Raw genomic sequence first — 123933 nt, 5'->3', positions numbered from 1 at the left:
ATACATTCTAATTGCGTGTACAGATAGTTATTCAACAACTAAAGCAACACATTCGTAGTTGTCTTTCAAACATACAACAAGCTCACCAAAAGTTAGTTTTTGCCGTTTTCGGCCACCTTGCCTGTCCTTCCAATTTCGAAATCACTCTGAAACTCTTCATCAATTTGCTGCACGACAGCAGCTTTGTCGTGCGCCATCACCATGTCTAATCATGAAAGTAAAAAAAGAAGTGTTAAATCAGCATATAATGCCGACATAGCCTACTCACATCAATGCGAGTACACCACTAAAATATTTTCATACATTACTCAATACTCTTCACAATTACATCATACATTAATCAAAAGAGCAAAATGGCATAGTTATGACATAATCATTTAGTCGTAGTAGAAACATTTATCCGTACTCACCAAGAACAACCTTTTTCAGATTCTTCTTTAAACAATCAAACGAGTGCTTAGACTTCACGATGTTTTTTTTTTTCCTTTCTTTGTTCTCGACATGACTTGAACTGTGTTGTGTTCGATAATAATAGTTGGAATAAGTCCACTGATACAATCGCTTGCATTTTTGCCAACAACTTAACTTAAATTTGCCACCTGCAAAATGTAAATCGAATGTAATGACAAGGGTTTCATCCATCATATTAAAAAGCTTCAGCACTTGTTACAGAAATTTTCGACTGTTACAAATGACAGCCAACGTTTAAAGTTTTATTTGGGATTCCAGTCGTGTGTTGCGTATGTAGGTCGCAGTGTAGGCTACTGTAGGCTATGTTGTCGCAATGGGCGCAAAATAAAACATGTTATTATTATTATTATTCAGTTGACGGCAATGAAAGCTACATTTGCAAATACTCTACAACCATCACAGACCTATCCACACGACATAAAAATACAAACACATTCAAGCAGTCAGGCAAACACTGCCGGAGCAGCAAAATCAAAGATTGAGCAAAACCCTACACATGTTGTGGGACATCACAAGCTCTGCTACTTTGCTGATATCTTCTTAGCACTCATCTAGGAGCACTGGCACTAAATTTGTCACGAGAATATTTCATATGAAAGTTTTCCATTGGTCATTGAGTTTTATAACTTTCTCTAAATTGAGTTTTATAACTTTCTTTAAATTGTGTAAACGTAGCCTAGTGACAAAAACGACTTTACACAATTATTTCAGGTTCAATGAATAAAAGACATTCACTTACCAGGTTTTCATAAACATTGTCGTAAGTCATTCCTATAGTTTCATTTTAATCATTTCTAAAACTTCTTTCGGCTCATTTTTAATTGATCATTTCTAAAACTAATATCTCAATTGAATTCGATTTTTTATATTTTCGATGCAAGAAGCGAAAATTCCTCTTAGCGCTGTTCACATAAGCATTGTGCTTTCGCCTCTCCGGCTCTACACGTAATTGTGTATTGCGCACAACCGCCATGCTTGAACAGTCGAAGTGAATCGAGTGACGTCATAATCCCTTTAGCAAAGGATTAAGTCATGGCCTTTGTCTTCCTTCATCAAAACAAACCAAGTTCTTCTGCTAAATTGCATCTCCTCACGTTGATATAACACATCGCCGCATTCTAAAGCTTTGTTGCCTATTTCACTTCAACACGTCATATTGCCCAGTCAAAGTTTAAGTAGTGACGTCATAATGAAGTTTTCAGAACAATTATTGTGCCTGCAGTGTTTTTCTATGCACCGCGGGAGGAGAAAAACGATTTGCCGGATCGTTGAAAGTAAAAGTAGCAATCGTTTTGTGAAATCTCGCTTCAAGAAATTGAGGAGAGATTTCGACGCAACATGACTGCTCCTGAAGCTGGGAATTGCCCACCAGTAGCGGTGTCAGGGGAGTTCAGGGAGTACTTTTGAACTCGGGCCCTGGATAATGTTAAGAGCCCGTAACTTCTTCAAGGTGTCCGGAAAAACAAACAAACTACCGCGTATATTTAGATGTAGTGCGTTATTTTTAAAACTGTTTAGAGGCACAAAGATCTCATTGGTACCGGGCCCAAATTATCTTCTCACTGGCCTGGTCTGTAGCAAATGATGGTGTACATTTGCATAAATTGAAAGAAAACTTTAGAATAGTTGTTCAACTGGCACAACGTTGGCAACATTTCTAACCGATGCTTGCTCACAGAAACATATTTTTAAACAAAACCGCATAAAAAAGGTTTGTAGGCTATTGATATTTTTAAAAATGGAAATAAGTAATAAAAGCATTGGCTACACTTCTGACCAACGCTGGTCTTAAATATTCATAGTATACTTGTACGGTATCAGAAAATAATGACAGCATTGATAGCCTATTACTAAAATTGTAGCAAAATGATGGCATACATTTGCATAATTTGAAAGAAAACACCGAAATTGTTATGAATTGGCACAACGTTGGCAATGCTTCTGACCGATGTTAGCCAATCACACAACTGTCACAACTGTGTTTTGAAGCAATATCACATGAAAAGAGGTTTGTGTTAGTATTTTTCAAGTTTAAAACAAATAAGCTTAAACCTGAAATAAAATCTTTGAGATCTTTTTGAACGCTTAATAAGAAGTATTGAAATTGTTGGCGTATTGTTGGCAATGTTGGACGAAATTGCCGACCTTGTGCCCTCACATCCAGCATATAGCCAACGTTGCAATTGTTTATTTTGTGGAAACGTGTAGGCTAATGGAAACTTTAAACTGTTTCGGTATCAAGCACGTTATCGCGTTCGCATTTTGTTGCTCCTACCTTTTTCTAGACCTCTGCTCAGTTTGGCATAAACAAACTGAAATGAAAGTACTTTGTTGGCAAAGCATTGGCTATACTTCTGGCCAACGCTGGTCTTAAATATTCATAATATACTTGTACGGTATCAGAAAATAATGACAGCATTGATAGCCTATTATTAAAATTTTAAATTGTAGCAAAATGATGGCATACATTTGCATAATTTGAAAGAAAACACCAAAATTGTTTTGAATTGGCACAACGTTGGCAATGCTTCTGACCGGTGTTAACCAATCACACAACTGTGTTTTGAAGCAATACCACATGAAAAGAGGTTTGTGTTAGTATTTTTCAAGTTTAAAACAAATAAGCTTAAACCTGAAATAAAATCTTTGAGATCTTTTTGAACGCTTAATAAGAAGTATTGAAATTGTTGGCGTATTGTTGGCAATGTTGGACGAAATTGCCGACCTTGTGCCCTCACATCCAGCATATAGCCAACGTTGCAATTGTTTATTTTGTGGAAACGTGTAGGCTAATGGAAACTCTAAACTGTTTCGGTATCAAGCACGTTATCGCGTTCGCATTTTGTTGCTCCTACCTTTTTCTAGACCTCTGCTCAGTTTGGCATAAACAAACTGAAATAAAAGTACTTTGTTGGCAAAGCATTGGCTACACTTCTGGCCAACGCTGGTCTTAAATATTCATAATATACTTGTACGGTATCAGAAAATAATGACAGCATTGATAGCCTATTATTAAAATTTTAAATTGTAGCAAAATGATGGCATACATTTGCTTAATTTGAAAGAAAACACCAAAATTGTTTTGAATTGGCACAACGTTGGCAATGCTTCTGACCGGTGTTAACCAATCACACAACTGTGTTTTGAAGCAATACCACATGAAAAGAGGTTTGTGTTACTATTTTTCAAGTTTAAAACAAATAAGCTTAAACCTGAAATAAAATCTTTGAGATCTTTTTGAACGCTTAATAAGAAGTATTGAAATTGTTGGCGTATTGTTGGCAATGTTGGACGAAATTGCCGACCTTGTGCCCTCACATCCAGCATATAGCCAACGTTGCAATTGTTTATTTTGTGGAAACGTGTAGGCTAATGGAAACTTTAAACTGTTTCGGTATCAAGCACGTTATCGCGTTCGCATTTTGTTGCTCCTACCTTTTTCTAGACCTCTGCTCAGTTTGGCATAAACAAACTTAAATGAAAGTACTTTGTTGGCAAAGCATTGGCTACTCTTCTGACCAACGCTGGTCTTAAATGTTCATAATATACTTGTACGGTATCAGAAAATAATAACAGCATTGATAGCATATTATTAAAATTGTAGCAAAATGATGGCATACATTTGCATAATTTGAAAGAAAACACCGAAATTGTTATGAATTGGCACAACGTTGGCAATGCTTCTGACCGATGTTAGCCAATCACACAACTGTGTTTTGAAGCAATACCACATGAAACAATGTTTGTGTTAGTATTTTTCAAGTTTGAAACAAATAAACCTGAAATAAAATCTTTGAGATCTTTTTGAATGCTTAATAAGAAGTATTGAAATTGTTGGCGTATTGTTGGCAATGTTGGACGAAATTGCCGACCTTGTGCCCTCACATCCAGCATATAGCCAACGTTGCAATTGTTTATTTTGTGGAAACGTGTAGGCTAATGGAAACTTTAAACTGTTTCGGTATCAAGCACGTTATCGCGTTCGCGTTTTGTTACTCCTACCTTTTTCTAGACCTCTGCTCAGTTTGGCATAAACAAACTGAAATGAAAGTACTTTGTTGGCAAAGCATTGGCTACTCTTCTGACCAATGCTGGTCTTAAATATTCATAATATACTTGTACGGTATCAGAAAATAATAACAGCATTGATAGCCTATCATTAAAATTTTAAATTGTAGCAAAATGATGGCATACATTTGCATAATTTGAAAGAAAACACCAAAATTGTTATGAATTGGCACAACGTTGGCAATGCTTCTGACCGATGTTAGCCAATCACACAACTGTCACAACTGTGTTTTGAAGCAATACCACATGAAAAGAGGTTTGTGTTAGTATTTTTCAAGTTTAAAACAAATAAACCTGAAATAAAATCTTTGAGACCTTTTTGAACGCCTAATAAGATGTATTGAAATTGTTGGCGTATTGTTGGCAATGTTGGCAAAATGTTGGACGAAATTGCCGACCTTGTGCCAACATACCCAGCATATAGCCGATGCTGGCCCAGCAATCAATGTTTGCTGGGAAGGATTCATTGAAATGTCTCACATAAACTTTACTTCTGCTTGTGCAGCTTTCCAAAATTTGAAGAGGTGGTGTTGGTCTTCCAGTCAATTTTATCTTTGTCTTTTCATGCAGAGGCAACCGATTAAAGTTTATGCTTAGTAGATGCTTAACTGAATTATCCATTGATACTTACAGTCCAAAACTCTGTATCAAAATTTTTTTAAAAGGTTAAGTGCTGCTTTCTAAGGTGCCCTTAGGGAAGCATTAAAAACATTGTGCCTATCAAGACGTTTTCAAATACCCAAAGCTCACAAATCTCAGTAACTGCATCACCTCCTAATTAACATATAAGTCAAATACACTCTACCAGTAAGTTACCATATAACTATACCCTACTACCAAAACCATCTAGTTTTTCTTTTTCTAACGCTCAGCAAGACATGGCTAGCCTACCTGTTTTTCATTAGCCTAAAAATAAACCGGCAAAATGACACATCCGAATTCAGCAGAGTCACTTTCAGAGTCCGCCACAACCTAGAACCAACAAAATGGTCTGCCAGCCCAGTGACTCAGCAAGTTTTAACAGAAAGCTAGTAAAGTAGCTGGGGATTTCCCATACGTCGTCATAAAAAAAGTAACATTCAGAGTTGGACCACAGTCTCTATAATACTAGTCTGGAAACTCAATGGCGTTGCTAGGCAAGGCTGTGTCTTTGCATTTGAGACAGCGCCTCAAGTGTTGGTAGGGTACTTTTGCAAGTCGTAACCAAAAGTCTAGGCACTAGGTATAGGCTTAGCCGAGTAATGTCAACTGCAGGTTGTTTTAACTTTTAGTAGGCTAAATTCTTATTTGCAGATTACCGCTAAATAGGCCTAGGCTATTTTTTCTTATTACCAGATTATCCTTCTAAGTTGGTCTTAAGTTTTTAATATGGAGACTGTGGTCAAATTACAGAATCTGCTTGGAAGGTAGGATATGCAAATACAGGCATATTGCCAACTATCAACGGTGAAACTGCATGATATTGTGGTTGCAGACTGTTTTTAACTAATGTAGAATGTTTAGGATGTTAGTTACAATTAATATCTAGCATGACTACAAGTAGTTAAAATATGATGTGAGTTTTCAAATTGCTAAGGAATTGATTACTTTATAGTTTGAAGTAGTGGTCTTTAAAGTTCATAAGTTTCAATGTACCAAGTATATACAGCAGCTTAATAATTGAAGGGTTTATAATTACTAAATATTTGTGGAAGCTTTAAGCTGAAGTCGGCTTGAAATTAGTACCGTAATTGGCAGATGCTACCTAGCCAGCATCATTTCCAAAAACATTGATTGATCAACTAATTCAGTTGACACTTATTTTAAAAAAGTGCATAAAGTTGTTTTATTTAGTGATAAGCCTACAACAAAAAGTTGATATGTTTCAATCTGTGGCACTCAAAATAGTCACTCCCAAAAATAATTTGTAAACAAAGAGCATTAGCAAGACAATTTTAAGTACGGTACTGGTAAGTATGCAGGTTCAGTAATTTAAAGCGACAAAGTCACAAAGGTTAAAAGTTCTGAGATTTAACTTGTATATATAGCATATACCGGTATAGCAGCGTTTCTCAACCTGGGGGTCGCGACGGTCATTTGAATGTGAATTTCTCTTTCAATTGGCTTGATGATTTCTTTGTTGTAGTTAGCATAGATGATCTGATGTTGAACTGTTGATGCTAATGTTACGTGCTTTGTTAGTGGACACATTGGACGTAGTGTATCTCACCGAAGAAAGTGCTCGGCTTGCAAAGAATTGCTTGTGCAAGATTATAAATGTACATAAAATCCAAGACTGTGTACCAGAGGAATATGCCCAGTTGTTTGAGTTAGCTGATCATGTAGGTTTGTCTGCTCCTACAGATGCTTGACTGCACTACATGATTTTCTATATGTTTGTGTAGAGATCCTACCCCAATCAAGGAACTTCAAACATCTTCCGAAACCAGGCAACAATGAGCGACGTGGCAGTTGTGATACCCCCCTTTCAAGGGTTAATATGCTTGCCCATGGCAGCAGGGGACCTGGCTGGAGCCACCGGAAACACATAGGCCTAACAATGTTGGCATTGCAGCGGTAGGCCTATTCATTATCTTTGTTTAATTTTCCAAAAAAATGAATATATACAGTCTTATATTATTGGCGATTCCATGTAGTCTTATGATTTTAAATGTTATAGTGAAATGTTTATAATACTAAAGTTACGTTTTATTAGTGTTTGCATATTTTTCCTCACCATATACTCAATTGGAAGTGGCTATTTTTCCACACTTAACGCCGTGGTTACAAGCAGGTGTTGCCAGAGTTAGGATTAAAGTTAAGAAGGGTCAAGGTAAGGGTTAGAGTTAGGAATAAGATTAGCGTTTTCATCTTTGCCCAAGACTAAAAAAAATTACAAAATTCAGGCTTTTGTTTTCAACAGCTTTAAACTTTTCTCAAATTAGACCAGAATTCCTTATCTGGCAACACTACTGAGGTAATTATTACACTTTATAGTGTAAATGTCGCCACAGCTTTTGTAGTGGCAAAAAATATGACTCCTCATACGTATACAGCACTTAAGTTCAGTTTTTTTTATTTCTGACCATCACAGCGAAAACAATACACGTCAACATAGTAAGGTTCTAGAAAAGTTCTTTAAAAGCGCCTTCGTAGAGGGTTTCTGTATGGATTGCTGTATACCTTGCACAGTCCAAGTCCGGCAATAAGCTTTCTTCACAATAGTCATGATATGCATTAGGCAGATTAAGGTTGTTAATTTCATTGCGCGCAATATGTCGGTGTAATACCCCCACTTTTCGAAGGGAATATCCCCGTCATATGCGAATTTCCACCTTCCAAATCTTCATTCAACTGTAAAATACAAATAAATTCAGTAATGCATCATCTTCATGAAGTGCCATTAATCTCTCCGAACTTGGGTGACCATTTGATGCCATAGTTCTTTAGCATACCAGTAATGTAATGCATATGTTTTGTGTAAAATAAGTCACGTTCAATTGCTATATATAGTAGGCAAAATTGGCACCCAAAGAAGAACGTTCATTACCGGTACCTCAAAATGTAAATATAGCTACGGAATTATTGAATTAATGCACTTCTTAAGTAGCACTGTCATCATAATGGTGTATATTGCATATTATGCTTTTGAAAGCTAACTTTTTCAACCTGCAATTATGTATTTCATTGGCTATATTTCCAAATTTGATATATATTGATAATATTATTATTACCGTACTATTTATTTGCATCAGACCAATCAGTCCATATTAATTACCATACATGCAAAAAGACAAAAACAAAAAATACAAGAATAATCACAATAACCCGGTTAACAGATAATGCTGCTGCGGAGAATTGTTAACGAGTAAGCTGCAAAAATATTAAGTGTAGTTTAACATACCTTATCAAAAAATATTGTACGATAAGTTCTTCTTCACCCATGTCTTGAAGAGTCTCCAAACATTGTGACAACATTTTAATGACTTTTTAAAACAATATAATAAAAAACCTTTCTCTACACTTATTGCTGTTTGTAATAAACATATACTGTATTTATGAACTTTCTCTATTTGTATTAAGCATATAAATTGTTTTGTATATCATGAGTGGCCCACGAGTAACATGCTAAATGTGACATATCAGAAATATAGAAATACTGTATTTCATTTTGTATGAAGCTAGCTGTTTGCATTTAAAAGTAAGTACCGGTAACCAATATTTTAGCCCACCGGTGTTTAATTCAAACATAGTTATTTTGCTTACCGTATGTATGTGCTTACGAGAATTACCACCAGCATATTTTTAGTGGAATTGGCTCAAAATCAACCATAGTTACGGTAGTGAATAAGAACCCCATAATATATAGGCTACAAATGTGTCATGTCAAATGCATTCTTCATTTTGGTGCAAAATATCTTAACAGAAACAAGAAAGGAGATAACATATGCAACTTTATATTTTTATCAGTAGGCTAGTAAACAAACAAGTTTTTTGCCAGTATATCTGCAGTCTGTAGTGTAAACTGACAAACAATAAATATTCAATGGCAAGTTAGAATAAACTTATTGGGCCTAACCTAGAAAACTAGCCACAAGAGTGGGAAATTTTTTGACTGTAATTCACATATTCTTAATGAATGAACAGCAAAATTGTTGATTGTGACAAGTATAGATTTGACCAGTGCATCATAATTTGCACATGTCTAGTATAGCCTTATCTAGATTTACATAATGTAATTAATATCTTTTAAAAATTCTTCAGTATAAATAACCTGTACAGTGTACATATATATTTATAGACTTTGAATAGACAAAAGTAGCCTACTGTTTAATCTTCAGTCTAGGTCAATTTTCATTGGCAACAAGTGCCTTCCTTTAAACTAACCAGTGCCTAATATTCCTGGCAGAAAAGTTTATCAACTAACCAGCCTTTCAACAACCTATGTTTTGGTCTTCTGCTGAAAAAGCCAAAATTCAATTCCTTATAATTTGAACTTACATCATCTTTTAACTACTTGTAGTCATGCTAACCAGTGGCGCCGCCAGACCTTCAACAATGGGGGGGCAAAGTATTGACAGTGCAAGACAGTAGTGTAGCCAAAAATTTTGAAAGGGGGAGTGTTGACGACAGCCGGCGGGCGCAGCCCGATGGCGTGTTCGCCAAAGGCGACACTTAGCGGTGGGGGGTCTGGGGGGCCTCCCCCAGAAAATTTTGAAAAATTACTTTCAGTTTGGTGCATTCTGAGAGCATTTTCAACAAAATTGTGGGTATGAATATTTCTGTAAAATGGTGCTGTCCGGTGGCATAGCAAAAGGATAAGATCATGTTTTCTTCGGCATTTTTCGGAAATAAAGCTAAGTCTCTATGTTTTCTTGTTGCAAATTCCAGATTGAGATATTTGAATGTTTGGTATTGGCAAAACTCGCTCTTTTAATACAGTTTCGTTTAAAATTAGGCAAACTTTGTTTTAGAGACATAGGTTGATTTCCTTTTTTTTGCGAGATTATTACAGTTTTATTATTTATCAATTTTCTCCTTGGTTGATTCAAAAAGCGATCTTATTCCGGTAAGTCACTAACTTTTATGCTCTGAAGTCAACCCAAAGTTTAGAAAATGTAACGTCATAGACGTCATACATCTTGATGAGTGTCAAACAAAAAGCTTTGAGACAATGAAGTTACTTTAGGCTATTTCTGATATATTCAAGTTTTGCATAACGAATAGCTGTTTAGATGTTAATCTAGATCGAACAAGCGATCTCAGCAGTTGCAGATGGCTTGCATCCTTGCACAGTTTGACGAGAAATTACATCACAGGCTAAAGCTTTTCCTGTAAACAATGTATTAACATCTGTAAATTCAATTTGAAAGGTTAAAACCCCCCTCCCTTGGCTACGCCACTGGTGCAAGACAGTGGTATATTATTTAATTTCTCTTGTTTTCTACCAGGGCTGGAAAAAATGTTTAGCTTCCCGGGAATCTGTTTTTTAGAGAAAAAATTTCCCGCGGCTTACAATCACGATAATGAGAACCCTATATTTTACTGATTTCGGGGGCTGACGTAAACCTTAAAAGTCATGTCGACATATTCTTGATGCCCTCCTTATCGAAAATTGTTCTTTGTAATACCGCTTTGAAGGAGGATTACGAGTTACGACTATGAACAAAAGAATAAATTTTAAACTTCATTTTGAATTGAAAAGACATGACGTAATGTCTTCCAACCTTAGTTATATATTTTTTCATTACGTAACGTCTTGTAGGAATAAATTGAAAATCAGTATGATCACTCAAAATGAAAGCAATGGGACTACGAACCCTCACTAAACCAATCAATCAATGGTCTTGTTGCACCGAAGATGACACCTTATATTTTACTGATCTCCAGAGCTGACGTAAACCTTAAGGCATAGATCTGTTGACTCAAAGCAAACCCTTTGAAGGTTGGGGGGGGGGGGGGGGCTGTCAATTCAACTTTTTTGTGTCAACAGTTGTATCTCTAAAACCACTGAGGCTGCGACTACGAGATTTCTAAGCATATTAAAAGTTAGAAAAAGTCAAATTACACTCATAAGTGACCTCAACATTTCAACGTAGGCTATATGAGCAGTTCTAAAATTCACATAGTTTTGATTTTCGGATATGCTCAGCGTGAATAATTTTACAAAGTGAATCTCAAATTTTGAAACCTTGCCAAAATAACAGAGATATCACTCCTAAAGCATAAGAAGAATCGACAGCCCCCCTCCCCCAAACTGAGCAAGACTCCAGGAGCCCAACCTTTTAAGGGTTAAAAGTCATGTCGACTTATTCTTGATGCCCCCCTTATCGAAAATTGTTCTTTGTAGTACCGCTTTGAAGGTGGATTACGAGTTACGACTATGAACAAAAGAATAAATTTTAAACTTCAATTTGTATTGAAAATACATGACGTAATGTCTTCCAACCTTATCACATTTTTTTCATTACGTAATATTTACCACCACCAAACCACTTTTGACGATCGAATTTGTTAATCGGACTAGCTCACATCAAACCAGCTCAGTTAGACCAGTTTAGCTCTCAGAAAAACATTAAATTGATTGTTTACTTAAAATGTAATAATTCGCGATAATGTTTTACTGTTTTGCAATTTCACTATTCTGTAATGTTTAAATTCAATTTGTGTTATAGACCTACAATATTATACGAACACCTTCTGATAACTTAAAATTATAATTCGAATAACAATTGTGTGGAAATTATTTCATGGAGTCAGATAGCCAAACTAGATAAATTAGATAAATAGAAATTTCATCAGGTACTTAGACAGCCTTCATCTTAATTCAACTTATAAACAAACCATTCTCATACTTAAACTCATACTTAAATAACCTAAATAAAAGATTACCACATTTTTATAAGTTACGCTAAATAAATAAAATACCACATTGATGACCCCGCACGTAAGTAGGTTTTTTAAAAAATAAAAAGTAAGTTTGCCAAGATCACCAAACTATGAAGAATCTGGTAAGTGCATTATTATACAAAATTTTTATTTCTACTGTATGTCAAAAATAAAAACAACACGAGCTTATAATTATCTTTTAAAAACATGTCACCTTTTATCATTTCACGCGTTGGTTTGCCAACAATTTTTCTGCAGTTCATTGCAGACTACTTTTTAAAGCACCCTGTCGGCAATTTATTGCTTGTTAAACGTAACTGATTTTTCTTGTTCGCTCAATAAAGCGAATCGTTCAACGGCAGACTACTCCTTTCAGCAGCCGATGTCGACAATTTATTTAATTTTATGCCGAAACGCCAATTGCCAATGTAATGTTTTTAAACGTTGCTTAGATAAAGCCTACTAATTGCCAACAAGTTGCCGTTGCAGGGAAACATAATTATGTAATTTTTTGTAGATTTATCGCAGTGTCAAATGTTACTTAAATCCTTAGCTCATTTTAATATATATTTTTTATTTTTGCCTTAACCTAAACATGCAACTAGCGTGCGAGATGACGAGGTTCGAGCCTCAATCTCACTTTTTATACAGACGTACACGTGCAGGCACAGCTCTGCAAAGCGTTATGGTGTCACTTCCAAGCAACCATCCGTGAGTTTGTGCGTCTTTTTACTCCGACAAGGAGATCTCCGAATAGGAGAAATCATTGTGAAGACTTTGCTTCACAACTTTGCCACCCTTATGTTCTCAGCTGAAGCATCAGTTTGTATAACTCTGTGGCGCAAAGACAGGGGAAATTATGCGAAGCCACCCCAAGAGGTTGTACTTTTCGTGTGCCCCAATTTTTTTTAATATTACTAGGAGCTAACATGATTTAAGAAACGTTGTTTCTGTTTTTTAGTTTGCATTGCACTACTGTAGATGCACAATTTTTTTTTTTACCCTGTAATGGAACTTTTGTGTAAGCTTGCTTGGCATTTGGACATATATTTTCTTTTGTCTCTTGAGAAGGCAGAATCGCTGTCACGTGTTCTGGTGCTGAGATCGACAAAACAGCACTATCCATCACACTTAACTTTTACTCAGCAAAACCATCCATTGATGACATCACTCGCCTCGACTCAACTGACACTATATAATTTCTTTCATTTGTAATTGTGTATCGAAATATGGCTGATCAACGTTGGATAACCGTCTTGTAGCATATTGCTGAAAATCTTCCCGACAACCCATAGGGTTGACTGCAAATCTTAGTGTTCAGTGTTCACGTTGGGTGAACAGTTTTCGATGTTTTATTGTGTTACTGTATAACGTTTTTTCTTAACAGTGCTATTATCCCCACAAATGATGTCACACGCTGTGAACAACAGTGATGGACCTTCGAACCCCGGAAATGTTGCTAAACAACAACACAATCAATCAGTGACGTCATCCGCCGAACAGTCGGGCAGCTCATGTGATTAAAAGCTGCAAAACCTTGCGTTTACGTTGTATTTTAATATCGTAATTACGTAACTTTTTACTGTAGTGTTTGTGTATTTTTAACAGCGCCAAGCTGTTGTGCTAAGACGAATGGTCTTAAGGATCGTCCACTCCAGCATTCGTCTATTTGTTTATTTTGCAGTTTGCAGAGCAGCAATTTAGGTTATTTTTGTTTGTTCTAATACATGTGACTGTTTAATCAACCATGCAGTTCCTTGCATTAAAGTTACAGCTTCTTCCAGTATAGCCATCTCAAGTACTTTGGAATGAGGTGCACCTCAGCCAATTGGCAATTCTTTTTCAAGTCTCTTGTAGGCTACAAGCTGGCCAACCTGCTTTTCAAAAGCTCTTGCCTATACACTGTAGGTTATATAGCTTCATCGCAAGAAAAATGCAAATATTGCATTAATACAAAATCGTTGTCTTTTTCTCCACTGTCTGCATCTTTTCCAATGCAGATCCAGTGGTTGTCTACTTCAACCTTTCTCTCTTTATAGGTTGTCTGCTAAGCGTTTTTGTTTTATTGTGTATGGTTGAATGTGACTGCAACTTGAGAGTGTGGCATGCAAATGCACATATCTAACGGTTGGCATGTCATGTTACTAACCTATTTAACCTATGTTGGGCAAGCATGCATATGCCCACGAAACATTAGTTTACATACTGTATGAAACAACCGCATGGTGTTGAATCATGTAGCCTACTGTATCTTTTTTTATTTCTGTGTTTTGTTTGCAGTTGCTGAACGACTGTTCAAACTTATGAACAATTACGATTTTCTGAATGGTATTTAGACCTGTCGATGCCTATGTTCTTTTGTTTTAATTAGTTTTGTTGGCCTTTCAAATCGTATCTTTACATTTTGTACAGGTCGACTTATAAACCAAGTCGCTAAATATTTCAAAGTTGAACTTGTAATCAATTTGCTTTGCCTTTCTCAGAAATCATCATGAACAACCAAGATCAAAAACGCAAGTGTTCTGCCCTTTTCACCGCCTGCAACGAAAAAAGTGCTTCAGAGCCACTTGCAACCGACTCTCTAGCGCCTCTCAAAGAATGCAAAAAGCCAAATGCCAACAATTAAATGCTACGACTACGTCAATGATCTCCAACTGCGATGATCTCTAGCAAGCAAAAAGCTAGACAAGGCTACATTTGTATCAAGTCAATCGGCATGGTCTGCTTTTCAACAGAAAGAGCCAGACAAACAATGAATGCCTGCTACGGTTTTCAACGGCGCTTACAAAACAATTAATGTTTCTACGAGGTGGACTCTTCAACACAGCACAAACTCAGACATTCTTTTGCGGAAGGCGGTGGAACCACGCAGAATCACTTCGCGACACGATATCACAAACACAACACCACATTATTATCATAAACACTAAACATACCTATTTCATACTATGTCTGTTACAATTGTGTTAACGTTTTTAACTCCTTAAATTTGAACTAAACTTGGTACCCTTGGTTCCAATTTAGCCCAAATTTGGGGGGGCCTCTGTAGCGATCCATTATTTCATCGTATAAGTTTTCCTGCCTTTTACTAAAGTTTCTGTAATTTTCCATGCAACTGCTCCCAAAGAAAATAGAAAAAAGGGCGCACACAATAAAATGGTTTGTTCGTCCTTTGACGAGAGCTCTATCACATCAAACCAGCTCAATTAGACAAAGAGCTCTATCACATAAAACCAGCTCAATTAGACAAAGAGCTCTATCAAATCGGACCAGCTCTATAAAATCGGACGAGCTCTATCAAATCGGACTAGCTCACATCAAACCAGCTCAGTTAGACCAGTTTAGCTCTCAGAAAAACATTAAATTGATTGTTTACTTAAAATGTAATAATTCGCGATAATGTTTTACTGTTTTGCAATTTCACTATTCTGTAATGTTTAAATTCAATTTGTGTTATAGACCTACAATATTATACGAACACCTTCTGATAACTTAAAATTATAATTCGAATAACAATTGTGTGGAAATTATTTCATGGAGTCAGATAGCCAAACTAGATAAATTAGATAAATAGAAATTTCATCAGGTACTTAGACAGCCTTCATCTTAATTCAACTTATAAACAAACCATTCTCATACTTAAACTCATACTTAAATAACCTAAATAAAAGATTACCACATTTTTATAAGTTACGCTAAATAAATAAAATACCACAATATAACTTACTGTGATGGAGAATTTTGTGTCGTGAATATTATTTTGAGGCAAAAATAGAACATTATAATTAAGCTAAAAGCGAATAGCATAAATTGTTATATTGCAAAGTGTGCAGTAGCTTACATGACCTTAAAATGGCACCATTGCCTCCTCTTCCCATCCACAGAAATTTGACGGTAGGGGGGCATCCGCTCCCCCTGCTTCCGGCGCCCCTGCGCATATTGTCCTTTCCAAGTGAAAAAATGCGTTCCACAGCAGCGCTGGTTGGTATTGGTGTGTTGTATTTCAAAAACAAGTTGAAAACGTTTAGTCGGAAAGGTATCACTGTTCCAAGCGTGCTGTGATAGTTTAGCATGTAGCCTATAAATCTTTTAACGAGGTCCACTGCACCAACATCGCTCTTTTCAGGGGCATAGAGCTCTTGAAATAAAGTATATTCAACGTCGACGATGCCATTCATGGATTTTTCGCTTTCTGTCTCTGATCCCTCGTTCTCAATACATGGGCGATCACCATTTGGCGAACTTCTTCCGCATGTATTCCAGGGAGCCATTCCAACCAATGCAAAAGCCGGTAATTCGGATGAGTCGCGCTGGCCAGAAGACATTGTGAAACTCTTATTGTGAAACGAGATTTTCCATGAAAACAAAAAATGACGCTTAGCGCTTGACGCTTAAAATCGGCAAAATAGTTGACGGCGCTATCACTTCCGTCAACTGAAAAATAAATTGACGGCGCTAGCCTCAGCGTCAACAAAAAGTTGACGCCGTCAACGTACAACACTGGCACTAGGCTACTTAGCCTATAGATAGAAAATTTAGAGGGGTTTGAAAGTATTTTCAGTTTTTCTTAAACGAAGCTAGTGGTGAGGGATAAAAACATGTCAAATTGGTAATTGACCTTTGTAATGCTGCAAAAAAAAAACGGAGCCGCGCGTCTCTTAGGCTAATGTATTTACAAAGCCAGAGTGGATGTTCTTGGAAGGGTCGGCAACAAGACTTCAACAATCGGAAAACTTCACTCTGCCAATCTCGGTAACCGGCTCTGCGTCTAGATCCTCCACAAATATGCAAAACTACCAGGAATAACCTTCAAGGCTTTGTCAGTCCGAGGATAAAGATTCAAAAACCAACCCTCCATAGGCTACTAAGGAATTGCAAACACGTAGGATAGAATTGGCCTACGTTCAAAGATGAAATCGATTATGAATGGAAAGACGTTTTGAAACGTAACTTTGAGGCTATTCCTGTTAACAATCGTGGCCTGTTCCGATTCTCTGACCTTGAAAAAGAATGGAGACAATAAACCTTGAATACTATTTAGAGGAATCCTTCCCCTTGTCTCAAATACCCCCCAGATAAAGTTAAATGTCATAAACTGACTGTTGTGTGTACATATTCGTTGACTTGTGTGTTTAAAACACAATTTTCTGTTCAAAGCAGTGTGATACGCAAAACAATATTGAACACAGAAAGGAATTTAGTGCCCGTTCAAAGTAACCCCAAAATCTCGTGAAACTTTGAACACCACATAATTTCAAAAAAAGGTAACTTGTGCAAAATTTTTTTAACATTTCTTGCACATGTCAATAGGGGTAGGCTATATGTAGTAGAGCTCGACCGATATCACTTTTTCAGGCCGATACCGATACCGATATTTATGAAATTTTTAGGCCGATACCGATATATATCGGCCGATATATATCAATTACGAAAAATTTGTTACCAACAAGGTTATTAAGCAACAAACCAGTCCAAGAAAGTTTATGCATTGGTTGCTGTCATAGGCGCCGAGTTTTCAAAATAGCTGGGCGGGCGAACACATAGCCTACTGTCACGTCACGTCGTGATCACCAATAATAATGTAGAACTCCACTGTTGTTTTCCTGCCACCAAGGTCCAAGATCTAGGCTTCCTAGTTCCTACCACTATAAATTGCAAATATCTAGCGATAAACTGCGCTATTGAACCGAGCTTACATTGAATCTACAATAGAACAGTTAACGAAGGAGCTGAATTGCAACTAATGAGTGACAACCAACGGTTTCATCCGGCCAAACCAACACGTGTGCACTGTTCAGTAGTGCACAGTTTAATATCAGTGACGTAACAGACGCAACTGTGATGGTTGAGACGACAACATAGAGCATTTTAGCAGCAGAGTTAATTGATGACGTCGTTTGAGAGAAAATTACTCCTTTGAAGAACAATGCTACAGTTTTTACACCGATTTAACATCTGGCGATGTTAAAACGATGTAACAGCAGTGGAAATTGCGGTCAGACTTTTGCTGCGAATGAACCCACACAGCAAAATCTGTCATTTTTACATTGGTTCAATGTCCACAGACGTCACAGCAATGTAAAAATGACGGATTTTGCTGTCTGGGAAGTTCCTCACAGGTTTGCGCAATTTACTTGATTTATAGCACTGGGCTTACGAGTGGCAGAGTGGAGACAAACGGCGCAGCTGGACACTTTTGCTCGTTTAACGACGAATCAACGTTGTTTAATGTTGCATGAATGTAACATGGCAATAATTGACGAAAACTAATCGCTTAATTAGTAGGTCTAGTAGGGCCTATCATATGGCGACAAAACCTTGCGAATAAGGTAAGTAGGCTAGTATTAGAAGGTGGCAGATGGTTACAGAAATTTTTGGACTTAAAATTGAATTAGTTTTTTTTTTAATTCCTGAAATGTCCGGCGGGCGCGGCCCACCCGCCCGGGACTCGGCGCAGGTGGTTGCTTGCTTAATTACGCCGCATAACTTCCACCGAAAGAGGTCGTGTGGCTTCTTGCGTCACAATGCTCTGGGCACGAATCGGAAAACTTCTATAATGACGCTACTATTTTCTTCTGTGCAAAGTTTCACTAGGCTTTTTTCTTTGGGTTTATTTTTGCAACTTCTACAATGACGCTACTATTTTCTTCTGTGCAAAGTTTCACCAGGATTTTTTCTTTATTTTTGCAACTTCTACAATGACGATACTATTTTCTTCTGTGCAAAGTTTCACTAGGATTTTTTCTTCGGGTTTACTTTTTGCGTGTCATGTGAACAAAAGTTAATTTTCCCAGGACCTTTTCTTTCTTACTGTAATACCAAAACTTGACAAATTTTGCGGCATCTTGCTGCGATAGCCTACTCGTATGATCTCATTTTGTAACGAATCTTGCCTTATCAATATCACTCGGAGATCAAAGCCAGGCATTGTGACGTAAGACTTGAAATAAGCTGTGCGGGTTTAGTGTAGAAGTACACCCGCACTCCCAACAAGAAAAATTCACCTTTGTTACACTGATTCAATGTCATCAATCGTTGAAGCAACGTAAAACTCGAAATTTTTCCTGCTTGAATTGAAGCTAAGGGATACAGTATTAACATTTTCTAGATGCTCGCACTAGAATGGGCGGGAAATTTTATTCTTACAGCAATTGTTTGTGCTATGTAAGCACGTTTGAGAAACTTGTGTTTCTTCTAAAGGCATGCATGGATGGTTTTGAGTGTGCTTTTGCTGGCCTATGTTTATCGGCGAAAAATAGCCGACACGATATATCGGCTACACCTGATATCGGCCGATACATATCGGCTGACCGATATATCGGTCGAGCTCTAATATGTAGCCCCTAATATATTGCAATATCAGGACGGTTGGTTCAGAGTTTAAAATTTTACGATAAAAAAAGGACGAAAATCGTTCAAAGTATCCCCAGTTTACGGTAATCAATTTTTGCATTGTGCCTGAATCGCAGTCCCACGGTCCCACGTACTTCATCGACACGTAAATCCACCGTTATATTACGTTAGATGGTCGCACGTAGAATTGGCAATGCTTGTGGATGCGCCTCTCCAATTAAAGCTAGAGTGCTTTTTAAGAAACTGAAACTATGATCCCAGACTCCGACTATCAGACCGCTATTATTCCATTTGTAATCAAGCTGGTTGGTTGATTTCTGCGGCTTCTAGAATATAATTTGTAAACGGTAATATGTAGAATTCTATTCTCTGGAAGATGCAGTAGTAAACGAAGTTCCTTTTACCCCGAAGTTGGAGTTCTTTTCGTTGTGATGGAGTTCATAATGTAATACGCCAGCATGCTAGTGTTTTGGTAGTGGCCAGTGGGATTGTCAGCAGTTCGGTGTTCTCATTTTGATGTGTTCGGATTCTGTTCTTCTGAAGCTAGAAGCCAAGCTAATAAATAACGCAGTCTTAAAGAACTCTGTCTTGTGGTCAAATACTATTCGGTCAGACCAGTCGATAAATAAGGCAGTAAAGAAGACTATCGTGTCCTGGTCATTCCTCGCCAGTTCTGACCCCGGTACTGCCCAGGAATGTCGCCGTCAGCACGGACGGCTGCATTGCATATGAGCGCGCGTGTTAACTGCCGCGTCATGGCCGCGTCCGCTACAACACCTTACACTTTATATTGCTGCAAGTTTTCTGATTATTCAGTTTTTTGGTTTGATTGCGTTCGCTGTTTTTGAATGTGTTGACGAAGAGGGAGAGTTCTGTCCAACGTGATTCCGAGCCTCGAGATATCCAGGAAAGATAAAAATTGCGCAATTTATCGAATTGGCGACATCTGGTGAACAAAATGCCGCACCACTAGGTTATTTTTCAAACAGGTGCTTTTTGTATGGGAATTTCCCTTGTTGGACTTTTATCAACATCAGAATTTGAAAGATTTGACTTAAGGTCTCGCGGATCAGGCTGGCATTTTGAATGCCAAATTTCAGGCAATTTTAATAAAACCATGGATATGGCAAATGAACACATTTCACATGTATTTGTAAACATTACCGGTACTGTGTGTTTACGGATTTTGTTTCTAGTACGGTACCGATAATTTTTGGTAGTTGAAATAGCATCTTCAAGTCTTATATGAACCTTTTTTATGTTGCTGTTATAATGCTATTATCGTGCTTGCAAAACGTGATGAAAACAACTTCATATTCCATAATTTTTTATATCTGGCTTTCAGTTGCTTCAGGCATTCTATGAAATGATGCTGCTTAATAGTAATAGCTAGATATGATAATATTGATGTATGTGAATTTGGTTGCTTCTTTTTTCTGAAGAATACGGTAGGCGACTCTCTAGGTTGTGCAATAGTAGTAAGTGTAGGCAGATATGGGTGTGATCTTAATCTAAGATCACTTTTTTTTGTGTGATCTTGAAGAACAATAAGATCAAGATCACTTTAAAATTGAAGTTTACTTAATAGATAGAGGCATTTTTTAGAACTGGTACTGTACAAAGTAGTTAGTGGAAACTAGTAACATTAAGCCACTGTTAATATGATATGTGTCCAACAAAAGACGATTTAAAGTCTCCATTTAATCTGGTCAGTCTTGCCATTTCAAAATTGAAAAAAAGTTTTCTGTGTTGGTCATAATAAAGAAGTCAACTTCCATGTACTTTATGTTGACGTATAATAAAAAATGATTTAACTTTATTCACAATTTCCATGTGTGAATTTTAAAAAAATGTTTGCTTTCTTTGACTCAAATTTAGATGTTTCAAAAGTTTAGAATGGGAGACAGGGGTGTTAAAAAATCTGGACTCTAGCCGACTTTGGTCATGTAAAGTGGTTTATTGCTGCAAATCAACCAGGCCAAGACTTGTTTAAGGTCTGAGTATGGAGCGGTTTTGTCTGACCGCAAATCTCTGAACTTTTTTGATAGCAGATAACAGTATCAAGGTTACCAGATGGGTAAATGGTGCAATAAACATTGACATTTAATACAGTGAAAGTTAAAACTACTTAGTAACACGAAATAAAAACTCCTACATGGACCACACAAAAATCTGGTAAAAAATGATGCAGTTCAAAGTTTATTTTTATTTATTTATTATAAATAAAAAGTATAAAACGGTACAGTATATTACTGGTAGCCCACTTAAAATATAGAACAAGGCTAAATTATACATATTCCTGAAAGGGTGCAACCTAGTTCGTACCCTGAACAGGTCGTACCCTCAGTTCGTACCCTGAAAAGATCGAAAGAAAAATAAAAAAAGCCGAAGTCGCTGATCGCAGTTTAATAGCACAAAGCCAAAGTCGCTGATCAGAGTTTATGTACGCAAACAAAAAAAAACTCAAGGGTTAGGGTTAGCGGAAACTGCGGTTAGTGGAAACTGCAAAAAATATTTGCGGAAACTGCGATCAGCAAGGGTTAGGGTTAGAGAGCATAGATTACTCGATGGTTAGAGTTAGGGTAAGCAGAAACTGCGGTTAGCGGAAACTACGGAAAATGTTTGCGGAAACTGCGATCAGTTAGGGTTAGAGCATAGATTACTCTATGATTAGAGTTAGGGTTAAGGTTAGCGGAAACTGCGAAAAAATGTTTGCGGAAACTGCGATGAGCGAGGGTTAGCCTTAGAGTAAGGGTTACGGTTAGAGTTAGCGGAAACTGCGATCAGCGACTTCCAATTTTTTTAATTTTTTCTCTCGATCTTTTCAGGGTACGAACTAAGGGTACGAACTAGGCTGCATCCTTCCTGGAAGGCTTAGCCAACAGTTCAAGTTACAAAGTATTTAACTTAAAGTTGATTGACTCAGTTGTATAACCGATGTTCCAAGAAGTTCCACCAGGTTCTGGCATGAGATGGACTAGTTGCCCTAATAGAGAAAATGCCATCTAAGTACATCTGTTGATCTGAGGTGTAGCACATGAACAATCAATCCTTAAAGCAGCCTTCACAGCCATGGCCGCTAAGTAGTGCTTGAATGTCCGTCGGTGTCACCTCCTCAGTCGGCCAAGTTTAGATGCCGGTTTCTTTTATCCAATTATTTAATTTCGCAATAGAATGAAAGTGGATTAAATGTCGAAAATATGGGTGCTCTTTCACAATTCGCCCGGTTGGTCAACTGGTGGATGACGTCATCATACGTCTCTCATTTATTCATTTGTTGTTAGGGTTAGGGCTACGGTTAGGGTATGGGTTAGAGACAAAGGGTTAGAGACAATTTCCTTCAGGTGTTTTTCAGTGCATTTCCACCCCGTACTTCGTCCTTTATAATAGTCCATTCCAACGTGTGTGACGTATGATGACATCATGATATTCATCATCCACTTGAGCAACAGGGCGAATTGTGAAAGAGCACCAAATGTGTAGTATCAAAGAGTGAAGCAGAATTAGGTCAGCGCATCATAATCACCACTGTTGTATTGTGCGGGAACATTTGGTATGGAATGCATCTAGCTGCGATCACCATCTGTAAGTCCTATTTGTAATTTCCGACGTTTATTTTAACAAAGTATTAATCCGAAGTGCTAATTTACATCGGCTGGCAATATTGTTGTTTTTATGTCGATTCAATGTTGTCGGACATTGAATCGTTGTTAAAAAGGAAAACTACGTTAGTTGATGTCCGAGGGGAAAACACGTGTCTTCATATTTGAGAAATGTTTCCGCTGTGTGTTAGTGACTTCACACCCTCAATGGTGACATCATAATGGTATAAGTGGTCAGGTTTTAGGAAAGACGGTATGCAGTTGAAACAATTTACTGAGCAGCGCAAAGATAGTTAGCAAGACAAACTGCAAAAGAGTTTATTTAGTTTCGGCTTATCGTCAAACAGAAAGAAACGTCGAGAGGAATCCGACCAAAATGCTGATTGGGATTGACACTTCAACAACTCTAAGTGATTTTAACATTATAGCAAGTTTAATTTTATTTACTTGTTCTATCATTATTTTTATTTTGTATTTGGCCTCTAGTAGGCATCCTTCCATCTTTTCAGATGATGGTAGCACTCTGGGTACGGCAGCTTCTCATGTGGCTCTGAAGTCCAATCCTGGCGTGGCAGTCTCGTCCACAGTTTGGACATATGAAATCAGAAGAGTTCTGAGGCTGCTGTCTCTCTTTTCTTTTTTGTCTTCTTTGCTCTAGTTGCTTCCTCCGCCGCGACTGACCCTTTGCTAGACCCGCACTGACTTCGTAGCGCCATCTGTTGCGGTTTGCTGCGATCAGTTCCCAGCTGGCAGGGTCTATGTCAGTTAGCTTCAGGTCGCGTTTGCAAACGTCTCTGAAACGCAGTGCAGGTCGTCCTACTGGGCGTTTTCCTGTGGCAAGTTCACTGTACAGAATGTCCTTTGGAATGCGCCCATCCTTCATTCTGGATACATGCCCCAACCAGCGTAGACGTTGCTGGCAGAGGAGAAGGTGTATGCTCAGGGAGCAAGAATGTTCCAGAACAGTGGTGTTGGGTATTCTGTCCTTCCAGGAATACCAAGAATGCGCCTCAAGCAACGAAGGTTAAAGCTTTCAAGGCGGTTTTCTTGTCTGGCGTAAGTGGTCCAGGACTCACTACCGTACAGCAGAGTACTAAGAACGCACGCACGGTACACTTTGAGTTTTGTGTTAAGTCTTAAGTGTCAAAAGATTATTGTCCCACACTCTCGCTTCGAGTTGAGTCATCACTCCTGCAGCCCTGGCTATCCGTCTGTCGATTTCCTTATCTAAGGACAGGTTGCTGGTGACCGTTGAAGCAAGGTAGGTGAAGTGGTCTGTCACTTCGAGCACTTCTGGTCCTATGGTGATGACTGATGACAGGAGGCTTGGGGACATCTTGGCCCATGACTACTGTTTTCTTGATACTGATGGTCAGTGCAAATTCCCTACAGGCGTGTGCAAACTGGTTGAGCAACTGCTGCAGCTCGTGCTCGACGTGTGCTGACAGTGCTGCGTCGTCAGCAAACAACAGTTCTCTAATCAGCACTGTGCGAACCTTTGTCTTGGCTTTCAGTCAGGCCAGGTTGAACAGTTTCCCATTACTGCGGGTGTGTAGGTGGACTCTTTGTGTGGAGTGACCGAATGCAAAGTTCAGCAACAGAGAAAAGAAAATCCCAAACAAAGTCGGCGCAAGGACACATCCTTGTTTCACACCAGACCGAATTGCGAAGGGTTTAGAGGTCTCCCCGTCGTAACTGACCACACCCTGCATGTCCTTGTGGAAGGAGATGATGATGCTAAGCAGCTGTGGGGGACAGCCAATCTTCTGCAGTAGCTGAAACAGGCCTCTCCTGCTGACAAGGTCAAAAGCCTTAGTCAGGTCAATAAAAGCGATGTATAACGGCCTCTGCTGCTCACGGCACTTCTCTTGAAGCTGTCGTACGGAGAAAATCAGGGTCCACGTCTTTTAGGCGCTGACAGTTAGGCGCTGGTCTAATAGGCACGCACACTGTGGCGTCTGGATATTTAGGTGCGGAGCACTGTGGCGCCCGGTCATTTAAGTGCTATTCCGAGTGAAGTCTGTAGATTGTATCAGCTTGGCAGGGAGGGGCGTCGGGCAATGCTTTTCACACAAAATATTATATTGAACAGGAAAATATATTGTTTTGTTAATGCATATGCGTTGTTGGTCATGGCTTCAGTGAGTGAAGTTGCTTAAACCGGCAATGCTTTTTCACATGTTATTTTTTGAATGCTTTTTCACACAAAACGTTATATTATAATTTTAAGCGAAAAGTTTACGTAATTTAGCCTACAGTCTTTTTAAACGAGAAATTCCAAAGTAAGGGGTTGCCTAGTCAGTTTTGACTGCCAATTCCAATGAGTGAAAGAAAAAAAATCCACTGCGTCCCCATCTTTGAGAAGTCCTCATCTGATAACTGCACCGCCAAAATGTTTTTTTTTAATTAGCCAAAAAAGGACAGGCAAAGACTATGAATCTGCCATCATTTACATTTTTTTTGCTTGAAATAGGCTACCTTTAACCTTGGACGTAGGGATACTTTCTTGGTCATCATGGCAAAATCTCAAGGCGTGTGTATACGTCCGTGGTCGCGAAAGAGTTAACTAAAAATGAACTCAATAATGTTCGGAAGCTTGAATAGTTTATAATTGATAAAGCTTTCTGGATGGATAAAATCACTAACGAAGAAGTGTGGAGACGCTCTGGGTGCACCCCTGGCGTCCTCATCACAACTATTAAAAAAAGGCAAATGACATTTATCGGGCATGTCTACCGCAAACGCGGAATTGAACACTCGGTAATGATGGGGCGATTTCCTGGTCAGAGGCACCGGGGACGTCCACGTTTGGAAACCTTCAAAAATCTTTCAACATGAACAAACCAAAATTTTGAAAACCTAATTAGAAGTATGGACAATCGATAGTTGTGGAGACTCACGGTAGCCGACGCCTTATTCAGGCATGGCCGATGATGATGATGATGAAAGCTTTCACCAACACAAACTTGGACTTACAACAAATAAAACAATAATAAATCAATAAAACAACAATATATTTTTCTGTTCAATATAACATTTTGTGTGAAAAGCATTGCCGGTTTAAGCAGCTTCACTCACGGAAGCCATGATATAATTTTCTGGCAAGCTGCCAAGCTGATACAATCTACAGACTTTACTAGGAATAGCACTTAAATGACCGGGCGCTACAGTGCTCCGCACCTAAATATCCAGACGCCACAGTGTGCGCGCCTATTAGACCAGCGCCTAACTGTCAGCGCCTAAAAGACTTGCTCCCGAAAATCATGTCTGTAGGACAGTGGACAGTAAATCATTTAGCAGGACAGGTTTCCCACACTTTATGACCTCAGCTGGAATGCCATCCTCTTCCGGCGCTTTCCCACTTTGCATAGAGTCAATAGCTTTACTCAGTTCTTCTAAAGTAGGTTCTGCATCAAACTCTGCGATAACAGGTAGATCTTCAATGTTGTTGTTCTGTTGAATATAGTCCCAGGTAATGTTCCACCCAGCGTGCCATCTGCTTGTCCTTGTCTGTGAGGATCTCGCCAGTCGATGCTTTAAGGGGGGCACACTTTTTGATTGGTTTTTCTGTTGCTTGTTTGATGCCCTCATACATTTTTCTTATGTTGCCACTGTCTGATGCAAACTGGATACGTTCTGACAGGAGAAGCCAGTGATTGTTTGCACAACGGCGTGAGGTTTGCTGAGCTTTGTGTCGGGCGGCTTTTCGGGCTTGTAGGTTCTGACTGCTCGGGTTTTGTTTGTAGCTGAGCAGTGCTTTACGTTTCAGGTCGATAATAGGTTCCAACATAGAGATGTGTGCTTCAAACCAGTCTGTGTTCTTCCGCTCCTTCTCTCCATAGGTCTGGACGGCTGCACGGTGGATGGTCTTACTCATTGACTCCCACATCTGTTCTGGGTACTAAGTCTGGACAATGTTCAGGCTTCCTTCAAGACGTTTAAAGAACTTCTGGTTTTTGTTTGGAAGGGAGGTTTTGCCGACATCGATTTTTGGCTGGCCTTTCTTCTTGATGTGATGCAGCCTCTTGGGCCTTATTGATATCCTTGAGGCAACAAGAGAGTGGTCAGTGTTGCAGTCTGCACTGTGGTATGATCTTGTGTTGCAGACACTGTTTAAAGAGGTATGATGTGTGATGACTAGATCCAACTGGTGCCATCGTTGCGATCTGGGGTGTTGCCAGGATGCTTTATGGATAGCTTTGTTTTGGAATAAAGTGTTTGTTACACAAAGGTTGTGGTAGCAGCAAATTTCCTGAACAGCCTTGTCTAATTGCTCATAGAACTGATCCTTGGCTTCAGGTGTGGCCTGCAGTGTTGGCGCATACACACACACGAGGTTTGCAGGACCTTCATGCGTGGAAAGGCGCAGTGTAAGGATTCTTTCTGTGCCTCCCGTAGGGGGTTCTATCATGTGCAGTATGGTATTTCTAACGGCAAAGCCAACCCCATGTTCTCTGGTTTCATCCCTTGCTTTCCCTTTCCAGAAGAAGGTATAGGAGTCCTCCTTTCGGGACCCACTGTCAGGAAGTCTTGTTTCTTGCAAAGCAGCTATATCAATGTTCAATCTGTAGAGTTCGCGATCGATCACTGCAGACTTACGAAAGTCCTGTATATCTCTTAAGTCGTCGGATAGACCAGTACGCATAGTTGGTACATTCCAGCTTGCAATACGAATGGCTGGAGTTTTCTGTTTACTTCTGCCATTTCTTACTTTGTTGTCTGGTGTATGGCATACAACCCACCTATCGAGTAAGACTCTAAGCTCCACACACCCAATGAAGCAGGTAAGTCGTGACGGGTCAGCACCAAACTGGCCGGGGGCTGCCCGGCTTAAAGCGGGCGGTAGCTGAACCAGTAGGATTTTGAGGATCCTTCCCACTGTCGAAGACAACCCGTGGCGTCTAGCTTTTACGTCAATTTAGCAAAGACTTATACCCCGTAAACTGCTGTCCTCCGGTTTGTTTTTCGCACCCAGGGATGGAGGCGACTGGAGTGACCTCTCCAGAGTGCTGGCCTGGGCGTCTGTATGGAGGTCTTGCGCTGCCCAAAACACAACAGGACTCCCCTCTCTGCCTCTCCGACATGGTCCGAGGGAACGCAAAGCCTGACACTCGGCGACGGTTTGGCTGCAGGAGTTGCCGGAAGGATGTCAGAGTTTGACAGTCGACCGCCTCACGTACTCCACTCCGGGTTTTCTGTCTGGGTTGACTCCCGTAGCCTTTTCCAGGACAGGATGTAGCCGCAAGACAGCGGGGTTTTTGAATCAGGGTTTGCCTTTTCCTAGACGAACTGACGTCCAAGGCTGACGGGCTGCGTCTGCCTGGCTGTTGTACTGTCTTTTGTCTGACCTCTCACCTGTAACCTGCCCGACATGGTTAGACCTGCCAGGGGCTACGAGCCCCCGTCGGTATAGCCCACAGGATCCTTGAGGTACTCAAGCCTCCCCACCACGGCAAGGTAACAAGTACGGGAGAGGATGCAAGCAAGCACACAGATTTGGCCGCCAAGAAAGAGCTCCCGGTAGGCCATGATGGCTGCCGGAAGAAAAGAAGAGTTTTAAGGCCTGACAATGTTGTGCTACCTTGCTCAATCACCTACGGTATAGCCAGAAATAAGCAAGATCACCAGTTGTGGTGATCTTGAAGATCAAGAGCACTGTGGCGCCCAAGAGCTAATTTTCTCTGACGTAGCGTGTGTCAATTCCATGACGTCATGTCGAATTCCAGAATCTTCCTTTCCAATCAACAAATACCGTATGCTTTCGGATTGCAGTCTTGTAATCAAATTTTGCACTGTGCTTGAATCGCAGTCCCACGGTATTTCATCGACACGTAAATCCACCGTTATATTACGTTAAATGGTCGCATGTAGAATTGGCAATGCCTGCGGATTGCGCCTTTCCAATTAAAGCTAGAGTTCTTTTTAAGAAACCAGGGATATCTACAACTACGGGATTGCTAACTAGAAAATATCTATGACAGGAGCGGGCCGACGTCAAAATCACCACATTGTGAAGATACGATGCAATCAGGAGGCACTCAGTCAGTGGCGTAGCCAGGAATTTTGAAAGGGGGGGGGGGTTGACGGCCGGCGGGCGAAGCCCGACGTTGTCTTCGCGAAAGGCGACACCCAGCGGCGGGGGGTCTGGGGGAACTCACCCAGAAAAATTTGAAAAATTACTTTGAATTTGGTGCGTTCTGAGAGCATTTTCAACAAAAATGTTGGTATAAATATTCCTGTAAAATGGTGCTGTCCAGTGGCATAGCAAAAGGATAAGATCATGTTTTCTTGGGCATTTTTCGGTAATAAAGCTAAGTCTCTATGTTTTTTCCTTGTTAATTCCTGGCTGAGATATTTGAATGTTTGGTATTGGCAAAACTCGCTCTTGTGACGTCACACGCGTGCCAAAGGGGGGGCTGTAACCCCCTAAACCCCCTTTGGCAACGCCACTGCACTCAGTCATCTATGTACAAGTACAAAAGTGTACCATGTAACTAACCGTATATTTATGGAATATTCAACTTGCGTCGGCATGTAGCCATCAGGCTAAAGAAAGCTCTACCACAAACGTTAATTATGAATACGGTAAGCAATAAGAGAAAACAAAATGGGTATGCATCGTAACAGGAGTCATAAATTCAAATTAAAACGTGTGCAGTAGATATGAAGCAATAAAACAGATAGTTTTCTTTTAGTTACACAAAATAAAGCATAAAAATACTACCCTAAAACACAATAGAGCAGTGGCGTGGTTGGAATAGCGAATACAGTAAAGACGTATAATAACCAAGCACACACAGACATTAGTGCCAAAATAAGCGTTGACAGTGACTAGCTCGTCTGCAGACTACTGATAACCGAGGAGCCTGAAAGGTGTGATAATATTGCGTAAATTCCAACTTTCATGAGCCAAACACCTGAAAGCATTCTCGCTAATGTGGATATAATGCTAGCTAAGCAAGAGCCGAAAAAGTACCGGCATCGACTGAAATCAGCTTTGAAAAGTACTTCAGTACTCCATACTTGGCTCAAAATGTATTGTTGGTACCAGTAGCGGTATCGGAAAAGTACTTCCCACCTTTAATCGCAATGAATTATAACATTATGCACAAATAATACTGGATAGAAGTCTGGTGACAATCATACGCATAATACATATACAGAGGTGGGCAGTAACTAGTTAAAAAAGTAACTAGTTACATAACTAGTTACTTTTTGAGTAACTGTAACTGTAACTTCGTTACTTTTTTGAAAAAGTAACGATAAGCAGTAACTAGCTACTATTTTAGCGTTTTTCAACAGTTACTAGTTACAGTTACTTGATTTCCCGAACAAAAATTAGTCGTTTATTGCAGTTTATTTGTAGAGGTCAAATTATCTGTTTGGAAGAGATTATAGGCATTCGAGACAAGAAGCGAGGTTGTGTACAGAAAGGAGCTGTGTAAACTGCGAGATAGGATTTTGCGGTGTACCATCGACAGAAAGGAGGCCGCGTAAACTGCGAGGTAGGATTTCGCGGTGTTCTATAAGGATTGATGTCTGTGACGCCACAATCCTTTGTTTGTTCCCCCACTAAGCTGTCTGTTTTTAGAAATTTCAGGTTCTCCTTTTTTGTAAAGCGATTCTTTTTTTGTAGATTGGGGTTATATAGCTTTGAGCACAGGTAGACGAGGTAGTCAGTACTCAGTAGTCAAAAGTCGAAATGGATAAGTTTCTGTCTAAAGTATCCGAGACTGAAACAAACCCCACTGGTTATGCGACCAATATGCCAATCTCTGGACATTCTGCAATCAGAAGAGAATGCATATATGGGCATGACGAGGAAAAGACTATAAGAACTTCGAAACAGCATCAAGATGGCTGTCTGCCTGCCATTACTTACCAGATTGTTGGAAACTTTGGAAAACAGATTTGGCCATGTCTTTGATGATTAGCTGCTGCGTTTCACCCACAATTCCGACTTTCTTGGCTTTACAAGGGTAAAGAAGTTAAGACGGCTCTACATCTCAAAATTGTTAACCTATTACAGAACCACAGCAATTCCAACATCGACGATGCAGCAAGCAACCGTGACACTGATGTTGACAGGCATGAAGCAGATGACTTTTTGCTTCGTTATTTGAAAACACAAAAAAGAAAGCGAGTGCGGGAAAAATTTTAAATGAATTTCTCGAACGTAACCCAACAAAGGCGGTTACGTCTGATGCATTCTAGTTACTTTTTTAAAAAGGGTAACTGTAACTGAAACTAGTTACTTTTTGAGCGAAGTAACTGTAACTGTAACTCAGTTACTTTGAAAGTAACTAGTGCCCACCACTGTACATATAGTGTGAAAAAAATGAAAAATACAAGTTCAATACAAATGACATGTGAAGATATGTAAGCATATTTCCTACAACTTAAAATTAGCTGCTACTAGAAGCTTTTGATGTTAGTTTTCTGATTTTTCGAAGCAGTTTAGGTTGTGGTGTATCAACAGTTGGTTGACTGTTAAAACGTTTAAGCTGATTTTTTGAAAAACAATTAAAAGCACATTGCACAATTAAGTCAAAATTACAATGCCCAGTAGAACATTTTGTATTTAGTAAACTAACAAGAATCTTTGATGAGCAAAGCATCTTTTTGATTGCATCAACAAAGGCACGCTGATGACTGTTTAAAGATAAAAACTTTCTCATCATAGAAGGATCATTAATGATGGCCTGATAACACTGAGCAGCCAGTACAGTTGTCCCAAAGCAAAATTCAGACGGTTCACATAAACCTCCTCGGTTAGCCATTTCAAACAGATGCTTATGCTCATTTGGGATGGAGCTCTTCAAATCAGGCTCATCATCTCCCTTTATTAGCAACTCCTTGCAAGCACAGCACTTCGTGCGGCGTACAATGCTGCGTGCAATGTATCCGCTGACATAGTAGGCAATAGCAGCATCCGATTCTGACATATCCTCTAATACAATACCAAGAAAAAAGTCTGCAAGCCAAACCTGCTCTTCATTAACTTCACTACCATCGTCATCATTAGAAAAAATGTCAGAAATTCTTGAGGCTGCCAACAGAGTTTGCTGCTGTAGCAAACTTAAGCAACGTATTTTCTTTTCAGCCAAAAGCAGCTGCTTGACGGAAATAAAGAAATTGCCGCCATTGACCTGTATACAAAAAATGAAACTCAATATATGTAACGCACTAAAAGCAACACCAGCGAATCCTTAGCAAACCATACAGTGATCTCTAATAATACTAGTACAGAATAATATAAACTGACCTGCCTATACCAGCCAAAGCGGCCTTCAATAGGATCCGACATAACCTTGCCTGAAAGCAGATAATCAAAACCATGATTGGTTTGAAGGTAGGTGGCAAGTTCAACTACTGCTCCCATGGACTGAATGCAAGCTGTGAATGTCTCGTTGGAAAGCCCAGCCGTTCCACAAACACGCCATTCTTCAAAAATTTTTGTTGCTTCTTTCAAAAAAAGCAACCCAACATGATTTGTCTCATGGCTGATGCTTAATGGAATGAACATAGGATCTCTTTTCTTCTCTCCTAAACAAAGTACCAAAATTTTATAGGGTTATACATAGGCTCAGCTTATCTGCACTATAGTGCTTGTTTCTTTGACCTCCATAGACTGTACATACCTTTAAAACAAGTTTTAACAGACATTACTTTCCAAATGTTGGTGACAAAATTGATATATCGAGCAGTTTCTGAAAATGCTGAACAAGCTGTGCTGTAATGATCCAAGCCACGAACAGTTGATTCATTGAAAACACCTGCATGCCAAAAAATAACTAGTCAATAGTCACACAAAAATACTAGTAAAGCATTGGCATGAACACAAACACACGCCTTGCACATAAATACATAAAATTTATTACCAGCTATATAGCTATAGCTTGAACATAACAAATTTACGCTATGCTGATGATACTGTTCTGTTGGCTGAATCACAAGAAGATCTTCAAGAAATAGTGGACAATGTTAACTCAATTGCCAATTGGTAAAGAATTTAATATGAAAATTAACGCTAAAAAGACCAAATCAATAATAATCTCAAAATCATCAGACACTCCAGTACTCCAAATTATAATTGACAATGAAATTATACAAAAAGTAAAATCTTTTTCCTATCTTGGACATTTAATAACTGAAGATGGGAGGTGTGACCATGGAATTTTGAGACGGATAGAAATTGCAAGAACTACATTTGGAAAAAAGAAAAAATATTTTAACCAATCAACGTTTAAAATTACCAATTCGTCTCAGGATCTTAAAATGCTATATCTGGTCAACACTATTATACAATTTGCACTTGATTACATGTTCTTCAAGTTTTTGAAGAAGTTACATTGAATGCATTTTCTACCAAGTTGTACATTTGTACAATAATGCATTTATAAGAACACTAACCAAACACCTACTGAGAGCATGTAGTGGAGATGTCCGTGAAATGCTGCTTGGATTTAATGAGGATTTCTTCAGTTTGTGAGCAACCTTTAATGCCTTGTCTTCTTCCATAGCATACAGGCGAGACAAATGGTGAAATTCTGCAATACATGACTGACCAAGCAGGTGCTCATGGCCAGTACAAGGGAGATGCATCCTTTTCCTTTTTACAAAATTGTTGTAAATATTCTTCAGGTTATGAGTAAAATCAAAAAATAAAAACAGTTTTTCCTCTTTTCTCAATGGATGCTCTATGCTGTGCGAAAGCTTTCCACCACACAGATCAACAAACAATTTCCTATAAAACAAAAAGTACAGCTTAAAGTGGTGAAAATGGTATATACAGCAATAGATGTCACTTTGTTTTTAAACAATGTTTATAAAAAGTTGCAAATGCAACAGGCAAAAGTTTGAGTTTTTATTTCATTGAGATCTAAGAGACTATCGAGCATATGAGAATGAAAGCATAATAAAATATTTTATTTAAACAATTATATATATGAACAGCTTACGCAGTAAGTACCCAAACAAACTACCGGTACTATGATGTAATTAGAAAAATGTTATCTTACCTGTTACAGACATGATTGTCTGCAGATACAGCAACTACAAAAAAGATATCATTGAGTGCAAGCATCACACGTTCAAACCAACTCTTCAACAAATTAGTGTCAAGTTTTTCTACAGGAATGAGACAAACAACATCTTTGTACTTTCCACTTATTGATTGGACCATAAATGTCAATACAGTTTTTGCAGGCTGACCTTCTTCAGTTAAACCAATGAAAGAGCCACTAGTATATTCAACACGCTGAGCAGTATACACTTCGTCCATCATTAAAACGACAATTCGTTCCCGTTGAGATAATTCAGATGTTCGTAATCTTAAATATTCCAAATCCAGTTTTGCAAAGTCAACAGTCATTCCAGTAGAAAGCTGACGAAGACGGCTTCGACAAGGCAATACAAAAAAATTTCGTAGTTTTTTATAAAGGGATGAACTGGTCAGTTGCCATAAAAATGCAGTAGTGATAGTATTGGTGGAATAGCGACGAGCATTTTTTGGTACTTGGAGTAAAGATATTTGTTCTACAATAAATTTTAATAAAGGCACACATGTGTTTTCATTGCAAATGGTCAAATCTATGGATGCACATTGCTCTAGACATGATGCAGCTAACTCCAACAACTGAGTATGACTTATACTATCAAATGACTTGCTGCATAGTGATTTACATAATGCCAGTAAATTTGTAAGCTCAGAAATGGTTGTTAAACATTGAGAAGCGAAGAGATGTTTATAAACTATGCGAGGCAGGACTGCAGAACACACATATGCTTGAACTTCCAAAGCATCAGTAACAACAACAGAGGATAGAAGTTTGGGTGCAAATGTGAAGTCTTCAGAAATGGCAATATAATGAAACTGGATATTTGATTCTTTGAAAATAACGACATAACCACTTGGTAATACTTCATTCTGAATATTTGTCTTAAATGAAGCAAAATTTTTGATCACCTCTTGTTGGAACAGATTTTGATTTTGTTGTTCAATGACAGAATTTTCTTTTTTCAACCTGGCAGATGCAGATGATGCAGTTTTGCGAGGCACAGAGCTTGCCTTTGTCAGATACTGGGGTAAAGCCAAAAAAACACGAGGAACTGCAACAGATTTTAATCGCTTTCTTTGCAATGTACTTGAACCCCGTACTTCCATTCGATCAATTCTTGTATCACAAGAATCCGTTACAAAGTCATTCTCATGAAAATGCAGGGAACATACTCTGGATGACTCTGTGACAATCCAATCTTTCCTCGGAATTACTTTTATCCATTTTTGTTTTAGCTCATGTTCTTTAGAAAACCTATATAAAGCAATTTTTTCTTTACTGTCATTCGTTTTATAACCAGTTTTACAACCTGGTACACAACATTTATACACCATCTTTCAGTTTACATTAAATACAGATAGAAACTTAACACTGCAATTTAGCTGAAAGCAATATACATGGATCGATAATGGTACAAGCAGTGTAAATATTTTTAAGGTAGGCTGTCATGAAATATTTTTACTGGCTACCGGTAATTTTAGTAAAGTGACAGTTTCACTTTACTGGTGACTGCCACACAAAATTCTTGAAGTCTAGTTTAACCAGGCCTACTCCAGAAGCTGAACTGGCCTTTCCTGTCTGCTCATTCATAAAAACAAGTGATACCTACTGCCATGAATCAAACTTGTGATCAGGTCAGCACCTTCAGTGAAACTTGCCTAGCCACTTGATTATCAACGTACCGTAGCTGGTGAAAATCAGCAACAATGTTGGTACTGGTAAGCCTAATAACCCCATAGTGTGAGCATGTACTGATGCAACCTGCCATCAACTTTGCAGAGTAGCCTACGATTAGTACATGCAGGGCAGGCATAGGATTGTTGTAGTAGTAGGCTACGGTACCATACAAAAAGTTAATGGCATTTAATGCCGCATAAAAGACAAGGGGGAAAGTCTATTTGAATTGTCAGATTACAAAAATAGATGTTTCTATATAGTTATAAATAGCCTAAACTCAAGTTTTTAAAATTTTTGACTAGTTAGCAGGAAAGTTTATATCCTAACTTGCATATATTGCTTCTGCTGAACCCCTAGCCTAGCACACCATTTTAGTAGCCAGCCAATCTAAGCAAAGAACCACTACAAAGCTTTACATTTACTCCCTTTACTTAAATCATAACCAAGAAACAAAACTAATTCTGCAGTGACAATCTAATAAGCACAGAGTTATGAATTCTCTGGTCAGCACACTGCAAACTTGCAAAGGAATTGTGGAAACACTTCAAAGTTCAAAAATACCGTCGGCCCGCTTATGACAAAATTGCTGAGTCATTAAACGTGAGTTAGCAATCCCGTAGTTGTAGATATCCCTGTAAGAAACGGCAACCATGATCCCTCACTTCTATTCAACTACTATTTAACATTATTCAAGCTAGTATTCTGTTTGTAATCAAACTGGTTGGTTGATTTCTGCGGCTTCTAGAATGTAAATTGTAAAAGGTAATATGTAGAATTCTGTTCTCTGGAAGATGCAGTCGTAAACAAAGTTCCTTTTACCCCGAAGTTGAAGTTCTTTTTGTTGTGATGGAATAAATGTAGTACGATTGCCAGTTTTCGCGTTATGGAATCGTTGTGCCAAGCGATTACTGCCGGCGTGGGTCTAACACCCTCCCTTCCATGCAGAAATTCTATTTCTATCAGTATCAGCGTGATTGCATGAATAAGGTCGCCACAAAGGGTGGGCTGAAAAAACTTTTTTTTTTGAAAATTACGAATGGGGGTTCCTAATGCCTGGCAAATGATCCAAAAACATCCCAAAAATTTTTTTGGTGAGTTGGGGGCAAAAGCCAGCCTCAACTCCCCCATCAAGGTCATGCGGGAGTCAAATTTCATAAAAATGCTGTAACTCGAGAACCGCTTGTGGTAGAAAGCTGTTCTTACACTCAAATGATGCAGAATAGTCATAATTCTATCTGTCCTAAAACAAGTTTTCTTTGTAAGTAATATATTTATTGAGATATTGAGAAAAAACTAGTATTTCATGTTGTGGTCTATATTCGCATAGTATGTTTATCATGCAAGTACTTTTAAATTTCTGCTTTAGGTCTTAAAATTAAAAATAGAAGAATTGCTATTATAAAACTGTAAAAAAATTCAATTACTTTACAATTGTTATGCAAAATATGCAATAATCTCTATTTTATTTAATCACATTGGTCATTTATTGGTCAAGCATTGGTCAAACAATGGTAATTGTTTTTATGACTCTGGAATTTCATTACCGGTATTTAAAACAGTGAAAGCCTAAAATTAGGCCACCTGTTCAGTACAGATATTTTAGAAAACATTCGGCAGCATAAAAAGTTAAGCGTAAAAAAGTTCTGGATTTAATTGAATGTGGATTACAGCAGTCATCTATCAAGCTAATATTTGGTATATTTTACAGATAAACTTTATGTTTAATCCTACTGTATTTAATCTGGCTGTTGTGCATTAGGGTGGAGTGAATTTCACTTAATGTCTTAGATTTTGATTTAAGGTGTTGTAATGTTGTCTTTGGGCCTAAAAAACAACCCCGAACATAATTTTGGTTCTCCTACCCCTAAATTGACCCTCCTAGCTGAGGTCAAAGGTCACGCTAAGTCAAAATTGCTCTATCTCCACTTCTACTGGTGCTAGAAATCTGTTTAATGGCTTAAAAGATTCAGAAGACCCATATTTCTATCTGTTCTAAGAGAACTTTTTCTTCTATTGCTAGTAGAGTTTGACTAAAACAGCAAAAATATAGTTTTTGTGGTATTTTTGCTTATACAACATTATAGTTAATGAACTTCAACAGCCAAAATAGTAAATTTCAGCAATTGGTTGGATTGTTGTTTGAGAATCACAAAGCACTGGAAAATACCGACCTGCAGAACAATTTGTATCAAAGAGTGACGCTAAATTAAGTCAGCGCGTCATAATCGCAAACTGTTGCATTGTGAGGGCATATTTGTTATTGATGGAATATATCCATCTCCGATCACCAGCGACAACGTTTATTTTAACAAAGTCTTAATCCGAAGTGCTAACTTGCATCGGCTGGCAATATTATCGTTTTTAAGTCGACTCGATGTTGTCGGACATTGAATCGTTAAAAAGGAGAATGAGGTTAGTTGACATTTGAGGCGAAAATATTTTTGGATCATATTTTGCAAAAATTATGCTTCTTTTAGTAATGTCCTTCACATCATTGAAATACTTATTTTATTACCTTGCCGTCATCGTCAACACATGTTGCACGTTGTTTTTCGTTGCTAAAAAGAATTCTAGGGGAGTGGCGAACTTCTTTAAAATCAGCCACATTGGAGACACTTGTACGAGTATCGTTAGATAGTCCCGCAGTACTGGATTACAATCCCGATAAAGCAGTTATTGCGTGGTGCAACGATTCTATTGTAGGACGTCGCCCAGGCCCAGACTTCAACAACGCTAAGTGATCATTTTAGCATTGTTACAAGTTTAATTCTATTTACTTGTGCTATCGTTATTTTGTATTTTGGTCTCCAAGCACGCAGATTTGGCCGCCAAGAAGGAGCTTCCGGTAGGCCACGATGGCTGCCGGAAAAAACTAGTTTCAAGGCCTGTAGCCTACTGTTTTGCAAAAATTTTTGCTGTAAATATTATTTTGAGGCAAAAATGAAAGATTATAATTAGGCTAAAAGTGAACAGCAGAAATTGTTATATTGCAAAATGTGCAGTAGCTTACATGACTTTAAAAGGGCACCATTGCCCCCCTGCCCCTCCATCTGCAGAAAAATTGAGGGCAGGGGGGCATTCGCCCTCCAGCTTCCGGCGCCCTTGTCTTACAACCATCACAATTTGCGGGAAGAAGTTGACCGAGATCAGTGATCTTGTGACCTGTGAGGAGTTGAAAGTGAAAGTCCTTGAAGGGGTGAAGAAACGATTCAACAAGTGCTTCAACAACATGAAATGTGTTATGGCATCATTTCTCTACAATTTCTGCACTACGTTTTGTTTTGTTTTTCCATATCTTTATCCTGCATTGCGGGAAAGCGGACTTGAGCGCTATGCATCGGTGTACGCCTTCCGACGTACACCTGACCCACGCTGCAGCCGACGGCAATGTCTGTTTCCGGTTGTCTACTCTGCTTATGACTTAAATTTGGTACTACCCATTACTCGAAATCTATCACTGGGTGATTACTGGGCGATCACCGTTTCCACGGATGATGCTGACGCACTGCGAGAAAAAGTCAAGACAGATGTAATTCGACTGTTGCGGGAGACATCAAGCCAGGTTGATACCGAGAAGAGTGACACCAACACCAGTCATGACTCCGAGGATGTATTTTTTGGAGTGTTTGCGCCATCCCGTGAAACGTCGGTGCAGAAGGAAGCAGCAATTGTGGACGCCTTTTTTTCGGACAAGAGCAAGTCCTTGAGCTTTTCGAATACCGAGTTAAAACATCTGTTCATTAAATACAACACCCCATCCCCCATTCCTTCCAGTGCTGCGGTGGAGAGACTTTTCTCTGTTGGAAAAGATGTGCTTAAGCGAAAGCGGGCAGGATTTAGTGACTCTCATTTTGAAATGCTCGTGTTTTTGAAAGATGCGTAACAATAAATTTCCCTTAGAATGTGTTTTCTATAACGACGTTAAAATGACAGCGTAAACGAATGATAACATTCGTTTTCAAGGTCGTGTTTGTGTCACTAGGGACATATGAAGAGTGTTTCCTAGTGTCGTTTTAGATAAAACTAGCGGAAGAAGTAGCGGTAGCGCGCGCTACTTTGGCTCGAGTAGCGGTAGCGGGTAGCGTGGTACTTTTGTAAATTGGTAGCGGTAGCTCGCGCTACTTTGGCCCAAGTAGCGGGTAGCACGCTACTTTAAAAGTAGCGGGTGCCCACTTTTGTTGCCTATATTTAAGCGGGTGGTAGGCTTGAGTGAAGAGGAACTTAGTTTTCTGTCAAAACCCCGACTAGATATTGCCAAAGCTGAGCTCTTACAATCCGCAGACTGTGCCTATTTGACCGGCGCCTAACTGTCTGCGCCTAAAAGACGTGGACCCGTTCTGCCAAACCTACTTGTTAATAGTAAAAACATAATACGGTACTTACAATCAGTCATTCCCCTAAACTAGGCTAGTGAATAACTCTACAAAAAACATATATGACTAAGTGAATTAGGGCCAGCAATTCAGTAATAAAGATTACATGTAATTTCATTTGGAAAATGTCGCCATATCCTCTTTTTCGAACTTATATATTGAATAAGTTGAACAATTGAACTTTAGTATTCGCAATTAAAAAAGCATTCAAAACATTCTTCATTTAGAAAGCTACCTTAGCTAATGAAATATTAATGGTTTTAGTTGGTGGTCATTATGACAACATAATGACAGTACAGCTAAAAATGTGGCGCTAAAGACAGCTGGAAGCAGCAAAATAACATAAAAATTCAATTGAAGCCAAACTGTTTTTTTTGTTTTTTTAAATTGTACTGTAGCCTACCTACTTTATGTTGTCACAATGATGACCTCAACTAGAATCATTATTATTTCATTCTACATTTTCTGAATGAATTCTCTTTTTTATAATTTTTTATTTGCAATTAACAAAGTTTATGCATTAAGTTTTTTAATTCAAGTGTTATACTTCAAGTGTACTCTTATCTAAGCATTTGAAGATGTCTCAAGAATCGTTTCAAGCTGCTATTAAAGAGTTTGGATTGCGTCAAGGTACTGCGGATAAATTGTGGAATGGTGAGTTTGATCGGCAAGTTATTTGAGAAACAACAAGGTGCCAATTTTGTTGATTAATTTACTGCAAATGACAGAATATCCTAAAGTTATTCATTCAGATTCGTCCTTAATTGAGCGGGACCTCATTAATTAATTCATTTCATTGTTGCTTTTAGACATTCTACCATTTGTTTTCTGTTTTGGTTAGAAGACTCAGACATGTTGATTTTGATTAAACTCTTGGAGTAGATTAAGTAAGCATTTTTGTGTAAGCAGCTTTTGGTTTAAGCAGCCAGCCAGCAGCTTTAGGTTTAAGCAAGCAGCCCAGTTGTGTAAGCAGCTTTTGGTCTGAAACATTGCTCTCACAATAGTGTTTGGTGAAACTTTTTCGTTCAAAAGAATATCCAAGCTAAAGTCACCTGGATATGCAATAATCACAAACTTTGACTCACTGCAAACTGCAAAACCCATTTTTTCAATGACTGGGGCTGTTTGTTTTAAGATATGCAGTAATATACACATACAGTAGCAAAATAAAAGAAAAAGGCTTATTTTGGTATACCGTATATTAGGGTGTGACAGCCGCCCCATGATTTTTGAAACTTGGTTTCACAGAGCCTACCTTTTTTTTGGTGGTGAGGTTTTACCTGTATAAGATTCCTGTAAAGTTTCAAAAAAATTGGTCAAGGTTTAGAGGTGGCCCGTGGCCATTAAAGTTTTTGGGGGGTGCGCGATGCATTTTTAGGGGTGTTTTTGCTATATCTCAGCTCATAGACATGATAGAAGGTCATGTTATAGCTCAATCGATGCAGAATAAGCAAGTTTATATCAGACTTGTAAACAAATGTTCAGTTTAAAATGTGTAGTTTTCGAGTTATTTGAGAAAACCCCGTTTTTTGCATATTCGTGAGAAAAATGTTCTTAGCACATTTTCTTCTTGGGTTAAAACACATGGAAAATCAATGAAATGATGAATTCACATGTTTACTTAATGTTAAACGAAATCACAAAGTACATTTGAGAACTAGGAACAGCGATGATAAAAATCACAATGTAAGAAACCAACACCGAGATGGATGTAAGTTTTGTTTACGCTGATTGGGCATAGAATTTCTGCTGTTCTGAACTACTTGAAGAAGATTTTTAAATGAAACTTCTGTCTTGTGTCAATTAAGTCTTGGCACAGTTTGACACCCCTTTCTGCTGCATCATTAACAACACAAAGATTTAAAACCCGTTTCTTTGCTTCACAGTAGCTGCCGTTCTGGCACTAATCGACAACACCAACACTTAAAAAGGTCGTGTCAATCCTCAAGATTCTGAAGAAGCTCCAAGAATATTCTCCAACAAAGGAGCTCAAGTCATCTGTTGGTTTTGTAGGAACGGAAGGAAAGGAGGGTTTGCCAAAATCACTTCCTTCTCTTTTCAAAGAATGTCCAGGATCTTCGAAGCTTGTCAGCTTTTGAACAATTTTTTGCTTTGTCCCATCAGACAGACTGCTATCGAAAGGGTAAGGGGTATAAGTTCTTCACTAAGATACCACATGTGCCCCTTTAGAGCTTTAAGAGCTGCTTTGGCCATACTGCTTTTGATTTCTTCATACTCAAGGAGGTTGTTGATAAGTTCTAGGTCGTTGCAAGGAGCAGAAGTTGACACAGAAGCAGTTAGCCACCATGACACATAGGAATATACAAGCTGAACAAATTTTTGGATTTTCTTTAACTGTTGCTTTGAACATATAAAACCTGCAGGAAGATCTCTAGTAATAACTTTAGTCAGAAGAACGATCTTGATGCATTATAAAATCTTGGCCATCCATCTGGCTTTGTGACAAGCACCCGGACGTAGAAAACCTCCAAAGATCTCAGTCAGCTCCTTCACCAAGATACAAAAGCACTAGTTTGACTAGCTCCTCATAATCACCCCTCACAAATCTCTGGCCTAGGGCTTCATAGCAGATCTTCACAATCATCTCCTTCTTGATCCTCATATCTGCTGGCAAAGGTGCAGGGATGTCTAGGTCTGCATGGCAACATTTATGGCTAATTGACTCAAAGTTCTCCCTAAACCTGTGAGAATATAAACACATTTCACACTACTAAAATTCTTTGTTGCTGTAAATCGTCCATCCTGTGCTTAGTTTCTATTAGGAAGCCTAATCACTTCCTCTGCCATCTTATGAGATTGCAAGTGAGGTATTCTTGCATATGCGTAAAAGGGTAGTACTGCTTTAACAGCTTCGTTAGCAGCGTTTCTCAAGGTATTTGTTGGTGTGGAATGATGCAAGAAAGAACAGCAGGACCTGACGACAAGTAGGTAGTCGTGAACCAGTAATGACTTTATCTTCTTCACCAGGAATTGTGTCAAGCAAATAATACCTTGGATCTTTAAACTATGACATAGCATGTAATATAAATTAGCACTTACCACCATAAAAATTGCCTAAATAGTAAACACAATGTTAGTGTTCAGTTTCTATGCTTCTAACAAAGCAAAACATGAGGTAACTTAGGTTTAAACTGTGAAGAGTTACAGCTTCTGTACTTCTCCAGGTGTTCCTAGGAAGAAAAAAAGTGAAAAAGATAAAACATTCAATTCATATGTAAAATTTTTCACAAAATTTTTACAAAAAACGGGGTTTTCTCAAATAACTCGCAAACTACACATTTTAGGCAAATATTTTCTTCACAAGTCTAATACAAATTTGCTTATTCTGCATCGATTGAGCTATAGCACGACCTTCCATCATGTTTAGGAGCCGAGATATAGCAAAAACACCCCTAAAAATGCATCACGCACCCCCCAAAACTTTAGTGGCCACGGGCCACCTCTAAACCTTGACCAATTTTTTTGAAACTTTACAGGAATCTTATACAGGTAAAACCTCACCACCAAAAAAAAGGTAGGCAAATTCTGAAAAGGTCGGGGCGGCTGTCACACCCTACCGTATATATTTATACCATATTAAGTTATTGACACATCATAATCATTATGAAATGAAGTACTGGCTTCTATCTGGCTGACACTTTATGGTTGCATTTTTTAAGTTTACTGTCTATCCATAAATATGGTAACATGAAGCTATTCAAGGTACCGGTAACTAATAAGGATCTATTTCACCAATCACTCCATATTTTAATGACTTGTTTTGTGTAGGTAACATTCGTTCTATCAAAGAACTTGCATCCTCCGAGACATCTGTTGTACAAAGACTAGTTGAAGATAGTGTTCTCAATAAAATTTTACCAGTTTTACAAAAGGTAGGTTTGGTTTCAAGCTGGGTCAGTGTCATAAATAATATCCATTTACAATGTTGAAAAGTGGGAAAGGCTAACTGGAAAAGGCAATCTGGTACTAAGACACTTCCTCAAATGTTGTCTACCTAATGCGGAAGCAATCACTAAGAAAACAAAATATTTTTTTTTTTTCTAAAATCTAAACCTTCAATCATTTGGCTAGACTAACATTCACAACAGTATTTCAATAAAACTTATAATTTATGTTGCAGAACCGTGGTTTTCGTCCAATAGGACTCATCAGCGCAACTGAATCGAAACAAAAAAATTACATTATAAATTGATAGCAATACAACTGGCCCAAAACAAACAAAAAATTACAGTTTAAATATCGGAAGATAAAAAGTCAATAAATATTTGTAACCTCCATTTTCTTTTCTTCATAGTTTTGGTAAAAAAGTGGATAGGCCAAATACAGAAAATGCAACTATTAAATACTAAAATGACCTGGTTTGTACATGCAATAATGAACAGTAGCATATCTTATTCTTAGCAAGAAGGATTGAAATGCTATGTGGGTGAAACCTAGAACAAGCATTTTTGTTACATCATCATGATAAATGCATTAAAATGCAAAAGTTAAGCAATTAATTCTGCAGAAAATAGGTGACAGAGAATGGTAAAACTATAAAACCATTATGTGTGATCAATAGTGGGAAAAGTTAACTGGAAAAGGCGATCTGGTACTAAGACACTTCCTCAAATAGGCGATCTACCTTATACAGAAGCGATTACTTAGATAACAAATTTGAGCTCCATTTTGGGATATTTTTCTATCATTGTTCTGACATTTCAACAAGCAAGGTTCAATCATATTTCCTTCTCTTTCTCCAGAGATGATAACTGTGTCATGGCATGCCAAGTGGGGTAACTTGAAATAAGTTTTCATTGAATACACATTTCAAGTATACATCGTTGTGTTTTAATTTCAGTATGCTTTTCCTATCGTGATGGCAAAGGACCCAAACAAACACGCATTGAATTTGCTGCGTCGTGATGCTGGTGTTGGAGATGAAGAGCCCACTAGCAGAATCGCCAGTGATGCCACGGCGTTTACTGATTATGGATCAAGGTAACAGTTTGAAGCTACAACTTTAGACCATCGCCAATGTTTCAATTCCTGTTTTCTCACCATCAGTGTGTGGTAAATAAAATTTAAGTGAAATATTTATATTTTGTAACAACTTAACCTTTATTGAAATATTTATTCTCAAATATTGCAAGTAGTTTGAAATGTAACCCTCAAAAATAAAAGTTGAAATTATCCCATATATAGTATATGCGTAATGCACACGCTGGTGCATAATCGTTGTGTATTAGGAGGCAATAGTAAGATACAAATTTTTCAATTTTGTCGTGATCGCTTAGCGCATTGTCGCTATGGGTAAAATGAACGTCCAGGCCTAATTTTGCATTAAAATGAGCTCATCTTCCCTAGTTTCCTACCGACTTTTCATGTCAAGTTTTAGCTAATTTTGACTATAAAATCTATATATACATCATGTGTAGTAAAAAGGAGTAAACTACATAAACATTGGTTAGTGTTTACATACATCAAGAAATTTTATTCAAACATTGCGATGCCTTAGCATCCATAATTTTTATTGGTAATGGAAACTGAAATGCTTCTTGGTTAGAACTACATGTAAACATAATCCTTAGCTGCTGCTAAGCCTCTGCCTCGAGTAACTCTTGTCTTGTAACCTGTCATCTTTGTGCAAACTTTATTCATGATCTACATCAGTGGTTCTCAACGGGGGCGTTTTGATTTTGCAGGGGGGGCGGTATGATTACCGCGGCATGAAGGAGACGTGTTGATTATTAGGGGGCATTCTAGTCTAACCCATCTACCGACCAGCGTAACGATTTTGTCGCATCATTATCTGGATAATCTCCTCTACATGCTCGCATGATAGCCAAACAATTGCTCTTACACCATCATCGTATTTGATTGAACCGTTTTGTGTATGAACGCTATCTATTTAAATTCAGTAATTTTTCGGTATATCACAAAATCTGGTGAGTTCCATTATGACGTAACCACTACTACCAGTATACTGTTTTTATGCTCGCAAATATATATTTGCTTTTGGTAATTGATCATTTTTGTTGGGGGGCGGTAAAATTTAGCCAGTTTATAAAGGGGGTGTTGGGCCAAAAAAAAGTTGAGAAGCACTGATCTACATTAATTCCTCTTTCCACTGACTTGAGTGTTTTGGCTACCTTGGAACGCGACAGAGGTTTTCCAAGGATACCTTATATTGCCTGATACTTCTTCATCACTGAGGAATATCAAAATTAGAGTTAGGGTTAATTAGAGTTTATGTTAGTAATACATTGTGTAAAAGTTTAGCTTTGGAAAAATTACTCTGCTGATGTTCTTGAAATTCATGTCACGTGTCTTTTCTATCACCTCTATAGTAGATCTTTAATTACTTTATTATCTGTTGGTATGAGACGATTTCATGAATGTGAGGCCTCTCATCATCCCCTTTCACTTTGAGAAAAGCACCATCTTCAGTTTTTGAAATGTAGCCGACTGATCTTTTAGCTTCCTAATTTTATTAGCAGAGTCTCTACTCACTGCTTCATCTTTATCTGAACACGTGGCAAGCAGGAGTCGGTCTGGATGAGTAAAAAAATACATTTCTAGCACCACCTCTTTTACAATTTTCATTTCCTGGAAGGTCCACGTCTTTTAGGCGCAGACAGTTAGGCGCCGGTCAGATAGGCGTGCACACTGTGGCGTGTGGATATTTAGGTGCGGAGCACTGTGGCGCCCGTTTATTTAAGTGCTATTCCTAGTAAAGTCTGCAGATTGTATCAGCTTGGCAGGTAGGGCAATGCTTTTCACACAAAATGTTATATTGAACAGAAAAATATGCTGTTTTCTTAATGCGTGTGTGGACACGAGGTGCGAGACAACGCTCTACTACTCTTGATATTAGCACATCTCCACAGGGCATTTGCTATGCATCCTGAACACAGGTTGCAGCCAGATGGAACTTTACTTAATCTGTTATCTTTCACAATTACTTTTACTCGGGATGGATCGGTCGTGTGGCGAGTTGGTATGAGACAACGCTCTACTACATGAATACTTTTCTATAGGACATATGAACCCTGGCTACAAGTTGCAAGCATAATGGTGCGACTTAATTTGCTCGTTATTAAACCTAGTCAGGGTTTTAACAGAAAACTAAGTTACTCTTCACTAAAGCCTACCACCCGCTTGAATATAGGCTATGGTATATTTTTACTGATGTTTAGTGTAGTTATTATTTGACTCACTAAAAGTGAACTCAGTCATGATCGGAAACTTGAATAATTTATTGATAAAGCTTTCACCGACGCAAACCTGGACTAACAACAAATAAATGCCGAACACGCGCATTAAAATACAATATATTTTTCTGTTCAATATAACATTTTGTGTGAAAAGCATTGCCCTACCTGCCAAGCTGATACAATCCGCAGACTTTACTAGGAATAGCGCCTAAATGAACGGGCGCCACAGTGCTCCGCACCTAAATATCTAGACGCCACAGTGTGCGCACCTATTTAGCCGCGGAATGGCCCGATTCGGTGAGAGCCTTTTTCGGTGAGAGCCCTATTCGGTGATTTTTTTTTAAATTATTGGGTACCGTAGCCTAATTATCATTGCCGTTATAGGGTTAGGGGATGGGGGTTAGGGGATTGGGGTTAGGGGATGGGGTTTTTTGGGGGTTGGGGATGGGGTTTTTTGGGGGTTGGGGATGGGGTTTTTTGGGGGGTTGGGTTTTTGGGAGATGGGGTTTGGGGTTTTTTGGGGGTTGGGGATGGGGTTTTTTGGGGGTTGGGGATGGGGTTTGTTGGGGGATGGGGTTTTTTGGGGGTTTTGGTTTTTTTTGGGGGTTTGGGTTTTTTGGGGGTTTTGGGTTTTTGGGGTTTTAGGTTAGGGTTAGGGGTTTTAATTAGGCTACGGTACCCGATAATTTTCAAAAAAAAATTCAAAAAAATCACCGAAAAAGGCTCTCACCGAAAAAGGCTCTCACCAAACCGGACTCACCGAATCGGACTCACCGAATCGAACTCACCGAATAGTAGCAGACCCATTTAACCGGCGCCTAACTGTCTGCGCCTAAAAGACTTGCTCCCTTCCTTGATGTTCAGATGTTTCAACAACTGCAAGCATACAGAAGTGTTGTGTAGCCCATCTGTCATGTACATTGTTCAAATGTCTCATGATTGACACCACATTGAAACAGAAAACTTTACTAACAAATTAGCGATCCTTTGAAGTTAGTTACTTGATTGAGCAGTGGCAAATATACTTCTAATACTCTGCTCCAGAGAGTGCTCCACCTGGACACCAGGAAGGGTGATGGTAGAAAGTCATCAGCCATGTTTTTTACTGTTGAATGAAAACTTATCAAGGATTCCAATAAAGTTGAAACAGGCTGTTAAGGTTTTAAGTGAATGTAACTAAATTTGGTATAATTTTCTCTGCTTGGCATTGATAACTTTTTGTAGTACCTATTGATAGTATTTCTTGTAAAATAATATTGTATTGAAATTTTATATTTGAATAAAAACTTTTTGATAATTCCAAAAAGAGTAAAACAGGTGGTTAAATTTTTAGGTGAATAATAGACTAGCTGTATTTGATACAATATTATTTTACTATAGAAGTGCCAAAACTACTGTACATTTTATTAAAACTTGTTAAAGTATGGGTGATGCTTTTTGTATCTCAATACAATTAGTTCTTAGTGGATGCTAGGCGTGCTCTTCGGCCTAAATCGCAGGCCAGTAGCAACCTCTACCCTTGCAACGATTACTTCCCAGTCGTTGCGGTTTGGCTGCGTTCTTGACTCTTCCCAAAACCAGACGTGGCAGTGTTGCTGGGGAGGGTTTTTTGTTTTGTTTGTTTGAAGTTTCACACCCGTCTCGTGGCTCCGTGTTGTGCACTTGGATTTCTGATCACTGGTTCATGAAAGTTAAAAACGTCAGATGCATTTTTCAAATTGCACTGATGTTAAACTCTGTGAGGTTGTACAGCTACACGGCTGTGCGGCAGCATGGTTCATTCTGTTACTTTCATTTCCAGCAATCATGCGTCCAACCAAGTTCCTTCCAATTTAAGCAATGGTTCTTTTTCCACAAATAGAACACAAATGGAAAGCAACAACCGAATGAACAGTGAGTGGATTCATTTTTAAAACCCATTTGCTAATGCGAAACTAATTGCCACCAAATATAAAGACACATTGCTTTGTTATATTGTAGTCACTCAGTGCGATTCGTGCATTGGTGAACATCGTAATTGTAAGTAACGAACTGACTTTGTGCTTGTTTTCTGACACTAGAATCATAGTCTTAGAAATCATACTTAGATCCTACACTCCTCAAGCTGTAAGAACCGCCAGTTCAAAGAAGGAGAGAAATTTCCATGTCTGTGTTGGTGAGGCGTTGGCAGAAACTCTATCTACTGCGCTCATTGTAAGAAATGGATTCACCACAAGTATCCAGGGGTTTAGTGGCCCTCTAAGGGAAAATTTTAACTTCAAATGCAAAAACTGTCGCGATGAAGCAACGGCAGTTTTGGAGCCAACTGCTGACAAGCTTACAATTGGTGGTGCAGAAGTTGACGTAGTGCCTGCCTTTCCCTATCTTGGTGACATGATTGGGCAATCGGAAGCTGTATGGATGCCACCGCAGTGAGGGTGCAATTGGCCTGGAAGAGTTTCCGTGAGATCATCCCTATTCTTACGGACAGGAACATTTCAGTAGCCGCTGTCACATGTAAAATATGTGTTTGATGAGTGTCCTACTGTATGCAAGTGAAACCTGGCCCATCACTGTCGATTGTCGAAGAGCACAATTGGCTGATGGCTATGTCGCAAGGACAATGCCATGGTATGATGGATGTTCCAAGCGCCTTTCTGACCGAGTGACGATGAAAGAGTTGAGATCCAAGTTTGGCATCCATCAGTTTGAAGATGTCATAAGATGCAGAAGACTGCGTTTGTACGGACACGTGCAACTCATGATAGAAGTCACGTGCGGCCGAAGAAAATCCAGTCCTTTGAGTCCATGTGAATAATCCTCGAGTACGTCTTGAGAAGTGTTGGCTCGACAACATTCTGAAAGGTCTGCGACTGGAAAACTTTGTTTCGGTCAGCCCTCAGGACCGGGTGGTATGGAGAAATACCATTGGACAAAGTGGACATTCGTTGGCGGGTCTGCTACTATTCGGTGAATCACCGAATAGGGAATCGGACTCACCGAATTGGACTCACCGAATCGGACTCACAAAAACGGGCTCACCGAAACGGGCCATTTTGTTCATTGGCGTCCACCGTCCACCCCTCGCAATACTGGGAACAAGAGACCTTTGCTTAAATCGTATAGATATTAGATAGCAATTTTGCAAATTAATCCAAATAGGAATTTAAGTTCAATTCGATTTAAGTATTGTGAAATAGATTCGAATAACTGACTAGGCCTATTTGAATTTGTTCATGTTTCCACCCTTCTGTATCATTCTTCTCAAAGCCAACATTGAGTAGGCTGCTGTGTCTTTCCTCATAACTTCATTATAACTGTTCTCAACCATGCAAATGTATTCAGTGTGACTTTACAAGCACTTTTGTTTCGAAGAGTTGGAATTGTTGTTGGTTTGTGGTGTTTGTTTCATAACATATAATAGGATTTCTCATCAACAATCTTCCATTGTTGCTTTACGAACATTGCAACACAGATAGTATGATTGGTCTCAATCCTTTTGAGCCGCGATATACTTTCGTATTGCAAAACGTTTGCAGATTACGAAGCAATGCGTACACACTAGGGTGGATCGATTTAGGTGGGTAAAACACTTTTTTCCTCATTTTGCTTAGCTTGGGGTTGGAAAACTTGCCAATTACTACTAAAAACAGTTGTGCAAAATTAGAATGTAATCTGACGACATCTTGATCTGCCACCAGCCACTTGAAAATTTATTATTTTCTTCTACATTAGGGTAGATCAGGTTAGGGGGGTGTAAAACTTGTTTTCTCATTTTTCTTAGCTTGGGTAGCCAAAACTTACCATAGTCCATAGGGTATATAGAACACTGTGCTAAAAGTATATTTCGATCGAACAAATTTTTGATCTCCAACCAGGCCATTACTTATCGACTAAAAACGCAAAAATACATTCAAATTTATTTTAATTTGACTTTTGCATAGAGATTTATTGCAATGATAATATGCATCAAACTCCCTCGCTTTAGATGAAATAGTCACGCTTCGATTCGAACTTGGGCATTTCTTTTCGTGATTCATTGCGTGAGCGTATAAATCCATCTCGCGAATTAACCCCGCACACCGCCGCTGAAGCTTCCGTCACCAACTTGACGCACCTTTCCACCACCTGTGTGTGACACGGAAATCAAGGGAATAAAAGTTCTGGAGTGTCCTTAGCTGCAATCATGTCTCGTAATTTTTGGTCCCTTATATTTCTTGTCACAGTAGGCTCGGTGAGATCGAGAGCCTGCCAGTCAACCATATCGTAGTATTTGTTGGCGTCAAGCTTTAAGGTCGGAATGCAGAATCGTTGCAATGTTCTCTGTTCGCGATGTCTTGATCGAGCTTTCTCAATTCACTTGTCCAAGCTCACGGATTATTTGCCTCTCATCTGTGATCATGGCTAACGCAATGTTTTTTGAGTGTGCGAAGTATCCATTTCTCTGGAGAACACGTTTCTCATGAGACATGTATTTGCACATCTGGATGGACTAACAACTGAACCACGTGAATATTTCGGTCCTCTTGGAAAAGCTCTTGCTTCGTGTATGGAGCATCTTCCCAAAACGTTCGATAAGATTTTTTTTCTTGCGTTTGAGACCGCCGCGCAGATCACGTTGTTACATCCAGGCACAGCAGCCAATGGATTGTGTGTTCATTGAGCGTTGTGAGGTCCACATAATATATTATCTGTCTTGGGGTCGATATACATGACATTGATAGATAATGTGTTTTGCAGTCTGAGATTCTGAGGCATATGCACAAGATGGTGAGTCGGTGAGGCCCCATTGAAACATGTTGCTGTTGAAACGGCCCACCCCAGTCAGAAAGCGATTGAGCTTCACCCATTCCTTCCGAGATAGTTCTGCTCCGGGTGGTGTGTTAGTATTGGGAGGGACTGTGAATTGGGTTGGTCTCGCAACTTCTCTGCATTCACTGTTCCAAACTTCAGTAAAGTGGAAGTTGGACTTGCAGATATCTGCAGCATGTCAGGAAAAGAGGGGCGTCGAGATTTCAAGCGCTGGGGCTTTTGAAGGCGCGAATTTAGGACAATCTGGTTGAAGAGGTGGTCATCCCTAGCTTGTAAAACTAGACTGTGTACGTGATTTTTCCTACTCAGTCTACCTGGGGCGATGCCGGATAGCACCGGCAAAAAGTCGGTGGGAGTTGGAAGCAGGCAACCAGTGATTATTCTCATGGTGGCTTTGAGGGCAGTTTTAATTTTTCTAGTGTGTGCGCTGCGGCAACAAGTGGGGGAAGCATATTTCGAGGTGCTGTAAGCAAGTGCAAAAGCACTTGTACCGAGTGCAGATGTACTAGAACCCCAAGATGTTTCAGCTAAGCATCTCAGAAAGTTGTTGCGTGCTGAAAGCTTAGCATGGAGGGCTTCAGCATGATGTTTGTAGATTAATTGTCGGTCGAGATTCACTTCTAGGTCTGTAGGGCATGGGTTGTGTGGAAGTGGGTTTCCGTTGAGACTGACAATTGGCGCGTAGATTCCATGTTGCAAAGGTGAAAAGGTGTGGCAGTGATCTTTGCCAGGCTCAGTTTCAGCATCCAAAGCTTTAGGTAGTCTGCGATTTGGGCCATGTCATCTGTAAGTTCTTCCTCTACCACATGCCAGTACTTGTCAGGATAGAGTAATGCCAGATCATCAGCATAGCCGTACTGGCCTGACGTAGTCTCTGGCATGTCACTGATATAGATGTTAAATAGTAGAAGTGATAATCATGATCCTTGCGTAACACCATTTCTTCAGCGGCTGGGCCGGCTGCACTGCCCATCACTCGTCTTCAGCAAAAAGGTCCGATTTGCCAGAATGTTGGTGAGAAATCGCACTACCTTTTGTCTGGGATAATGCGGAGAAGCGTTAGGGGTAGCCCTTGATGCCACACAGTATCATAGGCAGCAGTGAGGTCTACCAAGATAACTCCAGCTTTGTTGCCCTTCTCAAAACTTTCCTCAATATCCTCGGTCAGCTTGACTGCTTGATGAGTCGTACAGCGTCCGTGCCGAAATCCAGCTTGTTCTTTTGGTAGCTGGGGATCGACAACTGGCTCGAGTCTAATTAGCAGGAGCCGTACCAGGCTCTTATATGGAACGCAGAGTAGTGATATTGGACGATAGCTCTTGGGATCATCAGCTGGCTTGTTTGGTGTAAGTAGGCTAGTGCTACTACAGTTGCTTTTTGCCAGATTTTAGGTATGGCCTGGAAGGTCTGGCGAGCAGAATAGAAGCTTTTCAACCATGCCAAACATTTGGGACCACAGTGCCTTAAGAATTCTGGAGGGATATTATCGGGCACTTGTGCTTTCCCACTTTTAACTTGTTTAATGACAGATGCAGGCTCTCTGGTGCTGAAGGTGGCTAACAAATGACCATCTGCGCTTGGGGCGTTCCAGAGCCTGCTGCATTCCTGCTTCACTGCAAGGGCGTGCTTCTTATTTGCCCCTTTAAATTTCCCATTGGTAGTGATACTCCGTGAGCATGGACTTAGCGAATTCAGAAAGCTCGATCAAGACATCTCGAATAGAGAACAATGCAACGATTCTGCATTCCGACCTTAAAGCTTGACGCCAACAAATACTACGATATGGTTGACTGGCAGGCTCTCAATCTCACCGAGCCTCCTGTAACAAGAAACATGGGGGACAAAGAACTGCGAGACATGATTGCAGCTAAGGACACTCCAGAAATTTTATTCCCTCGATTTCCGTCTCACACACAGGTGATGGAAAGGTGTGTCAAGTTGGTGACGGAAGCTTCAGCGGCGCAGGTGATGGAAAGGTGCGTCAAGTTGGTGACGGAAGCTTCAGCGGCGGTGTGCGAGGTTAATTCGCGAGATGGATTTATACGCTCACGCATTGAATCACGAAAAGAAATGCCCAAGTTCGAATCGAAACGTGACTATTTCATCTAAAGCGAGGAAGTTTGATACATATTACCAATTCCATTGCATTGCAAAAAATCTCTATGCAAACGTCAACTTCAAATGCATTTGAATGTATTTTTGCGTTTTTAGTCGATACGTAATGGCCTGGTTGCAGATCAAAAATTTATTCGATCGAAATATACTTTTAGCACAGTGCACAGTGTTCTATATACCCAATGGCAAGTTTTCGCTACCCAAGCTAAGCAAAATGAGAAAAAAAGTTTTACACCCCCCTAAATTGATCCACCCTAATGTAGAAGGAAATAATAAATTTTCAAGTGGCTGGTGGCAGATCAAGATGTCGTCAGATTACATTCTAATTTTGCACAACTGTTTTTCGTAGTGATTGGCATGTTTTCCAACCCCAAGCTAATAAAGTTTTTATAAAAAGTGTTTTCACTCCACCCTAGTAGGGTACACACTAGACTACTGACTAGAGTTATAACATTTGGTATCTTTTTTCACACTAAACATTTCCTGTATCTTCAATGGATGAACTTTTGTATAAAAACAATTAAAAGGAACATATCTCTTCCTCAAAGTTGAAAAAAGGTCACGTCCAAATCAAAACTGCGATTGTCATGTATTCACAGGGCTACAGTAAAAGGTAACACTGGCCGACACAATTTTTGGTGCCGGCAGTTTTTAACTGATCTCGACTAACTTTAGGGCGCTGATTCCGAAAATTCAATCAGTTTTTCTCCATCAGGTCAACTTTTTAAGTTGCAGTGATTTTGACTTTTTACAAAGTAGCACAGATACAATAGTTTTAATGCTGTCATTATGGGATTACAACCTTTATTATTACTCTTGCATTACATTCCAAAACAAGCAATGAAAGCAGACAATACCAAGACAATTGTTTTCTGTGTTAAATGCTAGTAGGTGCAAATCAAGACAACATAATGGTGCTTTTTTTTTGGGGGGGGGGGGAGCTAGCGTTCTTATTGCCACAACATCTAGAAGACGTTGTCTCAATAACACAAATATTTTCTGCTACGTTTGTGGTGATTACACACTAGAGCAGTGGTTCCCAACCTTTTTGGCCTTGCGGCACCCTATCAAAGATATAAATAGTTTGCGGCACCCTAGCAAAACTGGATCAATTTTATGAGGTTTCTGTATTTCACCTAACTGTATGAAATAACACAGAATGAGTTGTATAGTATAGCGCGTAAATAAATGTATTTATTCAAAAGTCAGTGTGAAATTTGGGCTTGACTTCTTGCACAAAGTCCCTTAATATATGGAGGCACATTCAATAAAACCACCCGCATTTCTTCCTTGTCTATAACCAGTCGTTCTCGTTTTTTAGTTTTAATGTTCGTTAATACGGAAAATCCACTCGCACAAAGGTATGACGTGGAAAACTGCAGCAAAAGCACAATAGCTTTCTTTTGAACGCAAGAATATTCATTTTGAATTTTTATCCAGAACTCGTCGAGAGGTATCTGCTTGTGCATTAGCTTAAGATTTCCATCGTTACAAATGTCAATTAATTTTTCTTCTATAAGATTCAAAACAATATGACAGTCCAGTGAAAATAGATTTCTTACCCATGCGTAATTTTCCGTTGACAAGCTGGGAAAATACCTTTCAATTTTTTTGTTCCAATGATTTTAGGTGCTAAGTTATTAATGAGAAAACTTCTTTGTTCTTCATTTCAGACAAATGTGAAAGCATAGAGCATGTCAATGTTTCCGTTTTCCCCTTGGACCACATTGGCAGTTTTTCTGTTAGTGCTTTCATTTTATCGGTTAAAGTTTCGAGGAAGAGAGTTTCATTTTGCCCTGCATTTTGGCATTCACGTTGTTTAAATGGTCGAAGATATCTACTAAATACGATAATTTGGCGACGCAATTGCATTGCAATTGCGTCGCCAAATTATTGCGTTCCATTGCAATTGCAAAAGCAATTCACAACATTCCTCTTGCTTTTCAAGGCTGAAAAAAGAGAGCATTTCATCCTTCAACTCATATAGGCTACTCGTGACAATGCTTTTCCACGTAACAACCATCGTACTTCAGTATGCAACAGAAGATTAGCATAGTTTGCTACCATTTCCTTGCAAAGTTTGGCAAATAGACATGATTTAAGTGGTCTACTTTTCATGTAGTTGACCATTTTGACAACTTTGTTTAACACTTCTTTTTGGTATGAGCCTAATGTTTTTCCGCGATTAAGAAAACAGTGTGTTGTTGTAATATCACTATTTTGCCTTTTTGCTAACGATACAAATCCTTTAATTAACCCCGCTTCTTTCAGATACTTATTCAAAGTGTCGAAAATATCGACCAGTGGTAGTTTCTGTAAGTTGTTTGCAACAAACAACAAATGCAACAACAACAAAATAATTGCGAGACGCGAAACTTAATACACACTGAAACTCGGTTAGAAATAAATAAATTCCGCACTTTAGGTTAAAGTTAAAATAAAAAATGGGCCGCACTATTGCAATCCCTCAATATTTTGCGGCACCCTTGAGCATTGCAATTGGCACCCCAGGGTGCAGCGGCACCCCGGTTGGGCACCACTGCACTAGAGCCTAACAGAAAACCAATCGATGATTTTGTTAAGCGTGCTTATCTTGCTTACTTTAAAGTGAAGTTGGGGAATCAAGATAAGTATTTGGCTCTCCACATTGTTTGCAAAACTTGCAAAGAACATTTACGTCAATGGACAAACAAAAGAAACAAAGGATTAAGGTTTGCTATTCCAATGGTGTGGAGTGAACCAAACGATCATAGTGACTGCTATGTTTGTGCAGTAAACATGAAAGGTGTAAACAGGAAAAATAGGACTTCCTTGCATCCAAACCTAGCTTCAGCAATCAGGCCAGTGCTACACAGTGAAGAACTTCCTGTTCATGTTTTTGAAGGGTTGCCACAATTGAATATACTTCCTGACAGCGAAGACGAGCACCGACAGCGACTCCACCTTTGCTGAAAGCGAATTTCCTCCTGCTATTTTACCTCGTCAACTTTTTTCCAGGGAGAGCTCAACGACTTGGCAAAGGATTTAAATTAACCAAAGGAATCTTCTGAGTTACTGGCTTCAAGACTCATAAAAAAAATATGTTGGAACCAAGTATTGTAATCACTTTTTATCGGAAAATGCGTGTCGAATTTTTGCCCTATTGTTCTCAAAAAAATGATATGGTATACTGTACCAATGTGGAAGGTCTTCTTAAAAAGCTTGGTGTAGCAGAATACAATCCTCAAGATTGGCGACTTTTTATTGACAGCTGTAAACGAAGTCTAAAATGTGTTTTACTGCATAGTGGAAATGTTTACGGTACACGACAACCTGGGCGAGACAAAGTGGGCGATACCCACTTGGGCGAGACCAGGTGGGCGACGAGTTAAGTGGGCGACGAGTTAAGTGGGCGACGAGCCAAGTGGGCGACGGACCAAGTAGGCAACGGGCCAAGTGGGCGACGGCCAAAGTGGGCGACGGTAGCAAAAGTTTAGTGGTGGTGACATATATAATTTATCTAATTGCTTTGCGGCGTCACGGTTTATCGTGAAGCTTAAGAGAAACCCCTCAAAAAAGAGACAAACAAATGGCCAAAGAGTGGTTGAAGTCATCGAAGCTTGTCAGTCGTTATAAAGTCATATTTTCTGTTTTAGATCATAAAATATGACTTTTAACTTTTACTTTAAAATACAATAATTGATTTGTGGAAGGGTGGAGATGAGAGTTCTCACGCTGAGTTTCACGAAGCATTGGAAACAACATTTTCATTATTTTTTGTAGTCTAGTAATAGCGTTTGATGTTAATTTGCATTGTGACATCATCTTGACACATTATTTCGCAACACACAATCCAGTCTCTGAATATAATAAACACTTGCGGTAGGTCACTAGGTCAGCCAGTGCTGAGATCTTAACTACTAAATAGCTGGTTTGGTAGGTACATGCAATAGACATTTGAATTTTTGTAGTGATTTTCAAGCGAAACAGAAGTTTTTTGTTAGTTGTTCGAGTATGTTATTGTTCAAAATACATGTAAAAACTTACATACGAATCATTAACTACGGAGATTAGCATAAATTTGATGCTCAAAAATAAAGTAATATATTTCAAAAAATAAAGTCAAATTTTTCAATTTTTCGCTAATAAACAAAATGGCCGTAGTAATGACTGTCAGTCACAATGTCCCACATAGTCTGATGTGGACGACTAAGCAGTTCTTAGTCGTCTCTACCCTTCTCACTGACTGCAATGTTTTGCAGCCTTTTTGCAGCTTTGCACGATTGTGTAACCGGTCTTTTGACGTAGCTTTTATAAAAATCTCCCATGTAGCATTACCTTATTTGGCTTCTTTCGATCGTTCGCTCTGTTGAGCTGTTTTCATGCATCATTGAATGTGTTTTGCCATTTCAGTAATTCATTTGAGATTGTTAACAGTTGTTCGTTTTCGATATACAGCACTGCAGCTTTTGTAAAATTCAATTCAACTTTTACAATCTGAATCTTCTGCGTAACTGCTTTTAAAAAGAAGAAAATTGAAAGAAATGGAATATGAATATGGAATAAAGAAATGGAAATTTTATGATCTTGCTGGAATTGGAGATAAATTATTCAATGTTGGACGATTAACTATTGTTAAGGCTGATAATTTCATCTCTACTTTAATAAAATGTTTAATATAATTTATTAATAGTTGTACTGATGAGTTCTCTATGAACGAAAACCGGTTCTGCAACAAATAAATTGTACTATGAAATTGTAATGCTGTGTGGGAGATAGCTAGTCGTCTTCGAGCAAAAACTTAAAAGTTTATGTCATTTATTGATTCGTTGAAGTTTAGATTTGTGATCGCCCATAGAGGAAGTGCCTTAGTGCCTGATCCTTTCTATGACTTTAGCACCTTTTCACAGGAATATAAGGTTGTGAAAATGTTATAACCCCAGTAGTAGTACACACATTTAGTGTGCTCATACAGTAAACACAGGGACTGCTTTAGTTTTATTAGAATAGATCCTCGCCACAATGAGCATAGTGTATCACGTGAAAATATATAATCGTTTGGAATAGGTGGGGTGTCGCGAGACATATGTCTGTCGTGAGACATAGAAACACCATTTAATCTTTTTTTGATCAAAATGCACTTTTGTTGTGGTTGATCGTGGTGTGCTACATTAGGTTTCGATTGTACAGACACTGACGCCCGCCTTTCCGACACAGCTGACAATCGCCCAGATATTTAAACCAATCCTTTTGTCTGTAGACGTTGAATCAATGAAAAAAAATGACTGATTTGCAAGCTGGGTAATACTTCAATGAACTCACTTATTTCGTGATCCGCTCGTTGAGATTTGTCAGTTTATTCTTTCCATAACTGTTAACTTGATTTCACTTTGTTTTGTGTTTAACTTGTCACAGAGCATGCCAAGGTTATGATGGGTGGTGGTGTGCCACAAACAGTCAATTACGGCAACGCTATGAACCTCAGTCTTTCCGGCTGCAATATGCCGCAAGCCAACTTTGGAGGGAATGTGACCTACAACAACACCAACACGACCATAAGCTCATCAAGTAAGATGTTCACTAACTTATGAGTTCTCATAATCGGACATATGCTGATATGGTTTCGTTCATTTGTACATACATTGAAGCCATTATATCATGATTAGGCCTAGGGATGTGAGCCGCTATTTTGCGCTCGTAAAATAAAAAAAAGTTGTTTTTTTTTGAGCAAACGACCAATTTAAATTGAAAAAGCTTGAATTTGCCAATTTTGTGTGGTAATATCTACTTTTTTATAGATAATCTCGTCCTGTTGCTCAACACAACAAACAGTGTACCAGCCTCATTTTTGTTATCAAATTTAGATTTCGCTTTTAAAGCATCTTCAGTTTGATATCGTCAAGAGCAAAATAATAATAAAAAATTCTTCACATGTTAAAATGTTAAAATTACTAATGAATAAAACGTAGCATGTAAAATTAAATAGCACGAAAACCAAAAGAGTTTACAACTTTTATCAAATGAAGTTAAAGATAATTAATAAGTTTCTACACTGTACATTCGATATTCAAGAAATTGACAAAATTAATGGATGCTCTAAACCAGTGGTTCTTAACCTTTTTTCTATCAAGCCCCCCTTCAATAATGGTCATGAGCCTCGCGCCCCCCTAGACTTTAAATAAGTATCATACCAAAAAAATTGCATTTTTGTCTGTTTATTGTACACATCAGTGAGATACTTCACACTGCTTCTTAGCGACTAGATTTTTAATCAATGTGAGGTTTAACTCCAGAGAGTGAACAACGTAAGTCTCCTTGAACTCTCAGCCTGTTTCTGTAATTGGTCTTGATAGCAACGAGAGCAGAAAATGCAGCTTTACAAAGACACGTGGATCCAAACATTGTTAGAATTCGAAAAGCCCGAGTTGCAATAAGAGGGTAAACAGGAAGGTAATTGGCCCAGAACGTCTCAAGTTCCAATTCTTTGAAGTCTTCTTTAGCTGTGAAGTTGAACTTCATCTCAAGAAACTCCTCTTGTCCTTCTTCGAAAATATCAACTACTTTGCATTGAAACGGGTTTCTGATGAACTTCCAGGCTTCACGCTTCTCATCCAGATCTGGAAAGTATTTGATGAACTCCGCTTTCAATTCATTAAGGTGGATTTCTATTTGTTTCTTCAACTCAAACTCAAAGTTACCATCTTTGAGAGCAGAATCCAAGTTACTGAAGCTCGCTGGATTTCCTTGTTCAATCCGACTCTCCCAGAGGTCAAGTTTAGCTATAAAAGTTCAAATGATGTCATGCTGCTTAATGATGTTGATGTTTTTCCCTTGAAGCTAAAGGTTGAGAGTATTCAATGCTTCGCAGATAAATACAATAAAATACAAAATATGACAAACAGCATAGGTCCTAGGACATTAAAGTAATTAAAAAAAATTGAAATTGTTGTAGAGCTCGCGCCCCCCCTGAGAGAGGCTTCACGCCCCCCTGGGGGGGCGCGCCCCCCCGGTTAAGAACCACTGCTCTAAACAATTACGCAGGCAAATAACAATAAAACAACTAACTAATCAATGAATTCAATATTAATGGCTAAACTAAAATAAATTAGACTAAACCGACAAAACGGCACTATTACAACATTACCAAAAAATACATACTTATACTTCACTAAGAAATCTTCAATTATCAGACTGTTTTGAAGTCACGTTTGTGGAAGAACCAAACCCAACCAAACTTGACCACAAAGGAGAATTCTGGTATCAATTGTTAGATGCCAAAATAAATATTCAAAAAATGTTTTTGCCTAAATTTAATTAAAAACACTTGTAGGCCTACTATAGCACATTTGTTTGCTGTGCACTTCATAAAATTACTCTGGTTAATTTTTTAGCTGAATTTTAATAATGTCACTATGCATAGACAGCCATTAATATTGAATTCATTGATTAGTTAGTTGTTTTATTGTTATTTGCCTGCGCAATTGTTTAGTAGAGCATCTATTAATTTTGTCATCATCATCATCATAATCCATCGTCGGTTTGTTCCCCACTAGTGGGGGTGGCCGATTGTTTCCGCGCAGCAATTGTTTTAATCCCTTTTCTCCATTTCACCCTGTCCCTTGCATCTTCCTCCTTCAGTCCGACTTCTTAAATTCATCCTTCACTTGTTGTTTCCACGTTCTTCTTGGACGACCGCTTTTCCTCTTCCCATCCACCTTTAGATCTAGTGCCTTTCTAAGAAAACTTCCTTCCTCCCTCCTTATCACATGTCCATACCGTCTTACTCCATTTGCCCTTGCCAGTTGGTCTATGGTCTCTCTCATCTCTAGCATATCCAACAATTCTTCAGTCCTTTTTTCCCTTCTCGTTTTCACCCCACACATTGCTTTCACCATTGACCTTTCATTTCTTCTCAGGATTGCCAGTTCACTCTCTCTCAATACCCATGTCTCGCTACCATATAGCATTGCAGGTCGCACACAGCTCCGATATACTTTTCCTTTCATCCTTAGTGAAAATTTTCTACCATACAACATTTCCCCACATTCCCTGAACTTTGCCCAGCCCAATCTTGCCCTTGTTGTCACCGCTGCTTCACATCCACCACTTCCATTTATCCGATCACCCAGATAACAGAAGTCTGTCACTGTTTCGATGCCATGGCAGAACTCATCATCATGGCCTTCCACTTCATTCCTTCCTTTACTGCATTTCCCACAAACAAAACACTTCGCCAATCTTGTTGCGGCTCTCTTGACATTAGCACATCTTACATGTACCCACTTTCCACATTCCTTGCATTGCATTGAATTTCTCATCACTCTCTTGCCACATATTCCACAGGGATCTACTTTGCTCTCAACAACTGTTCCTTCTGCTCCACACACCATCACTTTTGTTTTTTCAAGATTCACCTTCATACCCTTGGTTTCAAATGCTTCTTTCCATTTCTCAAACTTTCTCTCCAGTCCCTCCATACTATTACTTGTCAAGACCAGGTCGTCTGCATACAAAATTTCACTCAATAAGCCCTCTCTCACTCCTTCAGTTACAACGTCAACCACAATAGCAAATATCAGAGGTGACAAAACTGATCCTTGGTGTACACCAACCTTCACAAAAAACTCGTTTGAATAATTTGATCCAACTCTCACTTTTGTTCTTGCATCCTCATACATAGACATCACAGCTCTCACTAATACCTCCGGTATACCTCTTTTCCTCATTGCCCACTCCATCACTTTCCTTGGTACTCTGTCAAATGCCTTTTCTAAGTCGACGAAACACATATATAGTTTTCTCTGCTTCTCTTGGTATTCCTCCTGCATTCTTTTCAATATAAACAGAGCATCCACTGTACCTTTTCCTGGCATAAATCCAAACTGCATATCATTTAATTTCACCAATGTTCTCAACCTCTTTTCTAGTATTCGCTCCACAATTTTCATTCCATGCTCTAGTAGTTTTACACCTCTATATGCACTGCAACTTCTCACATCCCCTTTTCTCTTGAACAGTGGAACAACAGTACTATGCTTCCACTCCTCCGGCATTCCCTCTCCATCTAATACCCTTTGGCTAAGTTGTAGCATTACTTCAATTCCCTACTCTCCACTTGCTTTTATCATCTCTACGCTCACTTCTGATGGACCGACTGCTTTATGCAGTTTCATTTGCCCCATTGCCTCCACCACTTCATCACGAGTAACCTTTCCCACTGGACCCTCCACCAGATCAACCTCTGTCATATGATCCCATACATTCTTCTTATTCATAACATTTTCCATATGTTCCTTCCACACTTCTCCTCTGCTTTCCGGGCTGAAATGCAACTTCCCATCTCCACTCCTTATACATCTTCCCCCTACAATATCTTTACCATCCTTTTTCATTTGCTTTATGAGTCTGAATACTTTGTTTTGGCTTTCCCCCATTTTATTAAGTTCCTCCTCAGCACCATTCTTCATAGCTCTTGCAACAACCCTCTTTGCCTTCTTTTTCATACTCTTGTACTTCTTTTTATTCTCTTCTGACCCATTTTTGCGCCACTGCTTGTATGCATCTCTTTTCTGTGAAATCGCATGCTTCACCTCTTCATCCCACCACCATGTGTCTCCACGATCCTTCCTCACTTTTTTTTCCCACATACTTCATCACATGCTGCTAGGACACCTTTCTGAAATGAAGCCCACAAGTCCTGCGCACTCGTGTTTATCAGCTCTTTTTCTCTTATCACAAACTTAATTCTCGTTTCTTTTTCCTCCAGTTTCCACACATTTCTCACAAAAACTCGTTCTTTCTTCACAATTTTCTTCACTTTTTTCATATTTAAGTCTCCTACTACTAGTCTATGCTGCAGCTCCCACGGAATTACTTTCACATTCTTCAAGTACTTTCTCTGTTCCTGCCCAACCACAATAAAATCAATTTCCGACTCATGTCCTCCTGAGCTGTAAGTCACCTTCCTTTTCTCTTTCTTTTTAAACTATGTGTTGGCAGTACAAAGTTTCCTTTCATCACAAAATTCAAGTAGCATTCTTCCTTCCATGTTTCTCTCCCCAAAACCATACCCTCCATGAATGCCCTCGAACCCATTTGCTTGTTTTCCAACATGTCCATTAAAATCTCCTAATCCAAACATCAACTCTTTTGAACTCCGTAAATCCCATTCCTCTGCCAAAACATCATAAAAACGTTCCTTTTCTAAGTAATCCCTACCACTTTGAGGTGCATATGCACAGATTATCCTCACTACCTCCTCTTCAAAAGCAAGTACCATTGTCATCACTCTGTCACTCCTTCTTCTAAATTCCTCTTTTACCAAGAAATAATTCTCTTTTACCATCTTTTACCAAGTAAAAGAGGAATTACCAAGAAACCAACACCACCGATTCCTGTGTTATTTCCTGACCACCATAACTTATATCTCCTCCCATTGGCACCTAAAAACCGCGCTGACTGTCCCCTCCATCTTACTTCCTCTAGGCAACATATATCCATCCTTCTTTTTCTTTTTCTTGAATTTGTCAATATCTTGAATATCGAATGTACAGTGTAGAAACTTATTAATTATCTTTAACTTCATTTGATAAAAGTTGTAGACTCTTTTGGTTTTCTTGCTATTTAATTTTACATGCTACGTTTTATTCATTAGTAATTACGTGGTAATAGATCATATAATTTGTTTCATTGTTTCCATGGTGGCGCAATATGCACTGTTACGTCATAATATCTAACATTTTAACCTTTGAAGAATTTTTTATTATTATTTTGCTCTTGACGATATCAAACTGAAGATGCTTTAAAAGCGAAATCTATATTTGATTACAAAAATGAGGCTGGTACACTGTTTGTTGTGTTGAGCAACAGGACGAGACTAACGATAAGAGACAGTCAACCGCTTCTAGTGGACAGTTTGCTGGGTGGTTCACAAAAAACAGAAAAGTTTTATTAGTCAATTTTTATAGATAAGGTCGACATTGATAAGTTAACCTGTATCCGCTAATTAGACTGCAGATTCACCAGTTAGACTTTGAAGAGCATTTACTCATCATAAATAGGGTATATAGCAATGAAAGAAATGAACAAGCTAATAAAATGAATTAAGACGAACAACAAATGATGTCGACTGTTAACATGGTCACCACTTGGACCATTTCCCAGGTTTCGTCGGTTTCGTCATCCGAACAGTTCTCATCCTCATCATTGGTAGCACTTGAAGTTGAGTGGTTCATTAAACATGCGGCCACACTTCTAACTTACAGAACTTAGTCAAAACTGCAGTAGACTAAGTTATGATAAGTTATTCAGCAGCTATAATTTTACAGTTTTTTTTGCAGTTCTTTGTTATGATTTATGAAAACAGTTTGTTTCGGAGGCTCGATTGCTCTCTTGGGTGTGCAATTGTACTAACTTGTTTTTGCATTGTTTCGACTTTGTTTTCTATGACGTGGCCTGCCTGCGGACGACAGGCGTACCATTCTTAACAATCGCTTCTGCTGCCTGCCAAAGGCCATTGTGTTTGAGAAGCCTTGTTCCTTTGTGTTAAACAGCAGTATTCCCAGAGTATTCGTTGGAATGAACTGCTGCCAGGACGGCTTCTCGTAGTATTATTTGAATGTAAATGTATATGACATGAATTGCAGAAGGTAGCCCAAGGTATCCTACTACCAAATAAGATGTTTTATCCTCATCGAAGCAGCCTGTAAATAAAAGTTATAGTTTTGCTTATTTTATAATTCAATCATCTATGAAGTTAATCCTTGGTTTCGCTGTGAGGTAAGAATAGTAGAACAGCATCAAGCTCCTACTAAAATAAGAAACAATTAAGAAAGAAGATCTCTCTAGAAGAAACAGAAAATAAATATCTTTACCACAGTTGTTACTTGAAAATATGTATGAAACGATTAGAAATACAGTGGTATAAAAAAAAACGATGAAAAAAACAACGACTTAAAAAAAAGTTTTTAACCACCCCTAAGCACAGTAATCAGACTTGCAGTCGATGACAACTGCTGCACAATGTTCACTGTCGAAGGGTGTGGGGACTGGGGAACGAATATATTTTGTATACAGCCATGGAAGGATTAGCTTATGTGCTGCACAAAAACTGGCAAGGTCATTTGGTCTGTTACCTACAATACTTTTGAAACAGTGCTTCCAAGAAATTGTTATTTCTTTGCAGTGTATGTGGATTCTAATGAAGCTCTGGCTAAGAAGCGCGCGGAGAAAGTTGAGCCAAGTTCATTCAACATTGAAGGTCTCGTCTTTAGGAAGATTGCTATGATCGCTTTTGATGTTTAAAGCGTTGGATTATTGAAAATGGGCTTTTGTTGAAATTTATAAACAGTTGCAATAACAATGGAGACTGTTAAGTTGTGTTTTAAGATCTCTAATTTTAAACAACTTGTATTTTTTTGTACCATCTCTGGCTTGGAGGCGAAAAAAGGTGGGTTTTTATATTTCGCTTGCACAGACAAGGCACCAATTCTACTTTCCATTTCTTTCCTGCAGGAGTAAATGTTTCTACTTCTTCACTGGGTTTCATCAGTGAGCGAAACTTTTGGCTTAATGACATTGAAGTTCAACGCACTTCCGATCAGGAGTACGAGCTCCATCTGAAGGACAATAGTGTGAGTTGGTCATGATCTTCAACAGCAATTTAAGATAGTTGATTGTCCGGTCGAGAAAGCAGCTCCTATGAATTTGTGTGCTCGTCAATTCTTTTGCTGATTGTCATTGCTTGATGTGATTACTCGGACACGGGGTAAAACAATCCACTTGGAAACTGGTGTTTAGTTTCCACACATGGCAAGAATATTTAACCGAGTTTTGATTCCAAGCAACGTAAACAGAGGCCGCAGTATTCCCAGGCCATGTCTCGACAGAGAGCGGCCTGTTTATATGCGAAACATTTTTACTGATTTTTCTATATTGCGTTGAATTTCTGCCACAATAAGACGTAAAATTTTTTACTTTGGTTTTTTTAAATTGTGTTCATCGCTGGACATTCACGTCCATCGTTTGTTATGCAGGTGTACCCGATCAAACCGCGGAAGTCTGGACGTGCGCTCATCATCAACAACATCACTTTCGACGACGCTCCCACACGAGAAGGCGCGGATGTGGATTCCACAAAGCTGGAAACAGTTTTGAAAAAGCTTGGATTTGATGTTGAGTCTCATAAAAACAAGAAAAAGGCGGTGAGATATCTCTTGGTTTCGCGCTGATAAAAACAAATGTTTATTCACTTGCGTCGTCGCTTCAGTCCGTAGTCAGCATTACAAATAACGTACAATGGATGCACTATTAGAAGCAAACTTACTTTTTCTTTGGCGGCCCGCAGAAGTGTAATGCAGGCGATGGATGTCCGGTCAAAGAATCGATGCTTTTGTTTGTTGCGTATTTGTATTTTATTTCGTAAGTTATCCCAGCCGCAGGGAATTTTCTACTTCTTGACAAGCCGTACGTTTGAGGGGAAATGTTGCGTTGTCTATCTAATCAGATTCTAATGCTTGTTCAGTTTCAAAACAAAAGTCATGTTTTCCAATGCCAATTTATGGCCCATCAATTCGAAACTTTATGTTGCAATACGTTTGAAAGTGTGCATACTGAGTTTTAGGAACTTAAAGTTAGCTCCATCTCAACCATTCAGTGGTTGCGTCATGTTTCCTTGCACCTTATTAAGTGCCAACGGTCATTGAATTCATGGGTTGTATTTAAGACAAGTCTAGTTGTCCTACGCCATACGAGTTGTTCAATTGTTCTTTTTGCACTTCATCATCTTCCAATGTGATGTGTTATTTCACATAACCGATGGATCATCTTTACGACTGGTTGTCCACTTTGAGGTCGGTGCTCATGTAAGGCTGTATCACAAACGAAGACAACGGTTAAAACATCTCCAAATACCGGACGCGTATTTGGAACCTGCAGGTCACTGCATGTGGTGGTGGGATGGTGCAGCAGATGAGGCGCTTGCTTTCCAGTTATGCAATCCTGGTTCGACTCCCAGCTTGAGCTGGTTGTTGAAAAACACCGGTCACCTCTACCCAGGGCGTAATAAACTGGGTGGGCATAGTTGCTGAAGAAAGGGCGGCCGAGAGAAAGGAACTGGCCACCCTACTCTCGTTAGTGCTGAAGGCTTAGTACATTGAGAACCTTATCTTCTCATCCCCTGATGCTTGGATCAAGTATCGGACTCACTTAGGTTGCTGCAGCAGATGAGGTATTTTTACTTTCCGGAATGGCCCGTTTCGGTGAGTCCGATTCGGTGAGTCCGATTTGGTGAGTCCGATCCGTATTTAGTGATTTTTTTTTTTTTTTAATTATCGGGTACCGTAGCCTAATTATCATTGCCGTTTTAGGGTTAAGGGTTAGAGGTTAGGGATAGGGGTTAGAGGTTAGGAACTCACTGAATCAGACTCACCGAATAGTAGCAGACCCTTTACTTTCTAACGTGCATGAGTCGCATTACTGCAATCAGCTGTGATTGGTCGCCTTCTGATTGGTTAATAATCCTCATATGCCGCAGCGACCTACTGATTACAAATACGCATATCAGACACCGGCCAAACAATCTTGCTATTGCAAAGACGATACCGGAAGCTGTTTAAGTTTTTCTTTTTTACTTTTCAGGAAATCTTGGCCATCTTGGACGCATTTTCTAAAAATCCGAGAAACAAAGAGTGCTCTGTCAGTCTCGTCTTCATCGGCTCACATGGGGAACGAGGTGAGAGCGTCGTCGTGTAGTGGTAGTTCTATGACGAGACAAACTTTTTCTATTGAAAACATCTGGTATTGACTGAGTAAGGTAAATAAATTGTCAACCAATAAGAAATTGAAATGCAGGAAATGCTTCTGACAACAATCAGGCGATCAGTCCTGTTGTGTATTGTGTCGGGTTTTGTGCGCTGAACTTCAACACAGGTAGAAGTTTTTTAATTGCTGCCTCGTGTAGCTTGATAATCACTTTCTTTCTTTTGCTACAAGAACAAACTCATGCTCTGCTTGTATACAAAGTTTTGATTGGCCTGACCCCTAGTTGTCTTCTTTAAGTCTTTATTACAAGCCTGTCAGAACTTTGCGGTCTCAACACCAACAACTTTTATGCAATCCTAAAAACTTAAACGCGCTATGGCAGCCGCACCTTCTTGTTGTTTCTGCCACTTGTTAAAGTACTTGGATATTTAAAAGACACAAAATGTTTAACTTCATTTAACTTCAAAGTTATAACAGACAAATGTGAAGACATATGCGCAATTTGGCCAGGGACTCTTGATTTTCCTAAATTCGGTAAACGGTTTTAAAAATCTACTACTGTGACAAACAGTGAATTTGTATCAGAAAGTTTTTAGTATTTGTAAGCTGATGTCTAGGATAGTTGTATATGTAAACTTTGCCATGTGATTGAGTGGTATTGAGTAAATTTCATTAAGTATATATCGTGCCCAAAAACTAGACCTGATAGAAGAAAAAAAAAAGAAGATTGTTGGAATCAATCAAATATACCCTAAAATAGGTCTAACATTCCAAGCATCAAACAATTTTGTTTAGTTGGCTGGTGTGATCTTGCAACTGAGCCAGGGCTTCAACTGCATTAGAGATCTCCCGCATGCGGGCGTTGCGCTGAATGCTGCGGCGGGTGGAAAAGACCGATAGAACAGTTTATTTTCATTTTAAAACTTTGCTACTTTGAATGTAAACAATATTTACAAACAATGAGAGACTAGAAGTGAAGGTGATATCTTTCTATTTAGAAAACAATCGAGATTACTTCATCGACGTCGAGAAGCAGAATATCCCCGCGGAAGACGTCATTTCCAACTTCACTGCACGCAACTGCCCAAACTTGAACGGGAAACCAAAACTCTTCTTCTTTCAATTCTGCAGAAAAGGTGAAGGAGATAGTTTAGTTAAATAACGCTGATTGTTTATTTTCGTGGCCACGAAACCTGAGCGAGGTTCGACAACAGAACAATGCCCTTTACCTGGCCACTCGAATGAATTACTTCTAAGAGTCCGTTGTTCACTTTACAAATGTACCACTCTTAACCCAAAAAATGTAAAGTTGATATGATTTGTTGTTCATTTGGTATTAGGGTGTTACATTTTTTCAAACCTACTACAATATAGTGTTTATTTGGTGGGTAATGCACTTAAACAAACTATGTCAAAATATTTTTCACTTAAAATAATATTTTGAGGTTCCACACTTGCATTAACGATTCACCCGATATTGGCGATTTTATCATATGAACAACACAGTAACAGTATGAGTAATGTTATTGAATCTGTCCTCGTAAGAAACATAGACATGGGCTAATACATGCAAGGGCGTTGGCAGAATTTTTTTTAAGGGGGGGGGGGGGCGTTTTTGTAATTTTGACATTTTTAGGGGGGCGCCACTTGGGTAAGCTACATAAGTAGAATTACTTTCGTTACTTTACACCTCTGGTCATAGCTAAGTGGAAAATTTGGGTCATTTCTTATTGAAATAGTACGTTTCACAATCATATTGATTATTCAAATTCCAGGGGGGCCAAGGCCCCCCCTCTTGCCCGCCTCCTGCCAACGCCCTTGAATACATGCACTGTATTACTAAATAATATCAAACTCTCATAGTCCACAATTCACTAGTGTATCTGTATATTTTAAATATACAAAATATTACAAAAAAATCAAGTGTCCTACAGATATTCGAGACTGGTGGTCATGCAAGTAACATCCTCTGATCGCTGTATCAATCTTTTTCAGTTTTTCGTCACTCATGTCATCATTGCTATCCTTAATTTTCTTTTCCTCCAAGCATTTCTTAACATTCCCAATCAGTCTTTCATTTGGCATTTGGTTATTTTTGAAACTTTGCCATATTCCTCCGTCACCCAATGAAATACAAGGAGAACATTTACTGGTGATATCAAAGAAAGCTTTGAGGGGTCTAGCTGACCATACAAGTTTTCTTGTATCAACAGCTGGCACTGATATGTCTTTAATTTGATTTAAAGTGAGTGGTGGTTTTGTTGAATGGCAAGAGATGGCAACATTTTTAGGAGAAAGCCAAAGAACCGAATGGCGAATGAAGCAAGATTTCGCATATTTAACAATATTAGCATCCGATGCTCGCATTAAATCTCTTGCCAGAAGCATTAAGGCTGGTCCTTCAACCGCACTGGGTCTTTTAAAAATGGAACAAAACATTGGAGTGTAGACATCAACAATAAATTGGGAAATTTGGTTCAGAACAACATGTTGCGAGGAATTCAACTGAAATGGACAAAATGATAAAATGCGCAAATACCCATTTGCAGTTGTTAGCCATCTTGCATGTCCCACTGTCTCCTGCTTGTAAAATAAATATTTTTGGAAAGAACTTGGAACTTGTCTGAATGTATTGCAAGCCAATGCTAGTAAAACTGCTTGATCATTTCGAATTGATTTCTTGCAAGCAGGTTTAGTGGACTCTGCATCCAAAAAGTCAGATAAAATCTGTTGACTTTTTGTAGTTGGTTTTAAATTAGGAGTGGTCAAATTATTAGCTAGAAGATGATGTTTTGAAATCTTCGAAATAAAGTTAAAAACCGATCCATGCTGCAATAACTCCGGTGATGTTGTATCGCCATCAAGAGCTTTAATAACATCTCCCAAATACAATTCGACTATGTGAAATAAGCATTCCAATAACAGCACATCATGCTCATACTCTGTATTAACATGCTGTAAAATTCTTGCACAAATTCCACGCCTGTGTCCTGTGTTAAGAGATGTTGTATCTGTCATAACACATAGAATCTTCTTGAAAAAGCTGGGTTGGATCAACTCCTTTATTGCCAAAAAGCAAGCTTCCCCAGTAACGCTCTCATTTCTTCTAAAAGTTTTAAGAGCTATGAAGATTTCTTCATCAGTGAAATTGGCCAAACATACTAGTCTTTCTCTGTTGAATATTCGCTTTCCATCAAAGCATAGCTGATAGTATACAGCATTAATCATTTTTTCTTCTACTTCACCAAGCAACGTGTTCCTCAGCGCCAACTTATGCCGATAAACTGTAACATGGGATCGTTTTGCTTCTGGATGTCCAAATATTTCAGCAGCTGAGTTCAATAGTGATGATGATAAACGATTTGAAGCCAGTTTTTTATCCGCCATAATACAGTTATTTGTGCTAACAACACTTAACCTTTTTGTACGCTTAGATGGCCCAGCCTCATCTTCTTCAACTTGGATGTGTGCACTTTCCATTTCATAATTATCATCACTATTTGACTCGGTTTCATCAATTGCTGAACTGCTTGCCTGTATTGATTGTCCATAAAGAATTCTACATGGTTCTGGTCTATTGTTTCTACAGCTGTATTTGCTAATTCTTCTCATATTTGCTTCAGTTTCCTGAATATCTAAACCACCAATCACTTGTATTCTCCTATTTCTCTGATCAATTAAAAACCGTGCTTCTAGCACTGGAATGCGCCTTTCAAAATCACATTTGCATACTGTTTTCTTGTGCCATTGCTGCTCAACTGTTATTTTGCACTTACAGGAACTCACATCAAATAAGTTCTCAAGTTTACTCTGAAATGCAGCTACTTTCATTAAATATGCTGGGGAGTTTAGACGAGATAATGGCTGAGCTTGAAGTTTTTTCACCTGATCAAAAAGTTCTTTCGTCATTTGAGTTACACGATCAATGTTAACATGTGGCAGACCAGCTTTTCCCCACAACTGAATGATATTTTGTACTAACAATGTCTTTACTTCAACAAATGTAGGAATTTTTTCAGTATTTTGATCAAGCATTATTTTATTTCTTAACCAAAAGAAAGCTCTTGCTACATCACCATTAGTAGGAAGTTGAAGCTGCGGTAACTCAGTTGGATAACCAATGCAATCCAAGATTTTAGTCCGATTTCTAGTGACGCGTGAAGATATCATTTCATATTCTAGGTTGCCAGATAAGTACACAACAACTTGATTTCATAAACTATTGTTTTAGAACCTATTTGCTGAAAAAAAAGTTAATACACATGAATAAATCCAAGAAATAGCAGGCATAAAAATTCTGCAATTTTTTGAATTTTTTAGATTTTATCCAATATGACCCATAGAGCGTGGAACCTCAAAATATAAATATTTTTAATTTATTTTTTTTGCTAACTAGTTTTTGTGCAAAAACCCATCAAATAAATGATATATTGAAAGATTTTGCCCTAAGTTGTACAAAAATGTAACACCCTATTTGGTATGTTACGCAATCACACTACGTCACTGACTTGTGTAGGACGTACTAGGTCAATTAGAAATTATATGTTTCCATGGGACGTCTGGTCAGATGGCATGATTTACATGTTCTGGTTCTCGTATCCACCTTCTGCACTGATGGAGGCTGCAAGACCGAAACGGTGTGCCACTGTCTGCAGTTTTTTGTTGAATTGACTTTGGTTACAACATGACTCTATTGAATTGACACGATGCGCTTTGTCTGGTCGACTCAGCTAATTGCCAGCTAAGCTTGGCTGAGCTGGCAATCCACTACTTTGGCCTGCCCATGATTGAGATTCATGGTTGCTGAGGTATCTCTTAGAAGGCTTAGTGAATTATTCTTTACTTAACATCGTAATGTTCTTAGAAAAGCACAATTATCCGACGAGCAGTTCTGATTCCATCGCGGAACAGCCGAGTTCTGCAGGTAAGGTAAATTGTGCTGTCTGCTACACAAGCTTGACAGCTCTACATTCTTATTGATTAAGCATATCTTGACGATTCTATTAAAGTGAAAGAGGCAGTGAAAGTTTTTACTTGCTGACAATTTAGTTCATTGTATATAAGCGTGAGTTCGGAATATTCACAATATAACATTGTAGCGATGTTGTATTCCTAGGAAATGTGTAACTAAGCCTACTGCTTTGAAAACGCTGCTAGTTTCAATATTTGCAAACCAATACTTGCGTTTTTATGCAGCTGCACTTTTGTCATCAACTCAGTCTGATGCTGGGCCCGATAGCGAGTCTGCGGAATCCATGACCCCTCATGATAAAGCAGACATGCTGGTTTCATTTGCCACAACTGCAGGTATGTGACGCGTTCCAACTTTCACTGAAAGCAGGAAAGTCTCTTGACATTGAACAGAGATGACGCAAGAAGTGCCATTGTTATTCATCTGGCCGACCATTGTTTCAACTCGGGCTAAGTTGTTCGTATTTATAATAATCAAAATAATATGTTTAGGGACAAAAGCATATCGAGACACAAAAGACGGTTCGTGGTATGTGACGGCGCTAGTGAAGACCTTGCAAGAAAAAGGCAATTCTGAAGACATGTTGAGCATGATGACAATGGTGGGACGTTACTTTGAATAATTCAACAATTTAAGTATTAATAGCTAACGTATTCTCTCCAAAGGCTTACCTAATATTCAATAGCTTAGAATTGAATGAAGGTATTCACCAGGCTTTTATAACAAATCATAATGCTGTTGCGGGCCTATCAGTTAAAGCTATCCCAAGATTCTTGAAACAATCTGCATTGCTAAAATTTGATGGAGTTTGTTTCTATCATTTAGTTGTCAGAAGGCAAACACAAGCAGTTGAAGGGAAGAGTTAAGATGTAACATGTATGACGTGTCTAGAACAGTTGTCGTGGGGAGTAGAGGATTACACGGGTAAAAATATGTCACAGTTTGAAATCTTCTTCTGGATTTGTTCTCACTTCAAGTGGAGTCGCTAGTGCAGATTGCAGTGCTCCACATCACTTTGTCAGCAGCATCTTCTTCCCCCCCTACTGTTTCCATATCTTTTGCCACACAGTCTCGCCATCTTCTTTTCAGCCTTCCTCGCCTTAATTTCCCAACTTCCATTTGTCTCATTCTTTTTCCGACAAATTTTTGTAGCTCCTTACTACGTGACCCAACCATTTGAGACGTGTCTCAGATTATTTTTCAGCTCTCCGACTTGCATTTGATTTCTGACAGTTTCATTTGGTACCAGGTCCTGTTTTGTCAATCCCAGGGACCATTGCAGCATTTCATTTCAGCCACTTGCATTTTCCTCCCAGTGTTTTCGTCAGGATTACCGCCTGCATCCCATACAACATTGCTGGTCTTACCATCGTTTTATAAAGTTTCGCAATCCGCTTTTTGGCATCTTTCTATCACACATGACTCCTGTTATTTTCTTCCACGCTCCCCATCCTACTTGACATCTCTTTATCACCTCTTTGTCGCTCGTTCCGTTCTCATGAACTGTCGAACTAAGATATTTGAACTATTTTTTTTCTTATTCCACCACTTTTTTAATTGTGTTTCTATCTCATTTTCTTCATTATTGTCATCTGGGGTTTGAGATGTTCTGTCCCTTGCCTGCTTATTTTCATACCGTCATCATCCATCACTGCTCTCCGAGTCTCCAGCATCTGTTCCGCTTCCTTTCATCTCTGCACACAGCACAACGTCGTCTGCAAACACTCTTATGTGCCTCTCTTCATCTTGAGAATTGGAATCAAAGTGCTACTTCTCCACTCATCTGGCATGTTCTCTGTCTTCATTATCGTCTGGAAAACATCGGTTAGCCATTTCGTTCCAGTGGCTCCCAGCACTTTTCAAACTTCTATTGGAATATCATCCGGTCCAACTACTTTTCCTTGTTTCATTTTCTGCCTTTCGTGTGAGACATGATTATTCAGATTTCAGGGCAGGTGATAGAAAGCCAGGTGAGTGTAGCTTCGTCCAGTGCTGCTATACCATGCATTCCATTTGGCGCCTTGTAAATGGGACATTCAAGAACGACATGGTCAGCAGTTTGTTCCTCCGTGTCACACTTGCAGGCTGATGAGGGAACCAGACCCCACTCAGGAATGGAAGCGGCCGACTCCTGTTTGAATTCTATTGAGCTTGACCCACGTCTGCCGGGGCAGATCCATAATACCAGGGGGCGCGTCACTGGGTGAGGTATAAAATTATGGAGTTTGGTATCGGTGGCACACCATGCTATGTTCCAAGTGTAACCCATGTAATGTGCTGCACTGGTGGGAAAGTTACTGAATGGTTGTAATAGTTCATGGGTAGCTGGTAGAAGAGGGTGTCTTGACTTTAATCGCTGACCAGATTCGTAAGGAGGGACGTTGAGTTTTGCGTGGAGCAAGTGACCAGAATCTTCTGCCCTCCAAGCCAGGTGTATAATGGCTCCCTTTCGGCTAAGCTCAACATGTTCGATGTTTGCAAAGATCGGTAATTACTCTGTTGGAGTTGGGCGCAGGTAATCAGTCACAGTACGCAATGCGTCGTTGATCATTTTCTGTGAAGCAGTTGTTATCTTTTCCTTAACTTCAGTTACATCTTCATCCACTGCTGGGTTTATTGTCACATGTTTTCTTAGATTCTCGACATTCATCAATTGATTGTACAGTATTCTTTCCATCCATCTTTCCATCTTTTCAGAATTTCTACATCACTTATCAGTACGTTCTTATCCTTCACCATCTTTGCTTGGTAAACATCTTGGGAGACTATTCTTTTGTTTGGCCTTTCGGGTTACCTTCAACTGTCTGTGTTTATTTTCCAGGTTTTTTGTACAGGTTTTTATATCCCACACTCATTGCTTTCACCACTTCCCGCTTTGCTTCTTTGTTTGCACTCTTGCATGCCGAGGTAGTTAGGTCACATCTGTTCAGTCTCTTTCATTCTTGCACCTTCTTTTTCTTGATAGCATTCTGCACCTCTTCATTCCACCACAATGTCTCTAAATTTTCTTTCCTGGTTTGCCTAATATGTATCCACTTACTTTCCTTGCAGTCCCTTTCTCTGCTTCGCTAAAAATCATCAGAGTATTTTTTTTACAAACGACTTCTTTCATCTTCACAAACTCTCTCTGGTGATCTTCTGAATTTAATTTCTACCAACGAGTTTTCTGTATCTTCATCGGCTTCTTTCGTTTTTAAAATTCTGATTGTTTTACGTATCGACAGCTTTGGTTGCGTTGCCACTGCCTCATGTGGTAGTACACACAGTCTTTTACTCTTTGCAGCTCACTTTTCCTGCATGACATGCATGACCTGCTGTAGTCGACATGACGTGACGTAGTCGACTTGACGTGACGTAGTCGACTTGTGAGTTTATTCCTCCATTACTGTGCGTCGAGAGTTCAGGGAATGTTTTGCAAAAATAAGTGTTGGTCACTGCCATGTTATTTGCCAGCGAGAAATCAACTATACCTGGTCCAGTGGTTCTCTTCCCTTAACCTCCGTTTCTGAGCTCAGATTTCCATGTGTCCGTTAAAATATTTTATTACGCACACTCCTCCTTCGTGATCAGGCACTTTTACCATAACACTACGAACAAGCTCCCAAAAATCCTCCTCCTACACCCCACAACTAACTTGTGGGGTGCTGTACACAATGATTACATTAATAAGAATCTTTTTAACTTCAATTTTTATACATATAACTTTATCTGATTCCCCGGTTACTCGTAAAAGTTTATCTTCTTTTATCTCCGGATTCAAAACAATTCCTACTCCATTTCGTCGGTTATCCATTCCCATGTAATATAATTTGTAGCCATTTCTTATTCTTTGGCTTTCTGCCTTTCACCTTGTTCCTGCAGACACAGTACTTCAATCTTTCGTCTCTTGATCATATCTACGACTTTTCTACTTTTGCTGATCATCGTTCTGATGTACAGACTTCTAAATACCATTTTCCTACTTATACGTAACTCTTCATATTTTTCTCATAGCTAGCTTCTTTAGTCGTATCCACCATTGATAAGATGGTAGCTCGCTTCTCGCAGCTGCACGGCGATGTTGCGACGCGTCGCTTCTTGGGTATGCCCCAATCCTATCTGTTAATGATTGAATCTGCATCTTCATACATAGGTTTTACGGCCAGATGTCCTTCCTTTGGCCAACCCTTCCCATTTACCCGGGCTTTGGACCGACAATCAGCTGGTCAGTGGAGGTCCACGTCCCGGTTTGGTAGACTGGGCTGCACAGGCAAAACATGTGATAGTTTGAAATCTAAAAGAGATAAAGCTGACTAAAGCGAATATGGAAAGACTTTTACAGGGATAACTTAGATATAACGACTTTGAAAAAAGGGTGCCATGCACAAGAGAAATATGCCCCACAGATGACCCCGGGTAAGGTGCGACTAAAGGTAGTAGGCTACATATTTATTTATTTACAGAAACATGGTTCAGTGTTCTAATACGGTCATGCTCTATGTATCCTCGAAGAAGTCATTCGTGTTTAATTATCGAAACTTTGGAATAAATGCATATTGTTACTTTTTATCTTGTGGTAGTTTCGCTTATACGTACATACAACAGACCAATGTACATAGTTCTACAATATATCCAATTGCCCCCTTTAAAAATTTGAATGCCCACCTCATAACCCATGGTCTGCACTACCCGTCGGTCTGCACTACCCGTCGGTTTAAATTCTTCAGTTTTCTATTTCTTGGCCGGTTCTTGGTTGATCAAGAACAATTCAACTTTGAATAATTTTGTATATTAAAGAAACGGACGAATTAGCGTGTGGTCTATCCATGGCTTTTCATCTTCATAACGTGTGTTTGTACGTTCAGGTCAACAACTCTGTGATGGCCGAGAGAGGAGAGGAAAGCATGCAGCTCGCTGTTCAGATGGCAGAGTTCAAGAGCACCCTTGCAAAGAAAGTGAAGTTCTTTCCTTGAACAGAGATTCGTTGCTTTCATCGGCTTCTTAACTTTTAACAACTCTTTCTACTTCCCAGACAATGTTATCGTCCATATCTTCGTAATATCGACTATCTTCACATGGGTTGATCTCTTGCAAATAATGAAAATCCAACTGATCACAAGAAACGGGTCAATCTCGTTTTCTACTTAGCATTGCCAGTTGTCACTCGGGTTTGAAAAGTACGAAATTTATTATTCAATGTGTTAAAACACTCTTTTTATAATCAATGAAGTTTCTTTTATTATTGCTCCACATTCGACACAATGTAGCCTACAAAAGCAGACTGTGGAGCACATTACTTTTATTCATGTTAAAGCTATGGCCTACCGTGAGCGTATTTGTAATGTGAAGGTCGCTGCAGCAGATGAGGTTAATTAACCAATCAGAAGTTAAGATTTTAATTGGCTGGTGCAGTCATTCTGATCAAACAAAGTTGAAAGCAAGAATCAAGTCTGGCTGACTGCTAGAAGGGTCACAATGACTGCAGTCAACTGGTTCATAGGGAAAATTGTCCTACAGTGAAGTCTACCAGTCAAAACACCCCATCTGCTGCAGCGACATACAGATTAAAAATATGCTTACCGTGGAGGTACCGAAAAACAAAAGAGCATTCGGTTACCTAGGTCAAGGTTCCACATGGGATATATTGTAGGGATTGAATGGTTAGTATAGAAAATGGCAAAAATAAAATGAAACGGAGACAAAAATAAACGCAAAAACAACGCAGAAGTTACGCTAACAAAACGTCACACACCCTGATACGTTTTTGCGAAGGTTGTTGCTTCGGCAGATGTGGATTTGCATCATGTGGGTTCTTGAGCAAAACTGGTCTGCTGTTTCTGATTTTTGAAACGATTTTTTGTAAATATCCTAATTAGGAGAAGGCGGGGCGAAACGGACATGCTAACTTCAAACTGCTCTATTTGAGCAAATAAATTAGATATCATGGACCTATTGCGTATTTTGAACTAACATGTCACTTAACAACTGCCCAGAGTATAAAACTTGATGTGTTTAAAAAAGCATATGTCCGTCTTGCCCTGCCTTCCCCTATTTCTATTATTTGTTAAGAAATGTAAGAGGCCTAACTTGTCTTCAATCCATGCATCCATGACGTGGTATATGGAGTTTGTTGTACTGAGCTGATGTGATGATTCAGTCTCCTCATTTCGTAGATCATGAACATCAAACAATTGTGCGTTACTTTGTTTTGTCAAAGTTGTGTATTCTATCAGCTACGCATCATTTGTGGTCGAATCTGCCAGCAGCGATGTGGAAAATTCAAACAATCGTTACAATTTTCTACGTGTGCTGGTGGTAGAGAGAATGATGTCGTTTGAAACATCAATTAATTATTGTTGCTGAGTTTAATGAAGTTCAAATATGTTTCATGAGTCCCATACGTGGTTTGTCGTGCGCCTCTAGTTTCGCTGTATGAGGTGACGCTAATTTGTTGCAAGACCAATAATCGACTTCTTGCACTTATGAATATGAAGTAAATCAGCGTTTTATTACAATTTTAATAGAGAGGTTACTTGGTAGAACTACACCAACACGACATTTATCTATTCTGTTACAAAAGAAAAGATCTCGCGGATTTTTTTTTATCATGGGAAACCTCGTGTTGCCTCATCTATGTTTAATGTTTAAAAAATCAATTTTATTCCTGCACAAGTTTTTATTGTTCCTACATTCTGTTGCATTTGCATCGAATCTTATTCTCGTCTTGCCGGGTTCAGCAGAACATTTTGTGTTTCAACAATATAGTGACGACGTTGTGAAATCATAAAGTTGGGTTTGGACGTAAAATGAATGGCGTCGTGAACCACGTGACATTTATCTTTGTGTGTATTTAATTGTCGGTAATTTCGCGCATATAACCGGACATTGGAGGTAGCCAGTGGCGTACGCAGGGTGGGAGAGGGGCATTAGGCTTTGCCTTCCGTTTTGAAAAAAATGTTCGGTAATTTACCGAAGCAGAGTGCGACTTTAATATGTTTTGGATAGCACTGTCAAAGCAAACAGGGGAAGTCGGTGGAAAAACGGACATGCTAACTTCAAAGTGCTCTATTTGAGCAAACAAATTAGATATCATGGACCTATTGCGTATTTTGAATTAACATGTCACGTGGCAGCAACTGCCCAGAGTATGAAACCTAATGCATTTTTATTTTTTTGTTCATTTACAAGAAATAATTTTTATTCTGGGCGTCCGTTTTGCCCCGGGCATGGGGCGTACATAGTATAAGACCAATCTGCCTCGTGTTTCATTTTTTTTAATTAGATGCCAAGGTCAAGCAAGTTTTTGTGAACTTGTTAGAATGACTATTGACTATCCATGAACAAAAACAGTCAGGTTTGGTGACCAGTAGCCTAAAGTTATTTTATATAAAACTTTCTCCGCCATAAAGCCAGTTTCTTCAGTAGTCTTATTCAAATAGAATCAAACCAACTGTTTGTCAAACAGCGCTTGACAAATGCATCTTTGCTGTTTCATTTCCCCAAAACAATCTAGATATCTGTTTGAAAACAATTTTCATGCTAAACAAATATTGTTTCTTTTAGGCTGTGTTGCAAGTGATGCCGATATGTCCGTTTTGCCCCAAACAAGCTACCGTACCTAAGAAAGTCTGTAATTATAAGCAAAAAATAAAATATGCAGAAAGCTCATTTTTGGAAGATAGTGATCCATTGTTCACCAATTTTCAAAGCTAAAAAAAATTTTTGTGGGCTATTCAAGTAGTTTTAAAAAATAGTGAAAAGTGCTATTTTTGTTTGTAGCTTTTTCAAAAAAAGCAAATGTCCGTTTTACCTCACCTTTCCCTAACAATGTTATCATAGATTAAGCAAATACTAAATCCATGGCTCCTTACGTACGCCACTAGACGTAGCCTAAGTTATTGTGACATATGTAGTGTATGATGTGTAGCTTACTCCTTTTTGTACTTAATTAACATGGAAACGCAATCGTAATTAAACGTAACTCGTAGACTACCATCGACCATTTGTTGCGATTACGTGAGCTGAATATTCATGGAAGAATTTATGGTATAAACTTGCTCGCATTGCGTATGGGTGGTCACAAGCTACCTCCAGGCCGTGCTCCAGGCAATCTCGAAAGATGGTCAAGGTTGGCGCCGGGTCATGAGAGCACTTTTTTAAGTTTTGCCCTTTTTTATTTTTTTTTGAAATTTAATTTCACTTAAGTTGCCATCGAAATCCGGGACTACAGGATCGAAATTGAAACAATTTTTCCTAAAACTGACAAGAACAAACACTTGTACTTTCTGTTAAAATTTAGCGCAATACAGAGAACAAGAAACAATATTTTGAAAAAAGATTGCAAACAAAATTTTATTGTTTATCGTTTTGTATTAAGTCAGAGTTTTTTTAACGACTCCGTAGGCCTACATGCCAAAATCCTTCCGACTCCACAGCCCTTATATCTGCAGGGGTTTAAGGTTTTGTTGAAATTTAAATGTTTATTCCCCTGATGACAGCAGATACCGCTGCTGGCGTAACAAAGCTTCAATGGCAACAGACGTAACGCAAATGAGTCTCAAGTTCTTTTATTCGTGAGTTCGAATTGAATTCAGATTTTGAATTTGAAAAGTTATCTTATGAGTCTGAGTCTATTTTCAGTAATATTATGAGTCTCTGTTAAAACTGTTTTGTGCAGAGGTATATAAACCGCTTTCAGAAAAAGGAAAAAGCAAAGCAGTTACGTAATTTAAAATTGGCAAATTTCAACAATGTTTACGAACTGGAGTGAACTCCTGGTGAGATTCCGTCGCAGAGGTGAACTGCGGATACAACGTTTTGTTAAAGCAGAGAAGATTGAAAGCGATGACTTGCCATTAAACAGAATCACTTGAGGTAAGCTGCCGGTGAAAGGTTATTTGAGTAAAAATGATCCATCAATATTATCTCGGTGCACAGCAAGTGAGTTTTCTTAAGAAACGCAGCTATTTATTCTCACCGTTGGGTTCAGTGAGTTTTTAAGAAACGTAAATGTTATGTGAGACTTACATTTTGTAGAAAGCTAAAAACAATGGAAATTCATTCGGGTCCCTACACATCCATGGTTGTATCTTGTCTTGCCGAAAACGTTAATTTGGGGAAACTTGGTAGGCTACTGCTATTTACTGAAACACTTCTACCTTTTTCTGGACTTCTGCTATGTTTGTCATATATTGTTTTTTTTTCATTGTGATGGTCAGAAATAACAACAAACTGAACTATTTTGCATTCATCCAATGCTGGCATTTGCACAACAATCTAACCTCTTAGTGTAATTTACTGAGAATCGATTTCGCTATAGCTAATCTTACCATATTTTTGTGACTTCAAAACAGGACGCCTCCAAAGCAAGGATGCCAGAGCTTGGTTTTTCCACCTAGATCTGGGTTTTTTTGACCACATCTGGGTTTTAAGGTGTTTTTTTTCAAATTTAGGTAAATCTAGGTTTTTAACTTTGTACAGAGCTTGCACGGTATTAAGGCTCTGGGATCCTCGGTAAATGGTCCACACTGCAATGCAAAAGTGATAAGGTAATGTTTTTTGCATCAGCTACTGTAGTCAGTGAGGTACAGCTGGTATACAGTAGGCTAGTCTAGTGAGTTGTTGTGAGCACTGAGCAGGTTTTATTTGATACATATATTTGTCATCATTTATTACGCTTCTCAGGGGTAGGCCTATTGATATTAGGCCGCCTAAGCTATAAGACTCAAATACGACTGTTAGTGTAGACCTAATAACGTTACAACATTACAACAACACAGCCTAGAGCCTACAAGAACAATTCCAAATCTTCATCTTCTACAGTGTTTCCACTCGAATCTTTGGCATTGGCATAAACATTGTCAGCTAAACACTGTCTAAAAAATCGTAATAACACTTTTCAGTCTCAATTTCCGAAAGACATTTATTTAAATAGCTAGTTTGATAGTATGTGTCAACTGCTTCCAAAAAGAGCCAAATATTGAAAACAAGGGGCCAAACAACTTTTTTTGGGGCCAACTACCTCTAAAAAGGGCCAAATTTCACAAATTTTGCCCCAAAAGGGCCAATCTGGCAAGCCTGTCCCAGGTCGATGTCGTCTCCATGTCGATGTCGTCCCTTGAGAGAAGTGTTCCCAGAAGCTCAGCTTTTTGCCTATTTAACGATGCAGTCAATGTAAGTAAAAATCTCCCACATTAGAAATTTCCTTCATTGTATTCAAATGTATAGCTTTCAAATTGTTGTAAGCAATGAAGAATGCGAAGAGAAAGCACTGGCGCTTGAGATACTAGACGCATTTTGAAGTCGGGCTGCAATGAAAAGCCAAATGAAAGTGTGATTAGAATTTTTTTTGAAGCAGTAGTATAGGATCGAACAAGTTGATTTGGTGTCAGGCTATCCGGCAACATTAAAAACCTAACATTTATTTCAATATAGCCTTGTGCCGAGTGCTGACTACTTAACTACTAATGAATTTTGCACTGCTCTTTCGTCCGAGGAATATAGATTTCATGTTCCTCTAGTCACCACTCAGTTTGTTTTCGTGAACATTTATTTCGACAAGTCCAACGTAACCCACTGAAAGCGAGTGTTGTACGCGTCATTGAAATAATTTGACGGCGTCAGCGTCAGCGCGAATTGACTAAAAACTTTACGGCGTAAAGGACTGCGTAAGCTCTTAAAGAAATTGTCAGCGTCAGCGCTAATTTCTAGCGCTATTTTTTGCCAGCGTCTCATAAAACGGAAATATTTCAACCAAGTTCAGGCTAACAATAGCTATAAATAAAGAGCAGGTATTATGTTTTGAGACTGTATTGTAATTAGCTGCTCAGCCTATTAGTTATTTCCTTGCAGAAAAACAAGCATTTCAAAACGTTTGTCTGACAATCTGCTGCGTTTGAGACGCATATTCAGGGGCGCCGGAGCGATTTTTGACTGGATGGGCAGGAGTATGAAAAAATGGCACTTTTGTTGCTGAAAGGCCAATTTTTTTTTTGTAAGTTTTAAGATAAGACATACCGATAATGCTCATCTGTCAGCTCATTATCGAGTAATGATACAAGTGTCCGCTATACAAAGAACAATGGCACGGAAGGGCATCATGCTATTTTATAATGATGTAATATAACTTACTGTGATGGAGAATTTTGTGTCGTGAATATTATTTTGAGGCAAAAATAGAATAATATTATAATTAGGCTAAAAGCGAATAGCATAAATTTTTATATTGCAAAGTGTGCAGTAGCTTACATGACCTTAAAATGGCACCATTGCCCCCTCTTCCCTCCCCATCCACAGAAATTTGAGGGCAGGGGGCATCCGCTCCCCCCCCCCCCGCTTCCGGCGCCCCTGCGCATATTGTCATTTCCAAGTGAAAACATGCGTTCCACAGCAGCGCTGGTTGGTATTGGTGTGTTGTATTTCAAAAACAAGTTGAAAACGTTTAGTCGGAAAGGTATCACTGTGCCAAGCGTGCTGTGATAGTTTAGCATGTATAGGCTACATCTTTTAACGAGGTCCACTGCACCAACACCGCTCTTTTCAGAGGCATAGAGCTCTTGAAATAAAGTATATTCAACGTCCGCGATGCCATTCATGGATTTTTCGCTTTCTGTCTCTGATCCCTCGATCGTTCTCAATACATGAGTGATCACTATTTGGCGAACTTCTTCCCCATGTATTCCAGGGAGCCATTCCAACCAACGCAAAAGCCGGTAATTCGGATGAGTCGGGCTGGCCAGAATACATTGTGAAACTCTTATTGTGAAACAAGATTTTCCATGAAAACAAAAAATGACGCTTAGCGCTTGACGCTTAAAATCGGCAAAATAGTTGACGGCGCTATCACTTCCGCCAAATGAAAAATAAATTGACGGCGCTAGCCTCAGCGTCAACAAAAAGTTGACGCCGTCAACGTACGACACTGCTGAAAGCACACATATCTATCCTAGTTAGGAGTAAAAAGCACAGAAACAGCCAAAAAACGTCAATTCTAACATGTAGCAATGTCATGCCAATAGCTTTCAATGATTTAAAAATGAATAGTTGTTATGTTTTTTTACAAGTGTGGTACGTTATCTGGAAATGAAGGCCCACAGGCGTACGCGGGATTTTTTCAAGGAGGAGGAGGCATTCGGAATGCTTTGCGAAATAAACTCAGTTACTTCCAAACTCAAAGAGAAATACACTACCATATCACAAAATCTTCTCAACAGAATAACTATTTTTTGCCAAGGGTTGAAACGAAGAAGTCAAGCTCTAGCCTCAAAGTGCGATAGGGTCCAAAAGTATGGAATGAAATCCCACATGAAATACACACACTTTCCAACGTCAAAGCCTTCAGTGATAAACTAAAGTTACGGTAGCCTACATTATTTAAAAACGATGACAAACTAGTTCCCTACATGAAAAGAAAAAGCAACTTGGCCTACCTTTACAAACAATTACGCTGTTTAAGTTGATTATACAGTATCAAACACTGGCTTATTGCCGTTTATTGTTTAATGCCATTCGCCAATTCGAGTGCTTTCTTCAATCCATTTGTGTCTTCAGTTGGGAGCAGCTGACTAGACGACCAAATGGTCTTTCGCTGCTCCTGGTTAATCAGGTTGCATTTGTGTCTTCAGTTGGGAGCAGCTGACTAAACGACCAACTGGTCTTTCGTTGCTCCTGGTTAATCAGATTGAATTTGTTAACACTGAGCATACTTATGCTTTCCTCTATGCTCATGAACTGTTTGTTATTGTGATGTAAGATTGTTGTGTATCGTACTATTATAGAATCTGATTGACAAATAAAGTTATTTCTCTCTCTCTCGGGACTTTAGCCTACTACAGAACGAGTAGGTCTAACTCAGTTTTTCCGCCTGGCATTAATTCAATTCAATTGGGTTATACCGATGTTTTGAATTAACTTGGCAATGGCAGTCAACTTAACAGAATCGAAGTGAAGATCTGACCTCAAAGGCGAATAGGCCTAATTACTTTTAAGTTGAAATTTTGGAAGCGTGCGACGTTTGTGACGTCACAAAGTAAAATGTCGTAACCAGCGGCTATCCAGCATAAATCAAGATACGCAGCTGCTGTTACCCATGCAACAGTTTATTGCATAACAATAACATCTGAATCAAACTCTCTTGTGCATACAGATACGTTTCGAACAACAGCAAGTATTTCATAAAGTAGATATTAACGACCTGTTTTAGCCTGATGCTGCGACTTCGCTGTGGTAAGCGAATTCCACTAGCTTTTGGAACACAGTTCCGACGAATGGTGTTGACGTCAGTGAGTCGTTATTTAATGCGGCTCTTTTGTTTGGCTTGAGGCTGCTGTCTCCTGTCTGTTGAGTTTATGTGTTGTTAGCAGAGTTGCCAGATTTTGAAAAAAAAAGTAGCCAAAAAAGTAGCAAATTTGCTCCCAAAGTAGCCCAATTTATAGCAGGGGGCGCGGGAACTATGTTTTCCAACTTCTGGGGGGCGAAGCCCCCCAGACCCCCCGTGAGGCGTTCTAACACTGACCATATTTCATGACAGAACTGCTTAGCCTCAGTTTTGTCATGTGCATGGGTCCCACTCGGCATAAAATCATAAAAAATCATAAAATTTCTCATTTTTTGAAAAAACCATAAAATAGTCATAAAATTTTACCTCAGTCATAAAAAATCATAAAAATTGCAGCTCATTTGATTGTTCGTCTGACACATTTGATGGTTGAACACATTTGATTGAAAACGTTTGCAATTTTTAGTTATTTTTCCTGTGTATCATGATAAACGCCATGTTGTTGCTTGGTTTCGTTTGCTTATGGTATATTCAAAGTTAATAATCAAAATTGCTTGAAATCCTTCCCTTAATTCGCTGGTATCTTGTCAGTAGTGTGGATTGCTTCCAAACTTTTTTAACGAATGTAACTTCAGTTGAGCAATATAATGTGGCCGGAGCAAAAGCATAAAAACAGCATAAAATAAGCAAAAAGATCATAAAAAAAGCATAAAAAAGCCAATTTTTCTCATAAAATCATAACAAAAATTAAGATTTGTGGAGTGGGACACCTGCATGTCTTGGGGTTTTCTTTCACTGAAGGACAAGGTGTACAATCATCATTACACAAATTCAACAAACATACACTTTCATCAAGCCATTGATTCTTATTCCAATTATTACTACCGTACATTGATTAGTAAACTATGTAAAAACTGCATGCCAGTCAGTGGTGGAAGAACTTGAAAAAAAAATGTTAATTAATAACATACAAGCTGTCAAATGCTCTTGAATGTACAGCTAAAAAACACACATATGAAAAATCAGCTTAACAAACCCAGTGAAATTGCACAAATTACTCTGCTAAATAGCAACAGAGTTACCGGTACAGTAAGGCACGTTCACATCAGGCTCTATCGGGTACAGATTAGATTCTCACTACTTTTTCAGCACACTACTTTTCAAGCACTTCTACGTTCTGACTTCTACAGTAAAAGTAAACTGTAAAGACATAGAACGGAGTACGGAGATAACGTAACGCTAGAATAGACTAGAAACTCACTCAACCATGTCCCTTGCTACGTCTCGGAAACATGAGAATGCGCTGTAAAATTTGTAAACTACAAATAAACTGTCAGAAGACTGCAAGCGAAACTTACTTTAGTAAGAAATTTCCAATGTAAAAAAGTCGCAATCTTGTTATATTGTCGCCAATCTAAATTTAAAAGTAGCCCAAAAAGTCGCAAGTCGCCAAGCTCAATTTTTTGTCGCAAATCACATATGGAAAGTAGCCCAATTTGCGATAAGTAGCCCAATCTGGCAACACAGGTTGTTAGGCGACATTGCTTTGAAATTTTGTTTAATTAGTTGATTATAGCAGTAGCAAGTATAATGACGTTGCAAACCAGCGACATTATAGACATCCTTTCAAGCCAAAAACCAACAGCAAAATTCTATGCTTAGCAGGACGCTTTAAGAGTCGGTTTTCACACTTCACGGAGTTTTTAGCAGCAGGCCTATTTTAGTTCTTTGAAAGATCAAGCGATTGTTGAAACGTTTCAATTCTTTTTGGCAAAACAATTAAAAGCACTCTATGTGATTAAATGAAGCCAAACTGATTTTTTAGAGCATTTCACGTCAATCGGTTTGCTCAACGACGACTAGTTGAGTAACAATTAATGGCCTCTATAGGCTACTGATGAGATCTTGGGGCCCTAAATTAAGACACTTCTAAGCTCAACATTTAACGAATGCAGGTTGATTTCTTCCAGTTCTATGGACCCTAAAATTATCCTCGGTCCAAAAGTTTCCCGGCCCCCTTTATCAGCGCTAATGCACGCACCTAACAACCTACACGAACAGTGGTGATGCCATATTATCGATTAACTACGGAGCTAAAAGCCCAGCAAGTTCGTCTGTCAAACAAAACCTAAATCTGATTTTGCATGTTCTAAGTGTTGTCATTTGCCTGATTGTTGATCAGTTACCAGGACTCACCACGTGGAGGTTGACAACATGAGTCCCAAGAAAAAGAAGAAGGAAAAGAAGTAGAAGAGTGCTTGTAAACACATCCGTAAATAAAGAAAAAGAGGGTTTGATTTCAAGTTAAAAGCTTGTAAGTAAACTTACAATTTATTGTAAGAAAGCTATGACGAACTAGCCTACATGGATAGTGAGCAAGGTGTGCACAATCGGATAAAAGCTGTTTTGCACTTTTTTCACCACGTTTGTAGTCTACTGATTCCAGTGGTGGAATATTCGCTTGTATACTTTTCTCTGCCGCCTCTTTAGTTTTCCTTAATCAAGTGATTCTAAACCTAAGGGAATTTCCAAGGATTCGTGGTGCAAAATATAAACCAACAAATAAAACGATGAGCTTGCGGGTCGGCATTTCCGCTTCAATTTGTTATGCCATCCCTCAACGTCATTGTTGGTTGAAAAAGTTTAGAATCTGGATCCCTTAGCCTTTACTTACGCAGGTTGTAGAAATGCCACCCTCCTTAACACCGTCGTAAGAGTTGATTAAACTTCCACATAATAATAATAATATTTGTTTTTGTATAGCGCTGTTCCATCGCAGAATGCGTTGCTCCTCAATGCACAGAAGAAAAGTTCAAAATTCAATAGCCTACGTCTAGCTTTCATTGAAGCAAATTCATAAATTATATCGTCAAAAGATAATGTCTCGACTAAATCACTTTCAATGGACAGTATTGCTAGCGCAGGAAGCCTGTTTTCTTCCATAGTCGATCTCAAGTAAGATTTCATCAACTTAGGTTTTAAAAACTTCTTTCACAGCTTGCGATATAAACGGCAACGGTGAGGTCACACATGAAGATGAAGGAATCCCGTCTATCTACCAGACAGATGGTAAAGGTGACAGTTTAACTCGATGACCTCACGGTCTCTTCCTGTCTCTTCGCGAAAGTGAAATAAATGAAAACTTATCTAAACTTAACTACCGAAGCTAAATTGACAGAGCATTGTTGTAGCTCACAAGTTACAACCGACATTCCATTATGACTTCAACAGCATGAGTATCATTAGCCTATAGGCCTACCTACCTACAGTCACAAATATCACATAATGAGTCACAATCTAAAAAAGTTACAAAGTAGTTTAGATTAGACTTAGAGGCATAACTTGTGTAATTTTTTGGCTGCACTTAGACCAGTGTTAACTTATAGGCCGTTTAAGTCCGAGTCTAAAAATAAATTAAGGTGACTGTCTTTGTTCGTTTAAAACAGCGGTTCTCAAACTTTTTCAAAAACATTGTTGAACGGTCCCCTTGCGATTTTTTCAACGACTCACGGTCCTCCAAAACTTAAGGCAAATTAGCGCAAAAACGGCAAATGATTAATAGTTTATTTGTTATATGCAATTAAAAATGCACACGTCAATAAAATGGGTGCACCTGCTTGGGTGTTTATTAGTTCTATGTTAGGTTCCGTTTGGTTCAATATGATCTTGATGTGTTACCAAATGTCTTTTCAGCCTGCTAGGTTCTAGAGCAGAACTTGCTAAAACTTTACAGCACAGCACGCACTGCGGCTTTTTTTTCTCCTCCAGAATGTAGGCTATCGCAGTGAAACCAAATTGAACATAGGAATCATTGAATCTTAATTTTTTTTGAGGCTGAACCATTTTCACTTTTTGTACTCAAATTTAACTTAAAAATTCAATTAGTAAAGTGAAAAAGTTCTTAATTTTAGGCTAATTTGAGTTTGACTGAGGCTACAAAAGCTAAAAGTTCAGAAAAGCATTCAATTCAAAACTTAAATCAGTAAAAAATAACCAGCCTTAATAAACTTCGCCTAACCCCTTTTTAGTCAAGTTTATTTCGTAATTTTGTTCTTGATCTGGTAAACACGACTGTTGTAGGAGTACGTCACCACCATGCACTCCTTGATGTCACAAAGTCGATAGAAACGAAACAAAGGCTATCACAATCAAACGAAAGGCCGGGCTTAAAAAACTGTGTGGAGGGATGACAAACCAGCTTACTAAAATATATCTGTTAAGTTTGGTTTGGAAAATAAGTTGCCTGAAAATTTTTATTTCTCACAAAAATTTTTTCTTCGGGATCGTGTTAATTTTGCCGGAAGGTGCTTCGCGGTCCCAGAAAATTGTCTCCCGGACCCCAAAAGGACCGCGGACCCCAGTTTGAGAACCACTGGTTTAAAACATTATCACATTTTGCCACCCTCCAGCAACATGCCTGTTGTGTGCGACGCGAACACAACAGGTGCGGTAGTTAATTGCGCCGGTGACGTCACGATTTTCCTAATCCACCCGGCAGGACTGAGCACTGTTAAAGCACGCCAACTTGAAGAAATCACTCGGTTTCCAATGACTGCTTCGCAGCAATGAAGTTTATACGGTTTTTCTGTCAAGAAATAACACAACATAAGACACTAGTCACAATTCAGCAAGCATAACAGTCGAACTGATAAACGTACCAAATTTGTTGACTAACAGTTTTCAATCCACTGTACGGTACACAAGTTCCACAGGTTGGCCAATGACGCACTGAATAAATAAATTCGCGATGTTACCTTTCACAAGTAGTACGTACCGTACAACCATTAGGATACGCTAGGTCAAAGGTCATTAGAAAACAAAGAAACGTGGCAGTTCACATGGCCTAGTTAAGATCGGTTTACGAGAATTAATTTCCATTAGGCTGACAAATTATTAAGTCAATAATTCAGTAGTAAACATGAATCCACAATTCACGACACAAATCAATCAATCATACAATTCAGAATAATAAACGTACCGGTAGTATCACCGGGATCAGTAAACCAAATGATGCACTTGCACGCGAAGGATTCTATAGTGATTGACTCTGCAATATTTAAGTTTGAAGTATTAGCCTAACAGCAATTTACGCACATCAGAGCAGGGATGCCAGCGACAAATTGCCAATAAACCTAGATTGTGTGCTAAAAAAAACCCAGATGAGGCAAAAAAAACCCAGGTCCAAAAAATATATAGTAAAGCGGTTAAAAAAACCTGTGTGTGCTTTTAGCACCATTTTAAATCATTATAGGCTACAGAAGCCTCAGAATTGAGAAAGCTACAAATAGTAACACGTGTACCGGTATATAATTATACCATATAGCCTACATGCTTATTGCTTATGTTGGTATGGTACGGTAGATAATATATATGGAATATAACTATATACAAAAACAAGAGCTTGGCAGGCCTATATGGGCTCACAGCAAAGATTATGGTTCAAAATCGCCTTTATGGTAAAACGTTACCAAAATTTCTAAAACTGACTAGATGTACGAGTGTATAGGCTAGCCATTAAGGTTAGTTTTGACTTTTGAACTAACTTTTTGCTGTGTGAGTTGTAGACTGCGGCTGAGGAGAATCATCATGCCTGCTTAGTGCTTACAGTTTGGGGGTACGGTACAACTACGGTAACTTGGTTCTTAACAATAAACCCTGCTTAGCCTTTTTCATTTGAACATAATGTTGAGAAGAATAACTCAAATTCACAATAAATAAATGTTCAGTCACACAAATAGTTGTACTACTCCAATTTTTAGTCATCCACATTTTCATAAAGTTGGATCATTTCTTCAGCATCCTGTACCTCAATGACTGCAGTAGCTGATGCAAAAAACATTAGCTTATCATTTTTGTGTTGCAGTGTGGGCCATTTATCGAGGATCCCAGTGCCTTATTACCGTGCAAGCTCTGTACAAAGTTAAAAACCAAAAAAACCTAGATTTACCTCAATTTGAGAAAAAAAAACTTAAAACCCAGATGTGGTCAAAAAAACCCAGATCTAGGTGGAAAAACCAAGCTCTGGCATCCTTGCATCAGAGATACGTTACGTTTGTTCACGGTAGAAAGTCAACATTCAGTTACAAAAAACATTATTACATCACAAGTAAGTTGAACTTTGAGAGATAACAAGCTGCAAATATGGAATTCAACCTACACGTAAATATTAGGCTACCATAGCAGTTGTCAAACTTAAGTCCTGTAGAAATACATAACAGAGAAGCAGCTAACAAAGCATAAACATCACTCAATCAATTTTCAGTCACAGACCACAGTAGCTAACAAGTTCGGCTAGCTGGCAAACTAGTAGCAGCAAAAACGAAAACGTCTGGAAAGTTCTACACACAATCTCGTGGTGAGTGTTGCCATTTGCAAATCAGCGATAACATAACAATGAAGGGAAAACGACGCTAGGTGGCGAATACATAAATTAACGGGAGTAATGCGGTAAAACGAAAGGCAGGCCTTTCAAGGACCTGTTGAAAATCTAACAATGCCGCTCCTGGATTTATCAACAAGATCCAATGGGTAGCTACACCATTGGCCGCCACTGCTTCAAAGTGTGATATCCGAATTTCACTGCGCTATGGGTGACCGTTTGTAGGCCTATTGTCTGGGCAACGTAGTGTGGCTATCAAAAAGCCAAACCACCAACTGTGTGACAGTGTTTTTATTTGGAGATGCACTTAATAGCTTACCTGAAGGGCCATTTCATTCGCACCAATTTGCACATTTAAACAACAGCAATTAATCTTTTATGCCAAAACTAATCTGCTTTTTAACTTACCTCAATGCAGACCAACACCAAGCAGACGTAATTAGCTTGATTTTTCGGTAGGCCTGTAATTTAGGATTTATTTTATATAAAACTGGATTTGTTATAATTTGAAAAGAAAAACTTAGTGTAGCCTATTTGGATGTTTGATTTGTGAATTTGGTGTGGCTTTACAGAAAAGATTGTTTGTACAAATGTACACGCTATCAGGGATATAGCCCAGCCTTAGGCCTAGTAGCCTACCGGTAGCTTAGACTAGGCTGGGCCATTTTCATGTCTTGATCATCATTCAAAGCATACTTTTTTGTATTTGGCTTATTACACGATAGCGTATTTTCAGACCAGGTTTCAGACACACAATTAAATGAAAGTAAACAAATTTATAGCCTATAGCCTACTTGGTGGTGCAGTAAGCCTATACTGTGCTCTCATCACAAACAAAATGATTAACCCAGCCTAGCAACCATTATGTTTTTTTTCTGATGCTTGCTATTGTAACTGGCAGCGGAGACAGTTACAATAGCAAGCATCTGAAAAAAATCATAATGAGTGATCAACTTTCATTTTGGAAATGTAGTCGAATAAAATTTATTTTTCTTTGTCGGAAAACAACAGCAATGATAAAGTTACCTACCAATAGTTTGCTGGAATAAAACCAACAAAAGGAAACGTCGTCGTTGGTACACCTGAGCATTAACGCTCCAGCTGAAATCCAACAGCCCGCCGCATGTGACGCTTTTTCTGGCGGCGTAAATAATTGCGCATACCGATAAATGAGGGGACGATATCGGTGGGACAATATCGGCAAGGGACGATATCGGCGCCACCCCTATCCAACCAGGGTGGCGACGATGTCGTCCCCTGCCGATGTCGTACCCCCGATGTCGTACCCTCATACATCGGGACGCGCAATAATATACGCCGCCAAAAAATGCTTCATACGCGGCGCGCTGTTGGATTTCAGCTCGAGCGTCAATGCCCATGTCGTCCCCGGTGAGTGATCATGAATCACGCTGCCGAACAGACTTCATAATGCGGCGGGCTGTTGCATTTCAGCTCGAGCGTCAATGCTTATGTCGTTCTCAGTGAGTGATTGTTATGAATAACGTTGCCGAAAAGTCTTCATATTCGCTGAGGCGTAGGCCACAAAAGTAGAATTGCAAAAGTAGGCTATTACATTTTGAATATTTATCGTGGTGTTTGTTGCGTTATTCTTTCAGTTTGGTACAACTTGTGGAATTAGTTGATGAACAAACAAATTATTTTAATTTCAAAAATAAAAATTAATTTCCAGGCTAATTGTTTTTTTTCGAATGTCCGCTAGCCAGGGATAATTATTTTGTTACTGACGAGTGCACAGTTCTGCACAACCGAGTGAACAGTTTGTTTATTTATTTGTATTTCTTTAAAATAACATAGGCCTAACCTCGGACACGGTAGCCTACTGCTACGAGTGGCGTACCTATGCAAAATGGCGCCCATGGCAAAATTTAAATGTGCGCCCTTTTTAACAATTTAAGTTAAATATTGCATACAAGTCCTTTATGAACAAATCATGAAGAAAATAAATGTATTATTGCCGTTTTATAATGTTCAAAGGCAGTCACGTGAGAATGTTTTGTCGTGCAAATTTTGTTCTCTGCGGAGCTAATCAATTTGATAGAATGCTGCGCTATTGCGCCTTTCCAAGTTATTTCCCACATAAAAACTAGCCAACGCGGCTTATTTCTTTTTCATGTGACGCTATGCGTGAAAAATAATGTAGCAAAAAATAGCCTATTACACAAGCAATCATCCAGTAGCTACCTTTTTGTTTACTTCGATCATGGTCTTTAGAGTTACGGCTGGCTATGTCACATTTTGTGGGCAATTTCTAAAAGACCTACTTTTGTTTTCTTGATCTTTTTAAAAGTAAAAGGATGCTAATTAACTATGTGCTAACAGTTCGGGAAACTTGTTGTGGTTGTTTTAGTTTTGTTATGCATCACTTAAATTTGATTACACGACATCAGTTTGATGAATTATATAGCACATCAATTTTTAATGAATCTGCACTAACAGTAGGGGGAGGGGAGGTAATCGGCTTTTTATTAAATCCAACGTTAGTTTTGGGTTTAGGATACAACAGAATATTGTAGAACCTCTAGTAAAAATTTGAAATTTACGTCCAACACTTTTGAAATTTCCATTTGATCACGTACGATTAACTGTTTTGCATTATAGTGTTGAGGTTTTTTCGAGTTTGCAGAGCTCTATTGGTGCTGGTTGTGCATGAAGTTTTACCATTTTCGTTTGTAGTGTCATCGAGCCAAAACAACTGCAAAAAGTTTCCCAAACTGTTAGTAACCTCAACACTCACACACTACAGTTCTTTACATTTGAAGAGATCAAGAAAACAAAAGTAGGCTTTTTAGAAATTTCTCACAAAATGTGACATAGCTAGCCGTAACTCTAAAGGCCATGCTATGATTCAAACCAATAAGATATGAACGGTACTAGGAACAAATAGCCTACATGTCTTCATCGTCGTCGTGATCACGTTTCGATCATCTTGGTAATTCATTGACAAGTTGATTGTATGTAGTAGTACATCTAATCGTCTATGTAGTATCTATCTACGTACTATCTGCTCCCAGTTTTAACAATCCCATTGTTCGTTGTCTTGGCCGGTATGTAGTACGCCATGTCCAACACCATCAAACAAATAATAGTAATTCACCAACTTGTATGGCCTCGCGTTGGATATGAGTGCCAGGATTTGGTTAGCCAACCGGTCATGTTGTGGTTTCTGGCTTGAGGTGACTCCTCGCCACGGGAACAACCTTTTTTGGTCCTGACTACTTTGACTATACATAAAGGGTAAACAGAAAGTCCTTGGACCAACTTATAAACGATTTATTAATGAAAATTAATAAAATTTCATCAAAAAGATATCACAATGAGAGCTTACAATACTAGGAATAACTGAAGATCCTTTTCCACAATGGTTCTCATTGAAGTGTTGCTCACATTTATGTCTTTGGCCAAATTTTAGAGAGTTTAGCAAGATATTTAGCATATTAAAAGACATATAAATGCATTCAATATGTTTAATCATTAAAATGAAAAAAAGTCCAAAGACTTTCTGTTTACCCTGTAGTTTGAACTGCTTCCAGGTGTACCCTATAAAGCCGCGAAACTCTGGTCGGGCGCTCATCATCAACAACATCGCGTTCAGCGATTCTCGTAATAAACGAAAGGGCGCAGAGGTGGATACCCCAAAGCTAATGGATGTCCTTCAGTATTTAGGGTTTCAAGTTCAGTTTTATGAAAACAAAAAGAAGACGGTAAGTGTGCTTGAGGTTGGACGCTAAATAGTGTTAGTTTGTAGTTGCTTGTATTCTGTCACCTACAGACATTAGAGAGCTTTGTATTGTCAACCCCTTAAAGTTCGCGACCGTGGAAGGCGCAACAATTTGATAGTTTACCTCGTACAGCACCGCATTGTTTAAATTTTAAAAGCAGCCAAAACTATAAAGGCCATCACTTTGATGAATTTATAAATGAAGGAACGAAAGTCATGCATAGAATTGGGCGTTTGCTAATTTTGGCATTTTTGACGTATAACTTACATTGTATAGGGGAAACTCGTGTAATTTGGACCCCTTAAGCAAAATCTGTGATAATAACGAAAGTCCTTGATCGATTTCTTCCAAACTTCACTTGTTAATTTACATACATGAAAGGTACAACATAACGAAGTATCGGGCTTAAATCATTTAAACTGCAGGTAGCACTGCCAAATTTAAATTTTTCATGTGAGGGTCCAATTTACACAACGTTTGGGTAAAATGGACCCCTTCCATACCTGGCCAAAACATACAACTTAATATACAATTTTATTCGGATAGCACCTAACATCACTCTATAAGTTTCTAATTCAATGGCACTTGCAGGTAAATAGTCAATTTCATCTTTTTCAAATAAGGGGTCCAATTTATACAGTGTGATTGTGCAAACTGGACCCATCGATAACTCACAAAAATAGAACATCTCATGCACAAGTTTTTGTTACAAAAACAGAAACACACATTTATGAACAGTTGTCACAGTAATTAATAGGCTAGCCTACTTGGAATCTCGAATATCAGCACACGCTTCATGGGCCCATTCCTTGCATTTTTTACACTGAATCCAGTCTTCATTTGTGGAATCTCCACACACCAGGCAGATGGAATTTTGTTTGTTGTCTGTTTTTCTTCCCCTCTTCTGTTCAGTTTTTGCAGTTTTTGTTCAGTTTTTTCAGTTTTTGCACCGCCTCTTTTCCTTTTAGGTGTTGCAATTGTCATATCACTATCTCTTGTTTTCAGAGTGTTTTTATGAGGAGAACTTGTCAAAATTGTGGCTTTTGATGATTTTCGCCGTTTAGTATCAGGATTTACACATCGGAATTGCTTTGGTAGAAGGCTGATATCTGTTACAGATACATCTGTTACAGATATATATCTGCTAACATACCTAAAGTTTAATACCCCAAGAAAATAGTTCATGTTATCTGCCTCCACGTGTAATTTGGACCCCTGGGTCCAAATTACACATTTTATCGGGGTCCATTTTACACAACCCTAAGCTAAAATTTCTTTCAGGCTCGTCACCAACATCTCAAACTGAGAGTCTAATACTGTCATGGTACAGTATCTGTGAATGTTGTAGTTGTCTCGAAACGTTAAAATTATTTTCCTACCTGCCTCTGGCCTTCGATTATATCGAAATAACGCATGAACCAAGATAAGATCAAGCACCCCTAATAGTTTACTTGCGTTTTCGTAACTACGCCACAAAAGAAATGAGATCAAACGCAACTGCTACCACGTGGTCTTGCTAACCTCTTCCATGTCACGTGATATTCGTGACGTCACCTACCGCTATTAGTCTCAAATCAGCCGGGGTCCATTTTACACGAGGGTCCAATTTACACCACTTTCCCCATATTGAAGGTTGAGGTTGGAAAATAGTGAAGTAAAAGGGAAAGTAGTAAAGTCTTGAATTTTTTTTTGAAAGTTTTTGCACTTGCAAGTGTTAATTGGACTATTTTTACAAAAAAGTTTTATTTTTTTCTATCTCCTAGGTTTGGTGGCTGTGCAATTTTAAGATATTGGTAACACTGTTTTATCGATGTATATTTTAAACTTTTGGGTTTTCCCATCTTTCCCTTTTGTTGGTGTCAAGTTTTGTATGTTTACTTTGTCGTTCTGTACATGTTTGCGCCAGCAGCAAAAATTGAATGGTGTAAAAGTAATTTTCCTTGAATCTGAAGTAATCAGTCCTAGCTACGATGAAAGGTTGATCTGTTTTGGATCAGTTAGGACCGTTCCTGGTTATGATGCCCGTTCCATTTAACAGTTGAGTTGTGTTTGAGGTAGTGACTTTCTTTGTATGCGTTTCAGGAAATTGAACAAATCCTTCGCGAGTTTACAACGGCAGAAGGAAACAAATCCTGCTCTATCAGTCTCGTCTTTATCGGTTCGCATGGGTCGAGAGGTGAATAAATAACTATTTCCTGCCGTGCATTATCTTGTGGCATAAACGAAAAAGCCAATTGCTTAAACAAGGCTTAGTTTCCTTTTCAGGTGGAATGTGACGTGAAAACATGGCTTATACCAGTGGTTCCCAACTCGTTTTTAAGGCGACCCATTTTAAAAACAAACTCAGTTCGGAAAATCTTGCGACCCAAGCAAATTGTCATAATATTTTAAAAGCCATACAGGATTGCGTTGCAAACAAACAGCACTACAAAAGCAGCAGCAAAACGATTCCGCATTATGCCACAACGAAGCGATTGTGCTGGTAATGAGGATGTTCTGTAGAAAACCGTGAAGATTGTTTCTTTGACGTTGAAAAGAAGATAGTTTTCGTGAAAGATGTCATCTCTCGATTTACTGCAAACGCATGCCCGGACTTGAAGGGGAAACCAAAACTCTTCTTCTTTCAGTTCTGCAGGAAAGGTAAAGATAGTTGAAGTATAGAGTTTGGAGTGCCCACGTTGTATACTAGTGTACGTTTGAACTATTTGCAAGAAAGTGGATACGGAAGTGTGACGATATGCAATTATGCATCTTTAAATTTTCTTTCGACTTCTCAAACACATTGTACGTCTTCATGGTAGATAACTTCACTGGCACCGCCACATCAGCACCGGCCGGGGATCAAGCAACTGCAGGTGAGGTCAATTGGGATTGCTGCTTGTTCTTTGTTGTTCTGAAATGATAGGGGATTATCGATGCCGTATGTCTCGTAGGAGAAGTATATCATCTACAAGTCGTTATTGGTAGTTTGATCATTCCTTCCATTAAGCGCCAGATGGATGAAATAATTCACAATGTAAATTTCCTTTAAAGTTGAGTTTCATACAGGTTCGCTTCCTCCCTCCGATACTGGTCCGGATAGTGAGTCGATGAACATGATTATCCCCCACAATGAAGCAGACATGCTGGTTTCATTTGCCACAGCTGCAGGTATGTGACGTTGTATACAACGCTCCGCTTGTTTTCCTTAGAAATTCGCAGTTGAAAGAGAAACCCTTGAAGCGGTTCATTGTGACTAGGGTTAGTTCAGATATCAATAAATTTTACAATCCGGATAACTGATATACCCGGATTTTTACATTTTCATCATCATTTTGTTCCTTCCTCGTATGGAGGGTTGGATACAATGCGCCATTGTCCTCGACCATGAGCTGTGCGTACTGCACATTAGGGTGGGTCAAAAAATTTTTTTTCCAAAACATGGCGGCAACCCCTTCAGATTATGAGGTTGGTCCTAGAAACTCCCCAAAAAAAATTTGAGCAGGTTTGTTCAAGTATTCGCCAAGCAATGGCCCTTTAAAATTTTCAGTATGGGCCATATGGGAAAACGTATGGTAAAAAAAAAAATTTTTTTTGGGGGGGTTTTTAAGTGATTTTTTTATTTCTATGCCATTGCTAGCATCTAAAACAATCATTTCTGACTGAAATCACCACATATCTGGTATCGATCGATGTTTAAAAGATACAAGAAAAGTTTAATTGGATCAAAAATAGTAGCAATATTATGCCTATTGTTGTAAGGGCAATCTTAGTTGAAAGCCTGAACACCGCGTCAAGGTGTCTCCCATCATCCAGGTTTCTCTTATTTGCTGTTAGATCAGGCAAACGAAACTGAACTAAACTCCCAATACGTCAATAATTACATCTTGAAGGATGACAATGTGGCTTTTTTGAAATCTGGATAATCGCGCCTTGCCCTTTCTACGCAATGAAGAATTACATTTCTTTCATCTGCATCATGGGTTAAAATCCCTTTGTACTCTTCCATAATTCTCACTTCTCGGTCTGCCACATCGTTTACAACTTGTCTTTGATATTCTTTATCACTTTTTCCAACCTTTTATAATTCTGAAACTCCGGCCATCTTTCTACTGCATACTTCAAGAAACCAATGTCTGATTATGTCTCCCATACTGAATTGCAGCCTATGAAACAATAAAGCAGATCTTGCACCAACAAATTCATGCAATTTTGTGTCAGCAGAGACCGAAGGAAACACTGGCTTTTGTGGAGCCAAATGAACACCATGATTTTTGTGGTAGTTGTGATACAGCTTGTAAGCAAAGCAACTATTTCTTTATCCTCTGTGGAAAGCTGAGTGAGCATAAAGCGAATGTCACCAGCTCTCCTGTCAAATACCACATGTGACCCGTGAAGGCTTGTACGGCGACATTTGCAATTCCTGAAAATTCAGTTACAAAGGTATACTCCATCATTTTCTAATAAAAAGGTAAATCATTGACAGCCGCTTCAGAAGCAATGGGACACTGGAACCAATAAGGAGCATAAAAAATAGCAACAAATTTTCCGAATTGTTGAAGACCTTGCAAAATGTGTGGCTCCAAGTCTAGTTGGTTTCGCAACAACAGCATCTTCAATGCGTAAATAGGTGTTGACATCCACACAACTAACAAAAAAATCATGATGTTCATTTGGCTCCACAAAAGCCAGTGTTTCCTTCGGTCTCTGTAGACACAAAATTGCATGAATTTGTTGGTGCAAGATCTGCTTTATTGTTTCATAGGCTGCAATTCAGTATGGGAGACATTGGTTTCTTGAAGTATGCAGTAGACAGATGGCCGGAGTTTCAGAATTATAGAAGATTGGAAAAAGTGATAAAGAGTATCAAAGACAAGTTGAAAACGATGTGGCAGACCGAGAAGTGAGAATTATGGAAGAGTACAAAGGGATTTTAACCCATGATGCAGAAGAAAGAAATGTAATTCTTCATTGCGTAGAAAGGGCAAGGCGCGATTATCCAGATTTCAAAAAAGCCACATTGTCATCCTCCAAGATGTAATTATTGACGTATTAGGAGCTTAGTTCAGTTTCGTTTGCCTGATCTAACAGCAAATAAGAGAAACCTGGATGATGGGCGACACCTTGACGCGGTGTTCAGGCTTTCAACTAAGATTGCGCTTACAAAAATAGGCATAATATTGCTACTATTTTTGATCAAATTAAACTTTTCTTGTATCTTTTAAACATCGATCGATACCAGATATGTGGTGATTTCAGTCAGAAGTGATTATTTTAGATGTTAGCAAGGGCATAGAGATAAAAAAAATCACTTAAAAACCCCCCCAAAAAAAAATTTTTTTTTTACCATACGTTTTCCCATATGGCCCATACTAAAAATTTCAAAAGGCCATTGCTTGGCGAATACTTAAACAAACCTGCTCAAATTTTTTTGGGGAGTTTCTAGGACCAACCTCATAATCTGAAGGGGTTGCCGCCATGTTTTGGAAGAAAAAAATTTTTTTGACCCACCCTACTGCACATTCATAAGTTAATTTTGTCCATTTTGTGATGTTTGTTGTCCAAATCATTCTTGGTCTGCCTTTATTTCTTTTACCGTTTATCTTCCCTTCTATTAATGATTTTTGTAATGAATTTTGCCTTATTGTGTGTCCGAAATACTTCAATTTTCTTCTTTTGACTGTTTGTAAGAGCATTGGGCTTGAATTGAATTTGGAGAGTACTTCATCGTTAGTGATCTTTTGTTTCCATGAAATTTTTAACATTTGCCTGTATGTCCAGAGCTCGAAGGCATCGATCCGTTTTTCCATTTTTTGTGACATTGTCCAAGTTTCAGAATTGTATAATAGGGTCGACCAGATATAGCATTTTAAGATCCTGAGACGAATTTACAATTTATCTAACCGGATATTATATGAAAATCTTCAGACAGCGCTCTGGCGGAATTTACGCAGCAACAAAATCATCTAACCGTCACACAATTTATTGTGAATGTCCTCACATGCCATGTAAATGAAAAAGTTACGCATTTCCAACATTTATTGTATCTACAACCATGACCATACTAGTAGAGATGACCGGCTATGTCACATTTTGAAGCCTTAAAATACCGGGCCGACTGTTTCGTAGCAGTTCGGCAGACAAACCACATTACTTTTGCTTTAAGAGTATGTAGACATGAATCGCAGGTTTGTGGACGTTGACTCAATGTAAAGAAAGTTTGTAAATTGAGAGCTGAAACATTGCGCAGCTGGACATTTTGCTTGATGGGAGTAAACCATGAAGTAAACTCATACGCAGTTAGTCACAGCATAGGCAAGTCTAGCAGCTAGAGTGAAAAGGAAAACATTAAAGTCGCACAATATGTGCACTTGTGCAGTTAGTTTTCATGTGATATTCTCAAGCAACATAGCACAGAAAAGTAATGCACGTTACAGAAATTATGCAGCTGATTACTGAGCAAATCAAGCTTCTGATATGCAATGGCTACAGACCTAGTTGTATCTTCACTTCAGCATACTTTTTAATTGCTACTGTAGCCTACTTTAACTTTGTAGTCAGTTGACGAAAGGAAAGCAGGTTAACTTCATGTTTGCAAAACTAAACTAGATAAACCAATCGTTTTCTATCAGCAAAATATTGTAACTCTTTGACCAATGTATGAATCGTAATGCAAGTCTTGGCATGTAGGATAGCCTATACAATTATACATGACCACGAATCGGTCATGATCTGAAGTTCACATGTTCAAGTAGATGATGGACTTGTTGTTTCATTGCATTTTATAGGAATTAAGTGACAAAATGCCTAACAAATGCGTTGCGTTTGGTTGCAAATCAGGCTACTTCACTTCTGGTACCTATATTTCAAACTTTGCTTTTCCTCTGGATATAGTGCAGTGTTGCTGCCGCAATGGATAAAATTTGTTAACCGATCTAACTGGGAGCCTATAAAAAGTCTGTTTTTTGTATGAAACATTTTGAAGAGAAATTTATAAGTTATGGTAAAAGAAATAACTTCAAGTGGCATCTAAATCCAGTTTCAACAGTCCACTCAATTCAAGCATTAAAACGCCATCACTCCATCAGCTTTACCAACTCCAGCACCTCCACGAAAAGCACCCAAAATTCATATAAAACAACTTGATGAACTGGTAGACTTCTAGCAGAAAAACAGAATATCTTATTTTCAGTGACATAACTGAGGCACACTGCCCAGATGGTTTCCAGTAGGCTACTGTCGGGAATAAAACTTTTTGATTTTTTACAACATTATTTCTGACAAGTTGTCTGGCTTTCCCAAGGTTGCTGAAGCTGTTAGTAGATCGAAATTTGCATGTGCAAAAAGATTTGTTGAAAAGGGATATTCAATTTTGGAAAGAGGATCTAGCTGCAAGTAATCCATGCATTTTTTTAAGCTTTGAAAAGCTTCAGGAAGATGTGGATGAAGTTGTCAATGAAATGTTTAACGCAACATTATCTTCTAATAGTACAGAAGTTGGCTTTACAATAGCCGGTTATATAGCAAAAAACTTGTTAAACGCTCCAAATGTGCAATGTGCAAAAGTTTACTTACAGCTGATTCCGCAGCTAAAGCTCCTTTGTACTTTCAGCATTTGTCAAGGGAGGCTTCAATGTGCCTTCTCAGCCACTTTCTGATTTTGTTTATAGTGCTTTTGCTGCTTTAGATGTTGTTGAAAAAAAGGTACGCAAATGTGGATTGCCTTGTCGAAAAGCTATGCACTAGCATATGTTTTCAAAAAATATCTTTTCTCCAGTGTAAAGTTGGCATGTGACGCACAGGTGGTCTGGGGCAACCACTTTGCATCGAAAATTGTTGTTAACAATAATTATTATAATAATTACCAAAATATTATAAATGAGTCAAAAAGAAAGGATAACATTGTAGCATTTAAACAAAGGCAAAAGTAGTTTAAGATTCTATTGTAGTTATGGGATTTATTTTTTCCGTCACCATAATCACTATCGTCTTTGTAGTCCCCCCCTCACTTCATTGAATAAAACATACAGTATATCATTATTTTCGCATGTCCTTACACTATTTCTGTTGTAAAAAAATAGTCCGTGCTGTTGTTATTGGTTATTTTGAGATGTTTGTTCACTTACAAATTATTAATTTGCACCATTCATTATGTAGTTTGGTACTGCAATATGTCTAAATGTAAGGTCAGGCACCTGTTAAATGCATTAATAACGCCTAACAAGTCTGAAAAATATCTGCTTTGTTGTACCCCATGCCAGTAAGAGCAGTTTCTTTGCTTGTCAAAATTTCAAGTATTTTTCTATCGGCCCGTTGTAAAAAGGCCTTCATATGTGACATAGCTGGCCATATCTACTAGGTGGCCATGCTACAACGCATTTCTTGTGAAGCGCGACACATAGATTGTTAAATCGTGTAAACGGGAGAGGATAGTTTTGTTTCTGTGCATCCAACTTCACAAGAATTTCTATTTTCACATTTTTCCCTATTACCATTTCTTGATCATGAAAAGTAGCCCCAAGATACAGGGTTTTCAATTTTTAAATGTTTGGATTTCGTTTCAATATCTCTAAACTTTGGTCAATTCAAAGTGTACACTCGAATTCAAAAAACTTTTTAACTGAATCTCTTTACAGTTCTCATCTTACAATTAATGCAACAACGACAATAATAATTTTAATCGCTTGTGTTTTTTTGTGAGTCACAACTTTGATATAAAGCAATCCAGGTTAAATTTACCCCTTGGGACAAATTTTATTTATTGAGGGGTAAAGTTGCTGTAACATGGACGACGGACCATCATAAAAACACACCTTTTGACTTGAAAATACCACATGTCGTCGATTCATCTTCTGGCAAGAGATGAGAAGAGTCAGGAACCCCCGATAGTTTGGAAAACCCCCGATAGCCCGATAGTAGAGGTTACTTTTTAGAAAAGTGGTTCCCAAACTGTGGTACGCGTTCCACTAGTGGTACGCAAAAGCCTTCCAGGTGGTACGCGAGAAACTCTCTTAAGCTGATAACAGTTTTTTAAAATGAAATAATAGAATTTGCGCAAACTTGCGAACTACACAATGTTCATCATCGTGTCATAATTGATTTAACGTGGAGGGGATTCAAGTGTTTATAACGCAAAAACTACGTCATTGGTTCACAAACTTTTTTCGTTGCCAGTCTTTTGAAAAACTTTGTTAGGCTATCGACGCACCTATCGAAAAAATTTCAGGCATTCTTTTTTATTTATTTCTTATGTCACCAGCCTTCATTTGTCTCGCGGGGAGGAGAATTAGAATTGCGCTATGTAATTGTTAAACCACAATCGATTGCTACAGTTTCGTAATAGTTGGTTCTAATGCACATCTCAGGGAAGAATAATATCTGTAAGCGTTTTATTCCGCAATTGAGTTTAGAATTAGATACGAATTGGAATCATTGCACGAAGTTAGAATGGAAGTTAGAATTTTGTTGGTGTCAAATTCGTATATTTACTTTGCCGTTCTGTACATGTTTGCGCCAGCAACAAAAAATAAAATTGAATTGAATTGCACGAAGTTCTTGAAAAATTGAAACCACGCACCAACGCGTCACGACGCACAGTTTGAAAACCTCCCAGACAGCAAAATCCTTCATTTTGACATTGATTCAACGTCTGCAGACGTTGAATCAATGTGACAGTGGCGGCTTTTGCTGTCTGGGTCTGACTTTGGCTGTTCTATGGAAACGGCAAAACTTTTCAATGTTGAATCCTATTTATTGGCCTTTTATTTATTCACGCGACATCTAAACAGCTTAATTGATTATTTAGCCTAATATTAACAATCTTTTTGTTTCGAAGACCTGATATTCGTTAAACTTTCTTGCCTTTTATTGAATATTTTTGAGGTTTTCTGGTTGTAGCGTAGTAAGCAACATACGATACGCAGATGACACTGTCATTCTCGCTGCCACAAAAGAAAAACTGCAAGAAAGTATGGACAAAATCAATGAAATCGGTAAAAAATACGGAATGAAACTCAATTTGAAGAAAACAAAAACAATACTGGTCGAAAAAAGCAATGGAAATAAAAATTAAGCTGGAAGGAGAACAATTGGATCAGGTCACCACGTACACATACCTAGGGTCCCTCATTACACAAGATGGAAGATGCACCAATGATGTAAAAAGAAGAATCGGTCAAGCAAAAGCGTCATTTTGGAAATGCAAGGAATTTTTAAAAGGAGCAATAAATTTACATTCAAAACTGAGACTTCTATCTTGTTACATCAAACCAGTCATGTCATATGGATGTGAAAATTGGACCTACAGCAAAAAAATTCACAAAAAAAATTAATGCTTTTCAACTCTGGTGCTACAGAAGAATACTAAAAGTATCATATAAAAAACACATAACAAACGAAGCAATTAAAAAAAGGATTGGAGTGCAAGATAGATGGGCAAACAACTTAGCAAAACAAAAGATGAAATTCGCGGGACATATTCTGAGAGGATCGGCAGGGCAGCTACATCAATTGTTGGTGGAAGGAAGGAGGTGCAAGGGAAGAAGGAGACGAACTTGGGAAGATGATGTAAAACAGTGGGCTGATTTTTCAAGAATCGGAGAAGCAAAAAGAGTAGCGGAAGAACGTGATACGGGGAAGCAAATGACAGCCAACCTTCGGATCGGAGACGGCACGTGATGATGATGAGTGTAGGTGGTACGCGAACACTGTATGCAATTGCTAAACGGTACGCGAAATGAAAAAGCTTGGGAATGACTGTAAATCTAGAACCACAAACATACGAATAAAACATTTTATAAATGGACATAATATAACAATTAACATAATATAACAAAATTATAAAATAACTTTTAATCAACGTAAAAATGTCCTGCTTTATTTATATCAAAATGAAAATTCCTCCCACAGCAGACAACGGGAGTGTCATGAAGATACCACAACATTGAGATAGGAGACGAGTGAGGCGAACCAAAGCTGGTTGTCTTCGTGTTATTGAACTTCAAAGATTTAAGTTTGAAACACAGATTTTCCTCAGGGCTTGCAATATGTTTGTTCACTTCATATGCACTAGAAAAAAATACACTCTGAAATAATTGTTTGTATTCCTATTAATGTTCATGAAGCTGCAGTGTTCCACTTCTACAGGTACGAAGTCCTATAGAGATGTGGAATATGGTTCGTGGTATGTGACGGCGCTAGTGAAGACCTTGCAAGAAAAAGACAATTTTGAAGACATGTTGAGCATGATGACAATGGTAAGTTGTGGTGGAACCACAACGTGGTATTGGATTTCGTTTAATGTACAGCAAGAAAAATGCTGTTGGCAAACTGTTGTATTTTTAGACATTATAATAGAAATGAAGTAAGTAAGGTTGCCAACAAGTAATAATAATTCGTCAAACAAGTAAATGAAAACCACTGACCTCTTGTACTTACTCAACTGATTGTACAAAAGTAACGCAATATATAACAACAAAGAAACACGAAGCATGTAACTGAGAAACGTGGTACAAAACGCTTAATTGATCACGACGCGTAGTGCGGTGGTAATTAGTTCCAACGTCTGTACCAGAAAACGCTGAATGTGATTATGTAGTGAGGCTGGTCACAAGTTACATAAAAACAACGTAAATTAAATGGCAACTATAAACACAAACGAGTAGTAAATGCGTTGTGGGAAGGATACTGATTCCGCTCTGAATGCTGGGTATTAGCTTTGTTCAAATCCCATGCTCTTGCAAACCTGTTCGAGTAGTAGTTACAACAGTGCCAAGGAAACTAATGACCAATTAACTGCCAAAGCAGACGAGGCATGGTATATCAGCCGTGGACGTCGTATCAGCCTCTTGCAGCTTCGTGCATTCATTGAAACGTTTCGCATTGTAGGCACCAGGTGGTCTGGTAGAGCCAGGCAGAGCAGGTGGTCTAGCAGGCACCAACTGCTGCTTTTCACACTTGTACAAGCAAGTCATGCTGGAGACGTGCTATTTGACTTGAAGCAACAGCCGCGGCTTTGACAGCTATTGGTGTTCCTCTGCGTGTACGGTTTTCAATCTGAGCGATTGTTTCAGATAAACAAGTCAGTGATGGACGAGGAAGCAGAAGCAGAGGTGGTGGTGGAAGGGGAGGAAACCATCCAGGTCGTGGTGCAAATGGCTGAGTTCAAAAGTACCCTCGCAAAGAAAGTCAAGTTCTTTCCTTGTCTTCGATGATTTTTAATGTATATTGTACATCTGTATTACTTTGTGATTGCTGTGTTTGCGTTGATTAGTCTTTGTTAGCCATCTAAACAATGTACATTGTGTAGATAGATTGCTTTTCAATTACTTCTGTTACTGTTCATTTTATCACGCAAATTGTAAATTTGAGCGACAGCGCATGTAGTTTGTGTCGCTTAATTCTTGTCTCAGTTTGCCGACCCCATGTTTCCTGAATTCACTCCTCTGACCACACAATTATCCCTTCCAAACATCCAGCGATCCACAGCGCAGTTTCTTAGTTTCGAGACAATGCAAGCTAAATCCGCTAAGTCGAATTGCGTCGTGTATGCGACTACTTCTATATTTTGTCGTTTCAGATTAAATCTTCAAATCGTTAGAAATTAACTCTTCAAGTGGTCACAAAGCCATGTTCAGTTTAACGCAGTGGTTCCCAACCTCTTGATAATAATCTTTTCGCCAGCTCACTACAGTGCCGTGAACAATATTGAATCTGAACAAACTTAATGAATTTGTTGCTGCACTCACACGACCGTGAGGTGCTTCCACACTTTCTTGACATTTCACTCTTTAATATCACTTGTGTGTTCGTTGATTCCTGGCTCGCGCCTGCACTGAGCCAGCAGCCCTTCTGCAGCACTGAGCAGACTGTTAAGGCATTGACCTGCGATTGGCGAGTTGCAGGCTATTCTTATCAAGGTATCTATCTATACTATTGATTCGCAACATAGGGCAATGATAATATTGTTATGGAAAATTCCAATGAAATAAGGCAATGAGCCGATAAAAACGGGCGTGATGTTCCTAGCAATCAATTATCGTTATACGTCTTTAGCTATAGTTAGTGCACGGTTTTACGTCTTTAGTTAGTTAGTGCTCGGTTTTACGTCTTTTGTTAGTTGGTGCTCGGTTTTACGTCTTTTGTTAGTTAGTGCTCGGTTTTACGTCTTTTGTTAGTTAGTGCTCGGTTTTACGTTTTTTGTTTTCTGGATTCGACTTTCCACGCATTCTTATTTCCAACCTTGACCGCCACAAGGTTTCCCTTTCAGAGGTTATTATCGCACCACCTGTTCTGTGGTCGTCCGTATGGATTACGCCCTTCTGCTTCCATCGACTGAACTTTCGTAGGTCAGGTGTCCTCTTCCGTTCGTTGCACGTTCACGTTTAGATTCAGTATTCCCAGGTATTTTAAAACGAAACCTATGATCGTGGCGACGGCATAAACTGGGTTCGTTGTATTTTCAACCCTCACGTCTTATCAACTGTTTCACGTTGGGAGCCATTGGTCGTATGCAACAAGTCTCAACAAGGTTGTACTACAGAGTGAGGACTCTTCAAGCGACTTGTGTGAAGATGACTACGACCTTTTGCTTATTGCACTTTACATTATTTTTATGCGAAAATTAGTCTTAGTTGCTTAATCCTCATTGCACTTAGACATTTTATGGCGACATTTTATTAAGCGCGGTGGTTGTTGTCTTCTCAGCTTGGCACCCCGGCATTCAATGGTTTGTCCAAGTTTTTGAACTATCAAGACTATGCAACATCACGAGAGCCCTTCAATGCCCAGCTGATATTATCCACTTGTTTTCATCCTCATTGCTACCGACATGAGGCGGTGTTGAACCACTGTAAAATTCAAGATTTGCTGCACTTTTGCTGACGGAAGATGTTTCATTGCTATAATTTGTTGCACTATCTACTTTGTAATCGGGTCGAATCTTGCTTTTCACCTCAGCGAACCAAACTCGTCATGATTGCATGGCGCGGTGTAGCGTAACAAGTGCCGAGTTCCTTATTTGGTTATCAGTTAACTACTCATCATCATATCTATGTATGTCAATGTTCTGACCGTCCTTTAATCCTTACTAACAGCCTAGCCCTAGTGTCTTAATCGTGTACAATAAACAATGTTTGCTGTGTGTCGATGTGTTGACTTATTGAAGTGATCTCGGAAGCTTCTTCGCTTATCAGGCGGTTGGAACAAGGACGTTGCCAGAAGAGCTGCCCGGGTTATCCAAGTCTCCGCTTGCTCAGTCACTCAGGGGGTGTGGGGCAAGTAGGACCGTCGTAATAATAGGCCTTAAAACGACTATGCAACAATAACAATAGGCCAACACTACAATTTTTCAAAGAGTTGGCCATAATTTTACTCTTTTACTGATTGCAAAGCAGAAATAAGATTGCACCACTTTTAAAAAGTCGTGTGTTCCCACACGGTATCGAACTCATGCTTGCTGATTCGGAGATGGACCCTTGACCCTAGCCGGTTTGAATACGGCAGTGCCGGTCTTTGGGGTGTGCGAACCGTGCGATCGCACAGGGCCCGCAATCTACTCAAAAAATGCAGTAATTTTTGTCATTTCCAATGGAAAATGCAACAAATGAATTCAACGAAGGAATTAGCAACAGGAAACATAGAAAAACAACCTATTTCGTACCCTGAAAAGATCGAGAAAAAAAACAACTTTTAGCCGAAATCGTTGATCGGAGTTGCGGCAAACATTTCAAAATTTCTCTCGATCTTTTTAGGGGACGAAATAGGTCAAAATTCGATTTTGTTGACAGCGGACAAACTTGTCCAGCCTGAGCAGCCATCTCGGCAGACAAATTAAGTCTCACGGCGGACTCACGAGATTTAACTTCGATCGTCATGCTTAATCCCAATACATAACATCACTGATTAACTTCCACAGAACGAGGTCGTGTGGTTTCTTGCGTCACAATGTTCTGGGCAGGAGTAGGAAAACTTCTGCACTAACGTTACTGTTTTCTGCTGTGCAAAGTTTCACTAGGCTTTTATCTTTAGGTTTATTTTTGCGTGTCATGTGAGCGAAAGTGATGGAGAGCAAGTACTGTAGGTTCATCGCATTCATTCTCACTTATAAAATTTTTCCTGGGCCTTTTTTTTCTTACTGTAATACCAAAACTTAGCCTACGCGTATAATTTAATTTTGTAACCAACCTTGCTTTATCAATATTACTCGGAGATCAAAGCCAGACATTGTGATATTACACTTGAACTAAATTGCGCTGATTAGTGTAGAAGTAGGCTAGGTAGGCTACTCCCATCCATTCTTAGCGAAGAATTCACCGTTATAATGCTGATTCCATGTCATCAAACGTTGAAGCAACCTAAAAATCTAAAGCTTTTCTGCTTAAATGGAAGCTAAGGGATAGAGTAACTTATTAACATTTTCTAGATGCGCCCTAGAATGTGCTGAAAATTATATTCTCTCAACAATTGTTCGTGCAATGCAATCACATCAGGGTTAAAAATGTTTAAGGATTCAACCTATTTCGTACCAGGGCTAGGGTACGAAATCGAGGTGCGAATTGTTCAGGGGACGAAATAGGTTGCATCCAGACTCAACAAAGAGACATAGCTTTATTTTCGAAAAATGCCAAAGAAAACATGATCTTATCCTTTTGCTATGCCACCAGACAGCACCATTTTACAGTAATATTCATACCCAAATTTTTGTTGAACATGCTCTCAGAATGCCCCAAATTCAAAGTAATTTTTCAAAATTTTCTGGGAGAGGCCCCCCAGACCCTCTGCCGTTAAGTGTAGCCTTCGGCAAACACACCGCCAGTCAAACTACCCCCCTTTCGGCTTCGCTCGCCGACAGTCAAACTACCCCCCTTTCAAAATACCTAGCTACGTTACTGAATTGGATCATTGTCATTGGGGCCCGCAAAGTATATTCTGCACAGGGCCCGAAATACCCTAAGACCGGCACTGAATAGGGTATATAGTTGTAGAAAGTGACCTACTGGGAGGCCATGGAAGAATTTTGGCGTGCATTCAAAGCGTAGCTTCCATAATTCATATGTATAAAAGTTGTGTGTTTGAAATGGGCAGGGCCGTGTGAGCACCATCTTGTCCCTCCGAAATCCAATAGTGGGTCCCTATGTTCAGTGATGGCTCTTAAAAATAGGACAAAAAAGCGTGAGGTTATGGCCTCAAACTCTCAATGTAAAGAAGAAATTCACATTCGTCGTTTTAGCAAAGAGTAAACTATTCTCAGATTTTGAAAATAGCAAGTAGGCTAAGCCGTTTTAATAGTGCAAAGAAAAATTTCTAAGATGGTTGAACAATGTAAAACCGAATGTTCAAAAAAGAAAAATGGGATAAAAATAAACCACGGCCTATTTCTTCCATAGCGTATTTACGTTAACCTACAGCCAGCAGTTGCTGTAATCTACCTGTTGAATTAACTTTACTACATGTAATTATTTTTTTCATATGCAAACACGGAAACACCATTGGTCAAGCTAAAAACAGCTGTTATTGGAATGGTGCATGGGCATGAATGCTGACTTATGTAGATGAAGTTTAAAAACTTTATCACATGTTGCAACTACTTCACAGGAATCACAGCATACATAAGAAAATTACTATGAACTTTAACACAACGGAGCAATATTTACAGTGCAACACTAGTTAAGAGGTTTCTAGGTAAGGTCTAACAGCTTCATTACTCACTGACAACTTTGCAGTACTCAGAAAGCCTTCATAGGTTACTGGTGCTTAATGAAATGTTGTAATGCTTACTGCACAATAACTACTACCTAGTTAAACTTTTATAACTTCATAAACAACCATCAACCCAGCAGTGTACAGAACACAGCAGAAATATAATTTATAGTAAACACAGGTCTATCAAGTTATACCTTCATCTTTGCTTGGAATGAAAGAAATGAAATATAAAGCAGCTCAACGATTTGAAATCACAAACAAAATCCTGGCAACTGTCATAAAATACTTATTATACTAGTATCTAAATGTATGCTGGTTACACTTGCCGATAGCTACCGTACCTCTGTAAAGTCAGGGATATTTATAATTACGGGATTGTAAATGCTAAAATGAAATGCTAATTAATCTATGAGAAATGCTATTTTGTTTACTGTTTACAATTTTTTAGCAGTAAACAGAATATGACTGCAGAAATGGAATAGGCTACAAATAAGACAAACATTTTTATGGCCTACATCTAAAGGCAGGTGAATTGATTATTACACTACTCAATGTCCGCTATCCGCTTATTACTTGCTGACCTTTGAGGTCAGTTTTTGAACTGTTTGCCTTACTTTTGGTGGTTGTTCTTCAGCTTGTGGCCTGCTGGTCACTTTATCTGGTTCTTACCACAGCAATTAAAGACATGGGTAAAGATCGCATTAAATGCTTCATGGTTTCTGGTACATTCAAGGTTTAACACTTGGCTCAACATAACTTTTAAAAAAAAAACTATGCAAAGAGCTTTGAGAAAAACATTCCCTTGTTTGGAACATCTGCAAAACTTTTGCAGCACGTCTGCACCATTGGTAATCATAGTAAACGAATGTACTTCAATGGCAATAATGGCAAAGCAAAGTTTGCTTGGTTCTGACAAACCTCCATGGTCAGCAAATTTCAAAGAATTCCTCTTTGAGAGTTTTGTTTATAAATCTGAAATGTTCAAAGCAAGAATGTCGCTAGTTCAAACAAGACATCTTCTTTATGAAATGCTGAATGAAATCTTGGTACATAGCAATGTTACACCATTCTAGAACTAGACTACCAGTTGTAAACCAGTAACATTCACTTTGAAGTTAAGCTTAAGAAAACAAAACACCCTGTAAAACCAAAACGTTAAGCCAAAAGTGCAACAGCCTTAATGCAGCTTATGACACTTCAAAAAAGACTTTTACTTTGCAAGTTATACCAGTAGCTGTAGAAAAATACTTTATTGTTTAAAAGGATATCAATAGACCAACCAAACTTTCAGCTAGTCCAGTATTACAAAAAGTATTTTATGTGTCTTGTTTAGTTATTGGCAGACTTCAAAATCAATCGTACCTCACTTAAAGTTTATGCTAAAGAGAAGCTAACCTACAAAACATGAACGCTTTCACCTTACCCGGTATGCTAAAGAAAGGTTTCAATCTATGCTTTTGCAAAATTTAGACAAGGCATTGCAATAAAGTTATGCAAATGTCTTACATAATTTTCCCATTTATGACAATCAATTTAAAATGAGCTGTCTACTTCGTGGTTTAACAGTAGCTTACAAAGTATGGTGATCCTACCAGTGTATAAAGTGGTTTCAGTTCAACAATTGCCAATTCCAAAGTTCTACCACAAAATACGAAAAAATAAACAACCAAAATAATTAAAACACATTTATCTTAAACACACCTTTGTGGGAATTGGGCCCGTCTTGACTTCAAGTATTCAATTGCAGCCAACCTGTTTTATTTCAAATACAGGTAATTTTACTAATGTTGTCATATTTTAACTTTTCTTTAAGATAATGTGGTGTTTTTAGAGATGTTTTGGTATAAGGGCCCAGCATCTCATTGGTACCGGGCCTAAATTATCTTCTTAATGGACAAGTAGGCTACACGCAGTAAACTTTAACAACTAAAAAACACATTGTTACTGAAACGCAAAAGTCTATTACCTGTGGGCCCCCTGAAATTCCATCACAAAATAACTGCAACACATTTATTTTAAACACACCTTTGTGGGAATTGGGCCCTTCTTGATTTCAAGTATTCAATTGCAACCAACCTGTTTTGTTTCAAATACAAATGATTTTACTAATGTTGTGGCAGCCTATTTTAACTTTGATTCAAAATAATATGGTGATTTTTGAGATATCTTGGTAGGCTACAAGGGCCCAGACCCGGCATCTCATTGGTATCGGACCTAAATTATCTTCTCAATGGAAGTACACGCAGTAAACTTTAGCAGCTAAATACATGACACTGACGCGCAAAAGTCTATTACTTGTGGGCCCCCTGAGATGGTGGGCCCGGGGGCCGGGCCCCCCTTGGCCCCCCTTTGACACAGCACTGGCCCGAGGTAACCACTAACCAACGTAACAAGGGCTGGTACAAACCGCATTGCGCACACGCGGCATAATCAACACAACAACGAACTCGCGCAAACTGCATGGCGCACACACGACCGTTGCCATGGAAACCCGATCAAAGGCGGGGAATATGCGCAATTGCGCATCTTTTGTTGCTTCTGCAACACGAAAACGGGCGTATTACAGCGAATTGAAACTTGAAAGCAGGTCAGCTGGTCAGCGATAAGTTGCGAAACGGGAGCAATGTCAAGTCGAAAACTTAATCAAACGTCTCTCCGTAACTATTTTTCAAGGGCTGTTTACGGATGTCAGAAACTTTTAAATTTATTCAAGGTGACGTGCTGTTGAATTGATGTAAACATGAATGATTTTGCTTTCAACAGATATATTTTCAAGCGTATAATCAAGTTAGTATTTTCATTCCATTTACAGTAGATATACCTTTTAGTAAACCTTTTCGTCTCTTGTTTCATGCTAATGAATCTAGTTCGTTGCTAAAATTTATGTTGTGCTTAGAGTCGCAGTCCATCAACCGCTAGCCAACGCATGGCATGTGTTTTGGTCGAGTTTTGTTTATAATAATTAACGGTAGGTCGAACGTAGCGATAACTCCGAGTGTGGCAATAAAAGCAATCCTAGTGTGACGACATAATTACGTCATTCATCTGCGTGATATTTCGCTGAATTTACGTTGCTGCTGATGAAACACGCTTTCGCCCCCACGGCCAAAAAAATAGTTAGGCGCCTATGGTTACATATGTTGTTTTGTATATTGTTTGAATTTGTATATCTAGTTTACTTTGATGTGTGTGGCTGATAAAAGTGCTTATTGTCTGCAAATATGTGGGCTGAGCATTCACAATGATCTGTGGTCTTGTATACTATATATGCACTGTACCGTCATTTTCACGCTTATACCAGATTAGCTTATTTCTGGCTATAGTAATCATTCGTTGTGTTATTTGGTTCAATCAGTGTTTAGAGCGTTTGCTGCCACTGGTATGATTGATATCACTTATCATATGAATCTTTCTAGTCGTTAGAGTAGACTAAGTTTAAGTGATGATTGGTGTAGGTTCTTTTTCGAAGGATTCAATATTGCAGTGTATGTTCAGGTCTTGGTTTCATCATGTGCCTAAGCCTTATGCTAGGCCTATTTGCCCAGTGTAGATACGAATGTAGCTACACTATCTGCGGCTTGACTCATACCACATATTTTTTCGTTTGTTACGTTGTAAGTTATCGTCAATTTTCGTTTTCCTCAACTTCGAAGCCTAACAATATACTGGTACGCCGTAGTTGCTTGCTTCGGTACACCCGTGCTTGGTTTGATAGTTTTTAGAGCAAAGAAGAGCCCGACGCTTGTAGCTGTAGCCTATATTGCCAGTCTTATATGACTGTTGATGTTTGCAGAGCATCTGATGTCAGCCACAGCCTATAGGCTACTTTTTGGACAGTTGTGATGCGGAGATATGTTAAGGCAAGACCGTCTTGGTTAAGGGCAAACCATAAAACTTGTAAGAGAAGCGGGGAAGTTAACACAAGATTCTAAATAAAATTTCACAAATGGGCCACTTAAATTCACGTCCAATTGTATTTCCCAACATCGCTGAAATAAAAGTAACCTGCGCTTGCAGTTTGTTTTTATTGTGACCATCACAACGAAAAATAATATATGGCAAACATAGCAGAGGTCCAAAAAAGGGTAGAAGCGACAAAGCGGACCTGACACGTTTTGTCAAGAAAACAGATCATAATCTAAACTAACGATGGAAGCATTCCTCAATTAGCCTATATCACAAAATTTTGTTCTCCCAGGACCCAGGTCATTCCTTCTTTGAAATATGGGCCGCACCAACCATCTAAATGTTTTGTGAAAAATTTTATTAAAAATAGGCTACCGTACTTCAGCTTGTTTTGTTGGTTAATCAGCCACGAAGTAGGCCTACTTTTAAAAAACAATAAACAAACTTTTTTTAAAGTAGCCTAGGTCTGTGCCAGAAGAAAAACTTTATTGTTATTTGCAAGTAGTCTTCTTGCATAGGCTACTTTTCAAAAATACAGTAGAATTTGCCTATAACGGCTTCGTTTATAACGTCAATTCGCCTATTGCGTCACATTTCGCTCGGTGCCGGCAGAATTTCTATCTTTTACGTACATTGTAGTTCGGTTACAACAGCATCGCCTATAACGTCAATTCGCATGTAACAGCACCCTTCATTAGTCCCCAGACGTCTTTTGTTCCTTTATAACGTCACTTGCCATCACCTTCACCACGAACGGTCAGTCTTTTAATCCAGTTAGCGCTGCTGCTTGCAAAATGTCTTCCCATTATTTTGCGACGTCGTTCGCAGCAGGGACTTTAATTAACTGAATTAACTTTTTTCCCGCGTGAAAAACTATCACGTGTAAAAAGCTCAAATTTCCTGTACCTTTCGCTGTAGGTTATTTTTTTTAAACAATTTCTTTGTTTACTGTATTTTCTGCGTGACTTTTGTCAGTTTGGTGGTACACAGTAAACCTGACTGGATTATACACCTCTTTCTTTAATCAAAAGACAGTTTTGGAATAGTTTGCGGTAGTTCGTCTATACTCTATAACGTCAATTCGGCTATAACGTCAGTTTTTGCAATCCCCTAGAGGTGCCGTTATAGGCGAATTCTACTGTTGGTCACAGCGGTAAACCATAATCTCTTCGTGGGAAAATTGTAACATAAGATTCCCAAATCCGTTCGTCTGTATATAATGACCGAAGAAACACACACTTGAACTTCTTTTCAAACAGTGTATTTCTGTAAAATTAGCCCGAGGCTATCGAAAACGAGGGGGGTGCAATGCCGTACACCACTGAAAACTGTCACTACAGAACAGATTACTTGGATAAAAGACGGAACCTTTGTCCAGCTAGCAAGCACTAAGCCAACAGTTAAATGTGCGGCCAACTTTCAAACAATCATTTTACGAATGACCAGAATAGATAGCAATATCTCAAACTCACATATGCAGTACTGTGACGCAATAATGAAAGACAATTATGAAGTCATTCAAACAGGTGTTTAAAGCTGATGTAATATTTCCTGTTTAAACAGGTTTCAAACTGAAACAGGCCCAAACAAGTCCAAACAGGTTTGACACAAGTCTATGAACGATGGTGCAATTTTGGCACATTTTCTAGCAACTTCCATGACGTAATATTCAGTAGACTTGAACGGTTTTTATATGACGTTTGAATAGGTGAACCATTGTCTGGAACATAGCGGCCCCTAGTTATGACAGTCTGACATGGCATAACTAAAAAAGAATTGACGACAATTGTGAGCCAATGAATAAAAACACATGATACACTAATTGTTTGAATCACTCACGTTTAAGTTAATAGGCAAATACAAAGGGCATGCAAAGAATGAACAGCAATAAGAATAAACACGACGATACATGAAATTGGTACCATAGGTACATGCTAAAATGACGCTATATACAATTGTTGCGATAATAACCGACTGTTCCGGGCTCAGACAAGAGTCGGCCACCGCAGACAAAACCAGGCTCAAACCCTAACACTTAGGTGTTCTTTACGGGGGCGAGGCACGAAATATCCCTCATCAACACGTAGTCTACTTTCACTTTCCCCGTACTCTCATCATAGTTGCAGACGGCAACTTTAGCTCTACGAACCACAGGCTTCCCTTTCCTAATTTGTGGAACTACCTCATGCACCCTCCCAAGCCGACACCCCCCACGTTCACCAATGTCCTGGAGAAAACCTACCATTACAAGCCGACCAGGCTCCAAACTCTCGGCCACCCTCAGCCATTCCCTCCGGCCCTGAAGACCCGGCAAGCAAAAATCGATCCATCCACTCCAAAACTGCTGAGAAAGTGACAAATTGAACTGACAATCCCCTCTCAATTGGTCACGATCATGCGGTTGCCCAACAGCACAGCACGGGTCCAAGCATGGGGTCAAAAGTGAGGCAGGGGCGATGACAGCAAAATCCCCAGGGTCGTCACTCAAAGGCACCAAAGGGCGTTCGCCCACGATCCGAACAGCACCGCCTGTGCACGCAAGCAGTTCAACAAAACTGGGCCCACGAATTGAAGAGTCCAAAATGCGAAAAAAGCACTCAATCACATCGGCCATGAAACCAAGTCTACTTAGCCGAAATCTAGCCAAGAGATCTGCCAGAGGGTTTAAGAAATCAGGACACGAAAACAATACATCATTAACACAAGTTCCTCGAAATTCAGACTTGCCATCGTAAACAATGCGCTTTTTTAATTGTGACGTCACAAAGTATGGTAAATACCATTCAAATCCCTTGACATTTCCTGCTTCACCCGCACGCTCAATATAGCCATTAGATTTAAGATCTTTCATGGTGTCAGTAAGGAAATCACGAAGTTCAGGTTGTTTTAAAGCTTTCTTTCTTAAAGCAGCAGCTCTATCTGACGCCAACACAAAATTGTTAGGTAGATCAATATCTTCCTTCAACGGAACAGGTATCTCAAATCGACCATCTTTCAACTCAATATTCGGTTCGACAAGTTCTCTAGCCAAAATATCATTGCGAGACAATTCACAGGTTTCATTTTGCAAAGTCAAATCCTGAATGACTTTATTCAGGTCTGCTATTTCCATATCGCGAGACTCAATTTTACGCTGAAAGCCAAAGATGACATCCGACTCTGAAGACGTCTGCACTCTGCACACTTTAGCAACGCTTTCAACTAAGGGTGACTTACCACCACAAGCCAACCAACCGAGAGGAGTGAGTAAAGCATGCGGTTCACTGCGATTTTCACCAACACGCTCTTCTTTTGCACACATCAAATAAGCGTTGTCGTTGCCAATCAGTACATCTACAGTACTACAATCATTCAAATGAAACATATTCACGTCATGAAAATGACGGAAACCACTTAAATCTTGTTTATGGGGTAAAGTTTTAACATCGTCAGCCCAAGCTGGGTTAACCACCGAGGTTATATCACAAAACAGTTCATCAGTCTCTAACGACTGGATGTTGAGTTTAACAAGGTCAGCACAAGTAGCTTTCTGACCAGCCAGAGTATCCATTTTAAACGACGCTTTATCATACGGTTTAAGACCAAGTTCGCACACCAAGTCACTCGAAACAAAAGTCAACTGCGAACCAGGATCATGCTGACAATACACCAACTTCGATTTGCCAGTCATTGGATTCAAAACACGAGCAGCAGTAACGTGGTTAAAGGCTGCTTTAACATTTCCAATCTTAACATTACGCACAGGAACTCTGGCACCAGCCTCATCTTTACCGACCAAATCCAGAGAATCACGTGACGTCACATAAAAATCATGCAGAAGAAAATAGTGTTTCCTATCGTTGGTAGGTCCACACTTACGACAGTTATTTGCATGATTACAGTCTCTAACCATATGCTGGCGCAAACAATTCAAGCATTTGCCAGCTTTCACAATGACATCTCTCCGATCTTTAGGTGTCAAGCGCAAAAATTCTTTACAATTAGACAAAAAATGATATTCAACTTGACCACGTGACGAACAACAAAAACATGCCGGTATGTCACTACGTCTGGCCACACCGCCGCGCGGTGCGCCAACAGCAGTCGAGTAATGCGAACTCCCTGAAATCACATTATCATGGGGTTTTACAGACGTCTGCCTAACCGGACATGAAGGCAATTTTCCTTTGCCAAACTTTTTAAAATGCTGCGACTCACCAGAATCGCCCATTAGCATAATGCTAAAATCAGTCGACTTGCGCGTTTCCTCCCGTACTACAAAATCAAACAAACTCTGAAAAGTAGGTTCATCAGTGCTACCATACTGATCACCTAAAAGTCAAGATAACGCTGCTTAGCGTCAAACGGGAGTCGCTTAGCCAAATCCAAAACAAAACGTCCTTCTAATTTATCACGCTGACCATAAGCTTTCGCGTAAAGCAAACACTGCGACAATTCATCTTTAAACTCTTTCAAATCACTGGAAGAGATAGAAGTCAATTTGCTACCATAGCGATACTTTCTAATTTCTGGTTCTGCGAAAAGACCTCCACGAACTCCAAAACGTTGGGACAAGCGAGCTAACGACATTTCTATCCTGTCTTCCTCTGACAAGCCAGGAGTGTCGGAAACCAAATTAGCAATCGTTTGTGCAGCTGTTCTAACACAAGCTGCTTGCAACAAAGTCAAACGAGTTCCCTTAAAGGGCGAAGCTGCCATCAAGGCCGTAACACGATTTTTAAAGAAGACAAATGGCATATTATTACCATCGTAACCAATCAAGGCCGCCTTATCGAAGAACGTCCTACTATTTTGGTATTTAAAAAAGCAATCCTGCTGTTGAGAACTCGATTTAGCGGGAGAAGACAAGCTATAGCCTATCCCTTAAGGGGCTGTGTAGAATTTCTCGCGTTTTTGTCCCTTTCATTTAATTAATTTAATTCAGTTTCTTTGGGGAAACTCTGTAATCTCAAGCATTGGTCCTCGCTTTGGTTTTTTCAATCCTTTTGTTAGTGTTTAGCTAGGAGTAGGTGCTAGTTGAGATTGCAGGGCACATTTAGTTATGGGTTTGTTTGGGACTAGGGATGCTGTCAGGCATGCATTCACCATCTGACCATATGTTTTCTATTCTATTTGAATAAGGAGAATCAATAGCAGTTGTATGCTTGTTTGTAAATGTAGCATTGTGTTAATTATGCTGGACAAAGCCAGCTAATGACTTGGATGAACCAAAATTGGTATGTAATGTATCTTATGTGTAGGCCTATTATATGTTTTAGTGTACTGTTATGCCATTGTTTGTACACGCTATATATCTGTGTGTGTAGTTAGTAGGCTACCGGCAGACAGATTTCACCGTTCTTAAATTTGGTAATTTCTCAACCTTACAACAATTAGTGAATAATTTAAAACTACTAATTCTAACCTCAACTCACCTAGTTATTTGTCTGTGTTTAAAATCATTTTTTTGTTATCTAGAAAACCGCTTATTGTCATTTCCCTGAAGTAAAAGAAATTTGGAACTTTTGCGTGTGGTGCAGCAGAGAGTGACAGTCAGCGCGTAATTTCAATCCGTAAGAGAAGCGGGTGTCCAAGTCCACCAAACGCGCTAACTTACATCGTTTTCAATTGTTCGTACTCGCTGGGAGACCATTCTCAATTCGATTCAAAGTCGCTGGGAGATCATCGTTGGCAACTTTCCTGAAATCCTTGTTCTCAAGTTGGAATCTTGATTGTGGTCAAGGAAAAGTTGAAACCTGGTTCCTGAAGCAGTAAGAATTTGGAATTGCTTTGGACCCTCGTAAACATTTGTGTAATTGTTTGTGCTCTTTGTTTACATAGGTACTGTTACCTTTTTAAGTTTGTTAAAGCTTGTTGCTTTTTATACTTTACTTAAGTGTTGAATTAGTTGTTACCTCAACCTTTAAAACATGGAGGAGTCAACAAAGATTGAAATTTCTGCCTCGCTTGATGCCCTTAAGGCCATTTATATCCGTATTGATGAGGCCATGAAATATTCGGACAATGACAAAGTAGTCAAGGAACATTTAAATAGTATGGGTAAACATTTTAATGATTTAATGTCGTTGTGTACGTCACTGTCAGATGATGATACCATGCCTGGCAGTGTGTCCCATAAAATAGATTGTGTGAGGGTGAATGATAATTTAAAACGGCGGGTAGGAGAA

At 38.9% G+C, this 123933-nt stretch overlaps 2 protein-coding genes across 3 annotated transcripts; one reads left to right on the top strand and one right to left on the bottom strand.

The window, feature by feature from the left end:
* Positions 1–26763: 26763 nt before the first annotated feature.
* Positions 26764–27507, bottom strand: LOC145786843 (protein CFDP2-like). The gene has a single exon (XM_082598583.1). It carries the CDS (start codon positions 27505–27507, stop codon positions 26764–26766), a length of 744 nt encoding a protein of 247 aa, XP_082454709.1.
* A 12981-nt stretch (positions 27508–40488) lies between these two features.
* LOC145786338 (caspase-2-like) lies at positions 40489–109991 on the top strand. 2 transcript variants are annotated; one of them, XM_082597978.1, is made up of 14 exons: positions 40489–40626; positions 43762–43865; positions 44834–44973; positions 48991–49082; positions 59490–59642; positions 66259–66333; positions 66588–66706; positions 67109–67276; positions 68712–68805; positions 69833–69970; positions 73699–73758; positions 74031–74141; positions 74298–74407; positions 109231–109991. In XM_082597978.1, the coding sequence occupies exons 1-14, from the start codon at positions 40551–40553 to the stop codon at positions 109369–109371; spliced, it is 1581 nt and encodes a 526-aa protein (XP_082454104.1). In that variant the 5' UTR covers positions 40489–40550; the 3' UTR covers positions 109372–109991. The 2 variants fall into 2 exon arrangements, with proteins under 2 accessions (XP_082454104.1, XP_082454105.1); XM_082597979.1 differs by lacking the exon at positions 109231–109991 and adding an exon at positions 78651–81851.
* The last annotated feature ends 13942 nt before the right edge of the window (positions 109992–123933 follow it).

Source organism: Aplidium turbinatum, chromosome 17, assembly GCF_918807975.1.
Source record: "Aplidium turbinatum chromosome 17, kaAplTurb1.1, whole genome shotgun sequence".
NCBI classification, from domain to species: Eukaryota; Metazoa; Chordata; class Ascidiacea; order Aplousobranchia; family Polyclinidae; genus Aplidium; species Aplidium turbinatum.
Note: the sequence above shows the minus strand (reverse complement) of the source record. Positions and strands in the feature narration are given on the sequence as shown.

Excerpts from the sequence above, each read along its gene's own strand:
- LOC145786843 (XM_082598583.1), bottom strand. The coding sequence starts at position 27,507 with ATGCGTACTGGTCTATCCGACGACTTAAGAGATATACAGGACTTTCGT.
- LOC145786338 (XM_082597978.1), top strand. The coding sequence starts at position 40,551 with ATGTCTCAAGAATCGTTTCAAGCTGCTATTAAAGAGTTTGGATTGCGT. Across the intron at positions 66,707-67,108 it reads TCCATCTGAAGGACAATAGT|GTGTACCCGATCAAACCGCG; the intron begins GTGAGTTGGTCA and ends TTTGTTATGCAG. Across the intron at positions 69,971-73,698 it reads CTTTCAATTCTGCAGAAAAG|AAAAGCACAATTATCCGACG; the intron begins GTGAAGGAGATA and ends TAATGTTCTTAG.